The sequence below is a fragment of the Cavia porcellus genome, unplaced genomic scaffold (genome assembly GCF_034190915.1).
Source record: "Cavia porcellus strain 051 isolate PalLab524CR breed Dunkin Hartley unplaced genomic scaffold, mCavPor4.1 scaffold_13, whole genome shotgun sequence".
NCBI classification, from domain to species: domain Eukaryota; kingdom Metazoa; phylum Chordata; class Mammalia; order Rodentia; family Caviidae; genus Cavia; species Cavia porcellus.
This window is the reverse complement of record NW_026947496.1, coordinates 9,038,016-9,153,011: the sequence shown is the minus strand read 5'-3', so window position 1 is coordinate 9,153,011 and position 114,996 is coordinate 9,038,016. Positions and strand designations below refer to the sequence as shown.

General features: G+C 47.2%; 2 protein-coding genes and 3 pseudogenes across 3 annotated transcripts; 2 read left to right on the top strand and 3 right to left on the bottom strand.

Annotated features, from left to right (window-relative positions):
• Positions 1-18,502: 18,502 nt before the first annotated feature.
• On the top strand, positions 18,503-31,373 carry LOC100721702 (serpin B9). The gene is made up of 7 exons (XM_003468759.4): positions 18,503-18,654; positions 20,905-21,081; positions 24,302-24,439; positions 24,807-24,924; positions 25,721-25,863; positions 28,254-28,409; positions 29,775-31,373. The coding sequence occupies exons 2-7, from the start codon at positions 20,914-20,916 to the stop codon at positions 30,177-30,179; spliced, it is 1,128 nt and encodes a 375-aa protein (XP_003468807.1). The 5' UTR covers positions 18,503-18,654; positions 20,905-20,913; the 3' UTR covers positions 30,180-31,373.
• LOC111756461 (HIG1 domain family member 1A, mitochondrial-like) lies at positions 27,591-28,084 on the bottom strand (annotated as a pseudogene).
• Positions 31,374-44,761: 13,388 nt separating the features above from the next.
• Positions 44,762-91,632, bottom strand: LOC100714942 (serpin B9-like; annotated as a pseudogene).
• LOC100717646 (serpin B9-like) lies at positions 59,884-72,360 on the top strand. Of its 2 annotated transcripts, none has more exons than XM_063259802.1 (7): positions 59,884-60,243; positions 61,882-62,058; positions 65,290-65,427; positions 65,792-65,909; positions 66,705-66,847; positions 69,239-69,394; positions 70,762-72,360. In XM_063259802.1, the coding sequence occupies exons 2-7, from the start codon at positions 61,891-61,893 to the stop codon at positions 71,164-71,166; spliced, it is 1,128 nt and encodes a 375-aa protein (XP_063115872.1). In that variant the 5' UTR covers positions 59,884-60,243; positions 61,882-61,890; the 3' UTR covers positions 71,167-72,360. The 2 variants fall into 2 exon arrangements, with proteins under 2 accessions (XP_063115872.1, XP_003468791.2); XM_003468743.4 differs by having other exon boundaries at positions 59,885-60,275.
• On the bottom strand, positions 68,579-69,068 carry LOC106027465 (HIG1 domain family member 1A, mitochondrial-like; annotated as a pseudogene).
• Positions 91,633-114,996: the final 23,364 nt, after the last annotated feature.

Sequence of the window (114,996 nt, the reverse complement as noted above, 5' to 3'; positions counted from 1 at the left end):
TTTTGTGTTATGCTCCTTTCTGGTAACTTGAGCAATTATTCTGAAGGTAACAATATGCAATATGACAATCATTGTTAAATTCCTATCATCTTGATTTGAAAACCTACATAGCTATTGTTTTGTTGTTGCTGCTGTTGTTATTTTTTAGGTTTGCGTGCATCTTGATTTTTCTATTTTTTCTTGTTTCTCTTTAAAATAAGTGTACAATAGATATTGTGAACTGGGAAGAAACTGTTCAAAAGCAAACACAAACTGTGATGGGGGAAAAGAGGAATGGGTAAAAGGAAAAAAAAATGTATATACAAGATAGTTAGGGGAGTTATATGGCTCTCTTCCGTTGTTCCTTGTAAACAACATTTTGTGTGAATGCTGTTTAGACAAGGTGTCCTGCCTGTGTTGAGTAACTGCTTCCAGACACTGATACGCAGTGTATCAAGTATTGTAACTGACCTACAACCCGGTTTGGAAAGGAAATGTTTTCATTGTTTGCTTGTCTGTTTTTCCCTTTAAAATTAAATTTAAAAAAAATATGTGTAAATTTTGACAGCTCCAGATGCTATTTTGCTTGGAAGGGTGGTGCAGCTTTGTAAGCGGGACCCAAATTGTGTGCACGTCACAGACAAGGCCAAGGCCATTTCCCCTCGGGGGCTGAGCTGTCACTGCAGTGATCTGCCCGGGCCCACTGCGGCTACATTTGTAACAGTGCCCAACCCCAGCGTGTGCTAAGGTGCATCTGTGCGAGAGGGACCTGCTGGAAGCTGACTTTGATTCCACCTGTGAATTAGACAGACAATTTAAGCTGCTTTAGTTTGAAGTATCTGATGGAGGTGACGTGAACCAAATGTAAAGTTTTCTCCTGCTTCTCCTTCAGGCAGCGCTTCTGCACTGTGCTTTTCTTTTTGAAAGCAAAATAAAATATTTACAATTACATTGAATCAGGTCTAAAGTTATCTATCTATCTATCTATCTATCTATCTATCTATCTATCTATCTACTTTTTGTGTGTTCATGTGGCTCTGGGGTTCAAACCCACAGCCTCTCACATGCTAGGCAAGTGCTCTACCACTGAGCTACACCCCAGCCCTCAAATTCATACAGAGATGTAGCCTCTGCAGCTATATTTGCTAGACTGTTGTTTTGGAAAGAATAAAATAATTACTAACCTGGGGCTGGACGTGTGGCTCAGTGGTAAAGCATGGACTTAGCGTGCACCAGGTCCCAAGTTCAATCCCAGCACCCAAATCAAACCTAACTAAACTGAATCGAACCAAAAATCTGCAAAAAGCTTTTGCAGGAGATGTTGGTATTTTCTTATATTTTAGTGTCCTGTTTTTACACTGGCAGGGATTAACCCTAAGCTTCCAATGGTGGGTTGTGAGCTGCAGCATTTTCTTCACGTTGAACATTCCATTTCTTAAAATATGCAAAGTCGGTACTTGACTTCTTGTGGTTATTGGTGCTGGAAGGGTGAATTGAATAATTTAAAGACATACAACCCAGCAATAAAATCACAAAGATGGTCATTTTCACTGTGCCGTGAATGATGGAGTCACTGTAGCAGAGTGGATTACTTCCTCCAGTACGGTAACACCTCAGTCTCCCTGGACGTATTTTACATCTCTCTAAATCTGCAGTTTGCTGTGTTTCCAGCCACCCTGCCAGGAGTGGCTTCTCCCCATCACCAGCCACATCATAGCCTGTGACTGTCAGGGCAATTGGTATCAAGTGATTCCCCTCAGCACCAGAAGCCAAAAGGACCGAGAGGTGCCTATCTGTTGTGCAAATAGCTTGTTTTGTTCCTTCTGTGCAGTCCTGGAACCAGGAAGCCACTGGAGAGTGACGCAGATGGGGAAACGGTCACGGGTTGCCTTTCATTTTTACGGCACAGCTTGAAACTAGGAATCGGCTCGGTTGTGTCAGTTACCAGTTTCTTGTCTCCCAGCTCTGAACCCACCTTCTGTGGTCCTGCCTGCAATCCTGGAGTTGGAGCTCAATGCCACTTTAGCAGGGAGTGCAATGTAGGGCGTGGTCCATAGAGGGCGCTGTGAGACCATGCGAGGAGACAGGCACTTCCCTTCCAGGTTCTCCAGGGACCATCTCCAGCCTTGTGCTCAGGGTGTCCCAGGCACTGTGCACTGCTATAGTCCCAATGGCCACAGCCTTAGGTGACTGTGTGATTGACATGCTGCTCCTGCAGACAGGTTCCACCCAACTCACCCACAATGGCCACTGCAATGTGGCAGCCCTTTGTGTGTGCCAGCTGCCTGCTGGCCAGTCTTGGCAGCCAGCCTCTTGTTCCTGTGGTGGTGGCTCCTGTGGATTCGGGCAGCAGTGCAGTGGTGTGCATCCATCACCATGGTGTCTTTTAGAAGAGTGTCACTGCCCCGGACATCTCTGTGCCCTTCCCCACCGCATACTCCCTGGAAACCATGGCACTTCCAATGTCTCTGGAGTTCTCCTTGAGGTCTTTTCCTGGCTGAAGGGCTCATTCCCTTTACAGTGGAGTCATAATCCATTACATATATGATTTACCACCAAAATGTTAACCACCTAAGATCTTCAGCTCCCTGGATGAAGTATGCCTACATTGTGGAAGATAATCTACTCTTGTAAATATTCTTCATGAGTAATAACACTGTTCTGTTGGTATCTAGACTGGTGCTTTCCCTAATATCTGTGTAAAATGACGCAGTCAGGTCATCACAAAATGAGTCATCTCAGAGGATGTCTTGTCTGTTGGGGTCTAATGACCATAAGGTATTTGTTTTGAAGGGTTAGCTCCTGGCTACATTATAAGGGTTATCTCTCAAAGAACATGGTACAGGGTCAGAAAGCAGGCTTCGGTCAAGGCAGGAGGAGCACGGAGCTGTCATTCCCCGGGGGACCACAGTTATCTGATTCACTCCAGGGCCTCACTCAGTTTCGGCTTTACCTCATCATCAACTGGCTCTTGAAATAACTCTTGGACTGATCTTTGTGAAAGGCAAAGAAATATGCAAATTCAGTGCTTAATTTTCTGTGGTAAAGAGAGGTTTTAATCAATAATATAGTATTGGGATAGTGAAGATGTTGCAGATAAACCATTATCAAACCAAATGCAAGATTATTTGCGTGGAGGAACCTAGGAAGCCAGTTGTTTATTATGCTAGCAGGCTGACGGGACCAAGGCCGAATCACAAGCCATGAGTCAGCTTTGCATTCAGTTTAAATAGTTTGCAAGCAAGAAGTACAAGGCAGATGGCAGGCTATTACACGATTGGTTACATCAATTGAATTAAGTCATATATTGTCAGGAGGGCTAATTCTAAATAGACTTACATAAAGGAATTGTTTACCATAATGTAGGGACATCCTGGGGACAAACGGAGAGGGTTTGAGCTGAAGGAGCAAAGTTAGAGGTGTCCTTAACTGGATCACTTTGTCCCAAACAAAGTCCTTGAAGCTAGATGGGAACAATATATATATACTTTAACTAAGAAAAAACACAAGCTGGACATAGGCAAACTGAGCCAGCGCATTATCAGAAAAAATGCAGCTGTGCTCAGACAGTCAAGGCTGACTGAATTTAGCAGGGTGTTCATGTGACAAGCAGCAGGCACATAGGCAGAGGTTACTATGTGATTTTTAATTGGTATAACATGTCTATAAATTTGATATTCTATAACTGGGCCTTTACTGTTTTTATATTTGTGTCCTTGCAAGGAGAGGGCAGCATGAACCGTGCTCCACAGACAAGACTGGGTGTTTTACAGGACACAGAAGGAAACAGAAGGAGAGCTGGGGAGCTCAGGGTCAGGATCCACCCTCCCGGGGGCTGGGAGACACAGGCCTTTCCTTCCTGATGGTCTCATGCCAAGAAATGACTTTTAGGTCCTTGAGAAAGACATTCCTAAAGTCATCCTAGAGACGTGGACTGCAGCTCTGGACACCACCTTAGTACTCCAGTCTTTCAGTGTGGAATGAGAGCCTCAGGGGACCCTGTGAGAGAGAGCACAGATTCACAGGCCAGGCTGAGGCCCAGGGCAGGCAGAGGCTCAGAGGAGCCCAGCTGCGGAGGCTTGAGAGAGTTTCTCCCTGACCTGTGGCCTTTCAACTCCCAGTCAGGCCTTGCCTGAGATTTCCCAGTTCCTTCAGCTCCAGACTGCAGGCCATGGGGACCCCGAGGTGGGTTACCTTGGATTTCCAGTCATCTGGGGAGAGAAGTGGACACCTGGAGTCCCTCTGGGCTGAGATGCCCACTCCTCCTCTCAGAGGAGGGGAAACTGCCCCTGGGAGAGGCCAGCTGGGACTGATGTGCGTGTTCCCAGGTGGGGACGCCCAGCGGCTTCTTTCCAGGCTGCTGGTGTCCTCAGCAATGAACTGGAGAAGCCGCACAGAGAAGGCAGCAAAGGTGCATCTGGGGAAGACGGAAAAGGGGTGCGGTCTGTGGAGTGAGAGCAGCCAGGGAAAGGCTCACAGAGAGTGAGAGGGCGCTTGCTCTTGTGGGTAAGAAGACATCACTGAAAAGCTGTCAACTGATCAGGCCCCAAGAGCATCCTAACATGAGTGTGCAGTAGATTCTTAAAGAGACAAAGAATTCAGCTCCTGGGGAGTCCAGGCAGGACAAAACTCTCTCAGGAGCAAAGACTCTGTAGGAGTAAGATAAGAACGCTTCCCGATAACTGCATTTATTGGGGTTTTACAGATTTCTGGGGAGCAGGAAGAGGTGGGCACAACTGGAGGTGAAAACCTGGGAAGTCCAAACCAAGGCCGTAATTTTGCCGGTTAACAGGACTGTCTGACCTGCAGGGCTGGCAGCTCTGTTGCTCTGGAGCAGAGGGGCTCAGCACCCCGTGTCCTCGGCTGCCTCTGCTGTGGTGTGGACTTCAGAGCCCCGGGAAAAGCAGCTTTTCCAACACAGCCGGGGGTTCCTTTTTTAAAAATGCACATTTCATTTAGACTGAAATAAACTATGCAAAATTTCCTTCACCAAAAATAACAGCACTATTTTCTGTATATTTCTAGATAGACCACAACACACTCACTTTGGAGGTTTTCCAGGTTTTGCTTCTAAATCAAGGCAAGGCAGGAGGGTCATGGAAAAAAACAGAAGAAAACGGACAAGTCCCTTGCCCGGGTGACAGCCTCAGGCTCCATCTGGACCGGGAGGTCAGCATTCCCCTGGGGAGCAGTTTAGAAGATGTGGGTGCAGCGGAGGAGTGCACCCCAGCAGCCAGATGCAGAATATGGTGGCTTTTCCGTTCAGCTTCACTTCGTAAAGACAAAATCTGCCCTGAGAGCTGGCGAGCTCATAAACTCCTCTCTAGGGATGCCCTTCGCCGTCCACTATGGATTGTTCATAACACACTGAAAACCCCTTCTCGTCACAGGCCGGTGATGGGCTTCACCGTACCATGTCATAAAATGCCTTCCTTTCTCCCACATCACCTCAAAATTCATTTCTTCAAAAACTGACAACTCAATACAGTGTTGTCTACAATGTCTTAACTAACACAGTTCCACAGTGCCACCAGCAGAGGGCACCCTGAAGTAAAGTGGGCACTGCCAGGGCTCTCAGCAGAGTTCAGAGGGGCCATTGGAATGCGGAGATTGTCAGTGGCTGACACAGTCAGCCCCAGGCCTAGAGGCTCACCTACTCAGTGACCAGCTGGCTACACACCCCTGATGGTTTTCCTTACAAATAGCAAATATGAGAGAAAGGCTGTTTTACACGTTTCTTGGGTATTTTCAGCAGTCTCTGAATTCTCCCTAGGAAGCTCTGATTTACTTGTGTATAGTTGGATTTGATGGGCTCACCATTAAATCTGGAGCATGTTTTATATCAAAATTATGTTAAGCAAAGCCACCCTACTTGATCTTTGTCTGTCAAAGTGTTGCCAGGGCTGCTCTGAGGCTCTCAGCTTTCAGCACGGGATGAAGGCTCAGGACATTCAACAAGGTGTACACATCAGGAGAAAACCAAGTCAGGCAAAGAGAGAGCTTCGTGAATGGGAGGTGGAGGTTCTGTGTCTTCCTCTGGGCTTCCATTTGATTCTCCAACCGGAATCTCAGCTGAGAGTGCAGGACCGGGAAGTCCCTTCTTTCTGTAGGTGTCAGCAGGCTGCTGCTCTGATGTGTTGAATGCCAGCTGTCCCATGACAGAGGGTACCAGAGATAAGCACTTAAGAGCTTTGATACCCTGGTCTTGAACAATGTGCTCCACTGTTGGACACTCAGGGTTTCTTTATGGTGACTCTCGGAGGTTACCTGAGATTCTGCGTCATCTGGCTGCGCCCTAAGAAACTTCCCAGGGAGGTTCATCCCAGTTGGCTCATCCAGTTGGTTGCTACCCTTCCCTGAGAGAGCAGTACAGCAGCGGCAAAGCTGACATCAGAAATTTGTCCCTGGAGAGTTTTCCTAGAGGTCTCTGTAAAAGATCAAACATTCTAAGAACAAGAATAGTAACAAAATAATCAAAATCTGCCACTGCTCTACAGAGTACAAGTCCTCGGCCAGCTTTATGGTTATTCCATCTAATAATTATGTCACTATTTACACCATCTACACATTAACACCAGTGCTTGCAGGAGGTCCACTCCAACTTCAAATGCATCATGTCTGCCTGTCCACCGAGCGTGGCGTAGTTCCTTCAGTTCCTTACCTGTTCTTCACTGTCTGAAAAAGAACAGAAATGGCACCGTCAAGTTCTAAAAGTAGTTGTGACTGATGGAAAAAAGAGCAAACTTCCTCAGTTGTTCCTAAGGCAGCTGATTCCCGCCCTCAGGCACGGGCTTTGGGGAGCACACTCCAGGCTCAGGAAGTGCAGGGTGTGTAGACAGCTTGGGGATGTTTGTGTGAAATTTCACAGTCAAAATTTCTGCATCAGCTTCATGAGGTAGGAAGCCCACAAACTCTTCTCTCAGGTTACCAGATTCCTTGGCAAAGTCACCAAGACAGGCAATGCTCCCCCTGCGATGTCCCCTGCACCATCAGTAAGGATGGGAAAGAATTTGCCAGTCTCTCCCTTCCCTGAGGGTTTCTCCCTAGTGCAGCTCTCACAGATCTCTGGTGTCTGTTTCTGCTGTGTTGTGAACGGAACAATGTGCCCACAGCTGTGGTCTCAAAGCTGTCTCAGGACCTCTTCACCATGATTTATCCAGCGCTCTAGCGATGCTTGAAAGTTACCAGGTGGAAAGAGACCTCCTGGAATTCCATCAGTCTCATGACCATCCAGAGGCATGATTTCTTTTCCCATAAGAGTCAACATTTTAAAGAAAGAATTTAAGTACTCTTCGTTTTCTGTCTATTCAAGCGTTAAAGCTAAAATGCGTTCATCCTGTCCATCGCCTACCACTTCCGCACCGAGATGCTCAGGGTCACTGTTGTTTGTTTCTTTATGTTTCTGTTCCTTCTTAAACATTTTTAACACCAAGTACATTCATTAAAAAAGAAGGAAACTATGAAATATCCTCATATCTTTCCTCAAGAAATTAGAAATGAAAGAGAATAAAACCAAAAACAAATAGAAGAAAATAAGGATCAGAAAACAATCCTTTATCAAAATACCAACATCATTTTTCATAAAAATTAACATTTTGATTCTTATATTTCTGTAGAAATACAAAAGACCCAGAAGAGTCTAAACAACTTTAATAAGGAACAAAATTAGAGCTCCAACACTCACCAGTCCTGTGACTGGGACAAAGTCACACCAATCATGACAAAATGGCATTGATGGCAACATAGATCAACCACCAAGCTACCAATATAAAGTCCCCAAATAGAAACCCACGTAATACATCATTGATTTTTGGCAAAGATGCAAAAGCAATTAGCTGGAAAAGGATTGTACCTTCAGTAACTACACGGGAGCAACTGGATATCCACATGCAAAAACCCCGATGTTTCTGTTCCTGTTCAGAAATTTCATCAATATTTTTCTGTTTCAGTGTTCTGATTTCATCTTTATTCAGTTCTTTAATTTGTTTTCTGTGACTACTATTTGGATCTTTGAAATGACTAGTGAGATCAAATGTTGTTGGTCCTGCATTATCTCAAAGAACAATCCTATAAGGATAAGTGACTACAATCCTATAAGGACTATTCTGCAGATCACAGAAGTCTCAAAGTGTTTGGCATAGAATTGGTAATGTTTATTTAGTTGATCAGGTGTTGCGACATCTGAGTCTGCTCTCCCACAATTCTCCACCTACTTCTGGCATCTGCTGGATCCCAAGGAAACCTGAAGAAGCTCAGGTTAGACTGCATGCTCTTCCTCCTGCAGCTGGGCCCTCACAGAAGTACATATCTTTGCCCACCCAGTCCTCCCCTCTGTGCCTCCTCTGGGCAGCCTCCCCACCCACTGGGACCCGGGGGAGGGAAGCCAGGTAGGCCCTGAGGTTCATTTTTGTTCAGCAGTTTAAATCTTACAAAGCTTGTCCTCCAACAGGGAAGTTCTACAGACACCTACTTGGGGTCCAGCCTTCCTAATCCATTTTATGAGAAAGCTGATTTGGCTGTTGTTTTTCCCTTTTGGAGACAGAGTCTCACTATGTAGTTCAGGCGGGTCCTGAACTCACTATTGTAGCCCAGGCTGGCCTCAAACTTGAAACAAACCTCCTAAGTGCTGGAATTACAGGCATGTACCACTATGCCCAGTGCCTGTTACATGTTAGTAAAGAATTAGAAACATTCTTTTGATTGTGCCCGCATCGAAATGAGGCATCCAGCAGAAGTATTCAAATGAAGGATTCAAATGGCATCTTCTGATTGGTCCAGAATAGCACTTTTCTGATTGGTTCTTTAAACAGTGATTTTCACTTTAAACAGTGATGTTCACTTCATGAATCTTCATGATTCCACTGTGTTGTGAATGTCTCTCTCCTTGAAAATACTCCTGTCCCTGCTCCCCTGTCTCATAAGGACCCATCTGTGACTTTTAGGGCTCCCATACTTTACACTCAACAAACAACTGGCCATTATACAGCCGTGGCCACTCCATAGTCTACTGGCCCTTCCTACCTGGAGATCTGCAGTAAGCTTTGCTGGCCTTGAGAAGCCATGGGGTGGGTTTGCAGACATTTGTGTCTGGTAAGTAATCCCAGGAGATACCCTGCACTGCACCATCTCCCTCAGGCACAGGTCCCAGGGTCCCATCTCCTCCTAGTAATGCTGCAGCTGTAACACAGTCACCTTTGGGGGACATCTAACCTAAACTGTAGCATTAGCCTCCCTCATACCCACTGGAGGTCAGGTCTGGGAGCACAGAACCCTGAACACATCCTGTGCTTGATAAAAATCCTGCTGGTAAAAACCAGGCTCAGGAGGTTTCTGCTGGAAAGGATTGCATTGGCTGCTGGACTCTAGCTGATGTGTGTTATGGCTTGGCAAAAAGTTTGTCTGCATTTTCCTCGTGTCCAAAGACTTTGTCTGAGACTGAGATTAATGGTGGTGGACTAATTGAGCTGACAAAAGAAATTTCAAGGCAATAAAATATTTAGGCAGTGACATGGCTATTGTTAGGGGCTTTTAGCCAGATTTATGTTGTAAATCAAGAGCACAGAGCCCTAGAAAGTGAGTTAAAATGTTATAAGTGTGGCCAGGAAAAAAGTTTCAGTAAAACTGTGGATCAAAAAGATAGAGCTGAGACCTTTATTGTTGAGAAGAAGCAGGAAAATAGAAAGGATGGTCTTAGGACATCACAAGCAACAGTGGGTCCCCCGTGCTTTCCAACCTCAAAATTACAAAAGTAAAAGACTTTGTTTTGAGGAGAAATCTGCAGAGTGCCTTGTTCCAGAATGGTGGTGACATAGAGAAGCTGTTTCTCACAATCAGGTTCAGAAAGCTCAGTGATCCAGGCACTCGTCCCCTACAGCCAACCGAGAGGAAGGCCTGGCCTCTGCTCCAGCTGGCAGCACACCTTGGCATCATCCACACGGTGCTGGTTTTAAGTGCACACAGAGTGCATGAGTTCTGAGAGTGAAAATGCTTTCACCCTCACTTCAGAAAGCTTGGGAGACCAGGCAGTGTGCCCCAGAAAGGGCAGTGTGTGAAACTGAGTGTGAAGCCAAAGGATAATGGAGACCCCAGAAGGCTGGAAAAACTAGGAGTATGGATCATCTTTTTAAAAAAAAATCAACAAGGATTGAACAGAGCAGGCCTAAGAAGTAAGCTGTGGGAGGTGCACCCACCAAAAGTGCCATGGGAGTGAAGTCACTCTAGCCCTGAAGCTTACAACACAGACTGTCTCAGATGTTGCACATGGAACTGCAGAACTTAATGTTTGTCCTGCTGGATTTTGGACTTCCATTGGTACCATTCCTTTGTATTCCCATTTGTACCCCCTTAAATGGTAATTTTATCTTGTGCCATTAAATGTGTTAACAGGGTTTAACTTTCTTTTCATTTGTACAGGGGATTACAGCTATAACTTTGCCTTGGATCTCAGAGGAGACTTGGGACTTGGATTTTCAGCAATGCAAAAACTGTTAGGAGTTTGGCAACTCTTAGATATGCACCAAATAGATACCTTTGGCTTCACACTCACATTTTATATAAGTGTTGTACATAAGGCTTTGGGGGCTAGGAATGAAATGGTATGGTTTGGGTCTGGGTGTCCCCCCAAACCTCATGCAGTCATGGAGGCAGTTGAGTCTAGAGTTTGTGATTGGTGTGTTGTCTAGAGACGGGGTTGGCCCTGTGAGTGCTAACCTGCCCAGGGCTGGGGAGCAGGCATACAGTATAAGGGAGGTGAGGAGCTGTGCTTTTCCTCCTTTTTGCTCTTGTCATTTGCAGTCTCCGTGAACTGCAGCCACTTAGTGATGCCACCCTGCCATGGAACCAGCTGAGTATGGACTGAAACTTCCAAAACCTGTAAGTTAAATAAACCTTTCCTCCTGTAATTTTGGGCATCAAGCATTTTTTCTTAACAATGAAAAAAAATAACCAAGACACTTACTTTGAGAATCTTTAATCGAATAAGGTAGAAAACAGAGAAGAAATGAACACATTCCTAGACACAGATGAATTTCCAAAACTGAATCAAGAAGATATAAAAGATATAACAAAATCATTCCTGCAAGAAAGTATTAAACTGGAACCAAAATCAGAGAGGGACCTTACTAAAAACAAGGACTACAAGTCAATTTTTCTAATGAATATAAATACAAAAATCTTCAGTAAGATTCTGACAATTCGGATGCAGCAAATCATCAAAAAGTTTACACACCATGACCAAGTAGAAGTCATCCAAGAACGCAGGAATGTTTCAAAATATGAAAATCAACAAATATATTATACCATATTAAAAGGGGCCAAGGACAAAACTCACATGATTTCTCAATAGATGCAGAAAAAATTCGATTAAATCTAGTATCCATTCATGATTTAAAACAAACCCTACAGGAAGTCAGAAAAGATGATCTTTACCTGAAACTGATAAAAGGCATCTGTGAAAAGCCAACTGCTAACATCATAGTAAATGGTCCAAAGCTGAAAGCTTTCGCTCTAAAGTTAGGAACCAGACAAGACCCCACTGTCACCCCCGCTACAGAATGTAGTCCTGGAGCATTAGCCAGAGCAATAGATAAGAGGAGGCAGTAACAGGCACAAGGACAGGAGCAAGAAGCTAAATGACCACTATTTGCAGATGACCTGATACTCTACTTAGAAGACCTCAAAAACTCCACCAAAGGCAGCCTCCTCCCTGAGAGCTCAGGCCTGCTGGTGTGGTGAGAGGGTGCAGGGAAGGCCTCCGAGCAGGTTGGGCAAGTTAGGTCTGAACACAGGCGCCACGGTGGCAAGCAGGCTGGCATAGGTTGGGGGCGGGCAGAATGAGGTGGGTGCTAGGGGGCTGGGTGACTAACGGGGCAGGACCTTGGACTGTTCAGGGATATAACCTGGAAGAGGCTCAGCCTAGGTCTCTGAGAGGCCCAGCAGGACAGAGACTGGAAATGTCTGTAAGAGCCTGGACCACCTCGGACCAGGACTTGAGCTGTGCACATAGCTGAGGACATTCAAGAAGGTCACAGAACAGCAGGGCATCAGGGCTTCTCAGAGGAGAGGGAAAGGGCAGAAAAGCAGTGTGGAGAGAAGGCACAGAAGCCATCGCTCTAAACCCTCCCACATAACAGGGTGCTCCCCCGTGTTTCCAATTCTGGGGACCACATCTGCAGAGTCTCTGCCCTGTGAGGCAGCACTGGGATTGGGACGTAGGCACCTTGGGGTGGGTGCTGTTTTGCTGACCTGCCCTGTGTCCCTGACAGGAACAGTGATGACCGGGTGACCACAGGAGGGCTTGGCCAGTGGGCCTTCCCCCCATACTACCCTGCCAGGTGAGCTCTGGTGCAAGTCACAGTTCTGTAGTCAGTTTATGAAGAAGCTGGGTGTGGTGGTGCACACTTGCAATTCCAGAACTTCTGGAGGCTGAGGCAGGAGGATTGCTAGTTGGATGTCAGTCTGGGAAACTTAGAAATTGGAGAGACCCTATTTCAAAAATGGAGGGGCAGGGTTAGAGATCTAGCTCAGTATGAAGTCCCTTGATATGATCTCTAGTATCACAAACACACACACACACACACACACACACACACACACACACACACACACACACAGACTGTCAGGCAAAGCAGGCTACTTATCAAACATGTTTTCCTGTCCTTACGCAGTTCCTCTACGTCCTCCTGGAAGCTGAACGAGACATGCCTGTCACACTCTGGATAAATGGAACACTTGTGCAGCTGTGTTTCAGCTGCAAGAGGTCCTTGCAGACTCTTAGGCTCAGAGGTAAACGCCAGGGTACTGGCTGCTGGCAGGAGGGACACCTGTGTCACAGCCAAGGACAACCGAGGGGCTGAAGATAAACAGTGGGCACAGGAGTCTTCCCGTGGACATGATGGGAGCTCTGAAAGGCTGAATTAGTCTCTCTGGACCAAAGCATTAATATGTGGTGGAAAATCACACCTGGATGAATAAGGTCAGACTCCACGCCTGTTCGGCACACGGGCAGAGGACTTCATATTTTGAGTTTTGTTTAAATGATATTTAAAAGGGAAATGTAATTGTGTACATACACTCTCTGTAAACTGGGTTTTTCATAGCCTATGACGGTGTGCAAGTGAAAGAGGAATAAACATAAGGGGAACTCCTGTCTTCTGGGGCTTTTAGAGGAAACAAAGTATCTGATTTCTCCAAAATGGGTTACATGTGAAATCACACACAAACGATGTAGCGGGTTAGGCCTTAGGGAAAGGGTCTTTAACTCTTCAAGGGTCTGGGCTTCTTCAATGCACTGGTGGAAGTGTTCTAGATAACCTGAGCACGCAGATCACATTTTGTACAGGATACCTGGGATGTGTGGACAGTCTCCTGGGTCCTCCGGGGATCCCAGTTGGAATCTGTTCCTCCTTGGAGGAGGAAGAGTGTGGGTTTGGACCAGGACGGAGACAGGAACTTCTTTGTCACTCTGCCCTGAGAATTAAATCATAGTGCAGTCTGGGAACTTCTGTGAAGTCTCCTGTGGAGTTTTTCATTTTTGTGTGCTCTTTATGTGTCCCCGGGGGCCCTGTGACACTGAACTTTTCTGGTCTGCCTTGCACTTGTCACCACGCCTGTCTGTTAGAATAAATCTGCTAGTCTAGTGTTCTCACCCGGGTGTGACTGTGCCCCTTCCCATGACATTTCCCAATGACGAGCGTCATTGCTCGGCTTGCTGCTGGGGTCTGTGCATGCCCAGGGCTGCTGCCCAGCAGGGCACAGTGCCCAAGACAGGCACAGGCAGACACTGCTCTGGGACCAGCTTCCCACTTCAGTGAGGATGCAGCTGAGAAACCCCGGGCTGGACAATCCCATGAACTCTGTCGCTGGGGCTGCTCATGGTGCTGGGTGATGAAGGGAAGGCCTGGCGCTTGCTAGGGGAGCTTCTCACCCTGAGCTGCACCTGCAGCCCCCACACTTTCCCACGGGACCCAACAGAGGTCTGTGTGGAGGTCAGTCTTTGCGGGAACCCAGAGGGTAATGGCGTTGGTTTTGTGCTCCCAGGTGTGTGTGAACAGCACAGAGACACGCACCTCCCTACCGAGGTGCCCACAGCTTCCTCTGAAGTCAGCACGTGGGCCCTGCAGCGCTTACTCAGAACTATAGGCGGGCTTAGGAGGAGCGAGCCTCCTTTGGTAAAGAGGGTTTGCACCCTGGTGAAAAGGAAAATCAACTGCAGTAGAGTGTCAGTTTTTGGATTAGAATGTACATACTCTACACTTCTCTAAGTGTAATTTCTGACCCATTGGTGCTTCTGAATTGTGTCTTTCTCTCTTTTCAACCATCCTGCTGAATCCCCCAGTCCTGGGCCAACTCCAGTGTGTCCTCCTCCTGCAGCCCTGTCCACTGCTCTCCTTGGCTCCCCAGCCTGCAGGAGGGGAGCTCACCTCTCCGGGGCGCCTCACACCCCAGCTGGGCCTCAGCCTCTGGCTCGCTTGGTGTGCTCTGGGGCTTCAGCTGGATGCTGAGCCTGGGGCAGCCGGCAGAGGGCTGGGCAGCACTGGAAGTCCTAGCCTGAGAGAAGACAGGCAGCAGCTATGGCTTTAGGTGACCAGAGGGGGAAAGCATAGCAGTCTATTAATGAAGCCTGCAAGCTCTGAGGTCCTTGAGGGAAGAGGTGCACTGCATGGAAAACTGGATGAGACGCTGCAAACACAGATGCCACAGATCTGACCCAGAAAGGACTCTAAGCTTCATGATATCATTGTATTCATATTCATTGTAACTTTTTTTTGTGGATACTGAGAATTGAACGCAGGACCTTGCACTTCAGGCAGCCACCGAGCCACTGAGCTATGTCCTATTTCACAATAAAATTTCCTGTAGATTGGAGTGCAGCACATTTAGGAGCACCTGTGGGCCATGTACAAACTACTGCCTTCGCACTAACTCAATCGCATCTCACCCAAGGATCCCTGTCCCTTTGGAGAAAACATGAATGATTAATGGCATTCCTTTGCAACTGCATAAAATACAGTGTAGCCAACCTCTGTCTCCTCCTCGGGCAGCGTATGGAACTTTGCTCCTTCCATTGAAGGGTTTTCTTTATGCAACTGTGCTGCTGCCCAGTTTTCATTTCCATCATCACTGACACAAGGATCCATGCTAGCCGGTGATAGTGACAGGTCCCTAGCAGAATTCCAAGCTACAGTCAGTTATTTTTTTGCCCACTGAATAAGTGAACCTTAATATTCTGCATATCTGTGTGCAAGCCTTCTTTTGACAACCATCAAGAGCAACTGATTTTCAGTTATGGAAATTGTTATAGAATGTGGCCAACCTAAATATTCTGCCCTTTAAAGGCATTAAAGGAATCCTGTCTGGCAGCCCTTGCATGCTACACTATGCCAAAGATGCAGAAGATTCGAGATAGATGCATGGGAAGATCATGGGACATATTGCAGAGATTTCAAACAAGATCAGGCGTGTTAGGGCAGTGCAGCCATAGACTGCTGCTGGTTTCAGTTAAACTGGAGTCACACAGGAAAGAGTGGCGGGGGGGGGTGACCTTAGCATGTCATTACTGTGACTTCCTGACTGCATGCCAGCTATGCGTTTTGAACAGTTATTAAGCCAGTGACACAGCTCTGTTATTTTTCAAGGACGTTTAGATCCTGATGTTCTCAGTTTTGGAAAAATCCTTTCACCTATTGTTAGGATTCAGACTCCTTTTCCTTTAGCAGTGCTGAGAAATCCCAGAAAAATGTTTCCTATCTAAGATCTCATTTCATCAAGTAGATAAGGAGGTTGTTTTTATATTCTTTGACTTCCTAAAAATAATAAAGTAGGAACAAATTTTGAGTGGCAATGATGGTTTATTTCAAAATCAAGAATCATTAACCTTTTCTAAATGAATTTATGCCCCTTGAATGTCTTTCGGTGGGAAAGAAGAGTTCTTTAAACTACTCACCTTTATTTATTTTATTCATCCCTGACTAAATGTTTCTTGATCACTGATCATATTATTAGGATTAAAAGGAACTTGGTGCTGGAACTTGGAGCACAGACACAGACACAGTATTATCATTTTTTGCGTCAGAGTCTCATGGTATTCCCAGGCTGGTCTTCAGCTTGTCCAGCCGTCCTCCTGTTTAGAACATTCCAGGAGCTGCACCTCCTGGCACTCGCTTGGCCAGCTGCTCTCTGTACCATCTTGTCCTGCACTAGCGTGGACCCAGGACATCACAATGAGACACTGTCCTAAATAAATACATACACCGCTCTTCATTCTCCTCTGCAAGAGCAACAAAGCATGAAACCAGTTACCTAAGCGGGCTTGTCGCCTTCGCAGTATAATTTCTAATCGCAGCTTTAGCTCTAAGAATATCACTTCATGCTCCTTTTAACTTGGGGAAGGAATTCTAAATCATAAGCTCTAGCTGGGTGAGACAAAATAGGTCGATAATATCCCCAGGACCCTCAAGGCCGAGGCTTGAGCTTCCTCACAAGGCAGCAGCCTACCTGGGCCACATACTGGCTTGCCAATGCCCAGCCTCAGCTATACCCACAGAACCGTGCTCAAAACACATGAAACAAACAGCACTCAATGAGCAACCCGAAAGCTAAGCTCCATGGGTGTGCTTCTCTGTGAGGTTCTCAGGACAGGGGGAACCAAAATCTCAAAGCACAACTCCTGGCCAACCTGCTCTCTGGGTGAAGCTGGATGGACCCTGCTGAGGGTTCCCATGGGGTCAGGGCTTTCAGCACGGTGACCCAGCTCCTGAGAGTTCAAGCAGCACTACTGGCTGCCAGCAGGTCCAGCCCTGCACACCTCCATGCAGGGTGCTGGCATCAGGGCTGCTGGCTTCCCACCCTTCTCTTGTGGGTTTCGCTTTAAAAATTCTAGGAAGATGTGGGGGAAAGAATTGCTGAATCACTTATGGACAAACAACCTCTCATTCTCTGCTTTCATCTGTTAGAGAAACTTAGAACTTTCCCAGCGGTATGGTACCCTTTCGCCCTCTGAAACTCATGTGGAAATGTAATTCCCATGGCAAGATACTAAGAAATGAGGCAGGCGGGGGCACTTCGGAGATTGTTAGTGCTCTGCTCTCAGGAACGGAGCCACTAAACTGGAGATCACCCTGGGTTAACTGAGCTTTGCAAGTGGACCTGGCATCAAAGTGGATCCTGCTGGATTTCTGTGGAGTTCCCTGTTTCTTGCAGGAGCTGTTTTGCACCACGCAGGAGAGTGTGTCTAGATGAGGCCCCTGCACCTCTGCCCGAGGAGTGAGCCCAGGGCATCCTTTTCCTTTATACTCACCAGTCTGTGATGCTGTGTCACTAGCAAGAGAAGAGGCCGAATTGGGATATGGGGGTCACCAAGGCAGAGGCCACTGAGCGGTTCCAACAGCAGACTGGCAATGCCCAAGGCCTCCAGAGGTTAATCTCCCATATATGCGGAAAGGAGGGGAAAAGGTTATTTTTCCCTTGCTGGTTTAGCTTCAAGCTGTCAGTTAACGTGAACTCCTAGGTTCCTTCCCCTCTTCCTGCCAGTAGCCTAACTCTGGAATTTCAGGATTCTTCTCTTAGCAGCTTACCATGCATGCACTGTTTCAGGAAAGGGTTTAGGTGTATTAAGTGATCCCTGCCTCTCAGAGGCAGTGAGGGGCCTCATCCCAGGACAGGGCAGGCACCCGGGCTTCTGTTAGAAGACCCCAGTTGGCCTCACCCCAGCTCAGGCTTCAGGAGATCACAGGCTTCAAACAGCTCAGGTAAACCTTGGGGAAAGCTGTCTGCTGAAAGCTTCCCAAGGCCTGTGCTCCTCTGGACATCCTCAGGGTCTCTTCCCATGGCTTCCAGCCTGAGGACTGTGCTGGGTGGACACAGTACAGGTCTCAGATGCCTCAGGAAACTGGCTCCGGTTGGGATCCCTGCCCCTGTGTCCTCAGACAGAGGACAAATTCAGCATCCTGAGTGGTTCTACTAAGTGTCCGCACACACAGGGTACCTGGCTTAGGAGGGCTGGGCTCCTGGGAGCTGGGGCCAGGGCTCTGTGTGGGTCCTGGGCAGGGACTGACCAGAGCTGTGGGACTGCTGGGCAAACACTGGGAATTCATCCCCAGGGTGCCTTTGTGTGGAGCTGACACCTCCTCAGGGAGGTCTGAGCTTCTCAGGCTCCTTTGCCTCCTGGAATTAGGAAAGCCAGAAAGTTCATTCTTTGGCTTTTGGAGGAGGCTGTAGTCGGGGTGGAACCCAGGACCTGTGTAGAGCTACACTCCCTGAGCTCCTTTTTTAATATTTTGGAGATGAGTTCTTAAGTTTTCTGGACTGGGCTCCAAGTCACAGTCCTCCTGCCTCACCTCCCCCAGCGCTGGGGAAACAATCAGGCCACCCCACTCTTCTTCAGATCCTCAGGGTCCTCCAAATCTGCTTTCACTTTCGAAACTGCATTCCAGATTCTTGAGTTTGGCTTGGAACTCTGCTGCTGTGATAAGGACGCCCCCACCTCCTCCGCCCATAGGTAGTCCTGGAGGTAGGCGGAGACAGTGGGACCTGAGGACCTGACAGCCCTGGCCCTTGCTTCAGGGAACTCCTAGGCTGCTGGGGCCACAAAGCCTCTGCATTCCCGCCCGCCAGGCACAGCTGCCAGTGCTCTTGTGATCCTTGGGTGGGGTCCGGGCTCCAGTGGAACAAGGCCAGGTAGGCAGGCCAGGCTGGCTGGGTGTGGCGGGGGACCGACCTGGCTGAGCTCTGGAGATGGAGCACAGACCCTGAAGGCCATGCCCGCTGGCTCCACAGCCACAGCTCCTGGACTGGAGGGGACAGGCAGGGGGCATCTGGGCCATGCACACGCCTGCCCTGGCGCAACGTCCCCTGCAGCATCGCTGCCTGGATCCTATTCTGTCCCGTGCAACCCGGGCTCCCATGCACAGGCAGCGCCCCTGCTTACCTCAGAATCCCTGCCACTCACCCCAGGACGGTGAAGCCTTCCCTCTCCTGAACCCATGGCTCCTGAGGGACAGGGTCCTTGTCCCCCACTGCCTCCGGGCTGTGCCTAGGTCACGGAAGGGGGCTGCATCACTGACGTTAGTGTGGCTGTGGCCTGGAGGTGACCTGGGCAGCCTGGGATGCTGGGGGAGACCAGGGCGCAGGGACCTTCTTACTGGACAGAGCGTCCACGGGACCCACAGGCCACCGTGAAAGGTACCGTGATGGGCGGAAGTGGCTGCAGAGCAGAGAAGGGGCAGAGGCAGCAACAAAGCAGAGATATTGTGTGGGGAGCTGTGTTTGGTTTGCATGGTGGTGAGGACAGGCAGGTGACAGAAGGGACCATGGTAGAGGGACAGCAGGGACTCTGTAGAGAAGCCAGTGTGGAGTAGAGCAGTCGCGGTCTCCAGTGGGTGGTGGCAAGAGCTGGAGGGCCCTGGGCAGAAGAGGGGTCTCCGGAAAGGCGGGGAGGGCAGATGAGGGGGGTCAGGGAGGTCCAGCAGGTGAGCTGGGACCAGGGAGGAGAGGACCCTACAGGTCCTTAGGAAAAGTGCGGTTGATTGGGACAGAGAAAGCAAGCAGGAGAACTGGGTGCAGGGTCCTCTCCCAGTCCAGGGTTTCGGCCACGTGACTTCCGCAGCAGGGCAGGATGGAGGTGGAACTCTGAACAGGATGCAGGCTGAGCAGAGAGGTCAGCCAGGCTGGCAGCCCACCCTAGGCTCCTCAGGCTGCAGGGCAGGAGACACAGCAGCCTGGCGCCCTCTGCTGGCCCTGGTCCCTGATCCCTCCCTGCAGAGAAGGCTCTGGCCTCACAGCAGCTGACACAGCTGCCTCTGGCAGCAGCTCCTGTGTATTCCCAGCCTGGTGTCCATCAGAAAATCACCCAGTGACTCTCAGACACAGACGTGAGAATACGTGAGGCCAGGCTAGAGATCGGCCCTGTTCATCTCTGCGGTCCTCCTCGTCCTCTGCATCCCTGCAGGACTCTGTCCTGCTCCTGGGAAGAGAGGAGCAGGTCCCTGTGGGGAAGGGTCAGTGTGGCCCAGCACACAGGCTGTCTGTCTGTCTGCCTACTTGTGCATCTGGATGTTCTCTGGGTTTCCCTGAGGCTCGCAGGCTGCCTTGGTCTACAGCCACCATCACACTTAGCTAATTCCCCTAAAATCTGGGCCTATTTTTGGAAAGAGGGGCAGTAAATGGAGTTTTTTGAGTGCAGCTTAAAATACTTGGAAAGTTTGTGATGAAAACCAAAAGCACAACTGTGCACAACTTCCACGTGGCCAGGAGTCTGAGCAGTGGACCCCTGGGTGAGTTGCTCATGTGGCCCTTTTGATATAGGGGAATGAAACTCCCGACCTACTATATGTCTGGAACGAATTCATGTTCTCCAAAATAGAAGAATGAATTTTAGGAATAGCAGCAGTTAAGAGTAGAAATATTTATTGAGAGAAAAAAGCTTTTGTTGAGAGAGAGTCAGAAGGGGTCCCGAGTGGGCTGCCAAAGATTCCGTGTTTTCTCAGGAAGTTCATACAGTAAAACCATGAGGTGAGGCGGGTTAAAGGTAGAAAAAATTGGAAACTCAGGGGGCAGATGGGCATGAGCTGTGGTCAGGAACAAGTTTAGTTGTCCATGTAAAATTGACTGAATCAGGGCAAATGGGGGAGCAGGCAGGCCGCAAGCGAGGGTTCTTCACACAGCAGTGACCCTTCCTATAGGGCTGGGTCGGCAGCTCCTGGCTGCTCAGGGTGATCCATACTTAGTCCCGAAGGATTATTTTTAAACTGTGGTCGCATTTGTTTTGGCCTCTATTTTGAGATCTGATCAACACAAGAGGTATGTGTTTCCTCCAACGTCCCCAGACAGCTGGGACTCTGTGCCGGCTTCTTGCAGGGCCCAGCCCTGTGTGACTGCCTGTAATATTTCTAACTTAGCTGCCTGTTACACGTTTGTCCCTCCCTCCAGACCTGCAGCATGGATGCGCTGTCCAAAGCCAACGGTGCCTTTGCAATCCAACTCCTAAAGCTCCTGGGCCAGGACAACCCTGAGCACAATGTGTTCTGCTCTCCTGTGAGCATCTCCTCGGCCCTGGCCATGGTCCTGCTGGGAGCCAAGGGCAGCACAGCGGCCCAGATGGTCCAGGTAGGCTGGCATCTCCCACTCTCTTTCCAGAATGGGGCTCCTTTTTTTTTTTTTTGTCTCTGTGGTCTTTTGTGGTGGTGGTAGGACAGGGACAGTTTCACTAAGTACCGCCTCAAGGAAAACTCAAGATTTTGCCTGGCACTGAGTTTAGAAAATGAGCACATGCCGGGGTGGCTCTGTAAGGGCTTGCCTGGGGTTTGATCCCCACTTCCACAGAGGGGTAAAGGAGGGCCTGCTGGAGTGATCTGAATCAGAAGGCGTGGAGATCTGTCTCTCCTATGAAGCACCAGCCTTTAGAGCTGTGATTGATCACTCATTGGCGCTTTGCAGTCTCAGTGACAAACAGAACATCCTAGGGCCAGGCCAGACACAAGGCCTTGATCCCTGCAGGGAGCCTGGAAGCTCCAGTGTGGAATACTCAGGTCACATCTATAATGGCACAAAACCCGTCCCTGTTACGAGGAGTACACAGGATGGGCAGCAGCAAGGCACCTGAGTGGAAACCCCTAAGGCCAGGCGTTGGCATCCTGTGCCCCTGCACAGGGCTTGCTGTGTGATGTCGCTGGTCTCTGTGATCAGCTTTACCTTGAGTTCCGTGGACTGCAGCCTCCATAGGAGTGGACTGCAGCAAAGCCTTAAATCAAAGAGACAAGTGGTATGATTTTAGGGCTCCAGGAGGGTCAAAGCCCTTTGGCAGAGTTCACGTTTCAGGGGCTGCAACAGAGAACTCTGAGCATCCATATTTAGTTGGTTTTCAAACAAAGGAAGGGTTTAGAATTAAAAGTTTTGGAAACCGAGCAGGACCTGGGGATTCAGCTCAAGGGCTACTCCAAGCAATGAGTTATGCCAATTTGGAAGAACTATCTTATGCCAATTTGGGAGCCCTTGACCACTGGAGTGAGAGGGAGTGGAGGTTCCAGTTAATTGGGGTGGGAGCCAGGCGTGCTCAGCTGTGGCCGTAGAGGTCATTTACTATGGATCTGCTGCCACCTCCAGATAAGGGGCATAGGCCTGGCACAGACTCACAGGGAAACACAGAGAGCCAATCAGTTCATTTAGAAGCTGCTCTGGCCTCTACCTAGTGGTCTCCAACACTTGAGGACCCTTTCAGTGGTGACAGCTCTTGGTCTCCTGTCCCTGACTCACTATGGGAGGCTGAGGCCCAGAGGGGAAGTCCCTTCTGTGGATCTGCTGGTCCTGCAGGCTCTGAGCTCCCTGAGGACCCTGTTGGGGCCTCTGCCTGTTGCCTGGCAGCTGTGTGAGCCAGGTGGGCTCCCTCTGCCCAGCTCAGTGCACCTAGGCACTGAGTAGCTGAGCACAGCCTGGGGATTATTTGTGTGGCTGTGTGGTCAAAGGCTTGCATGATGCCAGCAGAGGAAGCCAAATTTCCTATGGGCACGTTCTGCCTAGACAAACCTCTGAGGACTGAAAGAATTTTCCTGCAGTCCTGCGAACTTGATTTGGTTTGAGATTTGCTGCTTTGATTGTGAGCTGTGACCTTACTTCTGCAAATGTTCTCCAATTCTTGCCAGCATCTGCAGAACCATTCCCACAAAGCAAGTGCTGGTCAGGAGCGAGCTGCTCACAGTAACAGCCAGGCCGTATCCTACGTGAAATCCGTCTAAGTTTCCTTTTATTCAATTTTTGACATTTTCTTTTCCGTAATCTCTACGTGTTATAAAATGAATTTTTCTAGCTGTTATCTTTTCCTGTATAGGCCAGTGTCATGAGGAATAAAATTATTGACTACTAGGAAAGTTTCTTTTAAAGATCACCTAATTCTTTCCAGAAATAATTCTCTGTAAGTTTTCTTGTTTCTTCATTGTGATGGGTAAAGTCACAACCTCTTTTTCCAAGGTTTAAAAAAAATTTAAATACATTTTACCTAATATGTAAAATTGTAAGAACTGCATGTGTTTGTGGAATAATATTTTTATGCCTGTTTACTGTGTAATGTTGGAATTCGGGTAAGTATACTTGTGCACTTAGAAGCGTTACTTTTATAGAATATAGCAGCACTGTGATCTGCACACTGCAGGTATTTACTTAGAAAAGAGGGTTTTTTCTATAACTTCTCAAAAATGAATATAAGGCCTTCACAATGAGCCAGCCCCATTAAAAAGTTGTTTATTCCAGCCTTTTAATAGTTGTTTGAAGTCTTCCTAAGTTACCGGTGGCCAGGCTGGACTTGGACTTTAGATCTTCCTGCCTCACCTTTTAGAGTGCTGAGAACAGAGGTGCCCACCACCCTTCCAGGCATAAAAAGTGTGTTTTAAGTAGTTACACAAGGGTGACAATTCCATGTTATTGGTATTTCATTTGTAGTTTTAATAGCATATGCTAATGTAAGAGCCTCATTTCTGTATAATTTCTTTTTCTTGTACTCCGGGTAGAACCCAAAGCCTTCACCCTGAGTAACATTCTCAGCCCTTTTTATTTTGAGATCATCATGCTCAGTCCCTGAGTTTCCCACACTGAGTTTGAACTTGCATTCCTCCTGCCTCAGCCTCCCAGATTGCTGGGATGATACACGTGCACTACACCATGCTGAACTGTATTCTCTGTGTTTGTATTTTGGAATCATTTGAGAATTTTCTTATCACCTACTACATATTTTTAAAATATTGAAGCGATCCTTAAAATATATGTAATAAAATCTCTCTAGCATACAGTTTTTAGAACTCTGTTTCAGTCCTGTTAATCACATGGCTTCTTTTATACCCTTGTGTCCTTTTAAGACCCCTTTGGGGTTCTATTCCTGCACATTTTCCTTACCTGTTTAGTGTTTTAACCAAATCTCTTTTTCTTGACACAAATTTTGCAGGTAGTTTTTTATTCTGTTTCTGGTGTATTCCGGCCAGAAGGGAATGCAGGGCTTTACATCAGCTGAGCCTCTCTGGCCCTTCCATCACTCCCCTGGAATCCAGAGGGGGCAGAAGAGCCCCACATTTGACTGTCCTTTGTCCTGTCCCTCTCTGATCTCTGCTCCAGGCCTCCAGCAGTAGCTCTGTCGGGTGCACTAATCTCAAAATATACCCAGCACTCCGGAGGCTGAGGCACCAGGACCCTCCTGGATTTGAGTCAATATCAAGATTGTGACTCCAAAAGATAGAAAGAAAGCAGGTTCTTTCGAAGGCTCATTTTATGGGACAGCATTTTTTGGTAACTTCTTTGTGAGACCAGAAGACCAGTCTGACAGTGCCCATCACTTCCTTCCCAGGCGCTGGGGCTGAGCTCAGTGGAGGACCCTCATGGAGGCTTCCAGACGCTTCTCACCCAGGTGCTGAAGCTTGGTGCTCCGTACTCCCTCAGCATCGCCAACAGGCTCTTTGGAGAAGAGAGCTGTGAATTCGTGCCTGTGAGTTGAGTCTCCCAACAGGAAGAGTTGCTGTGAAATACCAGGTGGCCCAGAACCCAGCAGAAGGACCCTAGAGAGCTTGGGGACCAGACAGGCAACCTCCTGTCTTCAGATGGTGATGACTCCTGAAGGGTTCCCTTTGCGATGTCCCTGTTTGACTGGACCAAGAGCTCCTCCATTCACATCTGCTTATCCCAGACTCAGCACACCCCCGCCTAGAAACTGGTATCCCACATCCTAGAGCCTCCCAGTGACCTCTCCTCAGCCCCTCTCAAGGTTTCAGAGAACCAGGGAGCGCTCAGCAGGCTTGGCAGCCCCCAGCCTTTCCTGCAGCTCCCTGGCTCACCCGCCCTGTCTCTGTCCCCAGTCCTTTCAGGAGTCCTGTCTGCGCTTCTACAAGGCCAAGATGGAGCCGCTGTCCTTCGCCAAAGCCCCAGAGAGGTCCAGGAAACACATCAACACCTGGGTGTCCAGGAAGACTGAAGGTCAGCTGGGGGGGTCCCTTCTGCAGCTCCCTCTCCCCGCCTCTCCTCCCCCCAAATCCTCCCTGTTTTGGGCTGAACCATCTGCACCTGCTCGTAGCCTTCCTATTTCTGTTAACAAAGGAGACAGTAGCAAAGCCAGGCCGTTTTCCCTTAAGGCTCAGCACTTATTTCCCCATGTCCTCCTGGAATCTTTCCCACTCTTGCCCTCTGGAAGCAATGATAAGCAAGGATGCTGTCAGCTCAGGAGAAGGCAGCCCTGGAGGTCCAGAGGCAGAGGAGCTAGTCTGCTTGCTCACATTGCGTTCCTGGGGATGCCTGCTGCTAGGTCTCCAGGCTCCCCCTCCCCTGGCTCCCAGGAGCCCCTCCCATGGGCATCAGCCACCTGCTTCTGTCAGCCTCTGGCTGCCTCTGTCAGCCTCATCAGTGCCCAAGGTGAGCTCTGGGTGTCAGCATGGAGCCTTTGGCCACATGTCCCTGGGACACCTAAGGGGACCTCAGTGCCTGCCCTGTGCATCTCTCATGTCCTGCCTGGCCTGGTCTCCAGCCTGTCCCTTCTCATCTGGGCTCTCCTCGGGTGACTCAGCAGCCCCTCACCTTCCTATATCAGGTGGATGCTCCCCAAGTGTCCCCAAGCATGAACGCCACATCTAGGGGCTGCTTCCCACTTTTACATCTGTAAGGACACTTACTTGCAAATTGGAAAACGTGGTGTTTAAATCTGCCGATATTGTCCTAGAGTTTGTTTATCTCATGTTTGAAAGAAGCCACTGAGTGTAGGCTTCTCTCTTCTCCAAAGGCAAAATCCCAGAGGTGTTGGCAAAGAACTCCATTGATGAGGAGAGCAGGCTGGTTCTCATTAACGCTGTGTACTTTAAAGGAAAGTGGGATGAACCATTTGACAAATCCTACACGAGGAAAATGCCTTTCAAAATCAACCAGGTAAGCAGATGCTTTAAACAAAGTTATTTAATAAAGAAACAGTTTAGAAAAGTTTAACTCTGTAAGGGCATAAGTGGTTAAAAATTCTTAAAAACAAAATATTTCAGAATTGATTTTTAACTCAGTAGAAAAAATGGTTGGAGTAAAGAATATTTGCTGCTGCTAATTTTTTGCACAAGCCACTGTCTTCCTGTCTGATAATTTCTTCTGCATCCATGACTGCAACCTCAGTGGGAAGCTTTTCCTCTAAGTGCAAGTTACCTAAGTAGAAGCAATAAAACAAGTGTGTTAAGAGATATTTACATATGTATGGATCACGGGGCGGGGCCAAGTAATTTTAAAATTAAAATGAGTATTCATTTGCATCGTTGTTAGTGAATTTAAAAGTTACTGATTCAATATTTGCAAATTCCTTATATTAAAACCAAATGTTAAAGACTATGGTCCAGACATTTTTAATTTCTTTTTTTAAACTTTTCTATTTCATTTTTTGCCTTTTTGAGACAGGGTGTCTCTATATAGTTCAGGCTGGCTTTGAGATCACTTTGTAGCCCAGGCTGATTTTAAACCCACAATGTTCCTCCTGCCTCAGCCTCCTGAGTGCTAGGATTATAGGAGTGCACACCCAGTTTGACATTTTTAACTTCACTTGAGCTTAGTCAAAAGGCAGAGAAGTGATTGACATTTTTAACTTTCAGTAGAGTTAAAATAATTTGTCAAGTCATATAATCCCTTAAGAAATAAATAAATAAAACATTTAAAATGATTATACATGTTCACATACTCCATTTTAGTTTTTAAAAATTTTTTTCACATTTGAAAGTAGTCCTAGGCCTGGCAGTTTAGCTTAGCAGCAACAGCCTTCCTGGGAAGTGCAACGTTGTGAGTTCAATCCCTGGTACCAGAATGAGAGAGAGAGAGAGAGAGAGAGAGAGAGAGAGAGAGAGAGAGAGAAAGAGAGAGAGAGAGAGAGAGAGAGAGAGAGAATAAAAAGTGGTTATCTACGCTCTCATTCTTAAAAACAAGATGGAAATTAAAAATTTTCCTCTTGCAACAGCCACAAATATATACTTCTATAATTATACAAGGTCTAAACTGAAGACCATAGTAAAGACACCCTTGTGTTTGCAAGTGTGATTCTGAGATAAATACTACTTCTCTGCAGCTCTGATGTGAGTTTTGTACGTTTGAAAACATACGGACACACACACACACACACACACACACACACACACGTCATTTGTGGGAGAGTTTATAGGTTGTGTCTCATGCCTGTTTTGAAAGCGTTCTTAGGAGCCAGCCAATCATAAAACCTGAGCCAGCCAATCCTAAAAACTGAAGTCTTCACAACAGTCTGGAAGGCAGACAAATAAATCAGAAATAACCGAGAGCCAGCAAGATTCCCACAGAAATTCGAGGCAGCAGACAGGAGCACCTCAGGGGCAGCCTGCCTTAGAACTGATCTTGTCCTGAGGATTAGGGAGAGCGGACTTTTTAAACTTTCAAGTGCACACTATGACCTGGTGTTGTCTCTCCGAACCACGCAGTTATGCAGTCATCACCGATAATTTTGGTGCTCAATTAGGTGAGGAAGGAAATATTATTCAAAACATTGCAGTATGGTCTCAACCAACTCACATGATTTATTTTTGACACAAATGTGTAACCTCAATGTGAGATGTCTAACTGAAGCGAGAGCCTTCAAAAAGCCCAACACAGTATCTCTTTTAAGGTTTAGACTGCACCCAGAGCTCCCCATGTGGGGAATAGCCTGCCCCAAGGGTCACTGTGCCCTCCACAGAGCCTCGGGCTGCTGCACGCCTGTGGATCAGGTGCATGGACATTTTAGATTTTCCCCTGCTCTTTCTTTTGTGTAATCCACACGGGACAGTTGCTGCAAAGCCTGCCATTCCAATAAGGACAAATGGCACCTCCTTAGTTTTTAGGATAAGTTTCGATCCCTAATCTTCATCCTGGGACGAAAAAGAAACATCAGTGTTGCTTGACACAGGGACTGAAGATTCTTTCTTTACCTCTCTAGAACCTAGCCTTGCCCCATCCTCTATTTTAAAATATCAGGCACTTCATAGAATGGTTCATTTTTTTTTTCCCGAAGGATCCAGGGGCATCTCAGAGCCAGGAAATATCATGTGGAAAATTTATAGCAGCCCATTCTGTTTTGCTGGGTGGAACACTCCCCAGGCTGCTCCTGACTCTGCATACTCCATGGCTTTCCACGCCATGAGAGGTGCTCGGTGAGGCTTCGATGGGTGACCCAGGCACAGACACATTCCCAAGGTTGGCATGGGCTGCTCACACAGATGATTCAGGTAGGTATCCTGCTACTACTGGAGGAACCACTGACCACACTCCTCTCTGCTGGCCCCTAGAAGGAACAGCGGCCGGTACAGATGATGTTCCAGGAAGGCAAGTTTCCCCGGGCCAAAGTGAGCGAGGTGCGGGCCCAGGTGCTGGAGCTGCCCTATGTGGGCCAGGAGCTCAGCATGGTCCTCGTGCTGCCCGATGAAGGTGTGGACCTCAGCACGGTGAGACGGGGTCTGGGCCTGTGTGTCTGCTGTCCTGCCCAAAGCCTGTGGTGACATCCCATTGTCCTTTCCATCAGGGCACGTGGGCACACAGTCCTGCCCTGGCCATCCCTCTGTCCTCTCCCTGCCTGGGATGCTTTTCTTCCCAAGTCACTCAGAGTCCTGCCGTGTTTGTCCAATGCTGAGCACCCCTGGGATGAGCAACAGACTGGAATGCTAAGCTCAGCACCACTGATGAGCTGGGGACAGAGCTCAGGACAGGAGGACGCCTCATTTTTCAGGAGGAAATGGCCCAGACAGGGCCGTGGGCTTGGAGAGCTTGACACCCATGGACCTTTCTTCCTGGCCCCCTTTATGGTGTTTTGGGGACCCTCAACCCCAAGACCTTGTCACAATTTGCTGGGCTGCCTGGGCTGTCCTGGGAGTAGATGGGCACCACTGCCTATGTGGACATTCCTCTTTGCTGGCTTTCTGTGACTTCTTTCTGCCCTCTGTCCCTCCAGGGCCTTGTCTCGGGGAGCAGCAGGTGATTGGTTGGTAGGGGTGTTCTACAAGTGAGTTTAGTGTCAGTGGGCCTTGCGTGGGTCAACAGTGCTACCACAGTGACCCTGCAGGGAAGAAAACAGCTGAGCACGTGCACAGGTGTGGGTGCTACTGTGAGCCCTGAGGCGAGCTGTCCCTGCAGTGGTCCCGGCCACTCCCGCAACCTGTGTGGTGGCAGGGACACCATCCTGGCTCAGTGTGCCCGGTCTCTGGGCTCTACCATCTGCCTTCCCTCTGCTGTAAGTCCCCCTGCCGCTCATGCTCTCCTTGTCTTTCTCTATCCAGATTTTCTTTCTCTCATTCCCTGTCCTTGTGGCTCTTTCCAGGGACTCCTTCCTGCAGGCACCTCAAATCCTTCAGCCAGCCTTAGCTAGAATCCTCATGAGGCTCCCACTCTGTGCTTTCCCTGCAGACAGACCCAGTCCCCGGCAGCCTCAGGCCCCTGCCCGGGGTGGCTCAGGGCCACAGCCCTGTGTCCTTGCTTACCAGCAGTACTTTGTCCCCTTCAAAACTAAGCCTTGTGCACAAAACCAAAGATTCAGAGAGCCCTAATCCCCTCCCAACACTTGAGGCACAACCCCTGGCACAGATGTGGTTTGGGGTGGTGGGGATGGGGCGCCTCCCTCACCTCAGGAAGTTGGACCTGGTGGCATCTCAGCAGCCCGTGCAGGACAAGCCTGACCACACAAGCTTCCAGGTCCTGCAGGGTTCAGTCCATGGTAGTCAGTACTACCTGCCTGCCCGAGGAGGTCAGGTGCCCCTGGAGGGACAGCTGTGGGTGCCACTGAAGTCTGAATGCTAAAGTCTAATCCTGTGTTGCAGGTGGAAAAGAGCCTCACTTTTGAGAAACTGCAAACCTGGACCAGTCCAGAGCAGATGGAGAGGACCAAAGTGGAAGTTTTCCTGCCAAGGTTTAAGCTGCAGGAGGACTATGACATGGGTACCGTGCTGCAGGCCCTGGGCATGGTGGACGCCTTTCAGGTGGGCAAGGCCGACCTGTCTGGGATGGTGGTAGACAGTGAGCTGTGTCTGTCCAAGGTGGTGCACAGGAGTGTGGTGGAGGTCAACGAGGAGGTCACGGAGGCCGCGGCGGCCACAGCTGTGATGATTCAAAAGTGTTGTGCAATGGAATTGCCCGTGTTCTGTGCTGACCACCCCTTCCTGTTCTTCATCAGACACAACGCGACCCACAGCCTGCTGTTCTGTGGCAGGTTCGCGTCTCCATGAGGGGTGCATCCCTGTGCCCCAAATCCCATCCCCAACTCCTAGAAGCTGGCTCATTAGAAAATGCAAGTGGGGCTGACTGGCTCCCGTCTGAAGCGTGGGTCAGCACTGTCACACAGCGCACAGCTCAGCTGTCCCTGCACTGACCACTCACTTGTGCCTCTTCACCAAGATCTTGGGACAGCAGAGCTTGGTGCAGAACCCAGTGTGCAGAGCAGACCCCATAGCCAGCCTGCAGGTTTCCTAGACGGTGGCCAGTGTCTCTGGCACTGGTCACACGTGCTGCTGACAGCAGTTACGGGTGCTTCCTCGTGCCTCAAGCCCTGTCCCACACTTGCCTTAAGCTGACCTTCTAAGTGGTAATGCATGCTGTAGCTGGTGGGGTTCCTGTGACAGTTTTCCTAGTACTTGGGCTTTAATTAAAGAAGTGCACATTTTAATTTTATTTTATTTGACATGTACCATTCACCAGGCTGTGCGCAAAACCAAAACCGCTCTGCGTTGGGCCCAGGCACACAGCCTGGTTTCCTCAGCAGCTGCCCTTTATCTCTGTGCCCAACTTATGTCGCTTTTGTGGCACTCAGGTGGCAGTATTTGAGATCTCAGTCCTGTAGGGATGACACCTTTATTCATGGGATTTTATTTCTCCATCTTCAACGCTAACAGTTAAATTCCAAGCAGCACATAAAATTCATTTCAGACGTCATCTTCTTCAAGGAAGTTTCCCTTTTCCCCAGAACCTGGTGGACGTCTTTGAACTCACAGTGCAGCTCTTTGTGGCAGTCGCTTTATTTATTAACCCTCTGTACTCTGAGGTCATCCGCACCCAGCCTTGCAGTTCCAGGGACTGAGATTCCATCTCTTCTATCTCTGTGTCACTGAGACTAAAATAATAAGTCATGGTGATATATAAGCTCTAACTTTTTAATGGTCAGATATCACCAAATTTTTAGGGTTTCATTGTTTGTGACAGTTACATAATAAAGTTAACCATCTTAAACAGTGCATTCAGTGTGCTGTGTGACCACCACCTTTTCCACTTCCAAGAAGCTTTCATTGCCCCAAAAGAAAACCGTCTCCACTAAGCCATGCCTTCTCATCTGTTCCTCCCCGAAGCCCTAGAGATCACCAATCTGCTTTCTGTGTCTGAACTTAGGTACTCTGAACATGTGATAATAAATGGAAGCATATACATGGCTTTTGTGTGTGACGTCTTCTTTTACTGTAGTATTTTCTAGACATCACTGTAGCATGTATCTGTTCTTTGTCCCTTTATGGCAGTATAATCGTCCATTGCAGAAATGTACTACAATGTTTTGACTCATCCATCTGATTTTTTCGCTTGCTCAGTGACATGTAAACACTGGCGCTGTTTATCTGCATGTCCACGTGTTTGTTTGGGTGCCTGTTCTTCATTCTTTTGCATCGGTGCTCAAGTACAAAGGAAAGGAATTACTGGGTCCTTTGGTAATTAACATAGCCTTGCAGGGAAATGCCAAACTGTTTCCCACAGTGGCTGACCATGTACCATTCCCACCAGGAAGGTATGAGACTCCGACTTCCTGTGGATTTTGGTCCCGTTTTAAATGCTGACCATCTGGTGGGGCAGTGGAAGCCCATGGTGGTCTTGATTTGCAGATCTGCCATGACTGCTGGTACTGAGCATCTTTTCATGTGCTCGTTGGCCTTTGCAGTCTTTGTTTGGAAAAATGTGTGTGCAAGCCCTTTGCCCATTTTAATTGATTCTTTTTTGTTCTTGCTTTTAAAAAAGTTCATTCCTCACTCTGGTAATAGACCCCCATCAGATACCTGAATTGCAAATATTTGCTCTCATGTTTAACTTTAATATGCTCTTTGATGCATGAAGCTTTCAATTTCAAAAAGTCCATGATATCTAATTCTGCTACAGGTACTCATGCTATTGGAGTCACATTTAATAATCCAGTTGCCAAATTCAGGAGCATGAAGACTTATCCCTACGTTTTCTTCTAAGACTTCTAGGCTTAGCTTTTCTATCTAGCTGTTGATCCATTTTCAGTTATTTTTTGTACACCAGGTAGCGATCCGATTCACTTTTAGATATGACTAGCCTCTTGTCCCAGTACCTGCAACTGCTTTTGTTTATTTTTTAAATTTAATTTTATTATTTTTTTGTACCAGAAATGGAACTCAAGACCTTGTACTTGTCAGGCAGGTACTAGGTCTTGAGTTCTGATATTGAGTTGTATCCCTGGGCCTTGTAACTGTTTTAATTGGAAAAAAAAGTGCATTGTTAATAGTTAAAAACAATGCGTAAATAAGTAGTATAAAGTACTCTAAAGTATAAAGTAGAAAAATACTCAATTTGGGTATATCACATCCATTACTCAAAGAGCATTACAACCAGGCAAATAAAACATTATCAAAAGTCACAAAAAGCAACACTAAGATATGCAAAGAACTCTGTAACTCAGGCAGAACTGTTATTCAATGAATAATCAGATATACAAAGTTCCAGGAGACAGTGCTGGATACTTAGATTGGCATCAGATAGCAAGTTGGATGCTACCCAGCCACCAGGAAGCAGGGCAAGAGGACCCTTCTGAGACCAGGAACAGGATCAGGACATCCTCAGGCAGTGTCCCCGTGTCTGTGTCCTGGGCTCAGCAGGCTCTCTCCTAGGGTCTGCGGGTCCATGAAAGTGTGGGGACTCAGGTGCTCACTGCAAGATCATTTGTGATGGCAAAGAAATGGACCTGCTCGTCCATGTCAAATGCACTGGGTAAGGAGGAAGCACCTGCAATTAGGGACAGTCTCCTATTTTCCTGCTTCCCTTGCACTAGGCTGCCCTGCAAATGTCCCATTCCTTTTGAAAGTCAGCACGCTGATGTCCAAGGTTCCCACGCAGAAACTTTGAGGGATGCATTTGAACCACAGTGCAAACCTTTTCTGTAGATGCAGACATTCCTGACATAGTGCACTGTGCAGCGGCACTGACCTGCTTCAGTTCTTTATTATCAGTGTGAACTTTCTCCTGTATTTTATGGCTCTTGATTTTCCTCTCCCGTGAGTCATCTGTTCACACATCCAATGTTCCATTTGGGGTGCTAGTTTTATTAAATTTTCAATATTTCTTGGCCTTTCAAAGATAAAATCTCTGTTGCATAATTTTTTCCCTAACTGTATGACTTCCTTTCAAGTTTTGGTATGATGTCTCCCATACAGGCAGGTGTTATTAATAACCAGATGCCCTCCCAAAGGCTCAGGAGCTCGTAGGTGGGGCTTTCTGGAAGCGACCGGATTGTGGGGACACAATACTCTCGGTGGATTCCTCCACTCACAGCTGAATGTGATGCTGGGAGATGAAGCAGGGTTGGAGGAGGGGGTCACGGGGCGGGGCCTCGGGGGTCTATCTCCTTCCTCCTCTGCCCTGCCATGAGCAAACCCCTCTGCCATGCCACCCTGCCTTGGAGCCAGCCAGCTATGGAGCGATGGACCGAGACTTCTACAAACCGTGGGCCCAAAATCACCCTCTTTGCCTTTAAATTGTGGGTGTCCAATATTCGCATCCCAGGAATGTAAAAGCAACTGACAAAAAGGAATTTTTTTTCTCTGTAGTCAGTGTTTTCTATCTGTGACTTCTAACATCACTTTCATTTTCAGAACTATTTTCCAAAGAACAAAGCAGTCAAATAGTTGTCTACTTTTCTTGCAAATTTTTAGAAAATCATTTTGGTTATGCAATATGTTTGGAATTCCTTTGTCTCATTTGTGACTTATTGACAAGAAAACAACTTCTTAATATTATTCATAAAAGAATCTTTAGTGTTCTTGTCTGTTTTTATTCTTTCCAGTGAATTTTTCAGTAACTTTTCTGTACTCAAAATATATTTAGCTTTGAAGTTTTTTGAAGGAAAGGATGAGAGTAATGTTAAACATATAAATTATTGAGTAAACCTGTCTAACCTGCAACCTTAGTCTGGTTATGTGGGAAAGTGGGAAGAGTCCCCTTGTATTCCAGCGTTTGAAGCAATTTTTTATTAAAATCCTTTAACATTTTTATACATGTCTCACAAAGGTTTTGTTTTTCTTGTTCTGTGATTTTTGTTTTTTGTTATTATCACAATTTTAAACAAGTTCACTTCCTCCAACTGGTTAAGTATGGCATGTAAGTGCACAAATGAAATTTATGTGTGTTTATGTTCATGTGAACAATTTGCTGTAGTCTTTTACTCATTACCAGGTTTTTAACAAATTTTCTTGAGGTTTTACTAAGTGCTCCCAGATACTGAACCCGCTAGCAAAATGTTTGGTCTCTTGCACAGAGATCTGGTGCACAGTTGAAAAGGAAACCAAGAGAGAAGCCAGTAGGAAAAGGCCCCAGAAGGCCAGTTGCTGGGAGGAACAAAGTGCCTTTATCCACAGCAGCTCTCTGCTGGCTCTTACCGAATGCACAAGGAGCAGAGGCAGGAGTGCAGTGTGGACAGGGGGTCGGGGTCGGAGGTGCAGGAACCCTCACTTCGGCAGACCAGCTTGCAAGACAGAAATAAGGCATTCGTGTGTCAGGAATAAAACCATCCGTTTTTCCATATCTGCTTAATGGGTAGTTTAGTATCCTTACAGGCAGCTGAGTTAGAAATATTACAGGCAGTCAGACAGGAGCCAGTATAGGAAACCTGGTATCTTGAAAAGTTGAAGATGACAGACACCTCTGCTGAGGCCCGACCTCAAGGCAAACACAAAACAAATGTGCAATCATGCCCTAACCCTAAACATCAGGGGTTGATATTCCAAATAGGTGTGGAAGTCACCATCCCAACCCTCTACTGTAGGAGTCCCTGCTCTTTAAGCATGGCTGCTTGATACATCACTCGGTTTTTCATTTGTCCCAGATTTGCTCAATTTTACCTGAACAATTAAAGACTCATTAATTGACCATAGTTCTGTCCCACGTGTTGCCCAGCATGCAAGTTCTCATGTTTCCCCAACTTTAGACCTGCCTCACTGTGGTTTTGCTCTATGAATGTCCCTAGAAAATGTATAGCCTTTAGCAACCCATTCAGGACCCTTTTGGTCTCTCTCAGACAGAAGCTTTCTTTCTCTCAACAAATATATTCCGCTCTTAACCTCCACTGTTCCTAAAATTCCTTCTTAGATTTTAGAGAGCTCAGCTGACATCCAGTAGTTTGGGAGTCTTATGCCCCCGTATCAATATCTTGCTGAGAGAATCTTTTTCCTGCTGAGAAAAAGACTTTGCCCTGAGTCTTAATGCTTCCTATTAACAAGGTCCCTGGCTCAGTCATGTCCCTTCATTAGCTGCTTAGCTGACCTCAGGGGCAGCCCTTAGTAGGGAAGGGTGTCGCTGACACACCAGTTCTTTAGCTGGACTCCAGTTGCATTCCCTAGGCCAATTAAAAATCAATGTGTCTCTGTGCGGGTAGCACTGTGTGCACTTCTGTAGTGATTATGCCAGGTTTAGTAAGGAAAAGCAAAGTGCCTGGAGCAGGGGATGCAGTCGGGGGTCCTCAGTGCCGAGGCTCCCACAGGATCCTACTGTGTCACTGTACAGCAGGCGAGTGTAAGGCTGTGTGTATGAATCAGAGGCACACGTTCTGCTGCTGTTTCCGTCACTCTGGCTGGCTTTGCTGTGCGCTTACTTCCTTTCTGTTTTGTCTCACCCTTTTTGCATCACCCAGACACTCTGAGGCAGGGTGCAGTGGGAATCCTTGCAATGCTGTTTGTGTTAAGGTAGATGCTGATACTGTCCAGTATTAGTGACCGTGTGAGGAAATGGGGGCCTTACTCACTTTGCGCAGGAGGCCAGCCTGGAAGGAATCAAACAGCCTTTGAGTGTCAAGCCAACGTTCTGCTTGGCATGCATTTCCATGCCTGGGTGTCTGGTCTACAGAAATCTTTGCCTGCATAATTACATATGCTCCAGGGTTTTCTTCAGAGCACGTAAAAATGCAGGCCCTGGCACAGGCATGTGCCCTGGAAGGAATTCATGCTGGTCTCACAGACCGAGTTGGTTCCCACCAGGATGATCAGGAAAGGGCAAGGCTGGCTCTGCTCGGTCTCCCGACTTCCTGTCTTGCCCTGTGACCTTTCTCACACATTCCCTCCATTAGGCCACACACTGTGATGTGCATAGTTGGAAAACGTCAGGAGCACTGGAAGATGCCAGTACCATGCTCGTGGACTCCAGAAAATGAAAAACAAATAAATCTCTTTTCTTTGTATAGTGCCCTGCCTCTGGTATTCTGTAATCTCATCAGAAAACATAAATACACACAGTCCATCCAACATTAACATCACACTCTGCTCCTATAACATCAGCTGGGGCTCCCACTTCACTGTGGCAGGGTCCAGTTTAATCATCAGCTCTGCATTCTGCAGCCCACCCAGAGCCTGGTCCTCCTGACAGATGACAAATGAGGTTAAACCCAAAGACAGACAATCCTCCTGGTTCCTCAGGTCAGTTCAAGTCATGTCCCCTGTCACTCTAACATTAAGTCCACGCTGTGCTTTTGATGTGGGCTGTATTTTATGATCATCACGCATTCAATTCCTGTAAAAGCACCCAAACTGTTTTTTGTCTTTGGTTCACCACCTCCACAATTCTCTCCATCCTAAAGGTGATCTGGACTAGGCCCCTTCCTTGGTTCTAACACTGAACGATCCAAAGGCACCCAGGACACTCTTAACCAACTCATCCAGCCTCTGACAGGAAGAGCGGGCATCTCAGCCCCGAGAGACCCCAGGTGTCCGGCTCCTGTTCCCAGATGACTGGAATCCGAGGTAACCCCATGGCCTCAGGGTCCCCATGTCCTGCAGTCTGGAGCTGAAGGAATTGGGAAATCTCAGGCAAGGACTGACTGGGAGTTGAGAGGCCACAGGTCAGGAAGAAACTCTCCAGAGCCACTTTAGCCAGGCTCCTCTGAGCCTCTGTCTTCCCTGGGCCTCAGCCTGGCCTCTCTCACACAGCTCCCCCCCAGCCCCTCATTCCACACTGAAGGACCAGAGTACTAACGTGGTATCCAGAGCTGCAGGCTGTGTCCCCAGGACAACCTTGATCCATCTGCAAACCACCACTTGGGAAGACCTAAGGCTTCCAGGCATACTCACAGTTGTTTCCAGCCCACACTGCTCACAGGGCCCTCATCTCTCTTCTGTAGAACATTTTCTAGAACAAACTTACATGGGAATTTGTCCTTGTGACCCTTGAGATATGTAAAGTATGCAGTACTTATGGCCCGGGGATGTTGTTCTGAAGCACCGAAAAGTCATTCTTTTGGAACAGGATAATCAGCAGTGATGAGGCCTCTGTGTCCCAGTCTCTGGAGAGATGAACCCCTAAGAGGGCTGCTCACACACCTAGGAGTCCCTGAGTCCGAGCTCCCCCTGGTCTTTTTCTATTTCCCTCGTTGTATCTTTAAAATGTCCAGTCTTTCCCCTAGAGTGCGGTTCATGCTGCTCACCCCTCACTCCTGCAGTGGTGTATCATTGATTAAAACCTCTCTTTACCTCCTGAACCGGCCTCAGTTTCTCTTTGATAAAGATCAGCCCAAGAGCCAGTTGATGATGAGGTAAAGCCGAAACTGAGTGAGGCCCTGGAGTGAATCAGATAACTGTGGTCCCATGAGGAATCACAGCTCCGTGCTCCTCCTGCCTTAACCGCAGTCTGCCTTCTGACCCTGGACTGTGACAGCAGCCTTCTGAGACACATCTTTCACAATGTACACAGGAGCCAACCCTTCAATACAGGTACCTTATAGTCCTTACACCCCAACACACAAGTCACCTTCTCAGATGAGTCATTTTGTAATGACCTGACTGCGTCATTTTACCCAGATATTAGGGAAAGCACTAGTCTAGATACTAACAGAACAGTGTTATTACTCATGATGAAAATTTACAAGAGCAGATTATCTTCCACTATATGGGTGATCTTTATCCAGGTAGCTAAAGGTCTTAGGAGGTTCACATTTTGGTGGAAAATCATATATATAATGGATTATGACTCCACTGCAAAGGGAATGAGCCCTTCAGCCAGGAAAAGACCTCAAGGAGAACTCCAGAGACACTGAAAGTGTCATGGTTTCCAGGAGAGTGTGGTGGGGAAGAGCTCAGAGATGTCCTGGGGAGTGACACTCTTCCAAAAGACACCATGGTGATGGGTGCACACCACTGCACTGCTGCCCGAATCCTTAGGAGCCACCACCACCAGAGCAAGAGGCTGACTGCCAAGACTGGCCAGCAGACAGCTGGCACACACAAAGGGCTGCCACATTGCAGTGGCCGTTGTGGGTAGGCTGGGTGGAACTGGTCTGCAGGAGCAGCATGTCAAGCACACAGTCACCTAACACTGTGGCCATTGTGACTACAGCAGTGCACAGTGCCTGGGACACCCTGAGCACAAGGCTAGAGATGTTCCCCTGGAGAACCTGGAAAGGAAGTGCCTGTCTCCTGGCAGGGTATCCCAGCACCCTCTCTGGACCACGCCCTACATTGCACTTGCTGCTAAAGTGGCATTGAGCTCCAGCTCCAGGCTTCCAGGCAGGACCACAGAAGGTGGGTTCTGAGCTGGGAGACAAGAAACTGGTAACTGACACAACTGTGCCGATTCCTAGTTTCAAGTTGTGCAGTAAAATGAAAGGCAATCCGTGACTCTTTCCCCGTCTGCAGCATCCAGTGGCCTCCTGCTTCCAGGACAGCACAGAAGGAGCTAAGTGTGCTTGGCCCCCAAGTGGATGGACACAGAGATGTCCTCTGGTCTCTGGTCCTGCGGGGGGAATTACCTGATCCGCACTAGGTTGAGATAAGGCTTGTGGTGTGGACTGTGGAGGAGAAGCCAACATTTGGCAGGGTCAATGGAAACACAGAAAACTGTAGCCTTAGATGGGCAATAACGGTGTCCAGGGGAACAGAGGCTGAGCAGCTCTGTGGGACAAGAGCTGAGTCTCTCTGCCCCAGGGGCTGAGTCATCATATAGTGAGACCTGTGTTCTTTTATTGTTGGGTTAGACTTTTTAAAATATTTCAATTCGTGCTTCTGGCAAACAGTGAGCACAAAAATTTATGTATTGAATTTTTACATCTCAAAAATAGATGTTTAGTACGGAAAAAAAACATACCATTGAGACCATCGTGTTAACCCCTAACTATGTAAAACCACAAGATATTAAGTATAAAAAACCAACATCTTCTAACCTGTGTAGTGTTTGTTTTGTTGAAGTTGGGCATTGGTCTTGGGACTGAAGTTAGGACCTGGTACATATTAAGCTCATTCTGCACAACTGAGCTACACGTCCAGCTCTGAAGTAGTATTTTAAGGAAATTCTGTTTTTAAAATGTCAGTCTAGGAACTAGGGCTGTAGAGAGTACGTTTCTATATGAATTTGAGAGTTAGGGGTGTAGCTCAGTTGTAGAGCACTTGCCTAACATGCGAGGGTGTGTGTGTTTGAACCCAGATCCACATAAACACACAAAAAGTATATCTAATATGTAACACATATTATAATATTTATTTATAATCCAGACTTTTGACCTGATTCAATGTAATTGTAAATATTTTATTTTGCTTTCAAAAAGAAAAGCAGGGTGCAGAAGGGCTGCCTGAAGGAGAAGCAGGAGAAAACTTTACATTTGGTTCACGTCGCCTCCATCAGATACTTCAAACTAAAGCAGCTTAAGCTGTCCATCTACTTCACAGGAGGAATCAAGATCAGCTTCCAGCAGTTCCCTCTGGCACAGATGCACCTTAGCATGTGCTGGCGTTGGATGCTGTTACAAACATAGCCGCAGTGTGCCCGGGCAGATCACTGCAGAGACAGCTCGGCCCCCGAGCGGAAATGGCCTTGGCCTTGTCTGTGACTTGCACACAGTTTTGGGTCCCACTTACGGAGGTGCACCACCCTTCCAAGCAAAATAGCATCTGGAGCTGTCAAATCATACAAACATTCTATAGATTATCGCTGCTACAAAATATTTGTGGTGAACTTGATGATGAGCAAAAGAGAGAGAAAGGCCGGCAGGCGAGCTCTTCCTTCCCGGTGCCGTCCTCATCGGGATGAGCCATGTTAGATCAGCTGCCTCTCCTACAGTGATGCTAACCCTTTTAAATGAATTATCTAAACGTTGGGTGCATATTATGCAAAATCAGCTGGAAATACTTCACCTAAAGATTCACCGGAAAGCACTTACCATTTCAGTATGGAAGATTTTAGTTGCTTAAAATCATCAAAAACAAGGTTTGCAAACAAGAAGTCAGAAAAATTTCCCAAAAAAACATTTTCCCTACAGAAACAGCAGGAACAAAGCAAAGAAAATATGGTGAGCTTCATGATGGCCGAGATTTAATTCTGCGGCTGTTTTTCTTCCTTCTGTTCTTTTCTTGTTCCTATTCCCTCCCCCTCCCTTCAGCCCCCACCTTCCGTTTTTCTCCTTTCCACTTGAACTATTTTATGTAACTTCTCTATATCTATCACTCATCTTATTGCTTATTTTTCCTTTGACTTTCTACATAAGAGAAACAATGCAATATTTAAACCTGACTGTCGAGTTTATTTCACTTAAAAATCTGGTCTCCAGTTATGTCTATTTGCCTAAAACTGTCTGAAATTTGTCCTCCTTGCGGGCAAAGCAGCACTGTACTGTATGTAAAAACCACATTTACCTTCCCATATGGGTTCGCCCATTGATGGGGGTCTGGGCTGTTTTGAAGATTTAACTATTGCAAACTGTGCGGCTACAAAGGTGTGTGTGGGTCTGTGGCCTGATGCCTTTAACTCTCCTGAGAAGATACCTACAAGGGAAACAGCTGGCTCAGGTGGAACCTCTAGCTTTAGGTTCTGCTGAATCGCCATATTGATTTCCATATTCGCTGTGTCAATTTGCAATCCTGCAAACACTGAGAAGGGCTCCTTTTTCTCCCCAACCTGCCAGCTTCTGTTATTGGTCGGTTTCTTAATGACAGTCACTCTTTCTGCAGGGAGAGGGGATCTCACAGTAGTTTTCCTTTGCATGTCTCTCAGGACCGGGACGGTGAACGTTGTTTTCGTATATTTACTTGCTGTTTGTGCTTCTCCATCTGAGCAGTGTCTATTCGTTTCAGATGCCCAGTTTTGGGTGTGTTTAAAGTTGAGAGTCTGATTTTTTCAGGTTTTTACATATTCTAGAGGGTCCTTTCTCTGAGGAACAGCTAGCAAGACATTTTTCTCATTCTGTGGGTTCTCTCCTCACTCTCTTGGTGGTTTTTTGCTGAGCAGAAGCTTTTTAATATGATGTCACCCTGCTGGTCGATTTTCTGGGAAATTCCCTGTGTGCTGGGGCTTTGTTCATAAAGTCTTTTCCTGCTTCTATGTTTTCAAGAGATTTACCTATTCTGTCTTCCAGCAGATTGTGTTTCCCTTTGACATTTATATCATTGACCTGCTTCAGTTTTGATTCAGTGCTTAGTGGGAGACATGGGTCTAGTCTTAATCTTTGACAAGTGGAAAGCCAGTTTTACCAGCACCATTTACTAAGAGACTGTCTTTCCTCCAGTTAAGATATTTGGCCGCCTTGTCAAAGATAAGGATGCTGAGTGTGCTTGGAGTAATTTCTGTTCTATTGATCCTCATGTGTGTTTTTGCCAGTAAATTACTGTTTTTATCATGGTAGCTTCATAGTATAATCTCTAATCAGAGATTGGGATGTCCTCGTTTGTCCAAAATTGCTTTTACTATTTGAGGTTTCTTCAAGTTCTAAATGAATTTTAGGATTCTTTTGTCTAGTTCTGTGAGATATGCTAATGATATTTAGATCGTGATTGCATTAAATCTGGATAACAGTTTACGAAATATACCTATTCTCACTATATTGATTCTGCCTATGCAAGAATAAGGAATATCTTTCCATTTTCTGATATCTTCTTCAATTGCTTATTCAGTCTGTCATAGTTTTCAATACAAAGCTCTTTTACTTGCTTCATTAGGCTGATTCCTAAGTGTTTCATTTCTTGACACTGCTGTGAAATTTGTGGTTTCCTTAATTTCTCTCTCAGTGAGTTTGGTGTTTGTGTACATGAATGCTATTGATTTTTGAATGTTGACTTTCTATCCTGATGCACTACAGAATTTGGATATTACTATGAGTCTTTTGGTGGAGTGTTGGGGTCTTCCATGTAAAGTCTCATGCCATCTGGGAATAGTACTAATTTAACTTCTTCCTTTCCTACCCTTAATCCTTTGATTTCTCTCTCTGGTCTATTTGCTCTGCTAATTTTTCCAGAACTGTGTTAAATAGGAATGTTGATAGTTGGCATGCTTGCCTTGCTTCTGATTTTAGAGTAAAAGCTTTCAGTTTTGACTATAACATCGTGGCTGTTGGTTTCTCATAGATACCTTTTATCAGATTGGGATAAAGACCTTGCATTACGATTTTTTGGAGCATTTTTTAATCGTGAATGGATGTTGAATTTTGTGAAATGTTTTTCTGAATCTATTGAGACTGTCTTGTGTTTTTTGTTCTTCATTCTGTTAATGCAGTGTACTACATTTATTGATGTGTGTATGTTGAACCATCCCTGCATTCCTGGCATGAATCCCTATTTGGTCTCATTATTAATCTTGGTGATTTCCTTTATTCTTTTAGCTAGTATCTTATTGAGAATTTTTGCATCTATGTTCATTAAGGAGATTGTTCTGTTGCTCTCATTTTTGTTTGGATTATTCTCTTTGGAACCAAGATAATGTTTGCTTCCAGGAATGCATTTGGAAATATAGTTCATTTCCAATTTCATTAATCAGTTTGGGGAATGGTCACATTTGATCTTCTGTAACGTTCTTAAAGAATTCAACAGGAAATCCATCGTGACCTGTGCTTTTCTTTGCTGGCAGCTTTTGAAAATTACATCTTCAATTTCATTAACTGATATCGAGTTATTTAGAAGTCTTATATCTTCTTAAACCAGCTTTGGTAAATTATTCATATATAGGAATCTGTACATTCTTCTGGATTTTCCATCTTAATGGAGTACAGGTTCTCAAAGTCAGTATTATGATCTGGATTTCTGCAGGGCCCACTGTGATTTCACCTTTTTCTTTCTTTCTTTCTTTTTTGTTTTTTGGTACCAAGGATCAAACTCATCACCTAGTGCTTGGCAGTCTGGCGCTTACACTGCTGAGCTATCTCCGGCATCTTTTTCATTCTTAATTGCATGAATTTGAGTCCTTTCTTTCCTTTTATTTTTATCAGTTTGGCCTGGCATTTGTCTATTTTATTTAACCTTCCAAAGAACAACTCTTTGATTCCCTGATTCTCTGCATGGTTTTGTTAGTCTCAGATAGATGAATTTCTGCTGTGATCTTTATCATTTTCTTGCCTTCTTTTACCTATTCTGTCTTCCAGCTCACTGTGCTTCTCTTTGACAGTGTATCTCTGACCTGTTCCAGTTCCGTTTAGTGCTCGGTGGGAGACATGGGTCTCGGGTTAATCTTGCTTTTCATCTAACTTGCTCTACTTTTGGTAGAAGCTTGAGGTTCAATATTAGACTACTTGTTTGAACTTGATCTGTTTTTCTAATGTGATAATTCACTGCTATGGGTTACATAATTCAGTTATAGCAAATAATTAACGTGCTAAATTTTTAATACTTAAAGGATCATCAGTGTTTTTTTAAAGTTTTTTTTTGCAGAGACAATTCATTTAAACTTTTGGAGAAAAATATATTTTTCAACAATATTTTGAGAAGGGTTCTTTTTAAGCCTGCTTTAGTTACAGGCCTAGGGGTTCAAGGAACACTGAGCAGAGGCTGTGTGTGTGTGGAGGGGTTCCTTGCACCCCTCAGACAGCCAGAGGTGCAAATCCGAGGCCACCTGGTCCAGCCAGACTGTGGGTCCTAAGGGCTGAATCAAGAGGCTAGGAGAGTCAGAAGCCCTGACCCCGCCCTTTCCCTGAGAGAACAGGGGCATGGCTGCCTCCCGATCTCAGCTCCTTGCATCCTGTGTCCTTGGTTTCCTTTGCCCCACTGCCCACCCTCCAGAGTGGACACTTTGCCTGGGTGAGCACTCTTGCTCTCTCCAGTGGCTCCTCTGCTGGCCTTGGCGTCCTGTCCTGCTCCTGCCTGTGGACCTGCTGCTGTGGCCTGAGGAGTGGGAGGGAGACCCCTGTTGCAGCTGAGGTCAGGAAGTGAGGGAGCCTGGCCTTGTTGACATCTGCAGCCTCCAGCAACCCCAGTTTGCTGCTGTGAATCAGCAGAGCTTCCTGGAGACATCCTGGGTGATCCTGCCACTTCACCTGATATGCCACAGCTGGCCCCCAAAATAGGGTGAGATGCCCCGCCTCCCACAGAGCTGCCCTCCTCACAGATGTGAGCCCCCATCACAGCTTCACTCCCACCAATAGCAATTAAATTTGAATTCATCAGCCCTCTGCACCTGAGCCTATCACAGAGATAACCCAGGGCTCCTCTCTGGGGTGCTCTGCACCCCACCTTCAGCACCAAGGTCTGCAGTCCCAAGATCTTGGTGGAGTGGCACAAGTGTGTGATCAGTGCTTGGAGAGCCCAGCTTGTGTGCTATGTGACAATGCTGACCCATGCTTCAGATAGGTGCCATTTGTCTCCCAGACAACACTTTTTTTTTACTGCTTCGAGGAGTTTGGGCTGGGATATGGAGACCCAGAGGGAACTGCTTGCATGCACATGGGTGTATCCCTTACAGAGATGCGAACGTGCCACAGAACAGCAGGCTGTGGGTCGCATTGTGTCTGATGAAGAACAGGAAGGGGTGGTCAGCACAGAACACGGGCAGAGATTTCAGACAGCACCCGGGAATCACCATTACTGCTGTCGCTGCAGTGGCCTCCGTGGCTCCTCCTTGACCTCCACCACACTCCTGTGCACGAACTTGGACAGAGACAGCACACTGTCCACCACCATCCCAGATAGGTCCGCCTTGCCTGGCTGAAAGCCATCCACTACCCCCAGGGCCTGCAGCACGGTGCCCATGTCATATTCCTCCTGCAGCTTGAACCTCGGCAGGAGAACTTCCACTTTGATCCTCTCCATCTGCTCTGAACTGGTCCAGGTTTGCAGTTTCTCAAAAGTGAGGCTCTTTTCCACCTGCAACACAGGATTAGACTTTAGCACTCAGACCTCAGTGGCACCCACAGCTGTCCCTCCACGGGCACCTGCCCTCCTCTGGCAGGCAGGTAGTACTGACTGCCATGGACTGAGCTCTGCAGCCACCAACAGTCTTATGTGGTCCCAGGCTTGTCCTGCATGGGTTTGCTTCTGAGATGCCATCAGGTCTAGCTTCCTGAGGTGAAAGAGGTGCCTGATCCCCACCACCCCAAACCACATCTGTGCCAGGGGCTGAAACTCAGGTAATGGGGGGGAGGATTAGGGCTTTATGAGTCTTTGGTTTTGTGCCCAAGGCTTAGTTTTGAAGGGGACAAACCGGTGATAGTAAACAAGTGACACAGGGCTGTGGCCCTGACCCACCCAGGGCAGAGACCTGAGGCTGCAGGGGACTGGATCTGTCTTCAGGGAATGTGCAGCGTGGGGGCCTCATGAGGCTTCTAGCTAAGCCTGGCTGGACAGGTTCAGGTGCCTGCAGGAAGGAGTCCCTGCAAAGAACCACAAGGACAGGGAATGAGAGAAAAAGAGAAACTGGACAGAGAAAGACACCGAAAGCATGAGCAGCAGGGGGACTTACATCAGAGGGAAGGCAGATGGCAGAGCCCAGAGACTGGGCAAACTGAGCTGGGATGGTGTCCCTGCCACCATGCAGGGTGCAGGAGTGGTGGGGACCAGTACAAGGACAGCTCCCCCCAGGGCTCACATTGGCACCCACACCTGTGCAGGTGCTCATATGTTTGCCTCACTGCAGGGTCGCTGTGGTACCACTGCTGACCCACACAAGGCCCACTGACACTAAACTGACTTGTGGAACCCCCTCCCAACCAATCACCTGCTGTTCCCCGAGACAAGGCCCTGAAGGGACAAAGGGCAGAAAGAAGTCACAGGAAGCCCAGGAAGAAGAATGTCCACATAGGCAGTGGTGCCCATCTAATCCCAGGGCAGCCCAGGGAGCCAAGCAAATTTTGACAAGGTCCAGGGGTTAAGGGTCCCCAAAACACCCAGGGGAGCCTGGGAGAAAGGCCCATGGGCATCAAGCTCTCTAGGTCCCTGGCTCTGGGGCAGCTCTCTGTCTTCTGCCATTTCCTCCTGACAAATGAGTTGTCCTCCTATACTGAGCTGTGTCCGCAGCTCATCAGTCGTGCTGAGCTTATCATCCCAGGCTGCTGCTCTTCCCAGGGGTGCTCAGCGCTGGACACACACGGCAGGACTCTGAGTGACTTTGGGAGAAAAGCATCCCAGGCGGGGAGAGGACAGAGGGATGGCCAGGGCAGGACTGTGGGCCTGTGTAGCTCTGGTGGAAAGGACACAGTGATGTCACCAGAGGCTTTGGGCAGGACAGCAGACATACATGCCCTGACCCTTGTCTCACCATGCTGAGGTCCATGCCTTCGTCCGGGAGCATGAGCATGCTGAGCTCCTGGCCCTTGTAGGGCAGCTCCAGCACCTGGGCCCGCACCTCACTCATGTGGGCCCAGGGAAACTTGCCTTCCTGGAACATCATCTGCGCTGCCCACTGTTTCCTTTGAGGGGGAGCAGAGGGGCTCATGATCAGCTGCTCCTCCAGGAACATGACACCTGTCCAAAGCAGCTGCCCCTGTGGCCCAGGCCCACAGTGGGAATGGTGTCTGTGCCTGGGTCACCCCTGGGAAACCTCATTGGGCGCCTCCCACAGAGTGTAAAGAGATGGACTGTGCACAGAGGCAGGAGGCCCTTGGGAGGTGTTGTGGCCAGCAAAATAGAATGGGCTGCTATGAGTTTTCCACATGCTATTGCTCGGCTGTGAGATGCCCCTAAATTTCTCACAAAAAATAAATGAATCTTTCCATAAATTGCATGTTTATTTAAAATGGAGTGGTACCTTAGCATGTATAAACTTCCTAATTTTGCCTTTTTTACTTCTTTGTGATGAGAGCATTCAGTAAACTACGTTAACTTCTGCTTTACGCGAAATTAAAAGTGTCAAGAACAGGGTCCTTGCCACTTGGTTTTCATTTTAGAAAATGGAAAGGAGCAAATTAACAATTGTTAAATTAAAGATCAGTGATTCATATGACTACTTAATTTGCACATTAGTTCATAAAAGCAAATGTTTTCATGACTTTTTTCCTTGTACCCTACCCAGCATCCTAAACATATGTCACAATACCTTACCACCTGGTTTGAATTGCTTCTACCTATGCAACCTGGGCTTACAAGAAAGTCTTCAGTTCCCACAGAGCTTGCAGCACTAGATGTTGGAGAAATCACCACGACAGAAAGAACAGTAATATGATGCAAAAAAAAAATCACCCCCATAAAATATTCTTACTCCTATACTTTTTTGAGGGATTCAAAATCCAACCATAAGTATACTGCTACAAAGGACTACTTATTCCTTTGCAAATTTAAATTTGTCAATTTAGTATATATATATATATATATATATATATATATATATATTTTTTTTTTTTGTACTGGGGATCAAACTCACGACCTCAGGCTTCCCAGGCAGGTGCTTATGCCGCTGAGCTAAATCCCCGGCAACTATTCAGTTTCTTTATCAAAGATGCTGTTTAAAGCTCTGTACCTGGTTTATCTTAAAAGGCATTTTCCTCGTGTAGGACTTGTCAAACTGTTCATCCCAATTTCCTTTAAAGTACACAGCATTAATGAGAACCAGCTTGCTCTCCTCATCAATGGAGTTCTTTGCCAACAGCTCTGAGATTTTGCCTTTGGAATTATGTTTCATATTTCAAATTTTGTGTCATACTTTAAATTTTAGTTACCTGGTAGTCATACTTAATTATCTTGTGTCATACTTTACTTAGTTACCTTGTGTCATACTTTAAATTTTAGTTACCTGGTATTTAACTGGCTCTGTTTGGGGCAGCTCTCTGTCTTCTGCCATTTCCTCCTGACAAATGAGGTGTCTCCTGTCCTGAGCCGTGTCCCCAGCTCATCAGTGGTGCTGAGCTTATCATCCCAGGCTGCTGCTCTTGTGTACACTCTCTGTAAACTGGGTTTTCTGTAGCCTATGATGATGTGCAAGTGAAAGAGGAATAAACATAAGGGGAACTTCTGTCTTCTGGGGTTTTTAGAGGAAATAAAGTATCTGATTTCTCCATCAGGTCAAAAATCACACACAAATGAGGTATTGTGTTAGGCCTTAGGGAAAGGGCCTTTAACTTTTCAAGGGTCTGGGCTTCTTCAATGCCCTGGTGGAAATGTTCTAGATAACCTGAGCATGCAAATCACATTCTGCATGGAATACATGGGGTATGTGCACAGTCTCCTGGGTCCTTCTGGGAACCCAGTTGGAGGTTTGTTCCTCCTTGGAGGAGGAAGAGTGTGGGTTTGGACTGGGTTGGCGAAAGCTTCTGGCATCAGCCAGGCTGCAGCTGAGAAACCCCGGGCTGGACAATCCTATGAACTTTGTCGCTGGTGCTGCTCGCGGTGCTGGGTGATGAAGGGAAGGCCTGGCTCGAGCTGCACCTCCAGCCCCACGTCCTTTCCCACCGGGACCCCGCTGAGGTCTCCGCACAGAGGTCTGTGTGGAGGTGGGTTTTTCGGGAACCCAGAGGGTAATGGCATTGGTTTTCTGCTCCCAGGTGTGTGAGAGCAGCATAGAGGAACACATCTCCCTACCGAGATGCCCACAGCTTCCTCTGAAGTCAGCACATGGGCCCGGCAGAGCTTCCTCAGAACCATAGGCGGGCTTAAGAGGAGTGAGCCTCCTGGAGGGTTTGCACTCTGGTGAAAAGAAAAATCAGCTGCAGAAGAGTAGAGTGTGTTTTTGTGTTAGAATGTACCCACTCTACACTTCTATAAGTGTAATTTCTAATCCACGGGTGCTTCTGAATTGTGTCTTTCTCTCTTTTGATCTGTCCTGCTGAATCCCCCAGTCCTGGGCCAACTCCAGTGTGTCCTCCTCCTGAACCTGTGCCCACTGCTCTCCCTCTGTCCCCAGCCTGCAGGAGGGGAGCTCAGCTCATTGGGACTCATCCTACCCCAGCTGGGCCTCAGCCTGTGGCCACCTTGGAGTGCTCTGGGGCATCAACTGGATGCTGAGCCTGGGGCAGCAGGCAGAGGGGTGGGCAGCACTGGAAGTCCTAGCCTGAAAGAGGACAGGCAGGCAGTGGCTTCCAGTGACCAGAAGGGTAAACCGTAGCAATCTATTAATGAAGCCAGAAAGCTCTGCGGTCCTTGAAGGAAAGGTGCACTGCATGGAAAACCTGGATGGGACCGTGAAAACACAGATGCCACAGATCCGACCCAGAAAGGACCCTGAGCTCCATGCTGTCTTCATCACAGTTTATTTCCATAAGAACATTTCTACCTAGATTGGAACACAGAGCCCGCAGTATTGCAACGTAGCCGACCTCTCTGTCTCTTTCCCGGAGCTGCCTATGGGACTCCCAGCTTTCTTCCATTCCTATAATCAACTTTCAATGAAACTTTTAGTCTGGAAATTTGTCTCTGTTTTCATTTCCATCGTCACTGACACAAGGACCCACGCTGGATGATGACAGTGACAAATCTTACCATGGCACCAAGCACTGTGTAAATGTTCAGTTATTTTTTTATCAACTGAATAAATGAATCCTAGCACGCTGCATGACCTGTATCTAGTCATTTATAGGAAATACATATTAGGAGGAGGAGCACATTGTCAGAGGTGTGGAATCCTTTGGAGAAAGTGACCAAATTCAATACTTTTCTCTTTGAAGTCATTAAGGAATCTTGTCAGGCAGAGCTCGGCAAGCTGTCTTTTGCCAAAGATTCAGAACAGTCCAGAAGCACACATGGCAATGTCACAGGAAAGAGAGTCAGCGATATCGGGAACAGACTTGCGCGGCTGGATTTGCCCTCCAGGACTGTGGAGCTGTGGTGACTGTTCCTGGATGCCTGTGAGGAGTTTTCAAAAGCTGTCAAGGCAGTGACACAGCTCCGTTATTGCTCTTGAACTTTTTGACCTGATGGAATAATCTTTGAAAAGTGGTTTGGACTAGTGTTAGCATCTGATTCCACTTAGCAATGCTGAGAAATCCCCCCAAAATGTGTCCTCTCTGAGGACTTGCTTATATTCCATCTGGGAGTTCCTTGAAATCAACCCACAGGGAAGCATTTTTTATATACACTGTGACCTTCTTAAAAATAGAGGGGTAGGGAAGATTTCTGAATGGGAATGATAATTTACTTCAAAATCTCTGAATTCTCTGTTTCTGTTTGGATTTATGCCTCTTACATATCTTTATTGGGGGAAAGGGGACTTTTTTATAACTACAGTTTTTATTTTCATTTAATCTATCTTTAAACAAATCTGTCTCAGTTACTGGTCATATTATTTGGATTAAAGGGAAGTTGCTGCTAGAACTTGGAGCACCGACACCCGCAATATTATTATAATTTTTTGAGTGAGAGTCTCATGATTTTCCCAGGCTGGTCTTCAGCCTGTGAGCTCAAGCCGTCCTCCTGTCTCAGACTTCCCAGGAGCTGGACCTCCTGCACTTTCGTGGCCTGATGCACTCTGTACCATCTTGTCCTGCATTAGTGTGGACACCAGAGCAGTGCAGTGAGACCCTCACCTAAATAAATATACACACAGCGCCTGAAGGGAGCCTTACCAGGGACTGTCCCGTGCACCATGCCTCATTCTCCTCTGCAAGAGCAGCAAAGCCTGAGACCAGTTATCTAAGAGGGCTCATCGCCTTCGGAGTGTAATTTCTAATCGAAGCTGTAGTTCTAAGAACATCACTTCATGTTCCTTTTAACTTGGGGAAGGAATTTAAGCTCTAGCTGGGTGAGGTGGTACAGGCCTGTAATAATCCCAGCACTTGGGAGGATGAGGCAGGAGGTTCAGCACAAATTCCTTGCCAACCTGGGCTTGTTTTCAAGGGCAGCCTGAACTACATAGACTCTCTCTGTCTCTCTCTGTCTCTCTCTGTCTCTCTCTGTCTCTCTCTGTCTCTCTCTGTCTCTCTCTCTCTCTCTCTCTCTCTCTCTCTCTCTCTCTCTCTGTCAGTAAAAGATAAGGCAACAGCAAACCAAAAGCTGAGATCCATGGGTGTGCTTCTCTATGAAGTTTCTTAAGACAGGGAGAAACAAAATCCCAAAACACAACTCCTGGCCAACCTGCTCTCTGGGTGCAGCCAGATGGACCCTGATGAGGGTTCCCATGGGGTATGGGCTTCCAGCACGGTGACTCAGCTCCTGAGATTTCGAATGTCATACTGGCTGCTGGCAGGTCCAGCTCTGCACACCTCCCTGTACAGCCAGGTGACAGATTTACCCTGGCTACTTAAAAGGATGGGCAGAGGCCAGCGACACAGGTAACCCGGAGCTGCTCTGTAGCACGCACGTGTGAGAGCCTCCGTGGTTAGAGAAGGGGAAGATGGAACGCTGTGGTCCCTCCTTCCCTTCCTCCTTGTGACTAATATCAGTACGTGATGGCTCGCAGAGGACTGGGAACTGGCCCCAGGGCAGCCCAGGAGCCTGATGGATGAGGACAGACAGGGGTGCTGAAAGCCGGGAGCCCTCTGAAAGCCCCATTTGGCTTGCTCCTTCCTCGAAGAAACACACTGCCTTCCATGTGGGGACTGCTGTCTCCTCTCCTCTGCAGGCAGAATGCTGGGCCCTGGCTTTGCCTGTCTTTTGCCAAACTTCTCCCTGGCTCACAGGAATATGCATCAGGCAAATCCTGTTATAAACAATTGGTTACGAAAATTCCTGCAATCAAATCTGAAATCAGCCTGGGACAGAGTCTTAAAACCTCTTGTTTGTATCAGTTTCCCAGCTGTTTCACTTGGTGCCCACAAGACAGAAAGGGGCAGGTAGAACTTGGGGATAGCTCCAGGTAGCCTTAGATGGCAGTGGGCCTGGCTGTGTGGTGGCCTGCGAGCCTGGTGGGAGGAGGGGCCTGTGCGGAGAAGTGGGGTGGAATTGGCTTCTGCATTTTTAGATGTGACTCTCTTTTCCAGGCAGGAAAAATACATACCTGTGAGAAGTTTTCAGCCTGGAGAATTTCAGCGAATTTGACTAAGTGCGCTTGGGATTTTCCTTGCTGGGCTAAGGCAAGAGGAGCTCTTTCTTTGCCTTGAAGAAGGCTGGGAGCTTTGGGGGCTGCTTGCTCTGGAATCCGGCTAGGAATGGCCATTTCTAAGGTTACACACAAGTGCTTTGCAGAGGCAGTGGGGAGGCTGATGTCCAGTCTGGCAGGGACCCACATGCGGAGGGCGGGGACTGCGGGACAGGACAAGATCTGGTGTGGCCCAGCCCTGCCTTGCATCACTGAGTGCCACCAGATGAGCAGGCCAGCAGCACCTCGTCCTGGATGGGCTGCTTGCTTGTAAGAGGCGTGGCCGGCCGCCCTTCATGACCCCTGTCCCTCTGACTACCTCGCCTTCCTTTAGAGTTTGTAGGGTCAGCCGGCTTTGCGGTGCAGACCTATAAACCCAGCTCTCTGGAGGGTGAGGAAGGAGAAGGTTGAGCTTGAAGCCAGCCTCAGCTATATAGCAAGACTTCAGCTCAAAATACAGACAGAAAGCTAGGATGCAACTGATGCAGGAGTTTGGGGAAATGAAGTGTCAGCTCTAGGGAGCTCTGCAGCCCCAGGGAGCACCTAAGCTCCATCAGCCATGCTGGAGGCTGGAAGGCTGCTGTGTCCTGGCCAGCACGCCCTGTGACAGCCTCCACAGCCCCCCAGGCTGGGCCTCACTTGCGGATGTGTTCAGGAGCTTTTCGGTGAGTCCTGGACAGCACACCTTATGCATCCTGTGTCCTGGAGATGTCTCCAGGCTGCGGCCCTTTGCCACCAGATTACCCGGGAGATTCCAGCCCAGCTCGGTGAGCCAGAGAGCCTGAAAGGCTCACCCACAGCCACCCAGGCCTCGTGACAGGTCACAGAACCCTGCACATCCCACATGACACAGGGTCCCTCATGGAAACAGGTTGGCCATCGCCTTCTTCCATCAGCCCCAGTTCCAGGGTGGGCCTGTGGCCCTGAGTTTCCAGAGGGGCCAGGGGTACCTCTCTGAATCTGATGCTAAACAGACACCCTGTGATGCACATACAAATTGCAAAAGGAACCACTCAACCCCTCCCGGGGACCAGGGCCTCTATGGAGATCAGAGACACTGAGAGATGGCTGAAGCTCAGCCTTTGCTTAAGGAAGGTCCTCCTTATGCCACATTTTTTATTGGAAGAGAATATGTGTTATGGCAGAAATTTGGAGACTGTAGATAAGTGTACTTGGAGGCTTCTTCCAAATCGCTCTCTAAGGTGTTGGGCTGAGGGTCGTTAACTTACACCACCATTTCTGCCCCGCTTGGTATTTTAGACTTGGGCTGAACAGTTCTGCTCCTGGTTCTTCTCTTGCGTCCCCATGCCCCGGTTACGTGAGTCGTTTGTCACAGCACACCTTTAGCTTAAAAATTAGCAAGGAAAACTATTCTCTTTTAGACCACATTCATTTTAAGGAATCCATTTTGCAAAGTGGGATTTGTTTTAAAGACAAAAAGGAAAGCAAGAAAAAAAAATGAATCACTAGAGCTGTAAAGCGAGTATCATTTCTCTTCTATTTTTAAAATGTATTTTCACAGTTTCATGACAGTGTCCTTGAGACGGTGAGCTTCACTGTGTAAGCACTAATGGTGTCCAACACATAGTGTGCTTGTGTGTAAGCTGATACCCTGGTGAACTGTCTTTTAAATATCTCCAATTTTGCTGGGGATTTAGCTCAGCAACGTAAACGCCTGCCTGGCAAGCACAAGGTCATGAGTTCAATCTGAGGTACCAAGAAACAACAACAACAACAACAACAACTAATAATAATAATAACAAATATAAATATATATATCAATATTCATTTTATTTTACTTTTTAATTCTGCTTGCTTAGTGCCAATAAGGGTATATATATATATATATATATATATATATATATGTTCTGTTTTTTTATGGTACCAGAGATTACACTCACGACCTCATGCTTGCCAATAACACACTCTTGACTACTGTCACTTAAGAACAAGGCGTAAGACAGCATGACTCCTTATTTTCAAAATGCTTTCAGCAGGCTTTGGTTCTTTACATTGCCCTGTGAATTTAGATTAGAAATATAATTAATTTTTGTGTTTTAGCTTTGTAAATTCATTAAGTTTACTCATTAGTAGCCTTTTTTGTAGACTACCTTGTCTTCAATGAATTATCATATTTCCGGTTAATAAAGATAATTGTGTCTTCATTTCTATTTAGATACCTTTCTTCTGTTTCTGGCTTTCTTGCAGTCCATAGAATCTACCCCTTTGCAAGTGGCTTTTCATTAGTACCTATGGTTTTGCTGTAGGTTTTTTATAGATGGTCTTTATCAGGTTGAAGGACTTCATGTCCAATTGTAGTCTGCTAAGATTTGAAGCAGGAACAGATACACAGCTTTCTTCTATGCTGTATCCCCATCTCTGAGATAACCATGTTTTCTCTCAGATTATTCATGTAATGTATTCTATCACTTAATTGTCTGATGTTAAGCCAGCCTTTGATTACTAGGATAAAACCCATTCCTTCATGCCATTTTCTGTGGTATTGGATTCGATGTATGATTCAGATTTTTCATCTATGTTCATGAAGGATATTGATTTTCATTTTCCTTGGGTGTCATCTCTTTGCCTTGTTTAGATATCATGGTAATTCTAGCCTCGTAGAATGAATTAAGTAGAAATTTTAGAGAATTTTCATTCTTTCACACATTACTATTTTATGAGCTTCACCAGTGAAGTCACGGAAACCAGCGTGTCCTTGTGGGATTTGAACTTCAAATCCAGTGTTTTAATAAACTCAGGACTCTTTATCATATCTATTCTTGAGTGAGGTTTGGCAACCTTTGGTTTTTAAATATGTGCTCATTCTATCTAATTTGTTAAACAGATTGGCATAAAGTTGTACATACTATTCCTTTATCATCCTTTTAATATCTATAAATTCTGGTGTGACACAATCACTTTTATTCCTAATGCTGGTAATTCCTCCCCGTCATGCAGTCATGGGGCGGGCTCCTAGAGTTTCCATTGACTCAGGTCCCGTGCTGAGCTCACAGGCCCTCGGTGACCACCTGCATGTGACACAAGGGACAGAAAGAGGCTTCTCCCCACACTCCTCCCTCTTTGCTCTTGTTCCTTTGCTGTCTTCTGTCTCCATGAACTGCTGTCCTCTGCCATGATAGCCTGCCTCGGAGCCAGCAAGAAACTGGCTGAGACCTCCACAAACTGTGAGCTAAACAAACCTCTCCTTCCTTCATTTTGGGTGTTGGGTATTTTGTCTCAGCAATGAGAGAAAATTAACGAAGACGGCTATGAGTTTAATTTTTCTCAAGGAAGCACTTTTAAGTTTCCAGTTTCATCATTTTATTGTATTCAAATCATTGATTTCTGCTCTGATCATTATTACTTCTTTTTCCCTGCTTATTTTGGGTTTAATATTTCAATTATGATATCAAGTGGTGTCATTTCAGTGAACTAAGGGCATCTTTGCAATTGTAATTTGGGGCTATACACAGAGAACAATTAGGTTCAGGTCATGGAGTTTATAATATTTTTATAATGGTCACCGGAAGTTAACACAGGAAAATGCAGGAAATCTATCCACAACACCAAATACATAGATTATTTAGTCAAGAGCTAAAACCCACAGCAATGTCTCGCATGAGTCCAGATAAAAATCCAGAGCTCAGGACAATGCCTCCCATGAGTCCAACTGGAGGCCCAGAGCCCACAAGAAGGACTCACGCCAGTCTCTTTTATGGATGTGAGCCGGAAGTCCCAAGTGTCAGCCGTGGAAGCCAGAAAGTCCATGCCAGCAGAATGAAGGAGCTGTGCTAGTGGGATCAGGGTTCTACACTGGAGCCGAGAAGTCACACTCACAGCAAAGAGCAGGGCTATCCTGAAAGGCACCACAGCCATCCTCAGCGACACGGAGGCCCCGAGCTCCTCCGAAGACAAGCACAGTCGGGTACATGCCAGGAAGCCAGCGTGACGAGCTCATCCTGGAGACCAAGCAGCATATGTCTTCCCCTCCGGAGCCAGGAAGCAATGCTCGATGTGAGGACCAAGGCTTCTCCAGGAGAACCCTCAATGCCTCCTTAACACCTCAACCCTCAAGCCTCCTTCTCCTCCACCTATTTATCCTGGCAACTTTCCTCAGGTGGAGCATCTTTGCTCCCCGCTATGCTGATGTAATCCAGCTGGCGTTAAGTTGCCCTCCAGTTCTTAATCCATAACACTGGCTAATTAACTGCCTCAAGAGGGCTTTAAGTGTCAAAGCCTCCATGAGGAGATGAGGGAAACAAGTGCTGAGTCACTTAAGGACAAACAACCTGTCATGCTCTGCTCTCATCTGTTAGAGAAACTTAGAACTTTCCCAGTGGTATGGTACCCTTTCGCCCTCTGAAATTCATGTGGAAATGTAATTCCCATGGCAAGATACTAAAAAACGAGGAAGACTGGGGCCCTTCGGAGGTTATTAGTGGTCTGCTCTTAGGAACTGAGCATTAAACCCGAGGTCATCCTGGGTAAACTGAGCTTTGCCAGTGGACCTGGCATAAAACGGATCCTGCCGGGCCTCTGCAGAGTTCCCTGTTTGTTGTCAGGAGCTGCTTTGCACCACACAGGGCTCTGTCTACAGTAGAGTACTTCTAGATGTGGCCCCTGCACCTCTGCCAGAGTAGTGAGCCCAGGGAATGCTCTTCCTTTATACTCACCAGCCTGTGGTGCTGGATCACTAGCAAGAGAGGAGGAAGAGGCGGAGTACGGGGGTCACCAGGGCAGAGGCCACTGAGCTGTTCCAACATCAGATCAGCACTGGCCCACAGCCAAGGTTGGAATTTGGAAATCTCTGGGTCAGAATGAAGTTCAGCCCACGCAGCCAGAGGGATGGTCTGCAGTCCACCATCAGGTCTGGACTCAGGGGATCGAGAGCAGAGACACCAAAAAGCAGCAGAAGGAAAATCCCCTTACTATGTGAATATGGCGGGGTTTGGGGCACCACTTGGTCTGAGATGAGGTGACCCAACGGCCTGACTGCAGGTAGATCCATCGGTCTGATCCAGGGGAACAAAATTCTCCCCCTACTTTATTTCCAGAAAGAGATCATGCTCTCTAAACACAAAGAATGAATTTTAGAAACAGTAGAGGTTCACAGCAGAAATATTTATTTAGAGAAAGAAAGCTTCTGTCTGAGAGAGAGACAGCAGGTTCCCAAGTTGGTTACAAAAGATTGTGTATTTTCTCAGGATTTTATAAGTAAAAACATGAGGTGAGGCGGGTCTCAAGTTGGGGAAAACTGGGAACTCTTGAGGTAGATGGCAAGAGGTGGGACAGAGCTATGGTCAACCAATAAGTTTAATTGCTCAGGTAAAATGGACCAAATCAGCAAGCCAGTATTCTTTAGGGATCAGTGACTGTTCCAATAGGTGTTGGGGTGGTGACTCCTGGCTTCTCAAGGTGATCCATACCTAATCCCTAAGGGTTATACTTAGGCCGTGGTTGCATTTGTTTTGTCTTCTACCTTGGGGTCTGGCCCACAGCAAGAGGTATGTGTCTCCTCCAAGCTCACAACACATCTGGTCCTCTGGGCCAGCCTAGCCCTGTCTGACTGCCTATAGCATTTTTAACTAGCTCAGCTGCCTGTAACATGTCCACCTACCTGTTCTCACAGTGCTGACGGTCTGCTGGCATGTTACATAACCCAGAACTTCAATCTTGGGAGGATCCTGAACTCATCATAGAGATGAAAAAGCAAATTGTGACCCCCACACTTAAAAGTCTCATGCAAAGCTCAGCAGTAAATAAACCAGTTACACAACTGTAAAGCAAGGGAAGGTATTTACATAGACCTTTCTCAGGGAAAGACCTTCAGAATGTCAGCAAGCACAGGAAACGTGCTGGGTGTCAGCTCACCAGAGATGAGCAGCTCAAAACCACGTGGAGACCACACATGACAGCCAGCAGAGGGACTGGAAAAGAAAGGCGGCAGAGAGGGGGTGAAACAGATGGTCACCTTTAAATTTACAAGAAAACTGACTATGGTAAAAGACACAAGGCCAAGAATGGTGGCACCACGTGCTCTCTGAGGCGGGAAGTGTTTTGCACATTTTGAAGGGGATCAAAAGCAATGTATCTTTCACTGTAATACATGTTTAATTTAAAGATTTGTCACAGTTTGTCATCTGCCCACTACATTCTGGGCAGGAACCTAATGTTACACAGTATTGTGCAGTTGCCAAATATTCAGATACATCTTCAAAAAGTTAAATATGGAGTTAATATGTAGCCCAGAAATTCCATTTGAAAGTTTACACCCAAGATAAGTGGAAGGAAGCAAGTTGACCTACAGAATTGTACACGGATAACTCACAGCAGCGTTAGTCACAAAGGACCAAAGATGGAAACCCTCCAAATGTGGGCCATCCATAAAGAAACAAATCGTTGGTGGTAGTTTCTTGAAACAAAGTCTTCCCATGTGTTCTAGGCTGGCTTTGAACTCATCATGGAGCAGAGCCTGCCCTAGACCCGTGGTGATGCTCCTGCCTCAGCCTCCAGAGTGCTCACAGGTCCACTGCACCCAGCTTGTAAAATGTGCTGTGAATCTAAGGAATTTCTGAATGAAAATCAGGAGAGGAAAAGCCATAAATGACTTATGCTGACCCACACTGGTCAGAGGTGAGGGCAAGGGCAAAGGGACACCAGCCCAGTCCCGGGTGGTCCACATGGGAGTCTGCTGATTGGTTTCACCAGCTGCAAGGAGATGCAGCCCCATGGTCACCCCTCCTTAGTGAGGGAAGGAGCAGGAAAGGTTTTTCTGTCCAGTGTCCCCCACCCCCAGCCCCCATCCCCTGCTCACCCCCTTTGTTGGTTTAACTTGAAGGTGTCAGTTAATAGAAACTCTGTCTTTTCCTTTTCCTCTTCCTGCCAGTAACCTAACTCTGGAATTTCAGGATTCTTCCCTTGTCAGTATTATGCTGGGTATGTTCCGTTTTAAGAAGGGTGTTTGTGAGGTCCAGGAATTTAGCTGTGCCTATCTGTCAAACACTAGGTCTTAAGTTCTATCCTTGGTACCAAAAACAAAGATGTGTTTTCTTTTGTTGCGAAGTGCGGAAAAAGTTAAGGATCTCTGGATGAGGGAGGGGATGTCATCCAAAAATAGGGCCTGCACCCAAAGGGTTCTGTTAGAAGACCCCAGCTGACCTCACCTAAAGTGAGCCCTCAGAGGATCCCAGGACTGACCAGATGTGGGTTCCTGGGCAAACCCTAGGAATTCATCCCCAGGGTGCCTTGGTGTGAAGCTGGGGGAGGGGGCGGTGTGAGCTTCCCAGGCTCCTTTGCCTCCTAGAATTTGGAAAGCCTGGCTTCCTGGGTGCCTTCCCTTCTCTGGTTCCTGTTCCTTCTTAGGTTTTTGGTAGGGGCTGTAGTGGGGGTGGAACCTAGGACCTGTATACATCCCCAGCCCCCACCCCGCCTGGATATATATATATATATATATATATATTATATATAGGTATATATATATACTATACCTATATATTATATATATATATATATATATATATATATATATTTTTTTTTTTTTTTTTCTTTCTTTTTTTAAGGGGGATTCTCCCTAAGTGGCTCCTGCTGGGCTGCCTGGCCTCCCCCAGGCTGGGACCCAAGTTGCCAGGTCCAGGCTCTAGTCCAACTAAGTCCCTGGGATCTGCTTTCACTTTCTCTTTCATGGAGGCTGCATTCCTTCCAGAGCTGAGCAGTTGCAGCATGTATGCCCACACCACCCCTGCACCGCTGTGGTATCTGTAGCCCAAGGTGACCACAGGCAGGGACAGGAGGTCTAGACAAGTCGGGAAAGCCCCCGCCCCTACAACCGGAAAACTCCCCCACCTCCAGGGCCATAAAGCCCCTGGGTCCTCCTCCACCAGGCAGAGCTGCCAGCGCTCCTGCAATCCTCGGGTGAGGTCTCAGCTCCAGGGGAACAAAGCCAGGTGGGAAGGCGAGGCTGGGCTGGGCGGGGCAGGGGACAGACCTGACTGAGACCCTGGGGATGGAGCAGAGACCCGGGTAGCCGGCCCGCTGGTTCTGCAGCCACAGCTCCTGGACTGGAGGAGACAGGCAGGGCGCCTCGCGTGGAACCGTCCCGGCCCCGCCCGCGCCTGCCCTGGCGTGGCGTCCCCTGCAGCAGCCCCGCCCGGTTCTCTTCTGTCTTGTGCAATCCGGGCTCCCATTCACATGCAGTGCCCCTAAGTATCTTGGAATCCCTGCCACTCACCCCAGGAGACAAAAGCCTTCTCTCTCCTGACCCCGCGGCCTCTGAGGGACCATGTCCTTGTCCCCCACCGCCTCCAGGTTGCATCCAGGTTACTGACTTGGGCTGCATCACATCAGTGAGGGTGGCTGTGGCTGGGAGGTAGGAGGGAAAGCCATCTCAGCTGCCCTGAGATGCTGGGGGAGATCAGGGCACAGGGACCTTCTTAGTGGAAAGAGTGTCCACGCGGCCCACAGCCCACTGTGAAGGGGACATTGATGGGCAGAGGTGGCTGCAGAGCAGGGAAGGAGCACAGGTCAGCAAGAAATTAGAGGTGGGGTGTGGGGAGCTGTGTTTGATTTGCATGGTGGTGAGGACAGGCAGGTGACAGAAGGGACCATGGTAGAGGGACAGCAGGGACTCTGTAGAGAAGGCAGTGTGGAGTAGAGCAGTCGCGGTCTGCAGTGGGTGGTGGCAAGAGCTGGAGGGCCCTGGGCAGAAGAGGGGTCTCCGGAAAGGCAGGGAGGGCAGATGAGAGGGGTCAGGGAGGTCCAGCAGGTGAGCTGGGACCAGGGAGGAGAGGACCCTACAGGTCCTTAGGGAAAGTGCGGTTGATTGGGACAGAGAAAGCAAGCAGGAGAACTGGGTGCAGGGTCCTCTCCCAGTCCAGGGTTTTGGCCACGTGACTTCCGCAGCAGGGCAGGATGGAGGTGGAACTCTGAACAGGATGCAGGCTGAGCAGAGAGGTCAGCCAGGCTGGCAGCCCACCCTAGGCTCCTCAGGCTGCAGGGCAGGAGACACAGCAGCCTGGCGCCCTCTGCTGGCCCTGGTCCCAGATCCCTCCCTGTAGAGAAGGCTCTGGCCTCACAGCAGCTCTGACACAGCTGCCTCTGGCAGCAGCTCCTGTGTATTCCCAGCCTGGTGTCCATCAGAAAATCACCCAGTGACTCTCAGACACAGATGTGAGAATAAGCGAGGCATGCGCTGGGTTCAGGAACAAGTTTGGTTGTGCAGGTAAAATTGACCGACTTAGGGCCAATCGGGGAGCAGGCAGGTAGCAAGCCAGGGTTCTTCACACAGCAGTGACCCTTCCTATACAGCTGGGTCAGCGACTCCTGGCTGCTCAAGGTGATCCATACTTAGTCCCGAAGGATTATTTTTAAACTGTGGTTGCATTTGTTTTGGCCTCTATTTTGAGATCTGGCCCACAGCAAGAGATGTGTGCTTCCTCCAAGGTCCCCAGACATCTGGTCCCCTGTGCAAGCTTCTTCGAGGACCCAGCCCTGTGTGACTGCCTGTAATATTTCTAACTTAGCTGCCTGTAACACGTTTGTCCCTCCCTCCAGAGCTGAAGCATGGATGCGCTGTCCAAAGCCAACGGTGCCTTTGCAATCCAACTCCTAAAGCTCCTGGGCCAGAACAACCTTGAGCACAATGTGTTCTGCTCTCCTATGAGCATCTCTTCGGGCCTGGCCATGGTCCTGCTGGGAGCCAAGGGCAGCACAGCGGCCCAGATGGTCCAGGTAGGCTGGCATCTCCCACTCTCTTTCCAGAATGGGGCTCCTTTTTTTTTTTTTTTTTTTTTTTTTTGTCTCTGTGGTCTTTTGTGGTGGTGGCAGGACAGAGACTGTTTTCACTAAGTACCACCTCAAGGAAGACTCAAGATTTTGCCCGGCACCGAGTTTAGAAAATAAGTGGAGGCCGGGGTGGCTGGGTATAAGGGCTTGCCTGGGGTTTGATCCCCAGCACCACAGAGGGGTAAAGGAGGGCCTGCTGTAGTGGTCTGAATCAGAAGGCGCAGAGATCTGTCTCTCCTGTGCAGCACCAGCCTTTAGAGCTGTGATGGATCACTCATCGGCGCCTTGCGGTCGCAGTGACAAACAGAACATGATAGGGCCAGGCCAGACAGAAGGCCTCGATCCAGGCAGGGACCCTGGAAGCTCTAGTGAGGCATGCTCAGGTCCCCTCTGAAATGGCACAGAACCCGTTCCTGTTACGAGGAGTTCACAGCATGGGCAGTGACCAAGCGCCTGAGGGGAGACAGCTAAGGCCAGTTGTTTGCATCCTGTGCCCTGCACAGGCCGTGCTGTGCAATGTCGCTGGTCTCTGTGACCAGCTTTACCTTGAGTTCCGTGGACTGCAGCCTCCATAAGTGTGGACTGCAGCAAAGCCTTAAATCAAAGAGACAAGTGATGTGATTTTAGGGCTCCAGGAGGGTCAAAGCCCTTTGGCAGAGTTCACGTTTCAGGGGCTGCAACAGAGAACTCTGAGCATCCATATTTAGTTGGTTTTCAAACAAAGGAAGGGTTTAGAATTAAAAGTTTTGGAAACCGAGCAGGACCTGGGGATTCAGCTCAAGGGCTACTCCAAGTAATGAGTTATGCCAATTTGGGAGAACTATCTTATGTGAATTTGGGAGCCCTTGACCACTGGAGTGAGAGGGAGTATAGTTTCCAGTTAATTGGGGTGGGAGCCAGGCGTGCTCAGCTGTGGCCGTAGAGGTCATTTACTATGGATCTGCTGCCACCTCCAGATAAGGGGCATAGGCCTGGGACAGACTCACAGGGAAACACAGAGAGCCAATCAGTTCATTTAGAAGCTGCTCTGGCCTCTACCTAGTGGTCTCCAACACTTGAGGACCCTTTCAGTGGTGACAGCTCTTGGTCTCCTGTCCCTGACTCACTATGGGAGGCTGAGGCCCAGAGGGGAAGTCCCTTCTGTGGATCTGCTGGTCCTGCAGGCTCTGAGCTCCCTGAGGACCCTGTTGGGGCCTCTGCCTGTTGCCTGGCAGCTGTGTGAGCCAGGTGGGCTCCCTCCGCCCAGCTTAGTGCACCTAGGCACTGAGTAGCTGAGCACAGCCTGGGGATTATTTGTGTGGCTGTGTGGGCAAAGGCTTGCATGATGCCAGCAGAGGAAGCCAAATTTCCTATGGGCGCATTCTGCCTAGACAAACATCTGAGGACTGAAAGAATTTTCCTGCAGTCCTGCGAACTTGATTTGGTTTGAGATTTGCTGCTTTGATTGTGAGCTGTGACCTTACTTCTGCAAATGTTCTCCAATTCTTGCCAGCATCTGGCAGAACCATTCCCACAAAGCAAGTGCTGGTCAGGAGCGAGCTGCTCACAGTAACAGCCAGGCCGTATCCTACGTGAAATCCGTCTAAGTTTCCTTTTATTCAATTTTTGACATTTTCTTTTCCGTAACCTGTACGTGTTATAAAATGAATTTTTCTAGCTGTTATCTTTTCCTGTATAGACCAGTGTCATGAGGAATAAAATTATTGACTATTAGGAAAGTTTCTTTTAAAGACCACCTAATTCTTTCCAGAAATAATTCTCTGTAAATTTTCTTGTTTCTTCATTGTGATGGGTAAAGTCACAACCTCTTTTTCCAAGGTTTAAAGAATTTTTTAAATACATTTTACCTAATATGTAAAATTGTAAGAACTGCATGTGTTTGTGGAATAATGTTTTTATGCCTGTTTACTGTGTAATGTTGGAATTCGGGTAAGTATACTTGTGCACTTAGAAGCGTTACTTTTATAGAATATAGCAGCACTGTGAACTACACACTGCAGATATTTACTTAGAAAAGCGGCTTTTTCTATAACTTCTAAAAAATGAATATAAGGCCTTCACAATGAGCCAGCCCCATTAAAAAAATTGTTTATTCCAGCCCTTTAACAGTTGTTTGAGAGTCTTCCTAAGTTACCTGTGGCCGGGCTGGACTTGATCTTTAGATCTTCCTGCCTCACCTTTCAGAGTGGTGAGATCAGAGGTGCCCGCCACCCTTCCAGGCATAAAAAGTGTGTTTTCAGTAGTTACACAGGAGTGACGTTTCCATGTCATTGGTATTTCATTTGTAGTTTTAATAGAATACGTGAATGTAAGAGCCTCATTTCTGTATAATTTCTTTTTCCTGTACTCCGGGTAGAACCCAAAGTCTTCACCCTGAGTAACATTCTCAGCCCTTTTTATTTTGGGTCTTGCCCAGTCCCTGAGTTTCCCACACTGAGTTTGAACTTGCATTCCTCCTGCCTCAGCCTCCCAGATTGCTGGGATGATACACGTGCACTACACCATGCTGAACTGTATTCTCTGTTTGTATTTTGCAATCATCTGAGAATTTTCTTATCACCTACTTTAGATTTTTAAAATTTTGAAGCGATCCTTAAAATACATGTAATAAAATCTCTCTAGCATACAGTTTTAAGAACTCTGTTTGACTCCTGTTAATCACATTGCTTCTTTTATACCCTTGTGTCTTTCTAAGACCCCTTTATCGTTTTATTCCTGCACATTTTCCTTACCTCTTTAGTGTTTTAACCAAATCTCTTTTTCTTGACACAAATTTTGCAGGTAGTTTTTATTCTGTTTCTGGTGTATTCATGGCCAGCAGGGAATGCAGGGCTTTACATCAGCTGAGCCTCTCTGGCCCTTCCATCCTCCACTGGAATCCAGAGGGGGCAGAAGAGCCCCACATTTGACTGTCCTTTGTCCTGTCCCTCTCTGACCAATGCTCCCGGCCTCCAGCCACAGCTCTGTCGGGTGCACTAATCTCAAAATATACCCAGCACTCCGGAGGCTGAGGCACCAGGACCCTCCTGGATTTGAGTCAATATCAAGATTGTGACTCCAAAAGATAGAAAGAAAGCAGGTTCTTTCGAAGGCTCATTTTATGGGACAGCATTTTTTTGGTAACTTCTTTGTGAGACCAGAAGACCAGTCTGACAGTGCCCATCACTTCCTTCCCAGGCGCTGGGGCTGAGCTCAGTGGAGGACCCTCATGGAGGCTTCCAGTCGCTTCTCGCCCAGGTGCACAAGCCTGGTGCTCCGTACTGTCTCAGCATCGCCAACAGGCTCTTTGGAGAAGAGAGCTGCCAATTCCTGCCCGTGAGTTGAGTCTAACAACAGAAAGAGTTGCTGTAAAATACCTGGTGGCCCCCACCCAGCAGAAGGACCCTAGAGAGCTTGGGGACCAGACAGGCAACCTCCTGTCTTGAGATGACGATGCCTCCTGAAGGGTTCCCTTTGAGAAGCCCCAGTGGACTGGACCAAGAGCTCCTCATTCACATCTGCTTTTCCCAGACTCAGAACACCCCCACATAGAAACTGGTATCCCACATTCCAGAGCCTCCCAGTGACCTCTCATCAGCCCTTCTCAGGGTTTCAGAGAACCAGGGAGCGCTCAGCAGGCTTGGCAGCTCCCAGCCTTTCCTGCAGCTCCCTGGCTCACCCGCCCTGTCTCTGTCCCCAGTCCTTTCAGGAGTCCTGTCTGCGCTTCTACAAGGCCAAGATGGAGCCGCTGTCCTTCGCCAAAGCCCCAGAGAGGTCCAGGAACCACATCAATGCCTGGGTGTCCAGGAAGACTGAAGGTCAGCAGGCAGGGTCCCTTCTGCAGCTCCATCTCCCCGCCTCTCCTCCCGCCAAATCCTCCCTGTTTTGGGCTGAACCATCTGCACCTGCTCATAGCCTTCCTATTTCTGCTCACAAAGGAGACAGCAGCAAAGCCAGGCCGTTTTCCCTTAAGGCTCAGCACTTATTCCCCCATGTCCTCCTGGAATCTTTCCCACTCTTGCCCTCTGGAAGCAATGATAAGCAAGGATGCTGTCAGCTCAGGAGAAGGCAGCCCTGGAGGTCCAGAGGCAGAGGAGCTAGTCTGCTTGCCCACATTGCGTTCTTGGGGATGTCTGCTGCTAGGTCTCCAGGCTCCCCCTCCCCTGGCTCCCAGGAGCCCCTCCCATGGGCATCAGCCACCTGCCTCTGTCAGCTTCTGGCTGCCTCTGTCAGCCTCATCAGTGCCCAAGGTGAGCTCTGGGTGTCAGCATGGAGCCTTTGGCCACATGTCCCTGGGACACCTAAGGGGACCTCAGTGCCCGCCCTATGCATCTCTCATGTCCTGCCTGGCCTGGTCTCCAGCCTGTCCCTTCTCATCTGGGCTCTCCTCGGGTGACTCAGCAGCCCCTCACCTTCCTATTCAGGTGGATGCTCCCCAAGTGTCCCCATGCATGAATGCCTTGTCTAGGGGCTGCTTCCCACTTTTCCATCTGTAAGGACACTTACTCGCAAATTGGAAAACGTGGTGTTTAATGTGCTGGATGTTGTCCTAGAGTTTGTTCATCTCATGTTTAAAGGGAGCCACTGAGTGTAGGCTTTGCTTTTCTCCAAAGGCAAAATTCCAGAGCTGTTGGCAAAGAACTCCATTGATGCTGAGGACAAGCTGGTTCTCATTAACGCTGTGTACTTTAAAGGAAAATGGGATAAGGTTTTTCGGCAGTGGAACACAAAGGAAATGCCTTTCAAAATCAACCAGGTACGCAGAAGCTTTAAACAAAGTCATTAATAAAGAAACAGTTTGGAAAAGTTTAACTCTGTAAGGGCATTAGTCGTTAAAAATTCTTCAAAACAAAATATTTCAGAATTGATTTTTAACTAGGGAGAAAAAATGATGGGAGTAAAGAATATTTGCTGCTGCTAATTTTTTGCACATGCCACTGTCCTCTTGTCTGATAATTTCTTCTGCATTCATGACTGCAACCTCAGTGGGAAGATTTTCCTCTGAGTTCAAGTTGCCTAAGTAGAAGCAATAAAATAAGTGTGTTAAGAGATAGTTAGATATGTATGGGTCACTGGGCGGGGCCAAGTAATTTTAAAATTAAAATGAGTATTCATTTGCATCGTTAGTGAATTTAAAAGTTACTAATTCATATTTGCAAATTCCTAATATTAAAACCAAATGGTCCAGACATTCCTAATATTAAAGACTATGGTCCAGACATTTTTTAATTTCTTTTTTTAAACTTTTTTATTTTATTTTTTGTCTTTTTGAGACAGTGTCTCTCTATATAGTTCAGGATGGCCTTTGTAGCCCAGGCTGATCTCAACCTCACAATGATCCTCCTGCCTCAGCCTCCTGAGTGCTAGGATTATGGGAGTGCACACCCAGTTTGACATTTTTAACTTCACTTGAGCTTAGCCAAAAGGCAGAGAAGTGATTGACATTTTTAACTCTCAGTAGAGTTAAGATAATTTGTCAAGTCATATAATCCCTTAAAAAACAGGAAATGAATTATAAATAAATAAAACATTTAAAATGATTATACGTGTTCAATACAGTCCATTTTACTTTTTAATTTTTTTTTTCACATTTAAAAAGTAGTCCTAGGCCTGGCAATTTAGCTCAGAACAACAGCCTTCCTGGCAAGTGCAACATTGTGAGTTCAGTCCTTGGTACCAAAGAGAGAGAGAGAGAGAGAGAGAGAGAGAGAGAGAGAGAGAGAGAGAGAATAAAAAGTTGTTATCTATGCTCTCATTCTTAAAAACAAGATGGAAATTAAAAATTTTCCTCTTGCAACAGCCACAAATATATACTTCTATAATTATACAAGATCTAAACTGAAGACCATAGTAAAGACACCCTTGTGTTTGCAAGTGTGATTCTGAGATAAATACTACTTCTCTGCAGCTCTGATGTGAGTTTTGTACGTTGGAAAACATACCAACACATACACACACACACACACACACACACACACACACACACACACACACACGTCATTTGTGAGAGAGTTTATAGGTTGTGTCTCATGCCTGTTTTGAAAGCATTCTTAAGAGCCAGCCAATCCTAAAACCTGAGCCAGCCAATCCTAAAAACTGAAGTCTTCACAACAGTCTGCAAGGCAGACAATTAAATCGGAAATAACCGAGAGCCAGCAAGATGCCTACACAAATTCGAGGCAGCAGACAGGAGCACCTCAGGGGCAGCCTGCCTTAGAACTGATCTTGTCCTGAGGATTATGGAGAGCGGACTTTTAAACTTTCAAGTGCACACAGTGACCTGGTGTTGTCTCCCCAAACCACGCAGTTATGCAGTCATCAGTGATAATTTTGATGCTCAATTAGGTGAGGAAGGAAATATTATTCAAAACATTGCAATACGGTCTCAACCAACTTACACGATTTATTTTTGACACAAATACGTAACCTCAATGTGAGATGTCTAACTGAAGCGAGAGCCTTCAAAAAGCCCAACACAGTATCTCTTCTAAGGTTTAGGCTGCACCCAGAGCTCCCCATGTGGGCAATAGCCTGCCCCAAGGGTCACTGTGCCCTCCACAGAGCCTCGGGCTGCTGCACGCCTGTGGATCAGGTGCATGGACATTTTAGATTTTCCCCTGCTCTTTCTTTTGTGTAATCCACACGGGACAGTTGCTGCAAAGCCTGCCATTCCAATAAGGACAAATGGCACCTCCTTAGTTTTTAGGATAAGTTTCGATCCCTAATCTTCATCCTGGGATGAAAAAGAAACATCAGTGTTGCTTGACACAGGGACTGAAGAGTCTTTCTTTACCTCTCTAGAACCTAGCCTTGCCCCATCGTCTATTTTAAATTATCAGGCACTTCATAGAATGGTTCATTTTTTTTCGAAGGATCCAGGGGCATCTCAGAGCCAGGAAATATCATGTGGAAAATTTATAGCAGCCCATTCTGTTTTGCTGGGTGGAACACTCCCCAGGCTGCTCCTGACTCTGCATACTCCATGGCTTTCCACGCCATGAGAGGTGCTCGGTGAGACTTCCGATGGGTGACCCAGGCACAGACACATTCCCAAGGTTGGCATGGGCTGCTCACACAGATGATTCAGGCAGGTATCCTGCTACTACTGGAGGAACCACTGACCACACTCCTCTCTGCTGGTCACCAGAAGGAGCAGCGGCCGGTACAGATGATGTTCAAGAGAGGCACGTTTCCCTGGGCCGAAGTGAGCGAGGTGCGGGCCCAGGTGCTTGAGCTGCCCTATGTGGGCCAGGAGCTCAGCATGGTCCTCGTGCTGCCCGATGAAGGTGTGGACCTCAGCACGGTGAGATGGGGGTCTAGGCCTGTGTGTCTGCTGTCCTGCCAAACCCTCTGGTGACATCCCTGTGTCCTTTCCACCAGGGCACATGGGCACACAGTCCAGCCCTGGCCATCCCTCTGTCCTCTCCCCGCCTAGGATGCATTTCTCCCAAAGTCACTCAGAGTCCTGCCCTGTTTGTCCAGTGCTAAGCACCCTGAGATGAGCAGCAGCCTGGAATGCTAAGCTCAGCTCCACTGATGAGCTGGGGACAGAGCTCGGGACAGGAGGACACCTCATTTGTCAGGAGGAAATGGCTGAAGATAGAGAGCTGCCCCAGACAGGGCAGGTGCCTGCAGAGCTTCATGCCCATGGGCCTTTCTCCCTGGCTCCCTTTATAGTGTTTTGGGACCCTCAACCCCTGGACCTTGTCATAATTTGCTTGGCCCTGTGGAGTGTCCTGGGATTAGATGGGCACCACTGCCTAAGTGGACATTCCTCTTCATGGGCTTCCTGTGACTTCTTTCTGCCCTCTGTCCCTCCAGGCTCTTGTCTCTGGGAGCAACTTGTATTTGTTTGGGAGGGGCGTTCTACAAGTCAGTTTAGTGTTAGGTGTCCTTGTGTGGGTCAGCAGTGGTATCACAGTGACTCTGCAGGGAAGAAAACAGCTGAACACGTGCACAACTGTGGGTGCTACTGTGAGCCCTGGGGGGAGCTTTCCTTGCAGTGGTCCCGGCCACTCCTGCACCCTGTGTGGTGGCAGGGACACCATCCCGGCTCAGTGTGCCCGGTCTCTGGGCTCAACCATCTGCCTTCCCTCTGGCCTAAGTCCCCTGCCACTCATGCTCTCCTTGTCTTTCTCTATCCAGTTTCCCTTTGTCTCATTCCCTGTCCTTGTGGCTCTTTCCAGGGACTCCTTCCTGCAGGCACCTCAAATCCTTCAGCCAGGCTTAGCTAGAATCCTCATGAGGCCCCCACTCTGTGCTTTCCCTGCAGACAGACCCAGTCCCCTGCAGCCTCAGGCCCCTGCCCGGGGTGGCTCAGGACTACAGTCCTGTGTCCTTGCTTACCAGCAGTGCTTTGTCCCCTTCAAAACTAAGCCTTGTGCACAAAACCAAAGACTCAGAGAGCCCTAATCCCCTCCCAACACCTGAGGCACAACCCCTGGCACAGATGTGGTTTGGGGTGGTGGGGATGGGGCGCCTCCCTCACCTTAGAAAGTTGGACCTGGTGGCATCTGAGCAGCCCATGCAGGACAAGCCCGAGACCCCATAAGCTTCCAGGTCCCTGCAGGGCTCAGTCTATGGTAGTCAGTACTACGTGCCCGCCAGAGGAGGTCAGGTGCCTGTGGCGGGACAGCTGTGGGTGCCAATAAGTCTAATTCTGTGTTGCAGGTTGAAAAGAGCCTCACTTTTGAGAAACTGCAAACCTGGACCAGTCCAGAGCAGATGGAGAGGACCAAAGTGGAAGTTTTCCTGCCAAGGTTTAAGTTGCAGGAGGACTATGACATGGGTGCCGTGCTGCAGGCCCTGGGCATGGTGGACGCCTTTCAGGAGGGCAAGGCCGACCTGTCCGGGATGGTGGTGGACAGTGAGCTGTGTCTGTCCAAGTTCGTGCACAGGAGTGTGGTGGAGGTCAACGAGGAGGGCACAGAGGCTGCGGCAGCCACAGCTATCAAGTGTGGATTTGATTGTGATATGGAATTACCCGAGTTCTGTGCTGACCACCCCTTCCTGTTTTTCATCAGACACAACGCGACCCACAGCCTGCTGTTCTGTGGCAGGTTCGCGTCTCCATGAGGGGTGCATCCCTGTGCCTCAAATCCCATCCCCAACTCCTAGAAGCTGGCTCATTAGAAAATGCAAGTGGGGCTGACTGGCACCCGTCTGAAGCGTGGGTCAGCACTGTCACACAGCGCACCGCTCAGCTTTCCCTGCACTGACCACTCACTTGTGCCTCTTCACCAAGATCTTGGGACAGCAGAGCTTGGTGCAGAACCCAGGGCGCAGAGCAGACCCCATAGCCAGCCTGCAGGTTTCCTAGACGGTGGCCAGTGTCTCTGGCACTGGTCACATGTGCTACTGACAGCAGTTACGGGTGCTTCCTCGTGCCTCAAGCTCTGTCCCACACTTGCCTTAAGCTGACTTTCTAAGTGGTAATCCATGCTGTAGATGGTAGGGTTCCTGTGACAGTTGTCCTGGTGCTTGGGCTATAATTAAAGAAGTGCACATTTTAATTTTATTTTATTTGACATGTACCATTCACCAGGCTGTGCCGAAAACCAAAACCGCTCTGCGTTGGGCCCAGGCACACAGCCTGGTTTCCTCAGCAGCTGCCCTTTATCTCTGTGCCCAACTTATGTCGCTTTTGTGGCACTCAGGTGGCAGTATTTGAGATCTCAGTCCTGTAGGGATGACACCTTTATTCATGGGATTTTATTTCTCCATCTTCAATGCTAACAGTTAAATTCCAGGCAGCACATAAAATTCATTTCAGACGTCATCTTCTTCAAGGAAGTTTCCCTTTTCCCCAGAACCTGGTGGACGTCTTTGAACTCACAGTGCAGCTCTTTGTGGCAGTCGCTTTATTTATTAACCCTCTGTACTCTGAGGTCGTCCTCACCCAGCCTTGCAGTTCCAGGGAGTGAGTTTCCATCTCTCCTATCTCTGTGTCACTGAGACTAAAATAATAAGTCATGGTGATATATAAGCTCTAACTTTTTAATGGTCAGATATCACCAACTTTTTAGGGTTTCATTGTTTGTGACAGTTACATAATAAAGTTAACCATCTTAAACAGTGCGTTCAGCGTGTTATGTGACCACCACCTTTTCCACTTCCAAGAAGCTTTCATTGCCCCAAAAGAAAACCGTCTCCACTAAGCCATGCCTTCTCATCTGTTCCTCCCCGAAGCCCTAGAGATCACCAATCTGCTTTCTGTGTCTGAACTTAGGTACTCTGAACATGTGATAATAAATGGAAGCATATACATGGCTTTTGTGTGTGATGTCTTCTTTTACTGTAGTATTTTCTAGACATCACTGTAGCATGTATCTGTTCTTTGTCCCTTTATGGCAGTATAATCGTCCATTGCAGAAATGTACTAGGATGTTTTGACTCATCCATCTGATTTTTTCGCTTGCTCAGTGACATGTAAATACTGGTGCTGTTTATCTGCATGTCCACGTGTTTGTTTGGGTGCCTGTTCTTCATTCTTTCGCATAGGTGCTCAAGTACAAAGGAAAGGAATTACTGGGTCCTTTGGTAATTAACATAGCCTTGCAGGGAAATGCCAAACTGTTTCCCACAGTGGCTGACCATGTACCATTCCCACCAGGAAGGTATGAGACTCCGACTTCCTGTGTGCTCCTTTTTTGGGGGTGGAGGCAGTGATAGCCCGTGGTGGTCTTGATTTGCTGATCTGCAGTGACTGCTGGTACCGAGCATCTTTTCGTATGCTCGTTCGCCTTTGCAGTCTTTGTTTGAAAAAATTGTGTGTGCAAGCCCTTTGCCCATTTTTAATTGATTCTTTTTGTTTTTGTTGTTAATAAAAAGTTCATTCCTTATTCTGATAATAGACCCCCATCAGATACCTGAATTGCAAATATTTTCTCTCATCTTTAATGTTAATAATGTTCTTTGGTGCCTGAAGATTTTCATTCTCAAAGAGTCCATGATATCTAACTCTGCTACAGTTGCTCATGCTATAGGAGTCACATTTAATAATCCGGTTGCCAAATTCAGGAGCATGAAGACTTACCCCTACGTTTTGTTCTAAGACTTCTAGGCTTAGCTTTTATATCTAGCTGTTGATCCATTTTGAATTATTTTCTGTACACCAGGTAGGGATCCGATTCGCTTTTTTTAGATATGACTAGCCTCTTGTTCCAGTACCTGCAACTGCTTTTGTTTATTTATTTATTTATTTATTTTGTACCTTGAACGGAACTCAAGACCTCGTACTTGTCAGGCAGGTACTAGGTCTAGAGTTCTGATATTGAGCTGTATGCCTGGGCCTTGTAACTTTATTAATTGAAAAAAATGCTTAAGTAAGTATTATAAAGTACTCTAAAGTATAAAGTAGAAAAATACTCAATTTCAGTATATAAGATCCATTATTCCAAGAGCATTACAAGCAGACAAAGAAAAAATTATCAAAAGTCACAAGAAAGTAACACTAAGATATACAAAGAACTCTGTAGCTCAGGCAGAAGAGTCTGTAAATGAATAGTCAGATATACAAAGTTCCAAGAGACAGTGTTGTTTACTTAGATTGGCATCAGATAGCAAGTTGGATGCTACCCAGCCACCAGGAAGCAGGGCAAGAGGACCCTTCTGAGACCAGGAACAGGATCAGGACATCCTCAGGCAGTGTCCCCGTGTCTGTGTCCTGGGCTCAGCAGGCTCTCTCCTAGGGTCTGCCGGTCCATGAAAGTGTGGGGACTCAGGTGCTCACTGAAAGGTCATTTGTGATGGCAAAGAAATGGACCTGCTCGTCCATGTCAAATGCACTGGGTAAGGAGGAAGCACCTGCAGTTAGGGACAGTCTCCTATTTTCCTGCTTCCCTTGCACTAGGCTCCCCTGCAAATGTCCCATCCCTTTTGAAAGTCAGCACACTGATGTCCAATCTTCCCAATCTGAAACTTTGAGGGATGCATTTGAACCACAGTGCAAACCTTTTCTGTAGATACAGACATTCCTGACATCGTGCACTGTGTAGCGGCACTGACCTGCTTCAGTTCTTTATTATCAGTGTGAACTTTCTCCTGCATTTTATGGCTCTTGATTTTCCTCTCACGTGAGTCATCTGTTCACACATCCAATGTTCCATTTGGGGTGCTAGTTTAATTAAATTTTCAATATTTCTTTGCCTTTCAAAGATAAAATCTCTGTTGCATATTTTTTTCCCTAACTGTATGACTTCCTTTCAAGTTTTGGTATGATGTCTTCCATACAGGCAGGTGTTGTTAATAACCAGATGCCCTCCCAAAGGCTCAGGAGCTCATAGGTGGGGATTTCCAGAAGCAACCGGATTGTGGGGACACAATAGTCTTGGTGGATTCCTCCACTCACAGTGAAGCAGGGTTGGAGGAGTGGGTCACGGGGCAGGGCCTCGGGGGTCTATCTCCTTCCTCCTCTGCCCTGCCATGAGCAAACCCCTCTGCCATGCCACCCTGCCTTGGAGCCAGCCAGCTTTGGAGTGATGGACCGAGACTTCTACAAACCGTGGGCCCAAAGTCACCCTCTTTGCCTTTCAATTGTGGTTGCCCAGTATTTGCATCCCAGGGATGTAAAAGCAACTAGCACAAAAGAATTTTTTATTTTTCGTTTTTCTCTGTAGCCAGTGTTTTCTACCTGTGACTTCTAACAACGCTTTCATTTTCAGAACTATTTTCCAAAGGAGAAAGCAGTCAAATAGTTTTCTGCTTTTCTTCCAAATTTTTAGAAAATCATTTTGGTCATACAATATGTTTGGAATTTGTTTCTGTCTTATTTGTGACTTATTCACAAGGAACCAACTTCTTAATATTATTCATAAAAGAATCTTCAGTGTTCATATCTGTTTTTATTTTTGACAGTGAATTTTTCCGTAACTTTTCAGTACTCAAAATAATATTTTTAGCCTTGAATTTTTTTGAAGGAAAGGATGAGAGTAACATTAAACATATAAATTATTGAGTAAACCTGTCTAACCTGCAACCTTAGTCTACTTATGTGGGAAAGTGGGAAGAGTCCCCATGTATTCCAGCCTTTGAAGCAATTTTTTATTAAAATCCTTTAACATTTTTATACATGTCTCACACAGGTTTTGTTTTTCTTGTTCTGTTGTTTATGGAGCTTTTTTTTGTCATTATCTCAATTTTAAACATATTCACTTTCCCCAACTGCTTAAGTATGGCATGTAAGTGCACAAATGAAATTTATGTGTGTTTATGTTCATGTGAACAATTTGCTATAGTCTTTTACTCATTACCGGGTTTTTAGCAAATTTTCTTGGGGTTTTACTAAGTGCTCCCAGATACTGAACCCGCTAGCAAAATGTCTAGTCTCCTGCACAGAGATCTGGTGCACAGCTAAAAAGGAAACCAAGAGAGAAGCCAGTAGGAAAAGGCCCCAGAAGGTCAGTTGCTGGGAGGAACAAAGTGCCTTTATCCACAGCAGCTCTCTGCTGGCTCTTACCGAATGCACAAGGAGCAGAGGCAGGAGTGCAGTGTGGACAGGGGGTCGGGGTCGGAGGTGCAGGAACCCTCACTTCGGCAGACCAGCTTGCAAGACAGAAATAAGGCATTCGTGGGTCAGGAATAAAACCATAAGTTTTTCCATATCTGCTTAATGGGTACTTTAGTATCCTTACAGGCAGCTGAGTTAGAAATATTACAGGCAGTCAGACAGGAGCTAGTGCAGGAGACTTGGTATCCTGCAATCCTGGAGAACACAGACACCTTTGCTGAGACCCGACCTCAAGGCAAACACAAAAGAAATGTGCAACCATGCCCTAACCCTGAACATCAGGGGTTGATATTCCAAATAGGTGTGGAAGTCACCATCCCAACCCTCTACTGTAGGAGTCCCTGCTCTTTAAGCATGGCTGCTTGATACATGACTTGGTTCCTCATTTGTCCCAGATTGGCTCAATTATACCTGAACAATTAAAGACTCATTAATTGACCATAGTTCTGTCCCACGTGTTTCCCAGCATGCAAGTTCTCATGTTTCCCCAACTTTAGACCTGCCTCACTGTGGTTTTGCTCTATGAATGTCCCTAGAAAAGACAGAGTCTTTAGTAATCCATTGAGGAGCTTTTTGGTCTCTCCCAGACAGAAGCTTTCTTTCTCTCAACAAATATATTCCACTCTTAACATCCACTGTTCCTAAAATTCCTTCTTAGGTAGTTTGGGAGTCTTATGCCCCCGTATCAATATCTTGCTGAGAGAAACTTTTTCCGGCTGAGAAAAAGACTTTGCCCTGAGTCTTAATGCTTCCTATTAACAAGGTCCCTGGCTCAGTCATGTCCCTTCATTAGCTGCTTAGCTGACCTCAGGGGCAGCCCTTAGAAGGGATGAGGGTGTCGCTGACACACCAGCTCTTTAGCTGGACTCCAGTTGCATTCCCTAGGCCAATTAAACATCAATGTGTCTCTGTGCGGGTAGCACTGTGTGCACTTCTGTAGTGATTATGCCAGGTTTAGTAAGGAAAAGCAAAGTGCCTGGAGCAGGGGATGCAGTCGGGGGTCCTCAGTGCCGAGGCTCCCACAGGATCCTACTGTGTCACTGTACAGCAGGCGAGTGTAAGGCTGCGTGTACGAACCAGAGGCACACGTTCTGCTGCTGTTTCCGTCACTCTTGCTGGGTTTGCTGTGCGCTTACTTCCTTTCTGTTTTGTCTCACCCTTTTTGCATCACCCAGACACTCTGAGGCAGGGTGCAGTGGGAATCCTTGCAATGCTGTTTGTGTTAAGGTAGATGCTGATACTGTCCAGTATTAGTGACCGTGTGAGGAAATGGGGGCCTTACTCACTTTCCGCAGGAGGCCAGCCTGGAAGGAATCAAACAGCCTTTGAGTGTCAAGCCAACATTCTCCTTGGCATGCATTTCCATGCCTGGGTGTCTGGTCTACAGAAATTTTTTTCCTGCATAATTACATATGCTCCACGGTTTTCTTCAGAGCATGTAAAAATGCAGGCCCTGGCACAGGCCCAGGCCATGGAAGGAATTCATGCTGGTCTCACAGAGCGAGTTGCTTCTCACCAGGGTAATCAGGAAAGGGCAAGGCTGGCTCTGCTTTGGTCTCCTGACTTCGTGTTTTGCCGTGTGACCTTTCTCAGACATCCCCCTGAGTAGGCCACACACTGTGCTGTGCATAGGTGGAAGACCTCAGGAGCGCTGGCAGATGCCAGTGCCGTGCTCGTGGACTGCAGAAAATGCAAAAGTAATAAATCTCCTTTCTTTGTATACTGCCCTTCTTCTGTGTATTTTGTAATCTCATCAGAAAACACAAATACACACAATCCATCCAACATTAACATCATAGTTTGTGCTCCTTTATCACCAGCTGGGGCACCAGCTTCACTGTGGCAGGGTCCAGTTTACGTCATCAACTCTGCCTTCTGCGGCCCACCCAGAGCCTGGTCCTCCTGACAGATGACCAATGAGGTTAAACCCAAGACACACAATCCTTGTGGTTCCTCAGGTCAGTTCACATCATGTCCCCTGTCACTCCACCATTAAGTGCACGCTGTGCGTTTGATGTGGGCTGTATTTTACCATCATCACGCATTCAGTTCCTGTGAAAGCACCCAGCCTGTCTTTTGTCTTTAGTTCACCACCTCCACAATTCTGTCCATCCTACACGTGATCTGGACAGAGCCCCTTCCTCAGTCTAACACTGAACAATCCAAAGTCACCCAGGACCCTGTCATCCACCTCATCCAGCCTCTGACAGGAAGAGCAGGGATGTCAGCTGTGAGGGACCCCAGGGGTCTTGCTCATGTCCCCAGACGACTGGAAATCCCAGGTAACCCACCTCGGGGTCGCCATGGCCTGCAGTCTGGAGTGAAGGAATTGGGAAATCTCAGGCAAATACTGCCCGGGAGTTGAGAGGACACAGGTCAGGAAGAAACTTCCCTGAGCCACCGAAGCGAGGCTGCTCTGAGCCTCTGCCTGTCCTGAGCCTCAGCCTGACCAGTGAATCTGTGCTCTCTCATACAGTGTCCCCCCAGCCCCTCATTCCACTCTAAAAGACCGGAGTACTGATGTGGTGTCCAGAGCAGCAGGCTGTGTCCCCAGGACAACCGCAATCCATCTTCAAACCACCACTTGGGAAGACCGAAGGCTTCCAGGCAAACTAACAGTTGGTTCCAGCCCCCACTGCTCACATGGCCCTCATCTCTCTTCTGTAGAACCTTTTCTAGAACAAACTTACCTGGGGAATCGTCCATGCGACCCTTGAGATATGTAAAGTATGCAGTGCTTATGGCCCGGGAATGTTGTTCTAAAGGACCCAAAAGTCATTCCTTTGCAAGGGGATCATCAGGAATGAGGAGGCCTCTGTGTCCCAGTCTCTGGAGGAATGGACGCCTAAGAAGGCTGCTCACACACCTAGGTGTCCCTGAGTCGGAGCTCCCCCTGGTCTCTTTCTTTTTCCCTAGTTCTATCATTAAAACGCCCAGTCTTTCCTGTAGAGTGCGATTCCTGCTGCTCACCCCTCACTCCTGCAGTGCTGTATCCTTGATTAAAACCTCTCTTTACCAATTGAACCAGCCTCGGTTTCTCTTTGATAAAGATCAGCCCAAGAGTCAGTTGAGGATGAGGTAAAGCCGAAACTGAGTGAGTCCCTGGAGTGAATCAGATAACTGTGGTCCCATGGGCAATGACAGCTCCATGCTCCTCCTCCCTTGATCGAAATCTGCCTTCTGACCCTGGACCCTGACCGCAGCCTTCTGAGACACACCCATCACAATGTACACAGGAGCCAACCCTTCAATTCAGGTACCTCACAGTCCTTATACCCCAACAGACAAGACACTGTCTGAGATGACACATTTTGTGATGACCTAACTGTGTCATTTTGCCCAGATATTTGGGAAAGCACCAGTCTATATACCAAAAGAACAGTGTTATTACTCACGATGAGAATTTACAAGAGCTGATTATATTCTACGAATTGGGTGATCTATATCCAAGGAGCTGAAGGTCTTAGGAGGTTCACATTTTGGTGAGAAATCATATATATAAGGGATTATGACTCCACTACAAAGGGAATGAGCCCTTCAGCCAGGAAAAGACCTCAAGGAGAACTCCAGAGACATTGGAAGTGCCATGGTTTCAGGAGTGCAGTGGGGAACAGTCCAGAGATGTCTGGGCATTGACACTGTTCTGAAAGACACCATGATGGGCGCATGCCATAGCACCACTGCCCAAATCCACAGGAACCACCACCACACGAGTAAGAGTCTGGCTACCAAGACTGGCCAGCAGGCAGCTGGCACACAGAAGGGGTTACTGCATTGCAGTGGCCGTTGTGGGTGGGTTGGGTGGAACCAGTCTGCAGGAACAGCATGTCAATCACAGTCACCTAAGGCTGTGGCCATTGTGACTGCAGCAGTGCACAGTGCCTGGGACACCCTGAGCACAAGGCTGGAGATGGTCCCCTGGGGAACCTGGAAGGGAAGGGCCATCTCCTCGCAGTGTCTCGCAGCGCCCTCTATGGACCACGCCCTACATTGTACTTGCTGGTAAAGTGGCATTGAGCTCCAGCTCCAGGCTTCCAGGCAGGACCACAGAAGGTGGGTTCAGACCTGGGAGACAAGAAACTGGTAACTGACACAACCGTGCGGATTCCTAGTTTCAAGCTGTGCCTTAAAGTGAAAGGCAACTCGTGATTCTTTCCCCGTCTGCAGCATCCAGTGGCCTCCTGCTTGCAGGACAGCACAAAAGGAACTAAGTGTGCTTGGCCCCAAGTGGGTGGACACAGAGATGTTCTCTGGTCTCTGTTCTTGAGAGGGGAATTACCTGACCCGCACTGTGTGGAGATATGGCTTTTGGTGTGTACTGTAAAGGAGAAGCCAACGTGTGCAGCGTTGATGGAAACACAGAAAACTGTAGGCTGAGATGGGCATAAACGGTGCCAAGGGGAATAGGGGCTGAGCAGCTCTGTAGGACAAGACTGAGTCTTTCTTTTCCAGGGGCTGAGTCATCATATGGTGAGACCTGTGGTGTTTTATTGTTGGGTTAGACTTTTTAAAATATTTCAATTCGTGCTTCTAGCAACCAATGAGCACAAAAATTTATGTACTGTTTTATGTCTCAAAAATAGGATATTTAGCAGGGAAAAAAATGACGCAGTTTATCACCTAACATTGAGACCGTCGTGTTAACCCCCGACTATGTAAAACCACAAGATACTGAGTATAAAAAACCAACATCTCCTTCAAACTTGTGTACTGTTTGTTTTGTTGAAGTTGGGCTTTGGTCCTGGGACTGAAGTTAGGACCTGGTACATATTAAGCTCGTTCTGTACACCTGAGCTACACATCCAGCTCTGAAGCAGTATTTTAAGGCAATTCTGTTTTTAAAATGTCAGTCTAGGAACTACAGCTGCAGAGACTACATTTCTATATGAATTTGAGAGCTAGGGGTGTAGCTCAGTTGTAGAGCACTTTCCTAGCATGTGAGAGGCTGTGGATTTGAACCCCAGACCCACATAAACACACAAAAAGTATATGTAACATACATTATAATATTTATTTATAAGTCAGATTTTTGACCTGATTCAATGTAATTGTAAATATTTTATTTTGCTTTCAAAAAGAAAAGCCCTTCAAGCAGAAGGGCTGCCTGAAGGAGAAGCAGGAGAAAACTTTACATTTTGCTCACATTGCCTCCATCAGATGCTTCAAACTACAAAGCTTAAGCTGTTCGTCTAATTCACAGGTGTAATCAAGGCCAGCTTCCAGCAGATCCCTCTCCCACAGATGCATCTTAGCACATGCTGGAGATGGGCGTTGTTACAAGTGTAGCCTCAGTGGACCCGGGCAGATCACTGCAGTGACAGCTCAGCCCCTGATGGGAAGTGACCTTGGCCTTTTCTGTGACATGCACACAGTTTGGGTCCCGCTTATGAAGCTGCACCACCCTTCCAAGCAAAATAGCATCTGGAGCTGTCAAATCATACAAACATTCTATAGATTATCGCTGCTACAAAATATTTGTGGTGAAGTTGATGATGAGCAAAAGAGAGAGAAAGGCCGGCAGGCGAGCTCTTCCTTCCCGGTGCTGTCACCATCGGGATGAGCCATGTTAGATCAGCTGCCTCTCCCACAGTGACGCTAACCCTTTTAAATGAATTATCTAAACTTTGGGTGCATATTGTGCAAAATCAGCTGGAAATACTTCACCAAAAGATTCACAGGAAACCACTTAACATTTCAGTATGGAAGATTTTAGTTGTGTAAAATCATCAAAAACAAAGTTTGCAAACTGGAAGACAGACAAAGTTCCCCATAAAACAAAGCAAACAAAATATGGTGAGCTTCATGATGGACAGGATTTAATTCTGCGGCTGTTTTTCTTCCTTCTGTTCTTTTCTTGTTCATATTCCCTCCCCCTCCCTTCAGCCTCCAACTTCCGTTTCTCTCCTTTCCACTTGAACTATTTTTTGTAACTTCTCAATATCTATTATTCCATTTTTGCTTATTTTTCTTTGGTTTTCTACATAAGAGAAACAATGCAATATTTAAACCTGACTGTCGAATTTATTTCACTTAAAAATCTGGTCTCCAGTTATGTCTACATGCCTAAAACTGTCTCAAATTTACATTTCTTGCGGGCAAAGCAGCACTGTGCTGTATGTAAAAACCACATTTACCTTCCCATATGGGTTCGCCCATTGATGGGGGTCTGGGCTGTTTTGAAGATTTAACTATTGCAAACTGTGCGACTATAAAGGTGTGTGTGGGTCTGTGGCCTGATGCTTTTAACTCTCCTGAGAAGATACCTCAAGGGAAACAGCTGGCTCAGGTGGAACCTCTAGCTTTAGGTTCTTAGGAATGGCCATATTGATTTCCATATTCGCTGTATCAATTTGCAATCCTGCAAACACTGAGAAGGGCTCCTTTTTCTCCCCAACCTGCCAGCTTCTGTTTCTGGTCGGTTTCTTAATGACAGTCACTCTTTCTGCAGGGAGAGGGGATCACAGAGTAGTTTTCCTTTGCATGTCTCTCAGGATTGGGGATGGTGAACGTTTTTTTCGTATATTTACTTGCTGTTTGTGCTTCTCCATCTGAGCAGTGTCTATTCGTTTCAGATGCCCAGTTTTGGGTGTGTTTAAAGTTGAGAGTCTGATTTTTTCAGGTTTTTACATATTCTAGAGGGTCCTTTCTCTGAGGAACAGCTAGCAAGACATTTTTCTCATTCTGTGGGTTCTCTCCTCACTCTCTTGGTGGTTCTTTTGCTGAGCAGAAGCTTTTTAATATGATGTCACCCTGCTGGTCGATTTTCTGGGAAATTCCCTGTGTGCTGGGGCTTTGTTCATAAAGTCTTTGCCTGCCTCTATGTTTTCAAGAGATTTACCTATTCTGTCTTCCAGCTGAACGTGTTTCCCTTTGACATTTATATCTTTGACCTGCTTCAGTTTTGGTTTAGTGCACGGTGGGTGACGTGGGTCTAGTTTTAGTCTTTGGCAAGTGGAAAGCCAGTTTTCCCAGCACCATTTACTAAGAGACTGTCTTTCCTCCAGTTAAGATATTTGGCTGCTTTGTCAAAGATAAGGATGCTGAGTGTGCTTGGAGTAATTTCTGTTCCATTGATCCTCATGTGTGTTTTTCCCAGTAACTTGATGTTTTTATCATGGTAGCTTCATAGTATAACCTCTATTCAGAGATTGGGATGTCCTCTTCTGTTCAGAATTGCTTTTGCTATTTGAGGTTTCTAGTTCTAAATGAATTTTAGGATTCTTTTGTCTAGTTGTGTGAGATATGCTAATTATATTTGGATTGGGATTGCATTAAATCTGGATAACAGTTTACGAAATATACCTATTCTCACTATATTGATTCTGCTTATGCAAGAATAAGGAATACCTTTCCATTTTCTGACATCTTCTTCAGTTGCTTTTTCAGTCTGTCGTAGTTTACAATATAAAGCTCTTTTACTTTCTTCATTTGGCTGCTTCCTAAGTGTTTCATTTCTTGACACTGCTGTGAAATTTGTGGTTTCCTTAATTTCTCTCTCTGTGAGTTTGGTGTTTGTGTACATGAATGCTATTGATTTTTGAATGTTGACTTTCTATCCTGATGCACTACAGAATTTGGATATTAATACTATGAGTCTTTTGGTGGGGTGTTGGGGTCTCCCATGTAAAGTCTCATGCCATCTGGGAATAGTACTAATTTAACTTCTTCCTTTCCTACCCTTAATCCTTTGATTTCTCTCTCTGGTCTATTTGCTCTGCTAATGTTTCCAGAACTGTGTTAAATAGGAATGTTGATAGTTGGCATGCTTGTCTTGCTTCTGATTTTAGTGTAAAAGCTTTCAGTTTTGACTATATAATATTGTGGCTGTTGGTTTCTCATAGATACCTTTTATCAGATTGGGATAAAGACCTTGCATTACGATTTTCTGAAACATTTTTAAATCATGAACGGATATTGAATTTTGTGAAATGTTTTTCTGAATCTATTGAGATTGTCTTGTGATTTTTGTTCTTCATTCTGTTAATGCAGTGTATTACGTTTATTGATTTGTGTATGTTGAACCATCCCTGCATTCCTGGCATGAATCCCTATTTGGTCTCATTATTAATCTTGATGATTTCCGGTATTCTCTTAGCTAGTATCTTACTGAGGATTTTTGCATCTATGTTCATTAAGGAGATTGGTCTGTTGCTCTCTTTTTTGTTTGAATTATTCTCTTTGGAACCAGGATAATGTTTGCTTCCAGGAATGCATTTGGGAATACTGTTTCCTTTCCAATTTCATTACACAGTTTGTAGAATGGTCACATTTGATCTTCTATAAAGTTCTTAAAGAATTCAACAGGAAATCCATCGTGCCCTGTGCTTTTCTTTTTTTTTATATTTAAAGAAAGACTAAACAAAACAGAAAATAGGTAGAAATAATACATGCATTAAGAGAAAAAATAAACAGAAAGAAATCACTGGTTGATGTTTACATATTGTCATTTTACAAATAGTTATTCCAGATACAAAAATGGAACATGTAAAGTGAGAATTCAAACAGCGAGACTGCAAACAGTTCTGTTCAGCTGTCCAGTAAAAACTTAGAAATATGGTTATCAATCTTATACACTTAAACATACATGCAGTTATCCATATCTTCAATTGTGTTGAGATAGAAAAAACCCAAGCAGGCTAATATCACTCTGAACAGAGAATAATACTATTGCTGGGTTTCATATTATGACACACCAGAGTCAGCACTGGGTTCTTTAGTGACTCTTTTTCCTCAAAGTATCTGTTCATTTCATCATGTGTCATAAGATCAGCTCTCATAAACTGTTTATAGATTCTACACATGCATGAGTCTTAACATGTATTTCTGTTCTTTCTATATTAGAGGTAGAAAGGAAACAAAGACAGAACAAAACATATTCCTATAAACACATGAAACAAAAAAGACATATGAGACCATTGTGCAAGGTCTTCTACCACAGTTCCTGTGTTGTCTCTTGTTATCTTCAGTAGAACTGGCTATATCATCAGACATAGTACAACTGAATATATCAGTATTAATAAAAACACAACTTTGTATATAGTATAGAACTTCAAAAACTGGCAGTTATCAAACCAAAATGTATATCGTAGGGTCTTGTCTTCTTCAGTGTAGTTGCCTATCATCCCAAACTTGATTCTATCAATCATATTAGTTTTTTTTATTTTATAGAATCTGAAAATGATTTCTTAAGTTCATGTAAATTGCACAGAATAGTGGATTACATTTTGGTGTACTGCAACTTACATATAATTTACATGGATTTTTTTTTTTTCGGAGGTATTGGCTTGGCTTCCCAGAGTCCTAAGTTCCAACATGGCGTGGATCTCAGGAGACACTGCTAGTTCTCCCCCTGGAAGGGCTGCAGTGGGCCACACTACCGTAGCTTACCAGGGAGGGGAGATGCTGGCTTGGCTTCCCAGAGTCCTAAGTTCCAACATGGCGTGGATCTCAGGAGACACTGCTAGTTCTCCCCCTGGAAGGGCTGCAGTGGGCCACACTACCGTAGCTTACCAGGGAGGGGAGATGCTGGCTTGGCTTCCCAGAGTTGACCTGTGCTTTTCTTTGCTGGCAGCTTTTGAAAAATTACATCTTCAATTTCATTAACTAATATTGAGTTATTTAGAAGTTTTATATCTTCTTTAACCAGCTTTGGTAATTATTCATATATAGGAATCTGTACATTTCTGCTGGATTTTCCATCGTACTGGAGCACAGATTCTCAAATCAGTATTGATGATCTGGAGTTCTGCAGGGCCCACTGTGATTTCACTGTTTTCATTCTTTGTTTGTTTTTACCGAGGGTCAAACTCACGACTTAGTGCCTGCCAGTCTGGCGCTCACACTGCTGAGCTATATCCAGCATCTTTTTCATTCTTAATTGCATGAATTTGAGTCCTTTCTTTCCTTTTATTTTTATCAGTTTGGCCTGGCATTTGTCTATTTTACTTAACCTTTCAAAGGACAACTCTGATTCACTGGTTCTCTGCATGGTTTTGTTAGTCTCAGATAGATGAATTTCTGCTGTGATCTTTATCATTTTCTTGCCTTCTTTTACCTATTCTGTCCTCCAGCTCACTGTGCTTCTCTTTGACAGTGTATCTCTGACCTGTTCCAGTTTCCGTTTAGTGCACGGTGGGAGACATGGGTCTCGGGTTAATCTTGCTTTTCCTTTAACTTGCTCTACTTTTGGTAGAAGCTTGAGGTTCAATATTAGACTACTTGTTTGAACTTGATCTGTTTTTCTAATGTGCTAATTCACTGCTATGGGTTACATAATTCAGTTATAGCAAATAATTAACTTGCTAAATTTTTAATACTTAAAGGATCATCAGTGTTTTTTAAAGTTTTTTTTGCATAGACATAATATATTTAATCTTTTGGAGAAAAATATATTTTTCAAGAATATTTTGAGAAGGGTTCTTTTTAAACCTGCTTTAGTTACAGGCTTTAGGAGTAGACCAGATGGAAGACATAGTTCCAGTGGAACTTTGGAAGGCATGGGATCATTACACTAGTGGGATGAAGGGAATCTCAGTTTCAGATCATCAGCCCCGAGTTAGATCTGGGTTATGTTTATATAGGTTTGTGAGCAGGAAGTACCCAATCTGACAGTGAGTTAGTTTATAATTGATTACTTAGATGGGTTCCTACATTGTCAGGCAGATTTGTTCTGAGTAGGCTAATGGGGTACCGCTGTGTAAGAAGTGGGGAGGTCAGGATTGCATCTAGAGGAAGAATCAGTGATCCTCTCTAACTGAGCCAGTGTGTCCTGGAGATCTTGAAAGCAAGCTGCATAATAAGAGCATGGCCAGAGTTATATTCATCTTACAAGTTGCAGCTGGTGGGGGATGTCCAGGCCTAGCTGAGTTTTCTACGTTTTTAATTATGTGAACAGATTGCCCTTCCCAGTCCTCTCCTTGAATAGTACAAGAAATAAATGTTTTAAAATTTCCTTCACATTCAAATTGCCTTTACACTTGAATTAACAGCAAACTGGCAGCTCATCACCAGGATTCCCCTCTAACTCCTGTTTTCATGGACAAGTCCAGATTGTGGTATTTGTTGCGACTCAGTTGAGCTGTGATACAACTTCACATGGGGAATGGCTAGCTCAAGCCCAGAAACATGCACACCAGCCCGCATAGCTCCTCTGTCTGCTGACAGCAGGTAAAGGCGACTCTCTAAGCTGTTTTCAGGGGCACAATATGGTGCTGTGAGCTGTGTGTGCAACAAATAAATTTCACACTGTGGTACACTGTGGGCCTGTGTACCTCTGGTGGAAAGGACACAGGTATATCACCAGAGGCTTTGGGCAGGACAGCAGACACACAGGCCCAGACCCCCGTCTCACCGTGCTGAGGTCCACACCTTCGTCTGGGAGCACGAGGACCATGGTGAGCTCCTGGCCCTCTTAGGGCAGCTCTAGCACCTGGGCCCACACTTTACTCACATGGGCATAGGGAAACTTGCCTTCCTGGAACATCATCTGCACTGGCCGATACTCCTTCTGAGAAGGAGCAGAGGGGCTCATGCTCAGCGGCTCCTCCAGGAACACGACACCTGTCAGAAGCAGCTGCCCCTGTGGCCCAGGCCCACAGTGGGAATGGTGTCTGTGACCGGGTCATCCCTGGGAAACCTCATTGGGCGCCTCCCACAGAGTGTAAAGAGATGGACTGTGCACAGAGGCAGGAGGGCCTTGGGAGGTGTTCTGGCCAGCAAAATAGAATGGGCTGCTGTGAGTTTTCCACATGCTATTGCTCGGCTGTGAGATGCCCCCAAATTTCTCACAAAAAATAAATGAATCATTCCATAAATTGCATGTTTATTTAAAATGGAGTGGAACCTTATCATGTATAAACTTCCTAATTTTGCCTTTCCTACTTAGTTCTTTGTGATGCTTTCTGTTTTTTAAGGAATGAAAGCACTTGGTAAACTATGTTAACTTCTGCTGTAGGCGAAGTTAAAAGTGTCAAGAACAGGGTCCTTGCCACTTGGTTTTCATTTTAGAAAATGGCAAGGAGCAGATTAATATTTGTTAAGTTAAAGATCAGTGATTCATATGACTACTTAATTTCCACATTAGTTCATAAAAGCAAATGTTTTCATGACTTTTTTCCTTGTACCCTACCCAGCATCCTAAACATATGTCACAATACCTTACCACCTGGTTTGAATTGCTTCTACCTATGCAACCCAGACTTACAGGAAACTCTTTAGTTCCCACAGAGCTTCCAGCAGTAGATGTAGGAGAAATCACCAAGACAGAAAGAACAGTAATACGATGAAAAAAATCACCACCATAAAATATTCTTACTCCTATATTTTTATTACGGGATTCAAAATCCAAACAGAAATATACTGCTACGAAGGACTACTTATTCCTTTGCAAAGTTAAATTTGTCTATTTAGTATTTTTATATTTTTGTACCGGGGATCAAACTCATGACCTCAAGCTTGCCAGGCAGGCATTTATGCTGTTGAGCTAAATCCCCGGCACCTATTCAGTTTCTTTATCAAATGATGCTGCTTAAAGCTCCGTACCTGGTTTATCTTAAAAGGCATTTTCCGCGTGCAGGACTTGTCAACCTGCTTGCCCCACTTTCCTTTAAAGTACACAGCGTTAATGAGAACCAGCCTGCTCTCCTCATCAGTGGAGTTCTTTGCCAACAGCTCTGAAATTTTGCCTTTGGAGAAGAGCAGAGAAACATTGAGTGGTTCCTTTAACACATGAGATGAACCAACACTAGGACAACATCCAGCAGATTTAAACAGGTTGTTTTCAGATTCGTCAAATTAGGGTCCTTACAGATTGAAAAGGGGATAACAGTGCCTAGATGTGGCGTTCATGCATGGGGACACTTGGGGAGCATCCTTCCAATGGAGGAAAGTGTGGGGCTGCTGAGTCACCCGAAGAGAGCAGAGATGAGAAGGGACAGGCTGGAGACCAGGCCAGGCAGGACATGAGAGTTGCTCTGGGTGGGCACTGCAGTCCCTTTGGGGTCCCATGGAGCATGTGGCCTAAGCCTCTGGGCTGACACTCAGAGATCACCTTGGGCAGTGATGAGGCAGGGTGACACAGGTAGCCAGAGAAGACTGCAAAGCAGGCAGGTGGCTGATGGCCATGGGAGGGGTTCCCAGGAGCTGGGGGAGGGAGAGAGATTATTGTTGGAGTCTGGAGACCTAGCAGCAAGGGTCCCTGGTGAAGACAGTGTGGGCTAGTAGATTCCCTCCTCTGCTCCTGGACACCCAGGGCTGCCTTTTCATGAACTAAGAGCATCATTGTTTTGTTTTTTTGTCTTTTTCGTTTTTATCGGTACCAGGGATTGAACTCATGACTGCCTGCTTGCAAGGCAGGCGCTTATGCCGCTGAGCTAAACCCCAGCCCCGAAGAGCATCACTGTTTATCATTGCTTCCAGTGTGCACAAGTGATAAACACTGGATAGGAGGATCTGAGGCAAATAAGTGCTGAGCCTTAAAGGGAAAACTGCCTGGCTTTGCTGCTGTCTCCTTTGGTAGCAGAAATAGCAAGGCTCTAGCAGGTGCGGATGTGCAGATAGTTCACCCTGAAACAGGGAGGAGCGGGCAGGAGGAAAGGCGGGAGAGGGAGCTGCAGAAGGGACCCCCCCAGCTGACCTTCAGTCTTCCTGGACACCCAGGCGTCGATGTGGTTCCTGGACCTCTCTGGGGCTTTGGTGAAGGACAGCGGCTCCAGCTTGGCCTGGTAGAAGCGCAGACAGGACTCCTGAAAGGACTGGGGACAGAGACAGGGCGGGTGAGCCAGGGAGCTGCAGGAAAGGCTGGGGGCTGCCAAGCCTGCTGAGCGCTCCCTGGTTCTCTGAAACCTTGAGAGGGGCTGAGGAGACCTCACTGGAGGCTCTGGGATGTGGGATACCAGTTTCTATGTGGGGGTGTGCTGAGTCTGGGAAAAGCAGATGTGAATGGAGGAGATCTTGTCCAGGCCAAAGGGGCATCTCGAAGGAAACACTTCAAGAGGCATCGTCATCTGAAGACAGGAGGTTGCCTGTCTGGTCCCCAAGCTCTCTAGGGTCTTTGTATTGGGCTTTGGGCCACCTGGTATTTTACCTCAACTTTTCCTGTTGGGAGACTCAACTCACGGGCAGGAATTCACAACTCTCTTCTCCAAAGAGCCTGTAGACGATGCTGAGGGTGTACGGAGCGCCAGGCCTGTGCACCTGGGGGAGAAGCGACTGGAAGCCTCCATGAGGGTCCTCCACTGAGCTCAGCCCCAGCGCCTGCAAAGGAAGTGATGGGCACTGTCAGACTGGTCTTCTGGTCTCACATAGAGGTTACTAAAAAAATGCTTTTTCTTTCAAGTATCCTTGGAATGATCCTTGGAAAGGTACTAGTTGTTCTTGCTATTGTTGTACATTTGTTTTGGGTTTTGTTTTTGCAAGCAAGGATCTGACTAAGTAGCCAGGCTGGACTCCAACTCTTGTCCCAACTCCTGAGTGCTGGGATTGCAGGCAAGCACCACTTCACTGGCCAGGAAGCTTTACTTTAACTGAGTACTGAACCCTACAGAAGTGTTGCTGGTGAGGAGGGGTGCAGAGATCAGAGAGGGACAGGAAACAGGGCAGCCAAAGGTGTGGCTCTTCTGCCTGCTCTAGACTTCAGGGGAAAATGCAAACTGAAAAGGGCCAGAGGCTCAGAATGCAGCTGATATAAAAGTCCTGCATCTCCTGCTGGCCAGCAATACACCAGAAACAGAATTTTCATTTAAAAGGAAAAGTGTAATGGTTGATACACTGTGTCAACTTGAGAAGTCTAGAAGTAAATGACTCAGCAGGGGACCAGAGCCTCGTGTTATAAACATTCTCATCCTGCACCAAGAAGAGATGATGCCAGAGTCACACCCACCCGTGGGAGCTGTAGACTGCTTACATGATAAGAGAGTGAAAGAGGCTTGCTCTCCCCCACCGCTTTGCTTTTGCTGCTTGAACTGTCTTCTGCTGCCTGAAGTGTTCCCCTCTGTGCCATCCCATCCTGCTTTGCAGTCAGCTGATTACACCCTTAAACCTCCACAAACTGTGAGCTAAATAAACCTTTCCTTCCTATATTTTGAGTGTCAGATACTTTGCTCAGCAACCAGAGAAAATTAACAGTTAAAACCACTAAAAATGTAAGAAATATGTGCACAAATGTAACGACAGTGGCAATCTTAAAATGAAATAAGGGTATAAAAGGTGCAACATGATTAACAGAATGAAAACAGAGTTCTTAAAACTGTATTCTACAGAGTCCATATGTATATACTAAGTGTTACACTAATATTTCAAAAATGTATATATGAGGCTATATAAACACTCTCAATTGACTGAAATACAGAAATTACAGACAGGCACTTTAGTACAGATCTGTACTTCTCACTCTGATAGGCAGAGGCAGGAAGATCTCAAGCTGTTGGTCAGACTGGTCTATTTGGGGACTCAGTAGGACCTTATGTTAAATTAAAGAAAGCCTGAATATAGAGCTAGGTATGAAGATTTTGCATGACATCCTAGTGCAGAAAAAAATCCCCTACAGATTTTAGTCTGTGACATCAGTGTATTAAACCAGACACCAATAACAAGACGAATAAAGTTTGGGAACCGTGGAAATGATGGTGCTGAGTCATTACTGCCACCCTTTCCCAAGCCAGGCGTGGTGATGATCCCAAGGCCTGCTGTCCACCACAAAGCCAGTGGGGCTTGGATCATTTTCTAAACTCAGTGCCAGGCAAAATCTTGAGTCTTCCTTGAGCCCTTACTTAATGAAACTCTCCCTGTCCTGCAACCACCACAAAAGACCACAAAGACAAACAAGAAAGGAGCCCCATCCCAGAAGGAGACAGGAGAGGCCAGCCTACCTGGACCATCTGGGCTACTGTGCTGCCCTTGGCTCCCAGCAGGACCATGGCCAAGGCCGAGGAGGTGCTCACAGGAGAGCAGAAGACATTGTGCTCAGGACAGTCCTGACCCAGGAGCTTTAGGAGGTGGATGGCAAAGGCGCCACTGGCTTCCCACAGCGCGCTCATGCTGCAGCTCTGGAGGGAGAGATCAGAGGCAAGCATCTCACCCAGGGGTCCTGGGCTTCTGGCCCCCAGAAATTTTGCTTCTTATCATAGAGGCCCAGAGCTGCTCTACTTCAGTAGGGACCTCCTTCCTCTTCCCTCTGCCCATCAGGGTCCCCTAAGCAGTTTTCTGAGCCCTGAGGGTGCTCTGTCCACTAAGAAGGTCCCTACATCCTGGCCTCCCTCAGCATCCCAGGCCTCCCAGGTCGACTCCTCTCCCAAGTCCTGCCACAGCCACCCTAACCGCGGTGCTGCAGCCCGTCAGTGACCTGGGCGCAGCCTGGAGACTGTGGGGGATAAGGACCCTGTCCCTCAGGGGCCACGGGCTCAGGTGAGAGAAGGCTTCAGTCTCCTGGGGTGAGTGGCAGGGATTCTGGGATACTCAGGGGCGCTGCCTGTGCAAGGTAGCTCTGGTAGCTGAGGACAGAATAGGACCTGGGCGGGGCTGCTAGTGGCCTGGATGGTTCCCTGTGAGGCCACCTGGCTGTTCCCTCCAATCTAAGAGCTGTGGCTGTGGAACCAATGGGCTGGCTGCCTGGGTCTCAGCTCCTTCCCCAAGGGCTGAGCCAGCTCTCCCCCTGCCTCACCTAGCCCAGCCTGGCCTGCCAACCTGGCCTTGTCCTGCGGGAGCCTGGACCCCACCCAATGATGGCAGGAGCTATGTCAGCTGTGCCTGGTGGGCTGAGACACTGGGGCTTCTTGGCTCCCGCAGCTCACCAGTTTCCTGAAGCAGAGCCGGGGTTGTCCCTGCCTACAGGGACTGCCTGGAGGGAGAGGAGGTGGGCTAGTCCTTATCACAGCAACAGAGCTCCAAGCCGCACTCAGGAATTCGGAATTCGGATTCGAAAGTGAAAGCAGATTTGGAGGACCCTGAGGATCTGAAGAAACAAGAGTGGGGTGGCCTGATTGTTACCCCAGCACTGGGGGAGGTCGAGGCAGGAGGAAGGTGACTTGTAGCCCAGTCTGGAAAACTTAAGAATTCATCTCAAAATTTTAAAAAATGGGCACAGGGAATGTGGCTGTACACAGGTCCTGGGTTCTACCCCACTACAGCCTCCTCCAAAAGACAAAATATGAACAGAAGTCAGAGGAGTGAAGGCACCTAGCAAGCCTGGCTTTCCTAATTCCAGGAGGCAAAGGAGCCTGGGAAGCCCAGACCTCCCTGGGGAGGGGTCAGCTCCACACAAAGGCTCCCCGGGGATGAATTCCCAGTGTTTGCCCAGCAGCCCCAGCAGCCCCAGCAGCCCCAGAGCCCAGGCTCCAGCTCCCAGAAGCCCAGCCCTCCTCTAAGCCAGGCCTCCTGTGTATGCTGTCCTGCTCCTGCAGCCCAGGGGCTGACACTGAGTGGAACCACTCAGGATGCTGACTTTGTCCTCTGTCCGAGGGCACAGGGGCAGGGACCCCAACCAGGGCCAGTTTCCTGAGCCTTCGGAGACCTGTACTGTGTCCACCCACGCGGTCCAATGGTGGGAAGCCATGGGAAACGACCCTGAGCATGTTCAGAAGTGCACAGGCCTTGGGAAGTTTATCTAAATGCCTGTGGTCCTCTGAGGGCTGACCTGGGGTGAGGTCAACTGGGGTCTTCTAACAGAACCCCCAGGGTGCCTGCCCTGTCCTGGGATGAGGCCCCCTCACACCTCTGAGAGGCAGGGATCACTTAACACACACACACACACACACACACACACACACAAAACCCCTTTCTTGAAACAATGTATGCTTGTAATGCTGCTAAGAGAAGAATGCTGAAATTCCAGAGTTAGGCTCCTGGCAGGAGGAGGGGAAGGAAACCTAGGAGTTCACATGACTGACAGCTTCAAGCTAGACCAGCAAGGGAAACATAAGCTTTTCCCCACCTTGCAGCACATATGGGAAATTAACCTCTGGGGCCCTTGGGCAGTGCCAGTCTGCTCTTGGAACCCCTCAGTGGCCTCTGCGCTGTGACCCCAGTACCCTGCCTTGTTCACTTTGCTTGCTAGTGGCACAGCACCACAGCCTGATGAGTATAAAGGAAAAGGGTTCCCTGGGCTCACTCCTCCATCAGAGGTGCAGGGGCTGCATCTGGACACACTCTCCTGCAGACAGAGCCCTGCATCGTGTAAATCAGCTCCTGCAAGACACAGGGAACTCCACAGAAACCCATCAGGATCGGATTTGATAGCAGAGCCACTTGCAAAGCTCAGTTAACCCAGGGTGACCTCGGGTTTAGTGGCTCAGTTCCTGAGAGCAGAGCACTAAGGATCTCAGACAGGCCCCCTCCTGCCTTGTTTCTTAGTATCTTGCCATGGGAATTACATTTCCACCTGAGTTTCAGAGGACAAAAGTGTAAGGTACCACTGGCAAAGTTCTAAGTTTGGCTAACAGATGAGCGCAGAGAATGAGAGGTTGTTTGTCCTTAAGTGATTCAGCAATTGTTTCCCCCTCTTCTTCCTGGAATTTTTAATGCAGAACCCAGAGGAGAAGCCTGGGAAGCCAGCAGCCCTGATGCCAGCGCCCTGTGTGGAGGTGTGCAGGGTGGACCTGTCAGTGGCCACTGGGGCTGCTTGCCCTCTCAGGAGCTGGGTCACCTTGCTGGAAGCCCTGACCCCATGGGAACCCTCAGCAGGGTCCATCCAGCTTTACTCAGAGAGGAGTCCTGTTGTGTTTTGGGATTTCGTTTCTCCCGGTCCTGAGAAGCCTCATAGAGAAGCACACCCGTGGATCTCAGCTTTTGGTTTGCTCGTTGGGTGCTGTTTGTTTCGTATGTTTTGAGCACGGTTCTGTGGGTGTAGCTCAGGCTGGGCATTGGGAGGTCGGTATGTGGCCCAGGTAGGCCGCTGCCTTGTGAGGAAGCTCAGGCCTCAGCCTTGAGGTTCATGGAGATATTACTGACCTATTTTGTCTCACCCAGCTAGAGCTTATGATTTAGAATTCCTTTCCCGAGTTAAAAGGAGCATGAAATGATATTGTCAAAGCTAAAGCCGCGATTAGAAATTATACTGGAAGGCGATGAGCCCGTTTAAATAACTGGTCTCATGCTTTGTTGCTCTTGCAGAGGAGAATGAGGCGCGGTGTGTGGGACAGCCCATGGTAAGGCTTGCTCAGATGCAGTCTGTGTATTGATTTAGATCTCACTGTGCTGCCCTGGTGTCCACGCTAAGGCAGGACAAGTGGTACAGAGTGCCACCGGTCACGAGAGTGCTGGAGGTCCAGCTCCTGGGATGTCTGAGTCAGGAGGACGGCTTGAGCTCACAAGCCGAAGACCACCCTGGGAATATCATGAGACTCCCTCAAAAAATAATATGCTGGCTGTGTATGTTCTCCAACTTGTAGCAGCAACTTCCCTTTAATCCAAATAATATGATCAGTGTTCAAGACACATTTAGTCAGGGATGAATAAAATAAATAAAGGTGAGTATTTAAAAGAACTCTTCTTTCCCACGGAAAGACAGTTGAGGGGCAGGAGTTCATTTAGCACAAGGTTAATGATTCAGGATTTTGAATCCCCATTAAAACTGTATTTGTCACTCAAAACTCACGTACCTACTTTATTATTTTTAGGAAGTCAATTGTCCTTCTTATCTACTTGATGAAATGAGATCTTACATAGGAAACATTTTTCTGGGATTTCTCAGCACTGATGAGGGAAAAGGAGTCTGAATCCTAACAATAGGTGAAAGTTTTTTTCCCAAATTGAGAACATCAGGGTAGAAAAGTCCGTGAAAACTAACAGAGCTGTGACACTGGCCTACCAAATGTTCAAAACTCATAGCTGGCATGCAGGCAGGAAGTCACAGTAATGACATGTTAAGGTCACAGCCCAGCCACTCTTTCCTGAGTGACTCCAGTTTAACTGAGACCAGCAGCAGTCTATGGCTGCACTGCCCTAACAAGCCTGATCTTGCCTGAAATCTCCATAGTCTGTCCCGTGATCTTCCATGTATCTATCTTGATTCTTTTGTGCCTTTGGCATAGTGCAGCATGCAAGGGCTGCGAGACAGGTTTCCTTTCATGCCTTCAAAGGGCAGAATATTTAGGTTGGCCACATTCTGTAACAATTTCCGTGACTTTGAAAATCTCTTGCTCTTGATGGTTGTCAAAAGAAGGCTTACACACAGACTATGCAGGATATTAAGGTTCACTTATTCAGTGGACAAGAAAATAACTGACTGTAGCTTGGAACTCTGCTAGGGACCTGTCACTGTCCCCGGCTAGCATGGATCCTTGTGTCAGTGATGATGGAAAAGAAAACTGGGCAGCAGCACAGTTGCATAGAGAAAACCCTTCAATGGAAGGAGCAAAGTTCCATACGCTGCCCCAGGAGGAGACAGAGAGGTGGGCTGCACTGTATTTTATGGGGTTGCAAAGGAATGTCATTAATCATTCATGTTTTCTCCAAGGGACAGGGATCCCTGGGTTAGATGCGATTTAGTTAGTGGGAAGGCAAGAGTTTGTACATGGCCCATACATGGCTCCTAAAGGTGCTGCCCTCCAGCCTACGGGGAAATTTTATTGTGAAATAAGACGTAGCTCAGGGGTGCAGTGGCTGCCTAAAGTGCAAGGTCCTGAGTTCAATTCCCAGTACCCACAAAAACAGTTACAGTGAGGATATCATGAAGCTTAGGGTCCTTTCTGGGTGTGATCTGTGGCATCTGTGTTTGCAGCTTCTCATCCAGTTTTCCATGCAGTGCACCTCTTCCCTCAAGGACCTCAGCGCTTGCTGGCTTCATTAATAGACTGCTACCCTTTCCCTCTAGTCACCTAAAGCCATAGCTGCTGCCTGTCCTCTCTCAGGCTAGGACTGCCAGTGCTGCCCTGCTCCCCTGCCTGCTGCCCCAGGCTCAGCATCCAGTTGATGCCCCAGAACACACCAAGGTGGCCACAGGCTGAGGCCCAGCTGGGGTGGGAGGAGCCCCAGAGACCTGAGCTCCCCTCCTGCAGGCTGGGGACAGAGGGAGAGCAGGGGCAGGGGTGCAGGAAGAGGACACACTGGTGTTGGCCCAGGACTGGGGGATTTAGCGGGATGGATGAAAAGAGAGAAAGACACAATTCAGAAGCACCCGTGGATCAGAAATTGCACCTACAGAAGTGTAGAGTGTGTACATTCTAACCCAAAAAACTACACTCTACTGTTCTGCAGATGATTTTCCTTTTCACCAGTGTGCAAACCCTCTTTACGAAAGGAGGCTCCCGCCTTCTAAGTCTGCCTATCGTTCTGAGGAACTACTTCAGGGCCCATGTGCGGATTTCAGAGGAAGCTGTGGGAACTTCCATAGGTTGGTACATGTCTCCGTGCTGCTCACACACACCTGGGAGCAGAAAACCAATGCCATTACCCTCGGGGTTCCTGCAAAGACTGATCTCCACACAGAGCTCTGTGCCTTGACCTCCACAGGGTACGTGGGAAAGTACGTGGGGTTGGAGGTGCAGCTCGGGGTGAGGAGCTTCCTTAGCAAGCGCCAGGCCTTCCCTTCATCATCCAGCACCATGGGCAGCACCAGCGGCAGAATTCATGGCATTGTCCAGCCCGGGGCTTCTCAGCTACATCCTCCCTGATGCAAGAAGCTGGTCCCAGAGCAGTGTCTGCCTGTGCTTGTCTTGGGCACAGAGGCCTGCTGAGCAGCAGCCCTGGGTATACACAGAGACTCCTGTAGCAAGCCGAGCAATGACCCTGGACATTAGGAAATGTCCTGGGAAGGGGCAGAGTCACACCCAGGTGAGAATGCTAGACTAGCAGATTTATTCTAACACACAGGCGTGGTGACCAGAGCAAGGCAGACCAGAAAAGTTCAGTGTCACAGGGCCCCAGGGGACACATAAAGAGCACACAAAAATTCAAAACATCACAGAAGACTTCACAGAAGTTCCCAGACTGCACCATGACTTAATTGTCATGGCAGAGAAGTTCCTGTCCAAGCCCACACTCTTCCTCCTCCAAGGAGGAACAGATTTTCACTGGGTTCCCAGGAGGACCCAGGAGACTGTCCATACATCCCAGGTATTCTGTACAGAATGTGACCTGCATGCTCAGGTTATCTAGAACACTTCCACCAGTGCATTGAAGAAGCCCAGACCCTTGAAAAGTTAAACACCCTTTCCCTAAGGCCTAACCGGCTACATCATTTGTGTGTGATTTCACATGTAACCCATTTTGGAGAAATCAGATACTTTGTTTCCTCTAAAAGCCCCAGAAGACAGGAGTTCCCCTTATGTTTATTCCTCTTTCACTTGCACACTGTCATAGGCTACAGAAAACCCGGTTTACAGAGAGCGTATGTACACAATTACATTTCCATTTTAAATATCATTTAACAAAAACTCAAAATATGAAGTCCTCTGCCCGTGTGTGGAACACGCTTGGAGTCTGACCTTATTCATCCAGGTGTGCTTTTCCACCATGTATTAATGCTTTAGTCCAAGGAGACCTCTGGATGGTCATGAGACTGATGGAATTCCAGGAGGTCTCTTTCCACCTGGTAACTTTCAAGCATCGCTAGAGCGCTGGATAAATCATGGTGAAGAGGTCCTGAGACAGCTTTGAGACCACAGCTGTGGGCACATTGTTCTGTTCACAACACAGCAGAAGCAGACACGAGAGATCTGTGAGAGCTGCACTAGGGAAGAAACCCTCAGGGAAGGGAGAGACTGGCAAATTCTTTTCCATCCTTACTGATGGTGCAGGGGACATCGCAGGGGGAGCATTGCCTGTCTTGGTGACTTTGCCAAGGAATGTGGTAACCTGAGAGAAGAGTTTGTGGGCTTCCTACCTCATGAAGCTGATGCAGAAATTTTGACTGTGAAATTTCACACAAACATCCCCAAGCTGTCTACACACCCTGCGCTTCCTGAGCCCGGGGTGTGCTCCCCAAAGCCTGTGCCTGAGGGAGGGAATCAGCTGCCTTAGGAACAACTGAGGAAGTTTGCTCTTTTTTCCATCAGTCTCAACTACTTTTAGAACTTGATGGTGCCATTTCTGTTCTTTTTCAGACAGTGAAGAACAGGTAAGGAACTGAAGGAACTACGCCACGCTCGGTGGACAGGCAGACACGATGCACTGGAAGTTGGAGTGGACCTCCTGCAAGCACTGGTGTTAATGTTTAGATGGTGTAAACAGTGACACAATTATTAGATGGAATAACCGTAAAGCTGGCCGAGCACTTGTACTCTGTAGAGCAGTGGCAGATTTTGATTATTTTGTTACTTTTCTTGTTCATAGAATGTCTGATCCTTTACACAGACCTCTGGGAAAAATCTCCAGGGACAAATTTCTGATGTCAGCTTTGCCGCTGCTGTACTGCTCTCTCAGGGACGGGTGGCAACCAACTGGATGAGCCAACTGGGATGAAACTCGCTGGGAAGTTTCTTAGGGCGCAGCCAGATGACGCAGAATCTCAGGTAACCTCCGAGAGTCACCATAAAGAAACCCTGAGTGTCCAACAGTGGAGCACATGGTTCAAGACCAGCATCTCAAAGCTCTTAAGCCCTTATCTCTGGTATCCTCAGTCATGGGACAGCTGGCATTCAACACATCAGAGCAGCAGCATGCTGACAGCTACAGAAAGAAGGGACTTCCCGGTCCTGCACTCTCAGCTGAGATTCCGGTTGGAGAATCAAATGGAAGCCCAGAGGAAGACACAGAACCTCCACCTCCCATTCACGAAGCTCTCCCTTTGCCTGAGGTGGTCTCTTGATGTGTACGCCTTGTTGAATGTCCAGAGCCTTCATCCCGTGCTGAAAGCTGAGAGCCTCAGAGCAGCCCTGGCATCACTTTGACAGACAAAGATCAAGTAGGGTGGCTTTGCTTAACATAATTTTGATATAAAACATGCTCCAGATTTAATGGTGAGCCCATCAAATCCAACTATACACAAGTAAATCAGAGCTTCCTAGGGAGAATTCAGAGACTGCTGAAAATACCCAAGAAACGTGTAAAACAGCCTTTCTCTCATGTTTGCTATTCGTAAGGAAAACCATCAGGGGTGTGTAGCCAGCTGGTCACTGAGTAGGTGAGCCTCTAGGCCTGGGGCTGACTGTGTCAGCCACTGACAATCTCTGCATTCCAATGGCCCCTCTGAACTCTGCTGAGAGCCCTGGCAGTGCCTGTCTCACTTCAGCGTGCCCTCTGCTGGTGGCACTGTGGAACTGTTTTAGTTAAGACATTTTAGACAACACTGTATTAGAGTGGTCAATTTTTGAAGAAATGAATTTTGAGGTGATGTGGGAGAAAGGTATACATTTTATGACATGGTACGGTGAAGCCCATCACCGGCCTGTGACGAGAAGGGGTTTTCAGTGTGTTATGAACAATCCATAGTGGACGGCGAAGGGCATCCCTAGAGAGGAGTTTATGAGCTCGCCAGCTCTCAGGGCAGATTTTGTCTTTACGAAGTGAAGCTGAACGGAAAAGCCACCATATTCTGCATCTGGCTGCTGGGGTGCACTCCTCCGCTGCACCCACATCTTCTAAACTGCTCCCCAGGGGAATGCTGACCTCCAGGTCCAGATGGAGCCTGAGGCTGTCACCCGGGCAAGGGACTTGTCCGTTTTCTTCTGTCTTTTTCCATGACCCTCCTGCCTTGCCTTGATTTAGAAGCAAAACCTGGAAAACCTACAAAGTGCGTGTGTTGTGGTCTATCTAGAAATATACAGAAAATAGTGCTGTTATTTTTGGTGAAGGAAATTTTGCATAGTTTATTTCAATGTAAATGAAATGTGAATTTTTTTTTAAAGGGAACCTCCAGCTGTGTTGGAAAAGCTGCTTTTCCCGGGGCTCTGAAGTCCACACCACAGAGGAGGCAGCTGAGGACACGGGGTGCTGACCCCGCTGCTCCAGAGCAACGGAGCTGCCAGCCCTGCAGGTCAGACAGTCCTGTTAACCGGCAAAATTACGGCCTTGGTTTGGACTTCCCAGGTTTTCACCTCCAGTGTGCCCACCTCTTCCTGCTCCCCACAAATCTGTAAAACCCCAATAAATGCGGTTATCGGAAAGCATTCTTATCCTACTCCCACAGTCTTTGCTCCTGAGAGAGTTTTGTCCTGCCTGGATTCCCCAGCAGCTGAATTCCTTTGTCTCTATTTAAGAATCTACTGCACACTCATGTTAGGATGCTCCCGGGGCCTGATCAGTTGACAGCTTTTAAGTGATGCCTTCTTACCCACAAGAGCAAGCGCCCTCTCCCTCTCTGTGAGCCTTTCCCAGCTGCTCTCACTCCGCAGACCGCACCCCTTTTCCATCTTCCCCAGATGCACCTTTGCTGCCTTCTCTGTGCCGCTTCTCCAGTTCATTGCTGAGGACACCAGCAGCCTGGGAAGAAGCCGCTGGGCCTCCCCGCCTGGGAACATGCACGTTGGTCCCAGCTGATCTCTCCCAGGGGCAGCGTGCCCTCCTCTGACAGGAGGAGCGGGCATCTCAGCCCGGAAGGAGCCTAGGTGTCTCTGATTTTGGTTTCAGCGTAATACTTTCTTGCAGGAATGATTTTGAAAGTATTGCTTCCCTTCATTTTATCAAAGAGTTTCAGCATGAGTGGCATTAGTTCTGCTCCAAGTTTCTTGTAGAATTCAACAGGGCTTTTCTTTGTTGGTAAGTTTTTAATAATGTTTTCAGTTTCATTGACTGATGTCAGGTTATTTAGCATTTTTATATCCTCGATTACGTTTTGGCAATCCTTCTGCGTCTAGGAATCGGTTCATTTCTTCTGTTTTTTCCATCTTCCTAGTGTCCAGGTTCTCCTAGTAGGGATTGATCTTCCTCAGTGTCCAGCGCCAGTGGCTGGGAAGGAAGTCAAGGTGCCTGTCCCTGTTGTCTTCTGGTCTCACAATTTGCAAAAAACGTTTTTTCTCAAATACTTCCTAAAATAATCCTTTGCAAGGAACTTGCTGTTGTTGTGGGTTTGTTTGGGGTTTTTATTGTTCTGAGCAAGGATCTGGCTAAGTAGCCAGGCTGGACTCAAACTCCTGCTGATGCTCCTGCCCCACCTCCTGAGTGCTGGGGTTACAAGCATGCACCTCCATACTCAGCTTTAATTGAGTAGTGCATCCAGTGGAGGTGCCGCTGGTGTGTGCGTGCAGAGATCAGAGAAGGGCAGGAAATGGGACAGCCAAAGGTGGGGGCCCTGCTGCCCACTTAAGATTGCAGGGGAGTGATGGGAAGGGCCAGAGAGGCTCAGCATGCAGCTGATGTAAAGCCCTGCATCTCCTGTGGGAAGGAATCCACCAGAAACTGAAGAAAACCCACTGCAAAATTTATTTCAAAAAGCAGAGATTTGGAGCTGGGGATTTAGCTCAGTGGCATAAGCAGCTGCCTGGCAAGCATGAGGTCGTGAGTTTGATCCCTGGTACAAAAAGAGAGAGAGGGAGGTAGAGAGAGAGAGAGAGAGAAAGAGAGAGAGAGAGAGAGAGAGAGAGAGAGAGAGAGAGAGAGAGAGAGAGATATTTGGCTAAAGCACTAAAAAGTAAATAAGGCTGTGAAAGCAGCAACGGTAATGCCCGCTCCATCTCCTGTGTAATCAGGACCAGTGCCAAAGGCAGATGTCTGTTAGTACCCGCATCAGTCAACAGTTTGTTAGGTTTCAATCATACACCTGCTGTGGATGCTTCCTGTGCTGCGCACAAGCTTCCTTTCACTCAATAAATATAAAATATTTTGTAATGCTGAGCAGGGAATTTTGAGATTCTATAGTAAGCGGTTTTTTTTTCTTTAAAATTCACAAAACACTTAGTCAATCGCGTAGCTGTCAGCTGCTCCGCCCTTTAGACCGTACACATTCCGTTACAATGAGTTTTGCAGTTTTGCACGTTTTTACAATGTTATTAACTGTTGAGGAATTTTATTTGAATACTGAACCCATATATGTATGTTAAAAGTTTGTTAAAAAGGAAGTTAGAATCCCCGGGAATTCTCAAGACTGTACAAATAAGGCATTTAATTTTTCAGTAGCAATTTCCAGTAGCAGACTGTGTGCTTTATCAATTTGTTGTTGAAAGAATAGATTTTTTAAATGTGCAATGTTGGTTCATGCCTTCATAGTGCTAGAGTTGAGAACTGAGGCTTCAATGCATGTCTTAAATATTATCATATATGTGATATGCCCAGACGGCATATGACTTTAAGCAGAGTACAGCTACTGTTGTAAAGCTAGAAGAAGAAGAAGGAGGAGAAGAAGAAGAAGAGGAAGAGGAAGAAGATGAAGAGAGGAGGAGGCGGGAGGGGAAGAGGAAGAAATGTGATTAACAAGTGTTCTTAAAATTGTGTCAAAGGGAGATCATATTCAGAAGGATTATTCCCCTGGAAATTCTGTCTTTAAAGTTATGCCTTGACTTGACATTTGAATACCAGCCACTACATTCCTGATTGGTGTAAAATTCCCTCTTCAATAATTTATTGGTGTTGATATCGTTCACTAGTTGTGGTCTGAGCTATTAATTCACTCAGATCGCACAGGACTTATTGAACCAGCATGTATTGAGCTGCTGGTAAGTGGATTAGGCAGAACACTGTCTAAAATAGTCTTAGTATATCATATTGACAGCTTTCCATACCTCATCAGTTTCATCCAAAGAATAAAGTGTTTAACAAGGCTGTCAAGATTTACACATTTGTATTTAAACATTGGTAATATACAATATTCACCAACTGCTCATTAGGTTAATTCAGTGAAACTATTCCACAGTCTCCCACTAAAATTAATATGCCATTCTGTCTCTCATAAAAACTGAGACAACAATTGACTAGAATGAAAATCAGCTATGTTTTAAAGATGGTTATTAATTTTCCTTGTTACAGTTCTGGGCGCATCATATAAATACATAACTTGCATTATTTCAATATGTAACACAAAGGGCCAGGTTATAATTATATTATAATGAGCTTTTGCTCTGTTGTTACTTTTCCTTTGAAATATGAACATCTGAATGAGGGTTTGGGTTTTGAATGCTTCAGCGTTTTTGAGAAGCTTTGCTTATATTTTATGGTATAGTCATGGAACAATGGTATATATAATATGTGTGTGTGTGTGTGTGTGTGTGTGTGTGTGTGTGTGTGTGTATTACATAGTCTCCTTTATTTCAGTTACCAGGATATGACAAGAATTGTTATGACTGTAAAGTTTTCAAATTCTAATTAAAACTTCTTTTATGACAGTGTTCATAATTAGCCTGAAATGCATTCTGCAGTAATTTTCTGGAATTTTTTTTAGACTTTTTGTGTGTACAGTAGCCTATATATCTGAAGTTACTTGAAGGTACCACTTTTTTTATTTAAAGGGAAAAAAAAAACCAAATAAGGGTACAAGTATTATAGAATTACAAAAAAAAAAGGTAAGAAATCACTAGTTAATAGATTACATATTGTCATCTTAGAAATAGTTGTTCAAGTTACAGGATTAAAGCATACAAAGTGGACATTCAAACAGTGAGACAGCATACAGTTATGTTCAATGATCCAACAACAACTCAGTAATATGGTCATCTATCTTAACACACCTAAACATAATTGCAGTTATATCCTTTAGAGTATTTTTTCCCTCTTTTTTACAACAAAATTTACACTTTTTGGGTTTTATTACTCCCATAGTTTTTATTATTTTTTTTGGAAGAGATTAAAACCAAATATGACAAACCAAAGCAGTCAGTCAAAACAAAGGATAGACATAACACTTGATGTAAAAACAGAATACAAAGTTATCAACTGTGGTTACCATAATGCCTCTTGCTTCCTTAAAATGATTTGCCTATATCATTAGGTATAATAAAATTGAACAAAACAGTACAGAACAAGACCAATAAAACCTAAACATTGGAAACATTACAAGACTTCAAAAGAAGATAATAGTCAAACCAGAATGGGCATCCTAGTGAATCTGAAGGCACCACTTTTAAGAAAGCTTACGACTGGGCCATATTCCACCCTCATCCTCTGTAACTCCTCTTGGGTATTTTTGCCATAATTATGAAAAGGGTAGTGAAGAAATAGCATCAGCCTTTAAAAAGAGAGGGAGAAGAAGAGACATGATTAACAGCAGTTCTTATAATTGTCTAAGAGAGATCACAGGTATTTTAAGTTTCACTTTAATATTCAACATATAGGCACAGAGATTTAGCTCAGGAGCTCAAGCACTTGTCTGGTAAGTGCAAAGTCATGAATTTAATCCCTGGTACCAACATACATACATACATACATATATATATATATATATTAGCTTATAAGAAGAGTCTTGATTGATTGTGAAATACAGAAATTACAGAATTTATAGCCAGGCATGGTAACACACACCTACAATCCCCACATTCTGTGAGGCTCAGGCAGGAGGATCCAAAACTCAAACCAGTCTGTACAATTGAGGGACTGACAAGACCCAGTCTCAGAATAAAAATGAGGATGTAGCTCGGTGTGAGAGTTTTGGGTTCCTTCTCTACTACTGGATAAGAAATGATGCCAGCTTTAGTATCTGAAATCAGTGTGTTAAACTTCAGATAGACACAGCTACAAGCAAAATACCAATAATGAGGAGACGATGCTATCAGCCATTACTGAAAACACTTTTCTAAGCCAGGCTTGGTAGCGGATTCCTATGATGCCAGCAGGCTGGAAGGCTGAGGCAGGTGGATCCAAAGTTCAAGCCCAACCTGGTAATTTAGGGAGAACTCTGCCAAAATAAACAATTTTTACAAGGTTTGGAAATGAAAGAATCTTGCCCTAGGCCGGACACTGTAGCTGGGAGGAGGCTTGGAGGGGGAACCAGGAGGCTCTCTCTTCCCTGCCCCTAGGAATTTACCTGTGGCACGAAATGAATACCAATGGGCTACCTGCGCATCCCTAATGCCCCTCAGGCACCACCCCAGACCTAAGCTATGGCCCCACACCAGGAGTCTGGCAGAGACAATGCCAGACCCCGGAGGGTCAGGGGGTCTCTTCCTGCATCCTGAGAATAAAGGTCATTTATATTCCATGCTTCTTTCCAATTCTATCAGGAAATGCAGCTCCGTGTGAAGGTGCTGCTCAGTCTCCACCAGAGAACATTCGTGATCCCGTTAAGTCATTCCTGTGAGTGCAATCACAGTGTGACCCTCTCGGGCACTGCTTCTGAGTAGACACTTGTACTTCCCACATTCCAACATCACACAATTGATTCTGTGGGCATCAGTCGTCAGGTGTCCCACAGCCTCAGGTCCAGCCCCGGATGGATTAGTGAAAATGTATTCAGCATTGACCTTCTGCACGCTCCTGAGCTCCCACCATTCTACCTAGCACTGAGTCATAAACCACCCAGACTCCAGCCAAACCTGAATCTTTCGCTAGCCTGCCTGTCACAGCACTCACCCATTAAATACGTGTCTCTGCCTTTTATTCCATCCTCTCACCCCTAACACAGACAATTCCAGGAAGCAAAAGCAGAATGACAAGCTCAGACTTCACAGCAGCCCTGTGAACCACGCACATGTGGCTCAGTGCATGCGCAGAGCCTGCTGTCTTGGCATTTGGAGCCAGGTTCCTGTGGCATCGCCCAGCCACGGGGTGCACAGAGGAGCTGGGGGGCCCTGCATGCCATGGGGAGGGAGACGCAACACCCCAGTGGCAGCTTGGCTGAGGCTTTTTTGCATGGCTGGCCAGCGCACTGACACAGAGGTAGATATATAGAGAGATAGACAGACAGACAGACAGACAGACAGGTAGACAGATAGTCGATAGATAATAGATTTGTTTAGTCTGGCTGTGAGCTTTAATACATTCATTTGTACACAAGATTTTAGCTTTGAGTTTTCTTATGAAAAACAAACTGAATTTAATATCTGAGATTAAAATTGAATTTAATATCTAACATTCAGCAACGAGATACTCTCAGAAGAGACTGGGACTTTTTAGTGCTGTGCTCTCCCCTGGACATACTTGCATCTGCAGTGTCGGATTTAGATGTTTGTGAAGAATCATGAAAACAAAAGCCAGGAGATGCATACACGTATACACACATACATGAATACACACATACACACAGGCATGCACACACACATACTCACAAACATGCACACACGCATACATGCATACTCACATGCATACACACATACACACAGGCATACACACATACACACAGACACACACACATATATGCATACACACGTATGTACATAAAACACATAACATACATGAATATAGAGGCATACAGGCATACAGGCATATGCACATATATACAAGCATAAACACATGCATACATGCATACACACATACAGGCACACACATGCACATACACAAATGCACTCGTACACATGAAAATACACACATACAGTCATACACAAACACACGCACACACACATGCATGCACATGCACATACACACATACAGATGTACACTTAAATGCATATATGCACATATGCATACCCGCATACGCTTGCACACACATGCACACATACATACATATGCGCATACACCTGTGCATACACAGGCATACACACATACACACGCATACATGCATACATGCACACACACATAGATACAAGCATATGCATGCACATACATGCAAACATGCACACACATACACACATACACACATGTATACATGCATACTCATACACACATACATGCATACATTTTGTTTTGTTGTCTGTTTCTGCTTGGACTTCCTGTGATTTCAGCAGAAGCCCACACAAGATGGACATTGCACTCAGAGGCCAAAAGCTGGTGGTCAGTGAACCTTTGTCCCAGTACACTGGTGCTTGGCAAGCTCCAGAGGCGCCCAACTGAGCGCCACCGCAGTAAAGTGTTGATTGAGGGATTATGCAATACTTGGTGCAGTTATTTTTGGTACAGGGGTAAGTTTGCATTGGGTGCTTCATTTAAAATGGATCTTTTTAAGGCTTCAAGTCTTGGACACAAAAAAATAGCCACACACAGAAAGCAAAACTGAAAACAGACGGTGGGAGATTCTTCTAAGATGCCTGCCAGAGTCATCTAGAGTGACTGGGCCCCACGGGAAAGCATTACGTATTCTGTGTAGTGAGTGGTGTGTGTCACATGTCACTGCCAGTCTGCGCTGTGTCACAAGCCACAGAAGTGTCACTCAACTTGGTTAAACTGAAAGCAAAGTTTCTTGAAGAGAAATCAAAGAAACTTTCCCAGAGTGTTAATTTTTGCAACTATCTTTCTAAAACAAATCAGCCGCATGCTGCCAGCTTTCAAATTGCACTGCGCATAGCAAAACAGGGCAAGCCCCTGTCGAGATGATGGGGATTTTATCAAAATGGCCCTGCTGTCTGGGAGTAATTCCCTTTTTCATGATTTCCCAAATAAGGATAAAACTACACAGCACCTCGCTGAGAACGCACTTCGCAGAAATCCTGTTAAAGATCGAGTCCTGCTCACGGCACTGATGATAGCAGCTCGGCACCGCCTGCAAGAGGAGGCCTGTTACTCCATGTGACTAGGTGAGAGCACAGATCTAAGTAACCATGTAAGCCTGGCAGAGATTCCGCGTTTTGCTCTTGGTGACATGATGAGAGAAGAGCTGGCGAAACTGGCGTCACTGTCTGGAAGAACACAACGGATAGACATATGCAGTGCTGTGACGGAGGGTTTTTTGTCACAAAACAAAAGACCAGAAAAATTGGCCTCAATGACTGGTTCTTTGTTAAAGAAGCAAAACCTCCAGTCAGCCTGTTTCACTGTCTTATACCCCAAGAGGCACCAAAGAGCAGCAAAACACTACACGGCATCCTCAGAGAGTCACAAAACTGGGGAATCATACTATGGCTCCTGCTCTTAATTTTTGACAGTTTTAAGCACTTTTTGCTGAGGTTTGGCCCAGTGCTGTGTCTAAGTACATAATATCTGGTGGCTGAGCAGAGGGTGAGACCTGGAGAGAGACGCAGCCTGTCCGAATAAAATTAGACTGTTGGTAAGTTACAAGGAGCAGGAACCCCACCTCTCACTGACGCAGCTTGGCAGCATGTCTTTTACGAATTTCCCACTATACATCAGTGTGCCGAACTAGAACTACAAGGGGTGGGGGAAACAGCAGTTTTCAAAGTGGGCAGCTGAAGTATTTTTCCAATCTAAAAATGCATTTAGAAAATTCTACAACATTCACAGGCAATCCCATAGGTCATAAAGAAATCTATGTGGCATTAAGCATCGCAGCAGCTGCACATGAGAATTTCAGTAACAGATTTTCAACAGTTCCATCATGGGGACCACCCTGGGTTTTATCTCTAGATAAAACCAGATTTGGAGGAGAAGTTGATCTTTCCTGCCTACACTGGTTAGATTTTGGAAATCTGGAAATGCAGCCATGGGAATCTCAAGAAAGCCGTATCTGGAAAAATAAATTCTATGAGCTGTGTGAGAAGACAGAGTATGAACGGGTGACAGAGGACAGCACAGCTGGTAGCTTCCAAAATGAAATCTGTGAAGTGTGGAATCCTCTGCCAGACGATGTGAAGCCAATGAAAGCCTTTGGGCTGCTCCCACTTGATTTGGAACTTCTTATCTGTGCGAACCGCTGTTTTATGCTTCAAATGATACCAAATCTGATGTAAGAAATAGACTAACAGATGACCTCCAGCTAAAGAAAGATGGGCAGAGTTTGACCAGTTATCAGCATGCAAAGGACAGCAAAGGTCACGTGAATGGTGCCAAAGCACGCCAAATGTGAACTTCTGCTTTTTAATAAAAAGCAGTTTGGTTTACTGAAGGCTGTTGCTTTTCTTTTAAGAAAAAAGACGTTAATGTGTACGTGGTTTTTACTGAAACAAACTCAATTTAGGTTTAAGTGCAGTGTTGGCACTTTACAATAAATAAGTGGGTTTGGGTTAGTTTGAACACTTGTCTCTAAGAGGTTCACCATGGCTGATCTGATGAATGGTTGGTCAATGAGGAGATGGGGCCAAGGGCCTCTGGCCTGAGTGGAGTCTCTAACCGTCCAGCTTCAGGGTTCTCAACAATCTCTCCTGTACTCAGCACTGAGAGGGAAGCCCAGCATCTCTGTTTCAGGCCTGCAACAGGTAGAGCTCAGAAGAGCTCAGTGAGCAGCATATCCCCTGATGCGGCCCGTCAGGCTGTTCAGTTGGGTTCTGTTCCACTCACTTACACATAGCTGCCTGCTGAGTCTCGTGCAAGTCTTCCCTCAGCATCTGACTTCAAGAAAAGACACAGTGACCCAAATAATGTTTCTCAATCTTGTATAAAATGGCCGTTTTTCTTTGTAGTACCAGTGGTTGAACCCAGAGCCTTTGCACTGAGGGAGAGCCAGAGCTCTTGTATTTATTTATTATTATTTAACTTTGAGACAAGTTCTCCCTAAGTCGCAAAGTTGCACAGGCTGGGCTCCACATTGAGGGCCTCCTGTCTCAGCCTCGCAGAGTGTTTTGGATTGAAGGCCTATAGCACCAAGCCCTGCTAATAGTTTTCTTTTAAAAAAAATCAAAAACCATTTACCATGAATTTATATTCTTGAATAAAGTATTAATTAAAGCTATAGAGGAAAATAAGGCTTTCTTACAGAACTAGGTATCATGGAATTATAAGAGGGGTAAGATTAAGTAGTCTATTCTTTCTCTAAATCATTAAATTTGAGCCAGACTGGGTGAGGTAGTGCACACCTGTAATTGTAGCAGTTTAGGAGGTCGAAACAGGAGGATCATATATGTGAGTCTCACCAGGGCAACTTCATGAGATCTTACCTCAACACAAAAAATGCCAAGGGTAGAGGCATAACTCAGAGGGGAACATATTTTATAGCCAAAAAGTGAAGCCACAGGCTCAAGCTCAAGGACTTCACTGCTCTTGCCATGGGCCTCACTATGCAGAAGAGGCTGGGTTGACAGCAATGTGGAATGATGCTTTGGGAAACAGCTACTTGGCAATGGCTTATGGGGCTGGGGTAAGGCTCTCTAAGAGGCTGTATGTGCTTTGAATCAGCCTCCATTCTATGGCACTGAGTCTCCTGTAACCAGGATTCTCGGGCCCAGGAGTCGAGGGGTGGAAGCAAGAATGGTGCTGCTCATTGTAACGTGCAGTGACCCAGGAGCAAAATGGTGGCTTCCTGTTGCTGAGACCTGAGGCTCTGCTGGTTCAGAAGTCTCACTTCCAGAGTGGGGAAGGCTACACCGGGAAGCACTGCAAAGATACCATTCCACTGGAGGCTAAGACTCCCACCGCCCAGTCATTCTGGTCTCCTCGTGCCTCTGAGGAGTATCTCAGCTAGGAGTCCATCCTGCCAGAGAGTGGACACAGAGGCCTGTCCTGCCTTAGGACCCCATTCCAGAGGAATCACTTTCCAATCCTGGAAAACACACTCCCAGGCTCTCAGAGACCCACACTTTACATAGCTCCAGGTACAGAAGGAGGATTTGCCACGGTAAGTTCATTCTAAAACATCTGCAAGGGGACGATCCGGGTGGTACGAGCACTGTAGCCTGGAACCAACAGTAAATTCTCCCGGACGCCTTGGGATTTCTCAGGCAGTGACTTCAAGTGACATCCTAGAAGCACAGCCTGCAGCTCTGGACACCACGTTAGCACTCCAGTCTTTCGGTGTGGAATGAGGGGCTGGGGGGGCCCTGTGTGAGAGAGCGCACATTCACAGGCCAGGCTGAGGCCCAGGGCCGGCAGAGGCTCAGAGGAGCCCGGCTGCGGAGGCTCCAGAGAGTGTCTCCCTGACCTGTGGCCTTGCAACTCCCAGTGAGTCCTTGCCTGAGATTTCCCAATTCCTTCACTCCAGACTGCAGGCCATGGGGACCCCGAGGCTGGGATACCTGGGATTTCTGTCTTCTGGGGAGAGGAGAGGACACTTGGGGTACTTCTGGGCTGAGATGCCCGCTCCTCCTGTCAGAGAAGGGCACGCTGCCCCTGGGAGAGGCCAGCTGGGACTGAGGAGTGTGTTCCCAGGTGGGGAGGCCCAGGGGATTCTTTCCAGGCTGCTGGTGTCCGCAGCAATGAACTGGAGAAGCCACACAGAGAAGGCAGCAAAGGTGCCTCTGAGGAAGACAGAAAAGGGGTGCGGTCTGCAGAGTGAGAGGTGCCTGGGAAGAGGCTCAGGGAAAGGGAGAGGGGGCTTGCTCTTGTGTGTAAAGAAGGCATTGGAAAAAGCTATCAGACTCTCTCTTGGGGTCATGCCTTTTTACACCCTCCCGTCAGGAAGCTCAGGTGTCTTCTGTGACGTGCAAGTGAAGCATACACAGCAGCATTTTGATTGGTTGTGTCCACGTGAAAATGAAGGCTTGAAATGGCATCTTCAGATTGGTCCAGAGAGCACGATTTTGATTGGCTCTGTGATAGGTGATGCTGAGGACTGCACTGTGTTGTGAGTGTCTCTCCCCTGGAAAATGTCCCTCTCCCTGCTCCCCTGTCTCATAAGGATCCGTCCTTGACCTTCAGTGGGCATCCATACTTTACAGTCAACAACCAACTGGCCATTAGACAACCATGGTCACTTCATAAGCTCCTGGCCCCTCCTTCCTGGAGATTTGCAGCAAGCTTTGCTGGCACTGAGAAGCCATGGGGTGGGGGACACACACACTTGTGTCTGGTGAGTCATCCTAGAAGACACCCCATACTGCACCATCTCCCTCCGGGCTGAACTCACCCCCAGGGTCCCATCAACTCCCAGCTGAAGCTGGAACACAGTCACCTTTGGCGGACAGCTCTGACCCAAATTGAAGCATCAGCCTTCCTCACAACCACTGGAGGCCTCTTGGGGAAGGACAGAGCCCTGCGCTTGTTGAGCTGGCTCTGTCCACTGCTCGGGGGTGGGAGGCACAGGTAGGGACCACACTCTCCATCTTGGTGTCACTGCCAAGCAGAAGTTGGTGACCCTGGGGGAGGACACACTGAGGTTTCTGGAAGGTGAGCCAACAAGCCTGGGCACAGAGATTCTCAGCCCACTGCAGGGCAGCTTTCCAAAATTCAGAGAAAGAAGGTGGATCCCACAGCAGGCCTGTGGAGGTAGGAATCTTGGCCATAGCTGACTGAAGAGCAGCCCCAGTTGGGATCAATCCTAAGGCTGGACACATGCAAAGATCCCGACCTCATGGAGTCTGGGGCCTGACTGAACAGGCTCAGCATCCTTTTGGAAAAGAAAAGATCCACACCCTACATAGAGAGGCTCAGGAGAGCTTCTCGAAGGAAGCATTGTCTGAGCTGAGGTTCACAGAGAAGCCAGGGTGCCAGGTGCCTGTGGGGCAGGTGGGGAGGGCTACACACAGCTTCTGGGCTCTAAAGGAAAAAAGACACAGACAGCATATTTCAAGGCTCGCCCCTCCTGGAGAGTTCAGGCTGGTGTGATGCAAGGATGCAGTGCAGGCCGCAGGGAAGCTAGGTGGGCAAGTGAGGTGGGGAGCGCTGACGCAGGCTTCACAGTGGCAAGCAGGCTGGCACGGGGGTGGAGGGGAGCAAGGACGAGATGATTACACAGCATGGGGTGGGCAGGATGAGGTGGGCATGTGGGCACTGGGTGGCTAAAGTAACAGGATTCTGGAGCAGCCATCCAAAGCAGTGACAATGACACTGGACTTCAAAAGGAGACAACAGGGAATCAACAAAGGCCACAGCCTCAGAAGGAGATCCCTCTAGAGGCTACACTGGGTATTGTTATCCTCTGATCAGATGAGCAGACAGTGGGCTTTAGGACTGCAGAGGCACTAAACACTAGGAGCCTTAAGCTGTGTTTTAGCTCATCAGCCGTCATCACAGCCTGTGTGTCTCTGGCTCAGCTGGTCACTTGTATGGGTGGGGAGCTGGCTCTTTCTGTCTCCCTGCCTGCATGACAGAAGGGGCTGGCTCTGGTTCTTCCCCCAGCAGCCCACCATGGTGCAGACTCACAGGAGGTCTTAGCTTCTTGGTGACTTCTTGCTCTCCTCCCCCACAGCCCACAAAGGGCACAGACTCCCAGGAGAGGGCTAGTATCTGGCTCTGTCCTTGTCAGCCTGCACACAATGCCCTGGTGTCATACTTTAAATATTAGTTACCTGGTATTTAACATGGAAATGTAATTGTATACAAACACTCTCTGTAAACTGGGTTTTCTATAAACATAAGGGGAATTTCTGTCTTCTGGGGCTGTTAGAAGAAACAATGTATCTGATCCTGGGTTACATGTGAAATCACACACAAATGAGGTATCCTGTTAGGCCTTACGGAAAGGATCTTTAACTTTTCAAGGGTCTGGGCTTCTTCAATGCCCTGGTGGAAATGTTCTAGATAACCTGAGCACTCAGATCACATTCTGCACAGAATATCTGGGGTGTGTGGACTATCTCCTGGGTCCTTCTGGGAACCCAGTTGGAGGTTTGTTCTTCCTTGGAGGAGAAAGGCTGTGGGTTTGCACTGGGTTGGAGACATCTTCTCATATCAGCCAGGCTGCAGCTGAGAAACCCCGGGCTGCACAATCCCATGAACTCTGTTGCTGGTGCTGCTTGAGGTGCTGGGTGATGAAGGGAAGGCCTGGCTCGAGCTGCACCTCCAGCCCCACGTCCTTTCCCACCGGGACCCCGCTGAGGTCTCAGCACAGAGGTCTGTGTGGAGGTCGGTTTTTCGGGAACCCAGAGGGTAATGGCGTTGGGTTTCTGCTCCCAGGTGTGTGCGAGCAGCACAGAGACACGCACCTCCCTACGGAGGTGCCCACAGCTTCCTCTGAAGTCAGCACATGGGCCCTGCAGAGTTTCCTCAGAACCATATTCGGGCTTAGGAGGAGTGAGCCTCCTTTGGTAAAGAGGGTTTGCATCCTGATGAAAAGGAAAATCATCTGCAGAAGAGTAGAGTGTGAGTTTTTGCATTAGAATGTACCCACTCTACACTTCTGTAAGTGCAATTTCTGATCCATGGTTGCTTCTGAATTGTGTCTTCCTCTCTTTTCATCCATCCCGCTGAGTCCCCCAGTCCTGGGCCAACTCCAGTGTGTCCTCCTCCTGCAACTGTGCCCACGGCTCTCCCTCTGTCCCAGCCTGCAGGAGGGGAGCTCAGCTCATTGGGACTCCTCCTACCCCAGCTGGGCCTCAGCCTGTGGCCACCTCGGTGTGCTCTGGGGCATCAACTAGATATTGAGCCTGGGGCAGCAGTCAGAGAGGTGGGCAGCACTGAAAGAGGACAGACAGGCAGTGGCTTTCAGTGACCAGAAGGGGAAACCGTAGCAGTCTATGAATGAAGCCAGAAAGCTCTGCTGTCCTTGAAGGAAGAGGGGCAGTGCATGGAAAACCTGGATGGGACCGTGAAAACACAGATGTCACAGATCTGACCCAGAAAGGACCCTGAGCTCCATGATGTCTTCATCACAACGTATTTCCATAAGAACATTTCTACCTAGATTGGAACACAGAGACCGCAGTATTGCAACGTAACCGACCTCTCTGTCTCCTTCCCGGAGCTGC

Excerpts from the sequence above, each read along its gene's own strand:
- LOC100721702 (XM_003468759.4), top strand. The coding sequence starts at position 20,914 with ATGGATGCGCTGTCCAAAGCCAACGGTGCCTTTGCAATCCAACTCCTA. Across the intron at positions 21,082-24,301 it reads CAGCGGCCCAGATGGTCCAG|GCGCTGGGGCTGAGCTCAGT; the intron begins GTAGGCTGGCAT and ends CTTCCTTCCCAG. Across the intron at positions 24,440-24,806 it reads AGAGCTGTGAATTCGTGCCT|TCCTTTCAGGAGTCCTGTCT; the intron begins GTGAGTTGAGTC and ends CTCTGTCCCCAG.
- LOC100717646 (XM_063259802.1), top strand. The coding sequence starts at position 61,891 with ATGGATGCGCTGTCCAAAGCCAACGGTGCCTTTGCAATCCAACTCCTA. Across the intron at positions 62,059-65,289 it reads CAGCGGCCCAGATGGTCCAG|GCGCTGGGGCTGAGCTCAGT; the intron begins GTAGGCTGGCAT and ends CTTCCTTCCCAG. Across the intron at positions 65,428-65,791 it reads AGAGCTGCCAATTCCTGCCC|TCCTTTCAGGAGTCCTGTCT; the intron begins GTGAGTTGAGTC and ends CTCTGTCCCCAG.